Here is a 144,179-nt window from a genome sequence, read left to right as displayed (position 1 = left end):
TAGATCTTGACTTGCTCTATTTGATCATTATTTAAGAAATGTAATTGGGGGGAAATAACTTCCCGCGTTAGTCCTGGTGAGAAGCATAGCACTTTGGTTTTGGCAGGATTTAGGACTAGTTTAAGAGCAACTAGCTGATGTTGTAATTTGTTGAAATCACTCTGGAGCTTAGCAATCACGTCATCCGGAGAGCGGCCAGCAGTAATCAGTACCGTGTCATCTGCAAAAAGATTTCCCCTGGAATCATTCAGTTCAGTGCCCAAGTCATTTAGATGAAGAGAGAACAAGAGGGGGCCGAGAATGGAACCCTGTGGAACCCCTTTTGTTATCTTAACACTGTTTGACCAACCATCTGTGAATACAGTTTGGGTGCGAGAAAAGAGGTAATTTTTTACCATTTTAATGTGTTTTCGGAAAAACCGAGGCAACTTATTTTACTAAGCAGGATGTTGTGGTCTACTGTATCAAAAGCTTTGGACAAGTCAAGAAAAAGACAGGCGCAGTACTGCTTATTATCAAGGCTATTGTAAATGTGAATCAGAGAGTCTAATGCAGCAGATGTGGTGCTGTATTTTTTTCGGAACCCAGATTGTTTTAGATGTAATAGATTTTTGGCGGACAGGAAACTGCTAATTTGGTAGTTCAATAATTTTTCTAAAATTTTCATCAACAGGGACAAAATTTAGATAGGTCGGTAGTTATTTGGATCATCTTTAGGGCCCCCTTTGTGAAGTGGACGAACATAGGAATGTTTCCATTCTATAGGAACTGATGCTTCTTTGATGGACAGGTCGAAAATATGGGCTATAGGTTTGTATATTAGGTGACCAACAGTAGAGCAAAGAAGGGAAAAACTATCTGCTCCAGTAGAGGATGACCCTTTGAGGTAGGACAGTTGTTTCAGAACATTACTTTCGTGGATTGGCTGAAAACTAAATTCGTTTAATGTTTGGATAGGGGTGTAGGAATTTGCATGAGCAGGGGTAACTCCCAATACATTATCAAATAGGGTACCAGCTTCAGAAAAATGAAGGTTAAAATTGTCAACAATTTTTTTAGGATCTGAAAAATATTCCCCATTTCGGTTAAGCTCAACGGGCAGATTATCTGTTTTGGATGCCTTTTCGATACATTTGATTGTTTTCCAGAAGATCCTGGCATGTCCATGTGATTCCAGGAGAGTGGAAGAAAAGTAGGCATTTTTTGCATGCCGTATTTTTTTTACGTTTCTATTCTTTAAAATCCTGTATTCTAGCCAGTCATTGACCAAATTATTTTTCTGAGCACATGCCCAAGCCTTGTCCCTAGTTTTCATGATCTTTGTAATCAAAAGATCAAACCACGGTGGACGGTTGCCTTTAGTTTTAAATCTAACCAACGCAGCATGTTTGTTAAGAATTTGGAGAAACGTGTACATGAAGGTCTCCCAAGCCGTAGTCAGGTTTGGGATATCACAGACCTTGTTAATATCCGAGTGAAGCACATCATTAGTAAATTTCTGAGTGCTGAAATGTCTCATGGAGTGCTTCTCAACCAATTTAGGGGGGGTTTTGGGTCTGGCTGATGATCTCACCCCAAAAATGAAGGAGTGATCACTAAGGTTATTACCCAGAACACCAGTCAGTGCGAAATTCTGAGGGGCATTTGTCAATAGGACGTCAAGCAGAGATGACTGTCCCGGTTTTTCTAGGTTGTGTCTTGTGGGGACATTTATTAATTTAAACAGGTTAAATTCATCTGCAAAATTTGTGGCCACGGCTGGCGGGTTTAGCCAATTCCAATTTAGATCACCCACTAAAACTATTTCACCATTAGGGAGGCCCCCAAGAAGCTCTCTCATTGCAGATGCAGCTTCAACATCTTTCCCACTTGGCGGTCTATAGCAGCACACTACTAAGATCTTTTATTTTTAGGGAGAGTTATTCTAAGAGCCATACCTTCAAGGCAACATTTTTTAAACAAGGAGTGAGCTGGTGAACATGCAATAGTATTACGAACATAGATGACAATTCCACCTCCTTTAGATCCTCGGTCAAGCCGAAAAAGGTTGTAGTTGTCAATCGTAATCTGCAAGTCATTGACGGCAGGAGTGAGAAATGTTTCTGTTAGGCAAACAATGTCCGGGTAAAGATTTGCCACTTATAGTTTTAGTTGACTTAATTTACCCTCTGATGTTGACATGTAGAACACCAACACCTTTTCTGCCAGAAAAATCTACAGAATAATACGAGTTCTTTACATTTGGGCCAGGATGAAGCTCAATACCACCCAGTAATTAGAAAAGCAGAATTAATAGTTTGCACAGGTATTTTCTGTGAAAGGATGAAGAGCGACGAACCTTGGACGAATATCAGCAGCTCGCAGATGGTGTTATTTTTAAGAGCAGAATGAAGTTTGGAAGGAGTGCTGGTGAAGTTATGGGACAGAGATAGGGTTTAAAAGGATACATTGATGGAGTGTAGAAGTGTCTATAAGTTTCGATTTAAAGCTTTCGTGACTGTAGGGATTCATCTTCTTGGTTCTTTCGGTAAAGTCACGTAGAATTGAAATAATAAAAATAAAACATAATAAAATCATTCTCACGACGTTTCGGCCACAACGCAAGCAGCCGTCCTCAGGTGAAGAACAGGTCTGTCGAGAAGACAGAGTCTGAATGACACACCCCAGGCTTGGAGCGTATATTTAAGCTGGGTTGGAAGGGGGAGAAGGGCGCCTTGACAAAATAATTTGCATATCAAGAGGAATTTAGCATATATATGGGAAATGCAGGTATGTGATTAGTACTACTTATGCCCGTGCATTATGCAGGATTAGCAGCATCAAAGGGAGAGGATATGGGAAATGCAGGTATGTGATTAGTACTACTTATGCCCGTGCATTATGCAGGATTAGCAGCATCAAAGGGAAGGGATATGGGAAATGCAGGTATGTGATTAGTACTACTTATGCCCGTGCATTATGCAGGATTAGCAGCATCAAAGGGAAGGGATATGGGAAATGCAGGTATGTGATTAGTACTACTTATGCCCGTGCATTATGCAGGATTAGCATCCCCTAACATAACTCTTAACTCTAACCCCTAACCATAACTCTTAACTCTAACCCCTAACCATAACCCAATCCCTAACCATAACTCTTAACTCTAACCCCTAACCATAACCCAATCCCTAACCATAACTCTTAACTTTAACCCTTAACCATAACTTCACAGAAGGGTGGAGGAAAGCGACACCCAGTGAGAGCACGACGGGTTCATCTGCCTCTTCAAATTGCTGGACTCACTCGAGTGCCCAACTCTGTAGGGCCTGGTGACTATCGCTAAGTCGTCACTCGCTTTCTGCTGCGTGTTCGGCATCGTCCCACGTGTTGTTTCGCGCATGACGTCTCGACATTTGGTGGCATGTGCCGTTGTTAGATCGCGTAAATATAAATGTGTAGTTAAACCCACCAAACACCCCGTAGCTGGTTATAATCGCCAGCGAAACGTCACGATGCTCAAACTGTAAATGTGTAGCGAGTCCAACTGAGTCGCAGACGTTAACTTTGGAGCAACACTATTTATTAACACAACAGCGCCAACAAAACAAAATCTATGCTCGGGGCTCAAATGCCCATCCAGCCACGCTACGGCAGAACTAGACACGGTTCGCTATCCCGGTCCAAGCTGGGTCCCGGACCGCGTGGCTAGAGGCTTCTCCCTGACGTGGATCTTCGAACACCAAAACTTGAAGAACCCCGAGCTCCTCACGGAGCTCTCGTTATATGCTCCCGGGCTGGGGCTGGCTCCGCCCTTAGCCCCGCCCACCTTCCAGGCTCTTCGGGCCCCTTCTCGAACATTCCCAAGAGCTCTCCGGGACCACGTGACCGCCCCTCGGCTCCCGTCCACCGGTGGCCCCCCTCCAGTGTCGTCCGGTCACGTGACAACAGATCAGCCAGAGTATCATGCCCCAACATAACCCTGGCTGGCTGATAAACCATTCCACAATTGTGGCGAGTTCATTCAACTCATCGCTGTTGTGTGCATTTTTTGTCTGTCGATAAATACGTCAACTTCCAAGAGATGGTCGCGTGGGATCGACAGCTCTCGAGCTCGCTGGCCTTCCTGGCGTTCTCGACCACCTGAGGAGGGCCTGCGGGCCGGCCGCGGCCCTCCCCGACGGTGCCCACGCCGCTTCGTGGCACCGCGCTCACGGATTCGCCTTCATCGCACTAGTCGTCCTCTGGGGCAGCTCGCGAACACGCCGCTCGATGCGCCGCTGCACAACTACCGCACGTTCGGCGGCTGCCTGGAGCAGCTGTTTTTCATGCTCGACGGCCACCCAGGCTCCCGCTCGCAAGACCACACCCTCGGACCCTTGAATTATTTCACGTTCGCTTCCTTCGCCGTTGTTACCGCGCTCAGCCTGCTGATCAGCGTCATGAGCGATGATCTCGGAACGTCCAGGAAGAGCCGTGGCAGAGGAGGCGCTCGACGGAGCAATGCATTTGCGGTCGTATTGGGGAAAGTTAAGGCTTCGCTACCCGTGCGTGTGAAATAATTGTGTTCCTCCTGCTAGGAAATGTGGTTGTTGTTGTGAAGGCCACCCTTGACCTTCAAAGATGGGCTCTTATAATAGCCCGGCATCTGGCTTTAGGTCTTCTCCTGGGTTACACTGATCCAGTTCCTTTGGAGTTGCTGTGACTCCAATTAGAAACACAGGCATTACTACTGCTTCAAACACCTCTACTCTTACCATCAGCCACCTTGGCCTTCTGGGAGTGCAAGCAAACTCTGGAATGTTTCAATATACATGTTTTGTTAGAAACTATTTAAATTATGAATTATTTTTCTTTTACCAGGTAAGGCCCACTGAGATATACAACAAGTTTTCAAAAGCGACCTGGCCACAATATCTCAACCCAGAGGCTAATCACGTGGCAATGTATAACAGCCAAATTCTCTAAACACATGATGATTCTAAATGTGGAGGGAAAATCGGAGGACCCAGAATAAAATCCAAATATACAGGCGTCGGGGGTCAGGATGCAAACCACAACCTCCTGTATGCCAGGCGAGGTAGTTAACATTCTGCCACCACGGCGCCCCTCCACAAGAATGCTAATGATTATTTTGAGTTATATTTAGTAGAATGTTGCATCAAACTATGATCCCATAATGTAATGAGAGGGCCCATCAGCATTGATGTAAGCAATCCTGACTTTGGCGATGAGACACCATGTCAAAACCAGTCCAGAGTTTGTCTTTAACCAGTGCTGATGAAATTACACACTGCCAGAAGGCTGCGCAGCTGATGGGGTTTTAATGGCTTTGTTTATGTGGAGAGACGGATATGTGAAGGAGATGTATTGCATTACAGTACCACCTAAGAGCACACGTTACTATGTTAGTAATGCGTACAATGGGTGCTCTACGAAGGAAATCAAGAGAATGATTGCGTCAGCAGAATTGTCTTATAACGGACTACGGAAACTACGTTTAAAGAAAAGAGGTGTTTGAATATGAAGTGATGTCTGTTTCTAATTCGGATCATATAGGTGTTCATTGCCGGATGTTGAATTCTACATTTTTTGGGGAATCTGGCCTAAGGAAGGGGGAAATGGCGGAATGCTGCCGCATCAATGACATTTCCTGTGGTGACCATTGACCTCATCTTCACAATGCCGTGTACTTCCTTCAAATATCACTTATTGGAACGTCCTGGAACCGCTATTTCTACAGAAAGTTATGCATAACTAATGATTGCCCAAATGTTGATACAAACCAAAAAAAGCAATTGTTGAAACACAGCTATTGTACTGCAATTAACCTTTACCTGGTTTTGCACTAACGGCTCTGGTTCAACTCACGCCCGCGTGGAATTCTTACGTCGAGTGCGACCGCTCGCTCGTGCACTCGCTTGCGTCAGTTTGCACACATGTGTGCGTCCTGCACAGCATGCACCACGGACCATCACCTTCCTCCGTTATACTTCACTCTTCCGGGCCATCTGCAAGCTTCTCGCGACACTCGACTGCACGGGCAGCCATCATAGAGGCGTTGATGTCACAAGCAGCTCTGCGGCCAGTTGAATTTGTATGCACGGCCACCACTGCAGTGGTAGTGTGATGGTCAGCAGCAGCAATGCACCGGGCTTGCAATCCGGTGAGGGTTAGTTGAAACGATGCAGCAAGTTTCTAGACTCCCACCCACACCGCCTCTGTCCACTGAGCAGAATAAATGGGTGGCACCGCAGATGGTGGGGTAAAATGGGGGTGCTTCCACCTCTTCCAAGACGCGTGGCCAGCGTGAAAGAGTTGGCCCAAAGTAGCCTCTAGAGTGGTTCCCGAGAGCTGCTCCCTCTAGTCGGTGACCTGCCGCTAGCAGTGGAGCGAGCGAGCAAATGCAAGGCTGCGCCTTTAACGTTGATATGAAACTCGATGTAATGCGCTCGCTGGTAGACTCCCCAAAAGCCAAAACAAATAAATCACACAAAGTGGAAAATGGAAAAGTCAGCTTGCCAAGACGAAGATTCCTTCTGAATTGTATTGCTCCTTAAACAATAAACCGTCTTGTGCTGTGTATTTACACAGTGGAGAGATGGGTTGGAGCAGGGGCGACACATTGCACCACGAACCCAGCAACTCGAGTTCAATTCCTGGCCACGGCAAACTCGTGATATCTAAACCGGTCCTGGGCAGCCGCTTTCACGAACCCGCATTGACCGGTGTGGTGAAGTATGGTCAAACAATCCGCACGACCGAAAAAGCTCAGGGAGGCCTTCATGCAGTACTGTATTGAATTGACAAAGCAATGTGTGTTACATTGTACCGTGTTGTGTTCATAGGGAGCCTGTGATTCGCATTAACCCAATGACACCCATGGGAAGGCCCGAGACATGAACGGAACCCACAGAAACATCCAGAATAAAATATGGGATCCCCCACCCATCTCAATTTAAAACTCAGCCTCCATCCCTGAATTCCACAATCCTCCTCGGTGACACCCCATTAGGCATGTAACCAGGGCTGAGTTTCTCACGCGATATTTTCCAGAACGCCGCTTACTAGGCAGGCATGCAGGAGGCATTATTGGCACAAAGCACTACCACAAGAGTATTAAGGTAGACCTATCCGTAATCATCTGGTGGTAGCCATGGCCGGGAATTCAACTCGGATGTCTAGGTTCACAGTAAAGTGCGCGAACCACTTCAACAGTGCACCACCCCCAGCAGCATCTAGTTTGAATTAAAAATGTACTTTGTTCCACGAGTTAAAAATCCTGTACTCCCTGATTAAGTTGTAAATGTCACTTCTGTATTGCTTTCCTAAAGCCCTCCTGCACAGCGTGTTTGCCTGCAACTTACGGTGCCGGAGATACACGTCAGACGAGCAGCACGTGCCAATCAAAATCGCTTCACTAGGACACGTATAAGAATGTACTATGATGGCACAACGGAAATTATAAATTCATCGTTATATGTATATATAATATATATAAGCTCCCAGCGTGACAGGTTCTCATTCTTTACCTGAAGACGGCTGCTTGCGTTGTGGCCGAAACGTCGTGAGAATTTTGTATAATGTTTTATTTTTATTATTTTATTACTTCCCTTCTACGTGACTTTACCGAAAAAACCAAGAAGATGTATGTTTCTTTTAAGGCCACGGTGTTATTGATGAATGTGTTGAGAATTTTGGTGTTAAGTGTGCTTGTACACTACTGCCAATGTAGCAGCAGCATCACCACCAAATCATTTCTCAATAAAATGTAGCCGAATATCAAACGTTTAGTCAACGAATAGACTTAACTAAATGTCTCCCGCCTCTAGTTACAACTTACAGTGATGAGGGGGGGGCATGATTGTAATCCCCGAAGTCGTGCGAACTACCCACTGGAGTCTGTGGGTGGCCGGAAACTCTCTGACTGCTGGCTGTGAAGGGAATGCAGGGGTCGAGGCAGTGACACATGTTCCAGTGGGATCCACTTAAGCCGCCCATGATGTCAGTGATGTAAAGCCGCGCACGTGCATCCTGGTGCAACGGTGCAAGACGGTAGAGTCACGTGGCCTCGTCCGTCCTCGTCCCGGCGCCAGAGTCCCACTTCCCCATTCTCCAGCCACAACCCGGAGCGTGAGCCGTGACGCGAGCCCAGTCATCCACGCAGCGGCAGCAGCAGCAGCGGCAGCGGCGGCTTTTGGCTGCCCATCGAACAAAGACGGTCACCGTAGCAGCGCAACTCGGCTGGAACGCTCTTCCGATATTAGGAAGCCACTGGAGATGTGCACTTTTAAATAATTATCTAGATTGGCAAACTCATTGCTTTAGAAGTGCTTTTTGTGTTTAGTTTGTTGCCCTGCACCTCCAATTAGAACGGTTGGCTACGTACGGTGCGAAAGAAGTTCAACTTATATACAACACCAATGGAACTGCTCCGCATGCGCACGTGAACATTCGCCTTGTTACAACTAAAGTGGAGTTAGAGCTTTCTCCCTGCTCGAATTGAACATCGAGGCGGCGCCCATCTCTTGTTTACAGAAAGTGGTCTGATTCTATTGAAGCTGACTAATCACCAGCGAAACGGTGCACTCAAATTGTAAATGATGTGGGTTTACTCTGCAACACACCAGTGTGCTAAAGTAGTCACTAATTGTTTACGTGGCAAACCTTACTGATTGGCTGTGTCGGGTGGTGGCGGGGTTAACGACACATCTATATATGCATGATATAACCAAAAAACAACCTTTATTATGAATGTTACAGGTCATTGCCGATTAAGCCATTAGAGTATTAAGACTCCGTTAAACAATGTGTGCATAAGCAGGCCAAGTGTTGTAGGTGAATGAAATAGAGCACTGTTGTCACTCGAAACATATACAGTCGTGATGAAGTGCATGTTTAGTCCATCAGCTTATGAAGAGCCATCTGCTCACGGAAAGCCCATGTTCTGGTGAACTAAAAATATACGAGCGTTTTGCCCGTCCAAGGACGGGTGCATTTCAGTAAATCTGAAACTTGGAAGCGAAAAGCAGAGCGCGACGTAATATTCATTGCATCCATTCGTGTGCAATTTGTAAAGGCGCGGTGACACAGGCCTATTTAACATAAAGGTGATAATCCCTTGTTCATCACGACGTCCTTTTTACTTCGATGTCTCAACAGCGTTACGGAGATCGCGTGACGTGAGGGTTCTGCCTGTGTAGTGAGGGTTGTGAGTTGACGCCGAGGAGGGGGGAGGAGGCGCCTCGCCCCCCCATGTGGAGTGACGTCACCCGCTAATTATTATTAATGAGGGGCGGGTCCATTTGGAGGACGTCACCTGTTCATGATTATTAATGAGGGGGGTTGTTCGACGTGGAGTGACGTCACGCGCATTACACAATGACATTCTTGGGTAAGTATAGTAGTATATTTTTTACGTGGAGATAAATATGTTCATGTATTTATTTTCTAAATACCCCTAATGCCACCACAACGATGGATAACGGCCTTGCATGCAGTTGAGTTGCAAGTGCACAAGAGCACTGCCGACGAAGGAAGGTCACCATTTGAAGATGCGCACCTTCCCTATCCACAGCCATCTCCCCTGAATTTCTCCTCACTATAATATAGTGGACAGTAATATACGATCATTGAAAGGAGAATACATTGTACTCTCGTGGTAGTGCCTTACGCCAATATACCCCAACTCAAAGCCAGCTTAGCATCGTTGCCGTAAATAGACTGAGAATGTAAACCACGCTTCGTATCACTCCAGCACGTGTATGTGACCCTCTGTCAACATGGGAATACCCAGTAAACATTGAATGTTAGTCCAACGTTGGCCCAAAGGTTACAGCAACATGCCAACCTTGGCCCAACCACTGGCAAGTTTACGAGGCGGCACCTGGAGTGCGTGGCCACCCACTGGGTGGGCGACGAGGTGGCAAGCAGATGCCAGTACAGCAAGTAGGTCAGTGCCCTATTTGTACAGGTTTATTGAGTGTGTGTTTTTGGGGGTCGATACCATTCTCTTCTCGTAGATTGTGTTTGCAATATGCGGCGACAGCTGCAGCAGCGGGCGTGGCGTTATGAGGTTGTGCCACGTGTCGCTCCGTGTGCTGGGAGTTCGTTCCTGCAGCAACTCCCAGTACGCGGAGGGGAAAACGTCAGGACACGATGCCAAACGACGCACGGTCGAACCCCCAAATGAACCTGCACAGGAGTGCACCGTTCTGCCTGGCTACTTGTTGCCTTCACTCCATAAATCAAGGCCTTTTTATTCAAGAGTCTTCGCTACTTGTTATGGTATTTTTTTCTCCATACGTGAGAGATATATGTGGGAAAATGAGAAAAAGAGATACAAAAAACCGATACAATATAAATAAACATTTTGCTGCATTACTCGGGACACTATTCAAGCCAGATGTCAGTACAGAGAAAGAGAATCCGATGCCTGTTGTCTGGTTCCACACACTGTGCCCTTCACTGGGGGCACGAGTGAGGGCATGTAGATGAGCAAGCCCTGGCAGCCACTCACTCCCACCAATCGTCCCGAGAGAGGCAGAGTGGCTGCGTTATAGGGCCAGGGTCCAGAAGAGGCGAGGGTCCGCTGCTAACCGTGAAAGGCCGAACGGCGGCGTGGCTCGACGCGGCTGCCCCTGGCTAATACTGCGGGAATGTTACCCACGGACACTCACAGTCCTCGTTGCGGTGGCCACCTTAAAATCCCGTGGTGGCATTCGAGTCGGGCCATGAGTACCGGTGTCACGGGCCCACATTTGAAAATGTATCACAAATGACTTCATTGGGTAACATCCATGTTGCAATATCTGTCTCCTGCTGCTGGCAAAACTGTATCCATCTGGGAGCCATAGCGCCTCATGTTGCGACCCACGTGCTCTACGGCCGTGGCACCTGGCGGGGATACAAGCCTGAGAGCCAGGTCAGAACGCAGTCGTTTACTCCACACCAGGACATCCTCTGGTCTCACACCGTTTTGAGACGAGTCTCAACAGAAAGCTGTCTCTGGTGTGGACCAATCAGTTTCAAGGACAATGCATATATTATCAGAGTATGTTTTTTTTTCCATTCTGACCACAAGTATTGTGGTTAATGCAGACATGATTCCTTGTAAAAGGTTTCAGTTTGGTGTTTTAACATCTTAACACAGCTGTTTTGTTGCCAGAAAAAAGGGGAAAACCTCTTCTCCCATTTGGTTCATAATTTGCTTCTGTTGTGATTGAAAAAAACAATGACCACGAGTGTTTGCTCAAGGCCGCTATTTCCTCCACCTCTACACCTCCACCCATCTTACGCATTTTAGGAATGTGAATTAAATCCAATCTTTATTTGGCTGCATTTATTATTTTCCGAAATGCTTTCTACGCGTGGAAAATATATATAACTACGAATGTTTGAATCACAAATGTGTTGGCTGCGAGGATATAAGCACAGCAGCTCATTTCCATGGTATTGCTGAGCCAGCAACGCTGCTATCTCTGGTTTCAAACACAGCCACCCAGGCAGCCAAATGCAGCAATTAAGCAGTCTGGCTAGCAAAACCTTCTGAAAACCCCCCATAATGTACATTTAATTTGCAATTCGTTTTAGATTTGCTAGATTTGTTTTTTTTTTCATCATTCACCCAAGTTGTGGTTGGGTGAGAGATGGTGGGGCAGAGCTGGACTAATCAAATTTGAAAATAAGTTGTTGGTATTTTGATCACCAGGTGTCTTTAGACAGAAACTGGGAATTGCATGGCAAGACAGAATCAGCCATGCAGAAGTCCGGGGAGAGAACCTGGCGTGCGAGAGTTGTTGAAACAATTGGGAATTAACAGTTGTGGGGTTACGAGTGGGTAGGATGTATGTACGTGGGACTTCGTATTGCACACCGCACAGAGCCAGTCATCGGTGCGGGGGAAGGACAACAAACTAAACACAAAATGCGGTTCTAACGAAATTGATGTTCAATCTTGAATTCAAAGTGCATAGCTCCCAGTGACTTCCTAACATCGGAAGGAATCGCATTCCAAATGGCCGCGGAAGAGCATCTGAAAGCGCGTGGATGCGGTGACGCTCTTTGTTCAATGGCCAGCTAAAACCCGCTGCTGCGAGGATGACCAGAATTCACGTGGCGGTGGATTTTGCTTATTGGCGAGATCAGCAAAGGTACTGTGGTCCATTTGGTGGCGAGCACTCTGTGTGTAATAAGAGCGACCTTATGAGGGTTATTCATTCGGCAACTAACGGGAATTTTCCCATTGTTCCATTCGGCTCTGCCCTCGCTTATTTTCTCCAAACTGCAACGGCAACGATTGAGACACTGTGCTCCGATTGGGTGAGCGATTTACGAAATTAACAACAATATTAATAACGCAAGGGAGTCTCGGAGCTTTTTCCATGCGAGAAAATGTAATGTATTAAAGACGTATTTTTTTTAAAATGAGCTAAAATAGCTGAAACGGTGTGAGGTAAAATAAATACTTGTACATAGAACGCTGCTACGATAAAAGGGGTGGGCGAGAGTAGAGGGGGGGGGGGTATTGGGGGAGTGGAGGAGAGGGAATTGAGGGGTGGGGGAGGGGTGGGGCAGGGGGTGTAGACTACGGGGGAAGAGGGGAGGGGAGAGAAGGGAGAAGAGGGGGGCAGGGGGAGGGAGGTGAAGAGAGCGGCGTGGGGGAGAGAGCAGGGGGGGAGGAGAGGGGGGAGGAGAGGGGGGAGGAGAGGGGGGGGTAGAGACGGGGGGGGGGGAATCGAAGGTGCCCGGGGGCCTGGCCGAGGCTGCGGGTGGATGAAGTCGCTCCCAGGTGAGGTTTGAACTGCGGGAAGGGGGATCACTTTTACAGACACTGAGGGAAGGAAGTTCCGAGGTGGAGAGGGGGGGCTGGCAGAATGGGAAAAATGAGTGACAACCAAGGGGATGTTAGATTCAATTGTGGGGTTGCATAGCAGGCGGGTTGGCTACGTACGATGCAAACTAAGTTCAACATTTGGTGCATACAGGCGCGTGTCAGAGTACCCAAGTGGCCCGGAGCATGTGCAGCACGGGGAGAGGTGAGAGGCATCGATGGAGGTGGGGGAGCAATGATGGGGGGGGGGGGGCATAGATATAGGGCACAGTTGTGGAAGATGCTAAAGAACGAGGTTGGGGCTGTTTTATAAATTATATGGAACGGACTGCGAGTCGGTGAGGAGGGTATGAGCCGGTGACACGGCCACGCTCCCGCGAACGGCAGGCGGACGAGCAGCAGCGGCAGCGGGCTCCATCCCAGGGTTGGTGGAGCATGGAGAGAGTGCAGGGAGCGAGAGATGCGGAGTCTCGGCAGCAGCAGCAGGGGGGGGGGGGGCATGTGAGTGTTCTGATGCGAGGCGGTGCTGATAAGCCGGGATTGCGAGTGTGGAAGACAAAAGGCTTCATCATGGGCAGAGTCGAGAGGGTGGACGATTTGAGAGAGATTTAGAGATCTGAACCCCGTTCTTCTCGAGTGCTCCCGATCACCAACCCACAGTGAGCAGCAAGGGGGGGGGGGCAGCTGAGGCCAAACATCTTCCGCATATCAGGAGGCGTCCGTCCCTTAATCAGGCTCCCGTCCTGCTTTCTAACCAATACCACCGGTGCTCCCCAGGGGCTTGTTGATGGTGAGATTATATCCGCAGCCAACATTTCCTCTCATTTTTAGTGGAGCCGCGCGTTCGGGCAAAACTGCAGTAAGGAATGTTATAATCGTAAGTGCGACGATCTCGAACTCAACAGGCGATTTTAAGGGGTGAGCATTGTGACCCCACTCACCCAGTGACAACAACAACAATAACACATCGAACAAAAAAACAGCCGCACGTGGCTCAAGGGGGGGATCTTGAATGTCCACCCAGCCGCCTTGGGGGGGGGGGGCTGGGCCCATCCCCGGCGTCTCTTGACGAACTCGAGCCCCGGGCTCCCGAGTCCGGTCCCTTGGTCGTGACGGATTCTCGGGACGCCCCGGGCTCTAGAGGCGTGGGAACTGTGGGCGGCACAACAACTTTAGTTGGCAGATGGTTATCACTTATTATGATTTAATTAAACCATTTCATACACATGAACTCTTACACATGCAGTTCAAGGTTATGTATCGTGAGCATTAAGGAATCGATTAATCATTTCACCCGAGAGGTAGACTGGTTTGGATATTTTTTTTAAGGGAGGTTATTGTCGTAGGCCTATCTGCCCTGCGCTAAGGATGAGTTTAGGTTAACTTCATTTGGATATTGGATATTTTTTAAAGCCCAATGTCAAATTTTATTTAACGATTTCTGATGTTACTGATTACATCTTAACAACTTGCATTGTTAATACATCAATTGGCCTGATCTGGAAATCTGAAACTCATACCGATCATTGGTGCTTAATTTCAGCCCAGACATTGCGAATGCGGTTCTGGGATTCACATCCATCTCGCCCAATTAACGAAAACAATTCTCACAACATCAGTGAGTCCATGCATACATTTATATATATGTGAACCTGTTTATACGATTAGAGGAATAAAGGTTACAACAATATTGTATCACGGTCACCTTGTACTCCCGTGGTCGTGCTTTACACCAATAAACCGCACCCCAACCCAGCCTAGCAGCAGGAGCAGCAGCGGTGTCGTGGAAAATCAAGTGGAGACTTTAAAGCCTTGCCGAGCTCAGCGCGTTTGGAGCCACATGTCCTTTCGAGGTGAACAGAACTGGCGCGCGAGAGCTTTCCGCAAAAGAAAGGAATGTCGGACAACTTGAGTGCACAGCCTCAGTCAAAACATCACCAAGCCCCGCGATACGATCCCGCTGAAAGAATTCAACCCCCCAAAAAACCTCACTGTAGAAATAATCCACGCAAAAATATTTCCACGAAAATGGGGAGGAAAAGAAAAAGCCAAAAGCCATAATTTATTTTTTCAGGAGTAGTGAATTCTCGCGGTGATTGAGAGGAGGTGGCTGCTGTGGGGGAAAGGGGGCTGTGGTTTTTCACCACGGAGCTTTCCTGGCCAAATAAATCCGTTTCTCTGGGCCCGCTGGGTGCACAGAAAGCCACACCACTGCGCGCGTGTGGACGCAGCAATCGTAGGATCACCCGTCGTGGTATTTTCCAAGGGACTTGAATCGACTGGTTTCTTTAGCACCTGCTGTTTTCGCCGGTGTGGCTGTCCAATAAAATACATTTTGTATATTTTCAATCAACAAAATATTCCGAGTACAGGTTTTCATCTTATTATTCATCAATAGATGTTGATTATTTTTATTTCATTGTTCACCATGATAATTCAAACAACCCGGTCTCTGAAAGGCTTCACACTGTTGGGTAAGTTTTCACTGCGTTTTGTGTGGTGTGGAGGTCCCATGATTGTGTGGTACATTGTATTCATTGTATGCGTCAAACTGTTCCTTAATTTAAAAATGTACTGTTCCTGTGCCGTTATATAAAGATATCTCTATACTCGGCGCCGCGGTGGCAAGACGTTAACTCCCTCTCGCCTGATATGCGGGTCGTCGGGTCCATCCCAACCCTGACGCCTGCTGCTGTATATTTGGAGTTTGCAGGTTCTCCCCGTGGTTGTGTGGATTTTTATCCGGGTCCTCCGATTTTCCCTCCACATTTAGAAATATGCGTTTAGAGTGTCCGGCTACTATAAATTTCCACAAGATAAGCCAATTCGTTGAGCTACTATTTGTGGCCAGCTCGTTCCTGAAGAACAGAGCTCAGTGGACTTTACCTGGTAAAATGAAAAGTTTTCGTTTTAACTTCAGCTGCAACTATAATTATTTTGGCATGCCACATCCATTTCGCCTTAATTTGTCTGAAAGCTCTTCATACGATTATAGGAAGATACGGTTTAATAATGTAGTATTATTATAGAGTTGCTTACCTTGTGACTTAGCTAATAATGCCCATTCCAAACCAGCCTAGCAACATTCTTGAAGATATTGAGTGATCAATTAGGTAATACTTCTGTTTATTGACAGAGCGGATATGGTTTGTTCATTTCAAAATGTTTCTCCTTGACAGAGCGTCTCTGTTATTATTAAAGTGCGTGGCTCTCAGTGGAGATCTTCCGTGTTCAAGCCCTGCTTGAGAGAGCAATGCGGCAATTTTCACCCCTCGTTTCAAAACGAGGCTCCTACAGCAGCAGCAGCAGCTTATAGCAACCTGCTGTGCATGGTGATGGTCTCCCATGCCTGTATTTGGCTTCGATACATTTCCACGTGAAAAGCCACTTCGTTAGGCTACCGTATATGGGCCAGGTTGCTTCTGAAAAAGAGTTATATTGCTCAGTGGGCCTTACATGGTGAAATAAAAAAAAAGTTAAGTTTAACCCTGCTTATCTTCAGAGATGTGACGAGATCAGAAGCACATTATCGGTGAATTAGTCACAGGCTAAGTGGTGGGCAGCAGAGGTTCAGTCCAGAAAAACCCACCGTTCTTTACTTTTGTGCTCCCTTGTGTCTGCTCCCTATCTCCACCAATGCACGCTGACCGGCTTGTTGAAGTATGGTCTAATAAGCCGCATGGAGTTGTGAGGCCCTCATCCAGCAGTGGATTGACATAGTACTGTTCGTGTACAAAGTACGTACATGAAGCATGGACCCGATGATGAGACGTTGACACTTGGTCTGGCCACAGCTGGCTCAGGTCTGTAAATGGCGAATACAATTTCACTCAACATGTATGGATAGACAGCATTTGTTTGTTTTATTGTTGATATTTAGAATAATGAAAAGTTATGCGTATACATGAAGCACCGTGATTCTACACCGTGGTCAATATATTTCATATGATCTTATCTTAATATAATTTATATAGTGCCTTGACCTATGCGCTTTACAGAAAATTAATGGTGGTACACATGAATGTGATGGTGAAGATGAAGTTAGTAAAATAGATAAAAGGAAGTAATGGGTGAATCTGTGATGCGTGAATTAGGTAAAAACTAAATTAATGAGACATTATGATAATGAATTGATTGGATGGATGATTGAACGAGTGGTAAACCATGGTGAGAGATTATAAAGAGGGAGCAGGAAAAGAGGTAGTGTTTATAAGAAGGAACTTAAGGGGTCGTGGGGTGAGCTGAGGCGGGGAAATGCAGCCACAAATGCACTCGATCTTGGTGGATATCACAAGCTCAGCAGCAGGTTTGGGGCCTGGTTAGTACTTGGGTGGAATGGGTCACTGCAATGGCTTACCATGTATTTTTTCTAGGTGCAGAGCTTCACCAATCCTCGTGTGCGTTTGTGTCTTTCTGGTTACTTTGGTTTCCTCCAATACGCTCATTAATGGTATTTGCCAAACATTCCATTCCACAGCACTTCCTGAAAAATAACCCCTGGACTCGGTTAGGCTTTCCTGGCTAAATAATTGGCATTACAGGAACTATCGTTATTAATCATGTACACAGTATAAACATGAGACTGTGTGTCTAAGTGAGAAAGCCTCACAGTCTCAAAATCTAAGTTCATAGCAGAGACAGAAAATGCTATAAATGTCCACATGATAAGCCACTTCGTTGAGCTATAATTCGTAGCCATGTCGCTTCTGAACAAGAGCTGCATAGCTCAGTGGGCTCTACCTGGTAACATAAAAAGTTTTAGTTTAGAGTTTTAATTTCATCTGTAACTTTGCAGAACGCTGTGCTGGCCATTATTTTGGAATGCAACATCCATCTATCCTTAATTTGCCTGAAAGTTCGTCATACGATTATAGGAAGACGGTATAATAATGTAGGATTATTACGGATGTCCGTACCTTGTACTCTAGTGGTAGTGCTTTAGCTAAAAATGCCCATTCCAAGCCAGTCTAGCAACGATCTGGAAAAAATTTGGAGAAATTAGGTCATGCTTTTACTCAGAGTGCATCTGGTTTGTTCATTTCAAAATGTTTCGTCTTAGCAGAGCATTAACTGGTACAATAAAAACACAATTAATTCGAAAATGGTAGGAAATGTGTTGCTATTCGGGTCTTACTCTCTAGCCCACACTGATCACTCTCCGAGCCCCGAGGTGCCATCGTAGCGTTCGGGACAGACTGCTTCCTGCATGTCTGGCGACAATTGAGACTTGTCGAATACTTCCAATGAGAACCGCGTGCCGCAAAACGATACATAACCTAATCCGCACAATTTTCTTTCCTTGTCAATGATAAAGGCTGGGACCGTGATGAGGCCTGCGCTCAACAGCCCCCTTCGTTCATTCTCGTTCACTTTACAACAGATGGTGCCGCTAATCAAATCTGTGAAAACATCGTCACTTACGGATTGGATTATACTTGGCATGAGCCAAGTAAATGAACCCCACATTGCGGAAGTAGAGATGCCACGTGTGTGGTTTCCCGGTGCAGGCACCAGTCCACCGTTGTCCATCACTGCATCACTGCTGCTGGTCAGGCAGTCACATTTTCTCAAAGTTATTTTGGTGACCTAAGACAAGAGGACCACAACGTTCTTCATGAAATGCGAACAGTTTTCCCATAATGCACTGAGGCTGTGTGTATTTTGCACATTTCTGCGTGTGGTTTGAAACCAGAGTGGAGCCGCTTATTGCTCCCCCACATATGTTCACCAGGTGTTTGTTAAGAGTTCAACTGCTGACCTTGTTGAAAAAATATAAGCTGAGCCAGCAGCTTGTTGCAACTTTCTACGGCAGAGATGACGTCAACGCACGGCGCAGGTTTTCACTGCTGTACTTGCAATATCTCTCCTGTGTGAGAGCTATTGCAGTTTGCAACCACGCGATGTTCTGAATGATGCAATGCCGAACAACACGTGTTACGGTGCGTGCAACGCGTCGGAGAGAGCTAAAGTGTCGAGCGATTTCATCGTTGTGGTACAGTCACCACCCCCCCCCCCTGTCGAATGTTACCAACCCTACAATGTTTCGGGTCGTTCACATCTGTTGGCCAGGGCTGGTCGCGAAAGTCTCGTGCCAAGATTTCAGCAGACTAAACACAACGGCGCTCACAGCGTGTGTGTTCATTGGGAGCGTCTGGAGGCACCTCTGCGTTTAAACACAATCATATAAACCATGCTGTGACTTGCCACAATGATTTTTTTGCAAAAATATCTAATCAAATGTTCCAGCCATTTTCAGTGCACTGCTGGTTGAAGGTTTTCTGATGCCATGTCGGTCGTGGGTTTTTTTTTTTTACCGAACTTCATCACGCTGGTAAGTGCGGGTTGGTGAAGGTGGATGAGGGCAAAATTGGGTCAGATATCACTCACCACTGATGTTAGACCATGGCCTGGAATTGAAGTTGGGCGGCGGCATTCGTAGCACAGTGCGGTCAACAACTGCTCCCCACCTCCTCTGTCATTACTTTGTGCCGTGTCCAGAGGCCCCCCATCTTGAGACTCAAGGAGACAGAGTCGTGAAGGCCAGGATGACAGGGCCTCTGGTTGTTGAGACTAGGTGAGACTGCAATCATTATTGGGTAATAAAATATTTTTTTGGGGTATGACCGCAGAGCTGCCAAAGAAATAATTGTTTTATTCCTGGGATTTCAGTTAAGCCACTGCATCCAAAATAATTCCCATAATATGTAACATTGCAGAGTAATCATAATTGGGTTGTGTGAAACTAAATATAGTTGATGCATCATCTCAGAACAAATAAAAGTGTTATTCTTATGACATCAAAATACGGCTTAAATGTGACATCATTGCAGTAAAATAGCGAGACATTGGAAAGATGAATTTTTTTTGGAATGGGGTATATAATACGCCACAGTAAAAGTACCTTAATTATGGGAATTTGTGATGGTGGTCGGGTGGCTCAGGAGGCAGAGAGCTGAGCCAGCACCGCCGAGATCCTGCGTTTGAATCTGGGGGATCTCAGCCACCTGTGACTACACCGCGCTTCTCGAGTGTAGCCGGTCTGATGGTCTTAGTCCGATCGCTAATGGCAACACACACAAAATATAAAATGTCTCATTTCAGCTCTGAGAATTAAGCAATGATTTGATTGACACGATATACGGGGTGCTCCTCTGTTTACTGTGAGAGTTCTGGACGGCGTTTTCTTTGTCTCATAACATTCCAGAAATAGGACAGTGAGATTTTTAAAAAAATTATTTCAGCATAGTTGTTGAGCATAGACTCAGGAGTCCAAAACGCCAACAGCCAGCAATAACTGAAGGTGTAGTAGATAATAGTTGATACTTTCTTGAATTGAACAGGGTCATAATAACTTGGGAAGACTTGGGAAAGGAGCCCATTCGAGTATGAGGAAAAGGGGGAATAAAAAAACATGTTGGTTTGCAAACACGAGCGGTTAATGCAGACTTGTTGCCATGTCATAGGTGTCGATTTGGTGTTTGAACATCTTAACACCTCCTGTATTATTGCCGAAGAGTGGTAAAGCCTTTTCTTTCATATATATATCATCTTAATACTGGAAAAAGGGTCCCGTAGAGAAAAAAAATATACATGTTTTATATGTTGGGAGAAACGCAAAAAAACCGCCCAGTGTTCTGGTATCCCCTTGTTTTACTACTGCTGCTGTTCATCCCGCGAGTGTTTTTTCTTACATTATGGGCAGGGATCTTTTGTCCTGCATAAACCTCCCCCCCTCCCCCTTGCCCCAGTAAAATAAAAAAAACTGCAACTTTACTCAGTGGGGGAATTATTACTTTTTGCACTCAGTGGAAAAAGAGGGGTAGATAAGAAGGAGAGGGGTTGGTGTGCAGGAGGAGGCTGTGATGGCTTTCCGCAGAGCTTTGGGTTGGAAGGGTTCTCCCGGATGTTTGGGTGGTGGGACAGACGATGGCTTTACAGAAGTCACGTCGCGTGCATCCGATCCCATCACGTGTCGTTCCCGACCCATTTTCTGGCCACACTCCGTGCGGGTAATTGATTATAATTGTTTGTGTGGTGATGTCACAAAAGTACGACTGTCATCCCATTTAATTGACAGTATGCACGGGGTTGTTTTTGGGGTGCCACGGTGGGGAGATGTTAACTCCCTCGCCGGGTATATTTGGAGTTTGTTTGTCTCTCTCTCTCCGTCGCACGAGTGGATTAATCTCGAGGTCCTCAGGTTTTTCCCTCCACATTTAAAATGGACATGCATTTCTAGTATTTGGCTGCTATAAATTTTCACATAAGTCATTTAATTGTATGAATGTAGCATTTCTTTCACACCGTACGTAGCCAACCGTGCTAATCGGAGGTGCAGGGGAAGGACAACAAACTAAACAATTAAAGCAGTTTTTAACTACTTTATCTGCCATTTCTGGCCAGGTCGGTCATGAAAAAGAACTCTATAGCTCAGTGGGTCTTATCTGGTAAAATAAAGAGTGTTTTTTTTATTCTGAGGACACCCAACATTCAGAAATACGCAAAAGGGAGCTGGGCATAGGAATCGTCCAGGAGCGAATCGCGCAGCTCGATGCTCGATCTCATCGCACCTCGGGAGTTTCAGGGTTGAGTCTGGACAACGCTCTGATGGGCGACCGTGATGCAGGAAACAACAAGTTCAGTGCAGGCAGCTGCGGCACTTTGTTTGGGTGGCAGAAAACAGCGCAGCGTAGCCGACGTGTTCGATTGGATGATGATGATGATGACGATGCAACATCTCCATGATCCCCCTGCCTTCACCAAATCACACTCACAGTTGTGGTTGAGTGTGGCCATGGGGAGGCCCTCATCCAGCAGTGGATTGGCAAGAGGGTGGCACGTCACGTGTCAAGATTTCCCTACATAATCTACACTGCACATACGAGGCATTGCACCGATGCGATGAATCGTTGATTAAGTGTCGTGCTGATAAAGAGTCGATTATTTTGCATTCGTACATGTTGCATGCAATGGGTTCGTGCAACCCATGCAGCCCATGGAGGAGCTATGCTTCAACTCTATTATATTAAAAAAAATTGGTATGTAACGCAAGCCGACTCATTACAATCCAATGAGATTATTTTGCTACTGTAAATGTCCAAATGACAGGCTACTTTGTAGAGCTATCGTATGTGGCCGAGTCGCTTCTGGAAAACAAGTGAATACCTCAATGGACATTGCCTGGTAGGATGGGGATGGTTTAGTTTCCTCTGTATGCGTTTGGGTGATTTGTTTACCTTTCTTGTACTTTGCACTGCTATCATGTTTTTGTATTTTTTGTTGCAATGTTATTACCCGCCCTTACTGGACATCTGTGAAAAATAGCTTTATAGCTCATCGGATTCCTCCAGCATAAATATTCAGATTCTGACTCATTGGGCCGCGAGGTGGATGAATCACAAGCAGCCTTGTATATAGGTAAAGGAGCAACCCTGCAATTGCTCACTCACGCCACTGGTGGCAGAAGTGCCTCCACTCGAGGCAGAAGCCCAAGAGAAACCCTCTGGGGGTGTTGTTGGCCTACTCTTTCATGGTGGCCAGTAGCCTTAGAAGAGATGGGAGTACCCACACTTTACCCCACCAAACTTGACCTGCCAATTCCACTACGGTGGACCTATTTATACTTCTGGCTGCCACGCCAGGAGATTGAATCGAACCACCAACTTCCGAATTGCAAGTCCAGCGTCCTGACCATCACTGCCACGGTAGCGGCCCATGCCTCGTCTGTAAAGGATCTATTTCACAGCGTGAATTCCCACTTTGTTTCATGCACTTCACTTCTTCAAGTAATGAGATGCAGACAGACGCCCGCTCGAGACTGCCACGATAAGTGGCAGGAAGGTTTCCCCAGCTGTGTGTGGCATTTCACCAGCTAAGACTCAATCAGTATTCTAAAAACATTCTGTCAGGCAGAGCAAAGACAGATCGCGTGCGCTTGGCACGTGCCTGTTTACCCTCAGCACAGTGGCAGGCACAGGCGAGACTTTCCTCAAATTATCCCTTTAGTGTTGGAAAGTCAGCATTAAAAAAAAATCATATACTGTTTTTCATACTCTTTGGGTCTTTCCTTTACCGAAAGACCCAAAGAATATTAATTCATTCAGTCGCGAAAGCTTTAAGTCAAGATTTAAATTCTCACTTGCGATCCCCTACAAGAGGAAGTGTTTATTTGGAATGATAGCAAAGCAGTGCATCAGGCTGAGATAGTGAATGGCCCTTTGAAGGTAATATCACACAACTACTGCAAAGAATTCCCTTCAAGTATGTATGATGTTGAACTTCTTTAACGCCATACGTAGCCAAACATGCTAATCGGAGGTGCGAGTGACCTGTTATCCACGCTAGCGGGCACTTCCCACACAACCTGCTGCAATAATTATTGCATGAAGATCAAACCAACGTTTAAAAAATTTGCTGTAAATAAGATAAATTAAGTAAAAAAAAACCCGAATTTGATGGTCCTCTTCTTCTGCAGTCACGGGTGATCGAGCTGAGTCCATCACCTTCATTTGTTGCTGTGCTGGCTGCCAGCCCGACTGGACATCTGTGAAAAAGAGCTTCACAGCCATCATATTCCTCCTGCAGCATAAACATTCCAATTGTGAACTCACTACACTCGAGAAGCCCGATTAAAACAACTGTAAAGCTATTGAGATACTAAAGTATTTTTATTCTAACAGCTAAGGCCATATTGAGCTATGTAGCTCTTTTCAGACGCGACCTGGCCACACACGATGGCTCAACGAAGTGGCTGATCATCATCACGGGGAAACTTATTTCAGCCAAATACTCTAAACGCGTGTGGATTCAAAATGGAGGGAAACCCGGTGGACTCGGAGACAAATCCACGCAACCACGAGGAGACAGACACGCAGACTCCAAATATACAGCAGCAGGCGTCAGGGTAGGGATCAAACCCACGAGCTCCTGTGTACCAGGTGAGGTAGTTAACGTCTCACCACCGTGGCGCCTCATGGTGCAGTCTCATCGCGTCGTGCGAGAGAGGGGGGCGGGTTGGGGGGACTGAACCCCCCGCTGCTGAAGGCTCAGCCCCCCTTCTCAAATGTTCTAACAAATGCAGTATATCCATAATAGTATCTGTTGATGGGGGGGGGGGGGTAGTCCTTCACAGGGGGTGTGGGCTAGAGCAGAACCCACAAATGCCAAGAGCTGATCGCAGCGTTACTCCATTTAGCATTTAACGTTTCCATAAAGTTCACTTTACCTTGACTATATGGTGCCCCCTGAGTTTTGTATGCACCCCCAAACAATCAAGAGCACGCTGCAAGGTTGATCACCGGTGGTAGAAATGCAGATTCGAACCCATGATCTAAGTGTGGTGCATACTTAGGGTACTAAACTGCTGAGCTACCCAGCCACATTGTTGGTAAAGAATGTCCACGTTATTTTCTTTGTTTGACAGTGAAGCTTTGAGATACGGTGCACATGCAGAGAATACAGCTGCAGCATTTTTCATCTCTTGAGAGTTGTTTAAACTTGTGTTGTTGTTGCCATGTGACGAGACGGCATGGACAAGATTGTGACATTTACTCAACATCCCACGACTTCTCTGCGAGGGTTCTGCTTGTGAATTTCTGTCAATGACCTTTTAAGAGCGATTTATTTACATAACTTGTCAACAGCAGATACTACTATAGTCAAGAATGATAGTAGAACAAAATCACTGCAGGCTTTCTCAAGACAGTTTATTTGTCTGTATGTGGATGGAAACCAGACGGCCTGAATACCCCAAGTTTGTTTTGCAGAGTCACGTGGTGCGATTAACGATCCATTCTGAATTATTGTGTGGGAGAATAACCCACAGGAGAAAACAACCATTTGGAGATCCCCTTTGGACTTGAAACACTCGGGATGAATTTTACCGACAAACCCTGTTACAAATATGATACATGTTTAGTTTATTATTTGAATTGGAATGTAGCTAAATGAGTTGAAAAAATACATTTTACATCCAGGGTTTTGGGTGCAGTCTTTGGTGGCCAAGACCACCAACTCGCTGCACTTTAGAATCCAGTTAAACCACAGGCAGCTGAAACCCAAATTCACATCCCAGCATCTCAGCAGTGTGAACTCAGCCACATGACCTCTGAGCCACTCGGCCACCTATAAGGCTGCCAAAATAAACCCGACGTATTTAACAGAACAGTTGCCAGGTGACGGTTGCAGGGGTTAGCGCACCGTGCTATGGACCTGACCGCCCGAGTTTGATTTCCAACCATGGCTGACATCAGCGGTGAGAACTGAACCGGCCCGGGGTACCGCCTTCACCAGCTTGAATTGACCAGCATGTTCTTATTATTTTATTACTTCCCTTCTACGTGACTTTACCGAAAGAACCAAGAAGATGAATCACTGCAGTCACGAAAGCTTTAAATCGAAATTTGACCAGCATGCTGAAATATGGCCAAAAAACCCCCACGACTGTTATGGCACAGATGATACCTTCGCCCAGCAGTGAATTGGGGCACCATAATGGCGAGATGTTAACTCCCTCGCCTGATACACAGGAGTTCGTGGGGTTGATCCCGACCCCGACGCCTGCTGTATATTGGAGCTTGCATGTCTTTCTCCCCGTGGTGGTGTGGATTTTTCTCTGGGTCCTCCGGTTTTTCCACATTTAGAAACACGTGCTTAGATTATTTGGCTGTAATAATTTTCCACATCATAAGCCACTTCGTTGAGCTATATTATGTGGCCAGATCGCATCTTAAAAAAGAGCTACATAGCTTAATGGGCTCTATCTCGTAAAAAAATATAGTTTTAGTTTAGCTTAAAGGGGCTGTAAATCTAAAATCACGCTTGCACTCTGCGATACGACCTCACGCTACATAAAGCATTGAGACAAACGGGGACACTCTTCATAAACAGACAAGACAAAGAGATGACTAACAGGCATCGTGAATACTGATGTTCAAGAAGAATGGAGTCACGTAAATCTTAAAGCAGTTCCTCCAAATAAACATTCCATATAAAAACGCAACCACGGCATCGCTGTGAACACGCTGCATGTTGATGCTGAGACCTCCATTCACGATCCGAATGCCACAATGTTGTGCACCGACTTGCTGCAAGCAGCGCAAACAATACAAGAAGCCATCACATGTCACAACAAGCAACATCAAATCAATCCCTCGCACACTTGATAGAAAATAAGAGGTCTAAAAGTGATTAAGAGTAGGACAAGCAAGGTCAGGTTTATGATCCCAAACATTATTATTATTCCACAGATTAGAGGCCACCACACTGCCCCACATAGACATTTGAAGGCAGTGGGCGTGTGGGTATCTGCAATTCACCATCTCTCAAAGCAATTGAATGGCTAAACCATTTCCAACTGAATCTCCAACTGCTGCTCTTTGCTGATCACACGACATCATCATGTTTATCTTCTTGGTTCTTTCGGTAAAGTCACGTAGAAGGGAAGTAATACGTGACTTTACCGAAAGAACCAAGAAGATGAATCCCTGCAGTCACGAAAGCTTTAAATCGAAATCATCATGTTTATTGAAAAGCACGTGTACATTTTGTTTTGAACACACGTTTCATCTCGACGGTGTCATGAACGCCACGTCTCTCCGCGCGGTGTCTTTCTCCGCAGCGCCGCTGCTGCCGCTGCTGCTGCTGCTGTGCACGGTGGTGCGGCGGGGGCTGGCGGAGCCCGACGCCAAGGCGGTGTCGGTGACGGTGACGGCTGGCGGGGAGGTGCCGCTGCCATGCAGAGGACTCGGGGCCCTCTCTCCCGGGGCGCTCGTCACTTGGGAGTGGAGGCCGCGAGCCCCCTGGTGAGGTCCGCGGCACGACGAGACAGACGCGCGGACGCAGTCTGCCGTTGCGCGCCCGTGACAATCGGCCGCGCGACTAAATCGCCATCGACACCGTGCGCTACAATGGCCTGAGACCGCTTTGTCCGCAAGCGAGCGAGTGGCGCGGTGACATGCGTGCGTCTGGGCGTCGCCTAAATGATCTGGCCAAGCAGCAGTGCCCCACCCCTTTACTCCACCTGTCCCAATGCATTTTAGTATTTTAACGGACAATCAAATATGTAGCAACGCACCACTGCGGTGTATCTTTAATGTTCCATTTGTAATGCGGGCGAAAGCGACCTTCCGGATGTGACGTCACAAGGAGGCGGAGCCAGGTGACGTGGGTGAAAGGTTCGGGGCTTTAAGCGGGTAAACCGGAAGAGGAAGGCAGTCCGGTGGTGAATGGAAAAGGGTGAGGCCACGAGGGCGAACGAGAGGAGGGAGGCACCGCCGGCGAGCGGGGGCCGACCCCAGAGTACAGCCAGGAAGGCTGTGTGTTAGAGGCAGCGGTGTGGCTGCAGAGAGTCGCAGGAGCGACGAAGAGAGAGAGGAGAGTACAGCCAGGAAGGCTGTGTGTTAGAGGCAGCGGTGTGGCTGCAGAGAGTCGCAGGAGCGACGAAGAGAGAGGAGAGTACAGCCAGGAAGGCTGTGTGTTAGAGGCAGCGGTGTGGCTGCCAGGAGGAGCTGCGAAGAGAGAGAGAGAGCAAGAAGCTGGGAGAGCTGCGGAGGGAGAAGAGCAGCAGCGAGTACAGCCAAAGGGGGCTGTGTGAGAGAAACAGCAGCGGAGCTGCTGTTGTGGATCGGGCTGACATTGGAGTCAGCACCGTGGAGAAGCTACCGGGTCAAGACAGCCGTGTGGGTGTACAGCACGAACCGAATAATAAAGGACACTGAGCCAGACATCGTGGTCCAGAGTCGGTTATTACACTGGTGTCAGAAGTGAAACGGCTTGTCAAGACGGCTCGGAAGAAAGAATATTCCTGTGCCATCATCTGCTACATCATCCGACTTACGATTGAGACAGATGGCGCAGCTGGAGACCTGGAAAATCGTGCTGGCGAAACCGTGTGAGCTCACCACGCCGACGACGGCAGTGGGGAGAGCCGAGGGTGGTCTGCAGGCCGACGCCTTGCCTGCGCTGCCAGCGCCATCTGCCACGCGGCACGGAGACGCCATCTTGGGCGTGGCAGGGGAGAAACGGCGGGAAGCCGCCATCTTGTCTTCACCGCGGCGGGGAGACGCCGCCATCTTCAACATCGCGGCGGAGAGGCAGCCTTGCGCTGCCATCTGGAGGTGCCGCGGGGAGAGCAGCCTGCTGTGAGCTGCTGTTTTGCGAGGGGGAGCTGCGAGGAGAGGACGACGACGCTACAGCTGCTGGGGCGGGAGCTCTCCCGTCCTGGCTCGGGTGCGTGACAACGGAGCAGTCAAGTCGCCGAACGAGTTCTGCGAGACGACTCAAGTTGCCGCCCTGCCATCCTCTTCTTGCTGCAGCCCCGGGCGGGTCGTAACGATACGCAACCGGCCTTTACACACACCTCACCCATCTTTCGAGGGCCGGGTGGGGGCGATTTTGTTCTCTCATGACTCGATTGTGCGGAGCGCGGTTCGGAAAGTGTGTATGTGTGTGTAATAACGGTGAACGCGCTATCTGCTTGTTGCTCGGTGTCAATTAAAGTGTGTACGTGTGTTGAGAATGGACGGAGAGTATGCTGTGCTTGCTGAGTGTTAAGTTGTGTGTGTGCGCTGCGGTGTGGAGTTGTTATATTGATGTCGAAGTTAATTATTAACTCGGGAGCGTCGGGTATCTTGCGCTGTATCATCTCGTGGGTTACCTTGTGCGATGGGCTTAATTGGAAAATATATATATTTTTTTGGTGTATTGTGCTGCGAGGTGCTAGGTGCGATGTGGTTGTTGCAAGAGAGAGAATATTGGTGTTGTTGCTGCAATGTTACGACTGGGTTAATGCTGTGTTGGTTACCTGCAGATCGGTTTGCTATTGTGCTTAAATGTGCGCGTGTGATCGCGATATGTTGACTGTATGTGCTGTTACACCGTTCTGTACGGATATGGGGTGCGATGCATTGATTGATTATTGGGATTGGGATGTTATTAATTGTGTGTACCTGTTTGGAAATTGGTAACAAATTCGAGGGGGACCCTATTATTTGGTCGTATGGATGTTATGTACACGCGATTTTGTGTATATTATGGGTAACGGCGCTTGTGAGAGAGAGAGCGCGCTTTGAGGGTGCGTGATGACGCCGTTGTGGGTGTCTCAAAGGTTAATGCTAATGGGACCGTAATTGGCGCCAAGTTGCGTCGCGTATTCGGTTGGTCGCATGCAGCCACGAGTTGCTTTGCGAGTTGGGTTGTGTAACCAATGTGGTTGGTAAAATATTGGTTAAAAATTCCCCGATATGACTGCTGCGCGCAGCAAGCTGGGGCTGTGCGTCTATCGTTGTTGGGATTGTTACAATAAGACGGGGGATGCAATTTGTGACCCCCAGCAAAGGGAAGCTGGGGTGCACGAATGGAGAAAACTGGCCACGTGTTCGCACGTTGGGCCGCCATTTTGCGCACACGCGGGGTGTGGCGTCGATGCGCTTTGCGGAAAGGGCCGCCATTTTGAGTGCGCGCAAGATATTGCGCGAACGCGCTGGGCGAAGGGGGCCGCCATTTTGAGCGCGCGGGAAAAACCTCGGTGGGGCAAATATTCCATCTGTTATGCCTGCCATTGTTGATTGGGTGATGCACGAGTGGTGGTCACGTCGGCCTATGGCTGATGGCTGACCTGACAGCCCGGAGGCGAAACCTCCGTGGTATGTCTTAAACTAATGGGCCGTGTGCTCATATGGCTCGGGGAGTCATGGTTCAGTTGTGCGGTGGCAGACTGAACCTGGTGTGCCGGGGGCTCACGGGATTTGGGTTAGGGCGTTATTGTCTCTATAAGAGAACATTACCCCATGGGGGGGGTCGTTGATATCTGGCCTTGCCGAGGGATTGATCTTCCCTTGGCTATAAAGCGTCAGACTATAAGAGGCTGGTGTGTGTCCATCGCTGATGGGATAGTAAGGGAGGAGCATGGCCGAGTGCTGCTCATCCCCGAAATGGCACTAGCCGAGAGTATGGTAAATGGATGTTGCCGTGGGTTGACGACCACGGTGAGGGTTACGGCGAGTTAAACGTTACCGCTGGGGAGCGTGGCTCTCCACGCGAGGGTGTGCGATTAGGGGTTGTTGGTTTGTTGAGAGTGACTGTGGGTACATGCTGTGTACGACTGAGGTCTGTGCTGGTCCTCAAGGGAAGACTGCTGGTGGGTAAGAGCAGAAATTTTTTTGTTGTTGTTGTTTTCACGTGTAAATAATATTGCTGTTCAAATGTAAATACTGGGGCGTCCATCGCGGTTATTTGGGTAATTATTGGGGGTTTCTTAAGCGGCCCGGAATTACATCATCTCTATCCTGGGGCCGGGGGGCTGTCGTGTACGACATGCGGATGTGCGTTGTTGTGCTTTGTGCTGTTGTTGTTCTTGTTGTTATATAATATGCTTGGTGTCCTTTAGGGGGGGAAGCTCGGTTCGCCGCATTACGATTTGTTATTGGTCAGCCGAGGTCGGCTGGGATTTTTCTATGGGGGAGGGTGGTGTAATGCGGGCGAAAGCGACCTTCCGGATGTGACGTCACAAGGAGGCGGAGCCAGGTGACGTGGGTGAAAGGTTCGGGGCTTTAAGCGGGTAAACCGGAAGAGGAAGGCAGTCCGGTGGTGAATGGAAAAGGGTGAGGCCACGAGGGCGAACGAGAGGAGGGAGGCACCGCCGGCGAGCGGGGGCCGACCCCAGAGTACAGCCAGGAAGGCTGTGTGTTAGAGGCAGCGGTGTGGCTGCAGAGAGTCGCAGGAGCGACGAAGAGAGAGAGGAGAGTACAGCCAGGAAGGCTGTGTGTTAGAGGCAGCGGTGTGGCTGCAGAGAGTCGCAGGAGCGACGAAGAGAGAGGAGAGTACAGCCAGGAAGGCTGTGTGTTAGAGGCAGCGGTGTGGCTGCCAGGAGGAGCTGCGAAGAGAGAGAGAGAGCAAGAAGCTGGGAGAGCTGCGGAGGGAGAAGAGCAGCAGCGAGTACAGCCAAAGGGGGCTGTGTGAGAGAAACAGCAGCGGAGCTGCTGTTGTGGATCGGGCTGACATTGGAGTCAGCACCGTGGAGAAGCTACCGGGTCAAGACAGCCGTGTGGGTGTACAGCACGAACCGAATAATAAAGGACACTGAGCCAGACATCGTGGTCCAGAGTCGTTTATTACACATTCATGAAAGATGCGCGCCGCACGGAGCACCCAATGCAATGCGTCGCTCCAGGCCGTCGAGCAGATGGACGCTTGAAAGCGGAGTCTGTCCTGACTGCGAGCTGCCAGGTTTATTTTGCTTAACCCGGGGGTGGAGACCTCAAGGGGGGTCAGGATAAAGTCTTCTTTGCCAATATAACCCGGGTAGGGGGTCACCAAAATGTTAAAAGCAAAACAAATAAAATAAAGTTGTGCAACTGATCGCTCAGATGTGGACCCACCATCAGGACCGTATGTTTTGCACGTGCCGTCTATGATCCCAGAGTGGAGAATTGAATGCGGATAACGCAAAGGTGTGTATGCTCAGGTATACGACCCAGCATTGGTGGAAATTCCACATTCATATGACGGGGACGAGCCTCTCCATAGGACAACCGCTTTTGACTTCCCCGCAGAGTGGTACTAATTTTATCGACGCCAAAGAAAGTGATGATGGGCTGAGCCAACCCCCAATCAGAATTAGAATTCGTACACCGTTTTTTTTTATCGCGAGCCGCTCGTGCTACCAATGGAGTCTCCTGGCCGGTTATCCGAATCATGAACTCAATCAACTAAAGTAGCCGGCCACTGGTGGCAGTGCACGCCTGAAACCCAGCACCGTGGAGGCGATGGTTGGTGGATCAAACACTTCTGTGGAATTCCCTCCCTGTGGGTTGTTGAGATCGCCATCTCATGGCTTGCCAGCATATGGCAGTGTAGCCGGTGGATTTGGCCAAACATCCCGATTATAGGACCGCAGAGCTTGGGAAAGTGTTGCCTCTGGCTGCCTTCCTGCCTGTCTGTGGCTTCCCACGCCTCTGAATCACTCTCTCTTTCAATGAGGGTGAACGAAAACTGCGCGCGTTACACATTTCCAATTATTTAGTTATTTCATCGTTACAGCCGCGCAATGAAACTTGCTGCAAATTTCCACCAGGGTGGCGAGATGTTAACTACCTCGCCTGGTATTCAGGAGATCGTGGGTTTGATCTGAACCCATACGCGTGTATATTTGGAGTTTGCGTGTTCTCCCTGTGGTGGTGTCGATGTTTCTCTGGGTCCTCTCTGCATTTAGAATCAACATGCATTGCGAGTACTTGGTTGTTATACATTTCCACGTTATGAGCCACTTCGCTGAGCTGTCATTTGTGGTCTGGTCGCTTCTGACAAAGAGCTGTATAGATCACTGGACCTTACCTGGTAAAATACACTTTTAAACCAGGTTCTCAAGTGTTGTGAGTTCAGAATCAGAATATGTATTGAGACTGCAGGAGGAATCCGATGAGCTATGAAGCTCTTTTTCACAGATGTCCAGTTAGAGGCAGGTCAGCAAGTTAAAACAATAATGAAGTTGATGGTCTCAGCCCGGACACCTGTAACTGCAGAAGAAGAGAACCATCACCACATCACATAACATTTTCCTTTTTTTCACTTAATGTGTCTTCTAAAATAATAGCTACGTGGCTCAGTTGGGCCTTACGTGGTAATAAACGAATAGTTCAAGAGTAAAATTTGTGCAATTTTTTCTCAGGTGCGTGAGGACAGACGGAGGCCGCCTGCTGGAGATATCGAACAAGGATGGGCGCAAGGTCGTCTCCGACCAGTTCCGCGGCCGTGTGCTCGTGCACCCCCAGCTCATCAAGCGGGGCGACTACACCGTGCGGCTGCGTGAGGTGCGCGCCAGCGACGCAGGGGACTACACCTGCCTGAACCAGGCCACCGGGCTCCATCGCGCCATCCGCCTCTTCGTCAACGCAGGTGCCAGACGGTGACCGTCCAGACGCGCGCGGAGTAGAAACCTTCCTCGAGAAGTGCCGCGTCAAGCGGACGACAGCGTCCCCCGTAAATGGCGATGGTAAAGTCTGGTGAGAGGCCAAGTAAGCGCGGGCCCGGCGAGACGGCAGGACTCATACTGAGGGTATGCCAGCCACGTTACCGTCTCATTGTGCGGACTGCTTCGCTGTACTGCTCAGCCGCGCAGCTCAAGAAAGTAGTTCGTCGTTGACCGCTCAGAAACCGCGTTAAAACAGTGCACGATCCTCGTTGTAACAGTGCGCGTTCCATGTTGTAACGGAGTCCATTCCTTGTTGTGCGAAAAGTGTTCCCGTTTGGAAGAACTGCATTCTCGCGAAAACGCGTCGTGGCATGCACACCACGCGTTAAGCGAGGACTCGGCATACGTCTGCCCCTCCGCTTTAGCTGTCGTTGTGAAAACTTTTCAGATGCACCGTGAAATGCCTCTCGTACGTGACTCTAGTTGTCCACAGCCCTCCATCAATCCACACAAAAATCGTGATAGGAATGGACCGGCAGCGCTTCCCAATCCTGTTCACCCCATAGCACTCACTCTCGAGCTCACTTGATCTTCACGACACACAGAGCCAAAACAAATCCCATCTGCAGGCCTGCGTGGTGGGTAGGTGGGTGGACGGAGGTGGTGGCTGATGGCTGTCTGCCATCCTGAGCTGTGACCAATGGAGAGGGGAAGGCGGGAGGCGGGGCGATGGGGGCTGGTGATTTTTTCTCCTCCTAGAATTTATAAAATACCACGGCACACCTGGAACTTGCTGTGTCACACTCGTGTGCCAGTTGCTAAGCACAGCTCTAGATTATCATTGTTTTGTAAAGACAGCATCAATGCTGCTGGCTCATTGCTCTGACCCGTGAGCTACCCAACCATCTGCTTCTTCTTTGTGGGTTTTCTCTTCCTGGCTTAATTAGCAGCTTCCAGGTGTAGAAAAACTTCAGCATAACAGAAAAATAGTGTTGGTTGAAAAACTGTACGTTTCAAACAAAACACAAAAAAGTGTAAAAAGCCACGAGGCCTACCACTTTGAAATGGCCTGCAAATTATATGTATCCATTATCATCTTAGCCATCACTAATCGGGTGCTAGAGGGGACTATTCTTGACCTGGCAACAACGCCATGGTTCTAAAGTTCGCATGCTCATCACTTCTGTAACGACGAGGGCTCCTTTTTACTCTTTTCACGCGCATGCTGAGTTCTCCCTTTCTGCTGTCTAGAGGTGGAACCCACCCTGTGGGGTGGACTTGGGTCTGGTGAATGTTTTCCGCACGTCACATCGCACGTCACATCACACAGTCGCTACGATTACAGGATAGCGAAGGTCCCGTGAATAACGCTTTAATGAAGTCAGTCAGCTGCTAAATTTAGTTCCTGTATGTTGTGTGTATGTATGTTGTATGTTGTATATATGTGTGTTGTGTGTTGAACGTCTTTCGCACCGTACGTAGACAACCGTGCAAATTGGAGGTGCGGGGAAAGGACAACAAATGAAACACAAAAGCTGTTTAAAGCAAGCGAGTTTTCAATCTCGATGATGATTTAGAAGCGCATAGCTCCAGTGGCTTCCTCATATCGTAAGGAAGAGCGTCAGAGATGGCCGCAGAAGTGCATTCGAAAGCACGAGATGCAGTGACCGTCTTTGTTCGACGGACCGCCAAACGCCGCTGCCGCTGCAAGAATGACCATAGTTCGCGTGAAAGGTTCACGCTCTTTGACGACATTGGCAAGCTATCGCGGTGCATTTGTCGCGGGCACTTTGTGTGTGCAATGAGGGCATTTTTGTGCGTAGGCTGCACCTCCAACCTGCTACTGGAGGCCAACCCGTGGGAGGGGGTGGCTGAAGGAGACCCGGTGACCCTCGCCTGCTCCTACTGCGGCTCCAAGCCTGTCGAGCCGCGCGTGCGCTGGCTCGCCGCGGGTGTGCCCGTCAAGAGCGGCTCGGACATTCACATCTCGGCGGACGGGAAGACGCTGAACATCCGCGCCGCCACGCTCGCCCACCGCGCTCGCTGGGCCTGCATCATCGGCAAGAAGGAGAGCGCCGTGGCAGAGTTCTGCCTGGACGTGGGTGAGCCGCGGCGAGAACCTCCGTTGGTTTTGTCATCGCGGTCCGTTCACGCGAATGTGAAAACACGCGAATGCTTTGAATACTCGACTTGTTGACCCGGGAGAGACTCGCCGAGTCTCAAGGCCCCTCTGCCAGGAGGGTCCTGCTAAGTTTTCGCAGTCAGGGTTATCCCAATTCAGTAATTTGCAGTTAATATTTTAGCATTGGAATGTTATGGCCAATACCAGCTACATTGTAAAAAGAATTAGCTGTGGAGGAAGCCGGAGAATATGTAGGAAAGCCGTGGGGAGCAGGAGGAGGAGAACAAACCAACGTCCTCCACACGTAGAGGAGCCTGAGTCGGGACTCGCACCCAGGGACTTGTTGCTGTGAGGCACGGACGCCCCCGCGGCTCCCAGCACCACCCTGCCTCACGATCATGAAGCAAAACTTGAGAGTCATGCAGATCCGTGCAACAATTACTGTCTAATGCCTGCACATGTTTCTCCCAACGGATAAATAGCGCCGAGAAAATTGAGTTGACCTTTGGCCAACCTTTTGTGTAAATCCGAAGTTATTTAATCACTGAAATGTAAGATTCAACATTTTTATTCACCCTGTATTCGACACTAAATATGCATCATGGCGAGGCAATGTATGGGGGTGGTGCAGTGGCGTCGTTGTTAGCTCACTGCACTCGGAACCCGTCGACCTAAATTCGATTCCTGGCCACAGGGGCGAGTGATAGCCACACCGGAGCTGTGGACCCTCCTATACCAACCCACACTGACCAGCGTAGTGAAGTATGGTCAAACAACCTGCACGGTCGATGTGGCATGGGGAGACCTTCATTTCGCATTGGATAAACTATCATTCATGCATATACACGTGTTCCTTTTACTGATGTGCCCGTGCGTTTGCCTTGAACGTTTCATCTCGGACCCACTCTAGCTGAAAGGTTTCGTGAAATCGAATTTGCTTTGTCCACTCCGCACCACCGCCCCTTCTTGTCGTTCATTCGGCTCAGACTTCGTACATGGCACGAGGAATGTCATTCAGGATACAGTACTGTGCGATATGTTGTAACAACGTGAGATGAATTCTCAGCCTTCATACCCCCCTGCCCAGTTGAACTCGAGCTCCCTGATCACCCTGCCACCCCCTGCCCAGTTGAACTCGAGCTCCCTGATCACCCTGCCACCCCCTGCCCAGTTGAACTCCGAGCTCCCTGATCACCCTGTCACCCCCTGCCCAGTTGAACTCGAGCTCCCTGATCACCCTGCCACCCCCTGCCCAGTTGAACTCGAGCTCCCTGATCACCCTGCCACCCCCTGCCCAGTTGAACTCCGAGCTCCCTGACCACCCTGCCACCCCCTGCCCAGTTGAACTCCGAGCTCCCTGACCACCCTGCCACCCCCTGCCCAGTTGAACTCCGAGCTCCCTGATCACCCTGCCACCCCCTGCCCAGTTGAACTCGAGCTCCCTGATCACCCTGCCACCCCCTGCCCAGTTGAACTCGAGCTCCCTGATCACCCTGCCACCCCCTGCCCAGTTGAACTCCGAGCTCCCTGACCACCCTGCCACCCCCTGCCCAGTTGAACTCCGAGCTCCCTGATCACCCTGTCACCCCCTGCCCAGTTGAACTCGAGCTGTCTGATCACCCTGCCACCCCCTGCCCAGTTGAACTCCGAGCTGCCTGATCACCCTGCCACCCCCTGCCCAGTTGAACTCCGAGCTCCCCGATGCCCCTGCCACCCCCTGTCCAGTTGAACTCCGAGCTCCCCGATGACCCTGCCACCCCCTGCCCAGTTGAACTCGAGCTGCCTGACCACCCTGCCACCCCCTGCCCAGTTGAACTCCGAGCTGCCTGATGACCCTGCCACCCCCTGCCCAGTTGAACTCGAGCTGCCTGATCACCCTGCCACCCCCTGCCCAGTTGAACTCCGAGCTGCCTGATGACCCTGCCACCCCCTGCCCAGTTGAACTCCGAGCTGCCTGATGACCCTGCCACCCCCTGCCCAGTTGAACTCGAGCTGCCTGATGACCCTGCCACCCCCTGCCCAGTTGAACTCCGAGCTGCCCGATGACCCTGCCACCCCCTGCCCAGTTGAACTCCGAGCTCCCCGATGACCCTGCCACCCCCTGCCCAGTTGAACTCGAGCTGCCTGACCACCCTGCCACCCCCTGCCCAGTTGAACTCCGAGCTGCCCGATGACCCTGCCACCCCCTGCCCAGTTGAACTCCGAGCTCCCCGATGACCCTGCCACCCCCTGCCCAGTTGAACTCCGAGCTCCCTGATGACCCTGCCACCCCTGCCCAGTTGAATACGGAACGACTCCCACGCACCGGGACTCCGAGGAGGGTTCTGAAGACGACGACGACGACGACAACGATGATGATGATGATGAGGAAGGAGAGGACGATCCGGATGATCGTGAAGGGGACAAAGACAAGCGCGGCAACGAACATCGTGTGGAGAGAGAGCCAACGCAGCGACAAGACACTGCGCCAAATGCTGTGAGCGAGCACAGGGAGAGGTAACGGGCACTGTGAACGGAGCTCCACACGTAGCTACGCACCGCACAAGACTGTGGTTTAGAGTCTCACACCTCACATTAACGCTGCAAGACTTAAAATCGTAGGTAGCTTAGGGACTTGTTTAATCTCCGATAGCAGGTAACATTCCAGGAGACATCCTACTGCCATCCCAGGGTTTTGTTTCTCAGTGACGCGTTGCTTTTAACACGGCCATCTCAATGTGGTGAAGCCGTAATGATTATCACAGCCCTTGTCCTTTCGCTGCTGGATGAAGATGTCCCTACGCACCTTGTCTGTCATGTGGGTTGCTGGGCCATACTTCACCACGCTAGTCAGTTCAGAGTTGTGAAGGGGCCGGGGAGTGACCAGGACTGATGTCGATAGGCCTTGCCACTGGTGATAGCCATGGTCGGCAATCGGAATTGGGTTGCAGGGTTCGTAGCTCAGCGTGCCAACCACTGCGTCACCACCTTCCCGGTAAAACCGTACACATGGTAACATTACGGCTATGGCATTACATAAATATTATTTGGGTCTTTCGGTAAAGTCACGTACATAGGTTCAAATTAATACGTGACTTATCGAAAGACCCAAAGAATATGAATTCCTGCAGTCACGAAAGCTTTACGTCAAGATTACATGAATACACCACAATAAATACACCACAATAAATACACCACAATAAATGCACCACAATAAGTTGATTAAAATAACCTTCTAGAACTTCCTTCCTGTCTGTTCTCTGCCCAACTGGAATCTCGAACTGGCTCTAACTCCACATTCTTGGACATGTTCTCGGCCAGTTACCGAGATGGGCATTGGAATTGTCTTCACGAGTCCTTCGAAGAAGGGGAAAGCCTCAGGGTAGATGGTGAGAGACTGCGTCGCCAGATCTTCGAGGTGGCATGTGTATTGTACAGCAGCTGCAAGTTCTGGCAGGTGGAGAGCGTTCAGTCATGATCGTAGTGGCTCTCGCGTTGATGGCATCTTGATATTTTTATATTGAAATTAAATATGTTTCTTTTCCATCAGTTTTTCAACAGCAGCCTCTGTGACACAAGCCTTGGACAACTTGGGGAATTCAGCGGCGGTCAGTTTGTCGAGTCACGACCCCAAAAGTCTCGTCACGAGCCAGGCCGAGGTGCCACGCGGTGGCCCCTCGTCGCCACCCGCCACACGCGCCCCAAAACGAACCGCCACGCCACCCCCTCGCACGAACGGAGCGACCACAACCGGAGGAGACGCAGGTGTCGATAAACAGCCGGTTTTCGAACGCGGAGAGGAGCCCACAGAGCGCCGAGTCCTGGCAGGGCCCTGTGTTCTTTGCCTGCGTTGGTGCCGGAGCGGTGGCCATTGTGGCGGCCATCGTGGTGGTCACGGTGCTGCTGTGGCGATGGGGGGCGTGTGGAGGTGAGAAGGCCGTGGCGGGTTTAACGACATTCATATTCACGCCATCTAACCCAAAACATCCTGTATTATGGATACTGGTCGCGTAAGCCCACGTGTTAAACTGGCAATGCCTCGGTTTGTCGCCCACACCTCGAGTTTGTCCCATTGCGATGTAATGCCTCGGGTCGCCTTATATCTTTTTTTGCACGTCGTGATACTACGATACAATGTCAAATTTCACGACATGACGATAATCGCGATATGTTTCCCATGACTTTGTTAATGCATTCTGTGTTTATGTTATCTTGTTTTTGTGCTTTGATGTACTTAAGTGTGAATAAATATTCTCTAAAAGTGAATCAACTGCGGTTCACTCAACATAAGCCTGCCATAAATATTGTAATTCGCGTGCTGTCAGGTACACAAGAAGTACTCTACGTGAACTATGAAAACGATAACTAAACTAAACCAATTTTTATTTTACCAAGTAAGGCCCACTGAGCTATATAGCTCTTTTCAGAAGCGACCTGGCCACAAATGATGGCCCAATGAAGTGGCTTATCATGTGGAAATGTACAGCAGCCAAATACTCTAAATGCACCCTGATTATAAATGTGGAGGGAAAACCAGAGGACCCGGAGAAAAATTCACGTTACCACAGGGAGAGAGACACGCAAACTCCAAATATACAATAGGCGTCAGGGTTGGGATCGAACCCACAATCTCCTGTACACTTGAAAAAATAACTTTCAATTTACTACGGAAAAGTTTTGCAACAGCACTAGTTTCAATTAGTAATAACCCAGTGAACAAGGAACGTGTTTGTCCAACCTTTAAAATCCACATGTCAATCTTGACCGAACGTTGGCTTGCTTACTGTGTGATTATTTATAAACATTATCATGTGCTGTCTCATACTTCGCCAAGAAATGTAATATATTTAAAATGAATTAAATAAGTAACGAAGGTCACTTTGTGATGCTATTTAGTAAAGTGGATGGTCTAATCATTGTGGTGATGTTATTATATTGTACGATATATCGCAATACGGTGTCCAAATGTCACGGCTACCCTACTACCTGCCACGCAGTGAAGAGCAGGACAGGCATCGTCATGTTTACCAAAAATTATATCATTTTCTGCGAAACAAGAAATATCACTTGCAAACCAAGAATGTAACGTATTTTTTACTTTACAGGAAAGAAAGAAAGCAGGCAAGTTGCCAAGTAAGTTACGTGACGTATCGTTGCGTGTTATTTGTTATTTACGGAACTGTAAAAACGTGAATAGGGCCAGACCTTTTGTTGATCCACTGCTGGATGAGGGCTTGCCCATGCCATACAGGTCGTGGGGTGGGGGGGGGTTCATCCATACTTCACCACGCTGGCCGGTGTGTGAAGGTGGCGAGCGTAGACATGGGAGCACAGAAGAACAACACAACGTATTTGTCTGCACTGTCCTCTGCTTCCCAACGGTAGAACTCTCATCCACACAAAGGAAGAGAGGACAGTGCCGTGGACGTGTGTGGTTACAGCACTTCGATTAGCCATGTTCTACTTTACTGCTGTTTCTCGCACCTCCGATGAGCATGGTTCACTACGTACGGTGCGAAAGAAGTTCTACATACAATGTCTGGCTTCTTTCCCCAGAAGTGGAGAAGAGAGGACAAACCATGGTGCCGATGGTGCAACAACGGAACTCCCCATTGGTGCTGAGTGGCACTGTACACTACAGACAACACGCACGATGGGATTGTTAATGATACAGTCACCACTTATGTGAAGAGTGGGATCATTAAGGCTAAAAACTCTTTGCTACACTCAAACAGTACATGGGGCTGTGATCCGTGGGCGATAAATACCATAGTGGTTTCATACTTGGGTCACCAATTATTGCAACAAAAAATCACCAAATTTTATGTGATATTTTTATTTATTGGCAAAATTCCAGAGATAACATCATTTTTACTTTGATTGCCATGGTGGATGGAGCATTCTGGTTATCTATGTATGTTGAAGTTCTTTCACACCGTACGTAGCCAACCTTACTAATCTGAGGTGTGCGGGAAGGACAACAAACTAAATATAACAAGCAGTTATAAACAAATGAGTTTTCAAATGAGTTAATAGAATAAATAAATCGGTTCGCCAATTGGCAATCATGCGGCCGAGCGGTAGTGCGTTCACTGCTTGGTGCAGAAGTTTAGGGTTCGAATCTGGCAGCCCGCCCTGGTTAACCCTGGTTAATACTCCGGGTGTATTCATCATCAGAAAGAGTAGGCCATTGTGTATCAGCCTCACGATTAAAATTTGCCAAATTCAAACAATTACCTGTAAGTTACTAAATTGGGATTACAAATTGGAATCATCGCCCCCTACTGGCAGTCTGATGCCCGCTTGGATTGAGTGGCTCTGTGCCACGCAGAGACAGTTGAGGCTGCCCCCGTGCATCCTGACTCCAAAAGGCAGGAAACTCACCGCATTTTCGGACAGCATGTGTGCTTGGAACTGGAGTGAGTGGAAGAACCTTTCAGTAGTATTCACTCGCTGGACATACAGCAAAGCACAAGAAGATTAGAATAAGTGTAAACCACACAAAGTTATGGGGAACTGATATAATAATCTTCACATCTTCGCATCGTATCATATCGTAAACAATTTTATCGCGGCAACCCTTTTGTGAACTATTGGAAACTTTTAGCCTGCGACTACAGCATGGGACGGGAAGTAGAGTCAAGGATGTGATGTGTGGGGACATAACAAATATAGACGATGGGAAGAGGCGGCTACACCAGGGCGTTGACGCTGCGGCTGTTGCACGGAGCAGAATCTGCCCTCACAGCGGACAGCGGAGAGAGTTTTGTTCATCTTGGTTCATTCTGACGAGGGTTATAGTGACGCCATTGGAGAATGTTTTTTAGTTAATTCCTGGTAATACTTGGAAACGTATCAAGCACGTGTTGTCGTGGCCTTCCTTCACACTGGTTTCAGGGAAATTTGCAAGTGATCAAGGTCTATGGAAATGTTTCTGCTTTCCCTTCTCTCTCTCTCTCTGTCTCTCCAGATGAGGCCGGCAAGGAGGGCCCCAGGGAGGAGACCGAGGCAGCTGTGGTGAGTGTACCCATTGCTGTAATTTAAAAACCATTTGTCGTAATGAAAAACCATAAATTCAGGCATAGCCTGGATATGTATTCGGGGAATAAACTGGTGCATGTGGCCTAATTCAGGAGGTCTTATGTATGTACACATTTTATAATAACAATATTCATAATCAGCCGTGGTGCTGTGTGTGTGGTATTTTGTGGTGTGTGTGGTGTGTGTGGGTGGTGTGTGTGGGGGGAGCGGGAGTTTAGCGGTTCGTGTGCTGTGCTACGAACCCGGCAACCCGAGTTTGATTCCTGCGCACGACCAACACCAGTGACAATTATCTAAACCAGTACTGGGCCTCCCCTAGGATGACTCGGCCTCAAATAAATACCTAGTCGTGTGTGTAAACGTCACCACTCGGCCGGGCGTGGCGCTGGCCTTCCCACCCCTCGTGTGCCGTGCCGGCCTTCAAAGGTGCTCACGAACAGCACTTGCTCCAACAGTCTGTTAAAGCTATCCGGGGGATCTTTGTCTTTGTGTGCATGTGTGTGTGACGAATGTGCGTTGGAATGTGGCAGGCTGTCTGTCCCGAAGGGCAGGATGCTCCAGAAATCCCGAGCTCCCCTGCACCCGACGCAAGCGCAGAGGCCTGATTGGGGAGTGATCATCAAGCTGTCACACGAGGCGCGTAAAAACGAGCACCGCATTTAAAGTGGATGGGGAATGGAATTCATCCAGGGGCCCAAAACTCCAGAGGGACCCACAAGAAAAAAACTTAATTTTGTTTTTATGAAAAAAAAGTTAGAACTGTTTATTCATATCGTGATTTTCAAAAATAAACTTTCTGAATGTTTCAATTGCCATGCAGGAAGATCAAACCGGCGACTTCTGGATTGCAAATTCAATCTGCTAAATATTACTCGAATGGCAGCTTCTCATTTTTAAAACCTTTATATTAAGTTCGCTTGCTTGCTTAGGACCGTGCAAATCTTTTGGTCGTTTTTTTAACCCACTTCCCGTGATCCAATCGAGCTGACATTTTGCACACAGACTCGTTGTGCGTGACAATGCATTTTCGTGAAAAGAAATCCCAAAATTTTACACTGTTTAGGGAATTTTTTTTAAATATTTAATTACCAATTGTTTAATGCTGCCAGACAATCATCTGACCCATAGGTGGCAGCCATCTCAAGCCAGAGGACGAGAGGACTCTAGCCGCCCCGATGCCACGCATATAAAGGATTTATAGTGAAAAACTTTGTTTTTACGGGTTTACTTGTTATTTGAATAATATTGACAAAACAACAATATTGCCTTTATTAATTGCTGGTTTATCGTGTTTGTGCGTTTGTATATCTGAAACGGTCCTGGGATTCTCCTCAGTCTACACAGCCTCAAATGAGTAGCTGGCGCAGTGTGAAAACATCAACATCTGGCAGATTGTGTTGGCTAGGTGTGGTGCCGCCACCCAACGCCCACGGGCATATGCAGTATTTGTCCCAACAGTGTTCAGGCTTTCCAGGGGAACTTTGTCTTTGTTTGTAAAGAGAAGGTGGGGGGCTCTGTGAAAGATGCGGCATCATTCCTATGCCTATTATCTGCCCTCTGCCTATCTAGTGCCGGTATAAAGTCATACGATCTTCTTTTTAACTTCGTTAACGAGTACAACGTGCTAATTGTATGCTCTGCGGTCAACCAAATGTACTAAATTGATTAAAGACATGCTCCAGTACGAGACAAGTTGCCTGAGCCCAATTGTTTTTAAACGACATGCGAACGCCTCTTATCCACGTCTCTATCACCTGTGACTCCGAATGACCTTAAGGGTCAGTGCAAAAGTCATATTATCCCTGCCCCTATTCTTCCTATTATCTGCAATTATTGATGGGTTTTTCCCCCCGTCCGACGTTTAATGAGCCGGCCAGGAGGCTCAGCGGTAGCACGGTCGGCAGGTTGAGTAGAAACCTGTCTCACGCATCCCCACTCTGTCGATCGCCTTCCCAGAGGACTTTGCCACTGCGCGTCCCTGTGCAGTTTAAGCACACGATACATTCCACAAGGAGTATTCTGCATGCTTCTGGGGAGCTGGGGGAATAGGAACCATGGGGTGGCCTTATGATGTTTCTCAATGTGTTTGGTGGGAGGGTCAGTGTTTTTAAGCGTGAGCTTGAATTGTTCGTGGGTTCATCCATAGTTACAGGTGTGGAATGTGGATCCAGATTTGTCGAAACGTTTCTGTTCGACTGGTCCATGATGAGTTTCATGAAGAAATCCACGCAAAAAGCGCCACGGTGGCGAGATGTGACCTCAGCAGGTATGCTGGAGGTCGTGGGTTCGATCCCCACCCTGACACCTGTTTATGGTCGTGTGGATGTTTATCCGAGTCCTCCGGTTTTTCCCTCCACATTTAGAAACGTGCGTTTAGAGTATTTGGATGCGATACATTTCTACATGATAAGCCACTTCATTGAGCTATCATTTCTGGCCAGGTTGCTTCTGCAAAATAACTTCAGTGGGCCTTGCCAGTGAAGCTAGTTGCAATTACTGGTGAAACCTCATATTCTAGATTGTAAATGTTGTGGCTTGGGTCTCCAATACACCGGTTAGTGCTGTACTAGTGACGAATTGGCAAGTTCTGTTTACATGAGAACCCTTAATAGTTGGCTGTATCAGGTGGTGGCGGGTTTTAACAACACATTCATATATTTACGCGATATAACCCAAACACCTCTATTATGGGTAATAATTCCGGTTTAGTTTGAAGGCTTCAGGAAGCCCACAGTGAGATTTACCCCAGGCCCCACACCCCCTATGGATGGCTGACTGGGAATCAAACTCAGGTCGCCGGGTTTATCGTGCAGTGCACCAAATAATCATTCCGTCACCATTGATTACATCGTTTTGTGTCGAGCTGCCGTGATGTAACCTGTATAGCTGAACACGAATGGGAACTGAGCTGTGACTTCACGTACGACTTGATGCATGTGTAATGACATGATGACACCTGCTGGCTGGAAGAGGAAGCACGGGCACCGCTAAAGACAACATCCAACCTGAAAGGGAGAGGTACCTGGGGCAAAAGGTAATGGGCAGGGTTGGCCGAGACGTTCCAGGAACCTGCTCGAAGGTTCCACGAGAGGGCGTGGCCAGAGGAGGAGCTTAGCCACGCCTGGGAGGATATAGCCAGGGCCGGACCGGGGCTCGGGGTTCGTGTGTGGAGTCTTGTGACCGGACTGCATCGCTGCCGTCATCTCTCTCCGTCGTCCAGAACACGTGGAAGATCTCCTGCGGGCCGAGTGATCGGCCGTGTGTGTGTAGCCAGTAGAGACGCTAACATCCAAGTGTGTACTCGGAGTGAGAAGATAAGGTTGGCCTGTGTTGTGTCCGTGTAATAATAAAAGTACCCTCTACATGACGTGTCGCAGAAGTCACTCATTACACATAGAAGGAGACTGAGAGAAGCGATCAATTATTTGCTAAATTAATGGATGAACATGAGTAAATGGATGAAGTGCCTAATTAATGAATTGACAAATACATCCTTTAATTAACCTATGAATTAAAGAATGAACAGATGACAGACGAAATAAAGTGAGTTACTCAATGAATGCTGGTGACGCGCTCCCTGTTGCGCTGTCAATATCTGCTGGGAGTGCACAAACTGCGTGAGTCTCGGGTTCAATGAGACTGGGGACCATGGCGCATCGTCATCATCAATACATCGATTACAAGCATTTCTTGAGGCGGCCCCATACCTGAGCGATTAGCGTAACTTGGTTGCATGCAACTGAATAGCAACATAATAGAGGTTTGTTTTGGGTTAGATCGCGTAAATATATATGCACACACGCGTGCACACAAACACACATGCACGCACGTGTAGACATATATAATCCCATGGCGTTGGAATTGAGACCCCCAAAAGTGGAATCAGGACTCACAAGCATGCGATATAGCTCAGTGGGCCTGACCTGGTAAAATACAAATCATTAGTTTAGTTTCAGGATGTCGGGTTCTGAAGATATTTCATCTTTCAGTCCTTTCTGACCGTTTTAGTGCGGGTGAGTGTCAGTGACAACTACTTATACATTTTTTATTTATTACAAATACAAGCATTTCCAGCTATTGACATGAAATGTATTCACTCTGGAAGATGATGGTGATACAGGTGGTGGGGAGCGGTAGTGTAGCGTTAAGCACGCTGCGCTACGAACCCGGCGACCCGAGTTAAATTCTCGCTCATGCCTAACGCAAGGAAACGACTATCTGAACCGATCATGGACCTCCCCTAGGTCGACTCGGCCTCAAATGAGTACCTGGTGTGGTGTGTAAACATCACTACTGGGGAGACAAAGGCGGCCGGGCGTGGTATTGGCCACCCACCCCTCGTGTGCCATGCTGGCCTTCATAGGTGCTCGCTAACAGCACTTGCCCCAGCAGTCTATTTGGGCTATACGGGGAGTCTTTGTCTTTGGTGGTGATGATACAGATGGTGATTGATTATACATGTGGTTGGGATGATGATACATTTGGTGATGATGGTGATTATAAAGATGGTGGTGATGATGGGACTGTAAGAGTTGTCCTTGAAGATTATATTTACTGTGTAACATTGAGAAGACACACTAATATGAAATATAATCATTAAAGCACAATATATAACATTTGGGATTTCTGTTGAAAGCGTGTGCTTACAATGGTCGCGTGTATTTGTATGTGGTTGTGCATGAATGCACGTGTTTTTCTGTCTTTTCTGTATTAGGTGCTTGATGACAGCACTTGGCCCAACAGTCTATATTGGTGGTGCAGGAAATCTTTGTGTTTTGATTTACGAAATTTAGTGCAAACGAAATCGACAAATTAAGTCTACTTCTCGACTTACGAAATAGAATTTCAACGGAAACAATATATCACACGGCACGCGCCATGAGATCATCAAGCAAGAAGCTGTCATCCATCCACGGCAGTGCCACGGTCTCCCTGCAGTGCAAAAGGGACGTCTCATCACCTGCCCACTCATTCCAACATCTTTTGGTGAGTTCCTTGAAGAGGTGAATTATTTTTGTTTTAAATTGATCATTATCTCTCGCAGCCCTTTGTACTTTTTTGAACTACCACCTAACGCTAGAATTCTACAAAACACGTGCACAACGAATGCACCAAATGGCGGGCTGGCAGGCAGACAGACGCTGAATGCGTGTGGAGGGTTTTTCGGTGGTATGCGCTATGCGCGTATAGTACGGTATCACAACACAAAATAGTTAATTTTTAGCACGTGCGCTCCTAGTTGAAACATTTGATCAATCGTTTTAAAAATGCATATGTGCAAAACATATTTATAAGTAAACAGTTCCCTAATTGATCGACAACGTAAATGCGAAACAACACAATGTACCTTATAGGGGCGGGGTTCTTGTATTTGTACGAGCTGTTGTTTGTTTATGTTGCCGATGTTTATGGGGAGCATTAGTGCAGCGGTCAGCGTGCTGCACTATGAACCCAGCAATCCCGGTTTGATTCCTGCTCACGGCCAACGCCAAAATGAGTACTTGGTACATTGTGAAAACATCAGCACTGGAAGAGACAAACCCCGTATGCTGTGCTGGCCTTCACAAGTACTCATAAACAGCACTTACCCCAACAGTCTGTTACATGGGGGGATCTTAGTCTTTGCGTAAGTGAGAGTTTGTAGACTTTGCATGTTCTTGCCCTGTTGTGCACACGTTTTCTCAGGGTTCTCAGCTTTAAAAAAATAACAATAACAAGATATTACTTGCAAATTACTTAAACAGGGATTACACACCGTGGCAATATCGCCCCCTTCTGTGAAAGCTGGACAGGACTCTCCTGCAAAAGTTTGAGACTTCCCTGAATAAACAAATGTAGCACGGTAATCTTTGAAATAATAATACAAAACTATTCACCCCCAGAGTGGACAGCGTAGCGAGGGGGGTCCTAGCAAGCGAGGGAGCTGCGCTCGGACGGAACGGACGACGGCTCCCAGTCGACCTCTTCGCCTTTGTCGATCTTGTCATCGTTGGAGGCCGGTCTCAGCTCTGTGAGGATCGCCTCAAACGTGGGGCGCTCTAACGGCGCGTAGCTCCAGCAGCGGTGCATCACCTTGCGGCTGTGGGGCGAGGGGGGGAGGGGGCTGCGGTGAGGGTGCGAGGAAGGCGAGTCGCGCACAAGCTCCGACTGCGCTTTCACCTCTTCCAGTGCGCGTTCGTTCTCAGAATGGTTGGATGAGTGCCGATGATGTTAATGACGTCACAGAGGGGGGGGTGAAGGGAGTCAGGTGGCGAGGGGGGTGAGGGGGGTGAGTAGGGAGAGGGTCACGAAGGCATAAAATACCTACGGTATGGATTCACACAGCGGCGTCTAAATGGCACCGCATCTCCATACGTAGAGCAGAAACACTGGTCATGTTTATCTCGTAGAGACAGAAGCAGTCTGTGGGTCTCTATGTGAGGAGTCTGTGGGTCGCAACAGCACGTACGGCTGGAAGTCGGACATTCCAGACCAAGAGGGTTCATAATGGCGGTGTCATCGACACTGAACCAGCCAGCACAACTCATTGCCAATAACACATATCACATAATTCACCCTTATGCAATTGTTCAATCAATTAATTGAATCACTACAATTAAAACCAAAGAATGTCACGCAACAAACACTTCACACTCTCCTCCGTCAGCCACCTGCATCGACAATGGAAACGCATCAGTCCAGCAGTGGATAAAACCTGGTGTGGGGGGTATGGGGGGCGGCTTACACTTGCGGTGGACAGCGGGGGGGTGGCTGCATGCAGTAGCCATCGCAGATCAAGCGGTAGAACTTGTCATCGACTGCCATGCCAGGGTAAGGGGCCTCTCCTACACCCACGCACGTCACACACCCAGCAGGATGCACGTCACACACCCAGCGGCACGTCACACACCCAGAAGGAGGCACAGGTCTCCTTTATCAAGACAGACGTGGTGCAGATCACAACTACAATGGCTCGTGTGATTTATAATGTTGACCTCTACCCGCCCAGTTATCGATTGTTAATTTTGAATGTGCAATTTTATTGAGGGACCATGTGTTGTTGTCTTGGTGTGGTCTGGGACTGTTATTGTTGTTGTTTTGCTGCCTTGCCCAAGCTTGCATTGTGTTGAAAAATCCGCAGAAATGCATGTACCTGTACAATTTGTGCTTATAAACTTTATTTATTCTTATCTATTTTTAGTGACTTGTTTACCTTTTCTCTATTTTGCACTCCTAATCCTTTTTTGTATTGTTGTAAAAGTTGCTAACCTGCCCCTGCTTCCATAGCTCATAACATATCTCCAGTCTAAATAAAGATTCAGATTTTGACAAGCAATACAATTACAACAACAATGTGGATTTGTGCATAGCCCACCGGCAGCGTAATCACCCCTTGCCGCAGAGATTTGTGGTTAGAATCCAGTCATGAACCACCACCCGGGTTTATCACTGTGGCGTGTGTGTGCATTAACCGCGAAAGGCATTTCCGTCTGCTTCAGTGTGGAAGTTACATATCCCAAGACACCCCCCCCTCCTCCCATCCATTTCAGCAACTCAACTCTACGCCTGTCACAACGCCCCCCCTCCCCCCCCCAGTTTATGAGGGGCCGCGGGCCTCCCACCTTCACATAATAAATGGTCCGGTTTGCATTGTGAATGCACCACTCGAATGACCTGTCGTCGGATCAGACGAGTCTCGTGGTGCACTGCAACTGGCTCGTGCTTTACTCGATAAAATTCAACAACAAAAATAAAAACGATCCCAAGACATTATTTAAAATTAAGTATAGCCATCGTGTGTCAGCATCACAGGCCAAAATTAGCAAGTAAAACAAAACTTCACTGCGAATCACTCCATTGGGATTGCTCGTAGCAAACATTGTCCCCTCGCAGCAGCAGACTGATCATGCCCGCTTGCAGGTCAGGTGCTGAATAACCGTGTGCCACACAGAGAATAGTTGCCACTGAGGGTGCCATTTTCAAATGGTTGAGATGAGATCATCGCGTGTAAATGTGCACACTCAAATAAAAACAAATCATAATTCTAAGCGAACTGTTATCGCTTCAGGTGGCAGGGTGGCACAGCGGTGATCTTTGACCCTCGCAACAAGAAGGGTCTTGGTTCATTATCCGATTGGTACTTTTCTTTGCGGAGTTTTCTACGTTCTCGCCTTTGTTCTGCATGGGTTATCCAGTTTGCTCACATAACTAAAAAACACACAATCGCAATGTAACTGGGTATTGGCCAAGCATCCCAATGCTAAAAAGTTACCTGCAAATTACTTCATTGGGATGACACTCGGCAGCAGATCCGGATGATGGCATTGCTGGGGCCCTCTGCCATTGTCAAGCTGAAGAGGCCCCATCTATGGATGCCTGTATATTTTTGTCATCAAAATGAAATAACTGCTTTGGAGAGTCTTTTTTTCCCACAAATATTAATTTTTCAAACAATTATGTGAAAACTCGAAACCTCGCATCTATTGTTTCGTATTTAGAGCCCCCCCCCCTCACAATGCGAGGCCCTAAGCTGTAAGTGTAGCCGGTGTGAGCTCGCCTGTGATAAATCACACGTATCATTGTGCACTCTGATTTCCTATGGGTAGCCAGGAGCGTGTATTATGATTTAAGTGAATGCAATGGTGATCAGGGGATTGGACCCAGAGCCCCACGTACACAGTAGAGTACAAGGGAGCGCCCACAATTTAGATTTGAGCTGACCTCCGGATTGAGAAATTGAACTGCGGAGTTGTGACGTGGAGGGTGTTTCTGTTCGCTATTGCGACCGGCCTGTCCCGGCGGGAGGAGGGGACAGGGTGGACCGGCCACATGAGCTTACTCTCCGGCACTGCACAGCAGCTACATCGCCTCCCTACTCCTGCAAAAAACTCGGCAGGACCCTCCTGAAAATAAAAGTCTTCGGACTCGGTGAGGCCAGGCGTAGTCTTGGTCGTCACGAGTGAACATTTGTCCCTCCACATTAATTTGTACCCCCGGGTTACCATCAGGGCTGGGCGTTGCAAGCTGAGCTCCTGAGATCTGATGAGACTACAATCTGTTCTGTCCTCAGGGCCCCGCATGCTTGTGGCAAGTGAAAGTGTCTCACCAAAAGAGAAGATTTCCCACAGCAGCACGCCGTATGACCACACGTCGCTCTGCACCGTGTAGAGCCCATGGAACATGCTTTCTGGAGACATCCACTTCACAGGCAGAGGCACCTGATGGACATGACCGCATGGCCACAAGCACAACAACAATAACGTTCAGTAAATTCCGTTCAAGGCGATGCTTCACGATTCGTCATACAGGTTTTGCGTGAGGCCACGTATTGATCTGGCCAATTAGCGTCATGTAGCCCTCCACTACCCTGAAGGGTTAAATAATGTACCACACGGGGGGGGGGGAGATTTGTGAAATTGCCCCATATTTTAAACTGTCGGCAGAGCAGGGAGATTTAATCCAATTGCCGCCCTCTGGATTGCAAGTCCAGGGTGGGGGAGCCATCGCACCACCACCGTGTGTGGCAGCACCCCCCCTCTGTTTTCTTAGGGGCTGTGCAAAATAACACATTCCTGCTGCGGAGGGAGCTGGTAGGAACGTCGGGTTGCTCGGTCAATGGCCAGGGTCAACGGCGGCGTGGTGTATTCCGCAAATATGCCCGACTGTGAGGGCGGGCACAAGCCGGCGTGAGTAGGTTAAACGTTGAGTTTTATAAGGGCACCACGGGGTGACCAGCCCTTCTCCACCCAGCCCCACCCATCCCACCCCCACCCAGCCCCACCCTCCCCACCCAGCCCCTCCCTGCACGACGGACACAATAATCCCCTGTGGGCTGGTGTAACCAGGAGGTTCCATCTCCAACCCAGCTTATATATAAGCTCCTAGCTTGGCAGTGTCTCATTCTTCACCTGAAGACGGCTGCTTGCGTTGTAGCCGAAACGTCGTGAGAATTATTTTATTTTATTATGTTTTATTTTTTTTATTATTTTATTACTTCCCTTCTACGTGACTTTACCGAAAGAACCAAGAAGAAGGTTCCTACCAGTAAAAAAATTACATTGAGTGCAATTAAAGTGATGGGCCTTCCTATACCGATGACGGTGATGACATTGGCGATGCTGCTGATGATGCTGATGATGCTAAGTAAGGTGAAGGACTCACATTGCCCTTCACCACGTAGTTGGGGTCAGTCTGGACGTCCCGTGCTAGCCCAAAGTCGCAAATCTTGGCGACGCGTCCATGCGTTACGAGCACATTCCTTGCAGCCAGGTCGCGATGGATGCACTAGAAAAAGACAAAAATTCCTTGTGTGGCCTTCAGCAAACTTGGGGCAAGTTCTGTTCCCAAGCAGCACCTGTGAAGGTCGGCCACGGCACACGACGGGGTGGGTGCCCAGCAACACGCCCGGCCGCCTTTGTCTCCCCAGTGTAGATGTTTGCACACCGCACCAGGTACTAATTTAAGGCCGAGTCGATCTAGGGTGTGGCCGGGACCAGTTCAGATATTTGTCACCAATGTTGGCCGTGAGCGAGAATCGAACTCCCGCTATACTTTCCCACACAGTGACAAAAAGACAAAGATCCCCCCCCCGTGTAGCCTTAACAGACTGTAGGGGCAAGTGCTATTAGCGAGCACCTATAAAGGCCGACATGGTACACGAGGGGGTGGGTGGCCAGGACCACGCCTGACCGCCTTTGTCTGTAGTGATGTTTACGCACTGCACCACGTACTCATTTGAAACTGAGTCCACCTCGGGGAGGCCCAGATAATTGTCACTGGTGTTGGCCGTGAGCGGGAATCGAACTCCGGCTATTGGGTTCGTATCGCAGTGAGCTAACCACCGAGCGACCACTCGCCACCCACACAGACATAAAGGCCAACGAAGACGTGCACCACAGACACGGTCACGTACAGACACAGTTACACACGCACAGTCACAGAGACACAGTTACACACGCACAGTCACAGAGACACAGTTAAACACGCGCAGTCACAGAGACACAGTTAAACACGCGCAGTCACACGTGGTCAAATCGAAACACAGGTGAATTTCCGGAGGTTCTTAAAGATGGTCAAGGCCCTGTAAAGATAGAGACAGACAGTCATGGAGACACATACAGAGAGACACAGAGACAGGTTAAACTGATCACGTGTTTTCATTACGCCCCACCACTCGTTTAACCCAGGAAAGAGGCTGACTGCTGAGTCACCCCTCTCAAAGACTCACGTTCTTGTGAGCGAGGAAGGCCATACCGCTCGCGACCTGCTCCGAGAAGCTCAGGAGGTTGTCCACCCCGAACGGAGTGGAGTCGTCGCTCGCGATCGCTTCTCTCTCCTCTTCCGACGACGCGTCCCAGCCTGCGGCGCACAAGGAGGCCCGGACGACTCAGAAATGCCCTAACTCTAGAGTATCGATAGTAGATCATCGATTATCCGGCGACTTTGGGGGGGGGAAGGGGGCGCCCAATTTTTTAACAATCACTATGTGGTCATTTAAATAGCAAATTTTTGCACATTCTTGCATAGTATGTTTTTAAATGTTGTGAATATTTTTTTGTGTTTTAAATTAGTTTACTATATGAAATTGGTATAAATAAACATACAAATTACACAAAAATAAATATCCTACTGCAAAATATAATTATTTACTGAACAATACTTACCACTCCAATCTCGAAGACTCTGCATAGGGTGATGTATATACGTGCAGTATTGTCATCGTTTAAGTTGTATGTAGTGTGTGTAATGTACCATATGTAATATTTAACACTGAAATCAAGCGTAGCTACTTTTTTCGTCACACACGGTGCCGATCACCAGACTGGCTTCCCCGGATCAGCCCGGGACCGCCGGATTATTTTGGAAGCAGCAGCCGGATAATCGCGCACCGGATAATCGCGCACCGGATAATCGATATTAACTGTCATTTTATTTAGGCCACTACCTGCCCACATTTGGTGTAGTGTTACAAATTACTGTGTGACTGTCATGGCCCCACAGTGCGGTGAGAGGGCACCTACCAATAACATCTGGCAGAAACCCAACAGTATGTGTTGAGTACACCTCATTCAGATGATGATTCCACAGAAGGGGTGAAACCAATCCAGAGTTTGCCATTCGTGAATAAAAGTTGCCGGGTCAAAATCAGTCTGGAAGGCCCAATGGGTCTAAAGATTGATAGACCTTATGTGTAGGTGGGGCTATTCAAGGTGACTTATGCATTACACAAGATGTATGTACTGTATGTTGAACTTATACTAATAGCGCTTTTCCCCCTTTTTTTCTGGCAACAAAACTGACACCTTTTGCAAGGAATCATGTTTACATTAACCACAATACTTGCAGTCAAATGCAAACAAAAAACGATACTCTGATAATTTATGCAATGTCCTTGAAATTGATTGGTCCACACCAGAGACAGCTTTTCTTAGAGCCTAGTCTCATATGGTGTTGTGGTTAATGTTAACATGATTCCTTGCAACAGGTGGCAGTTTTGTTTCCAGAAAAAAAGGAGAAAAACTCTATTAGTATATTTGGGTACTGGCAAAGGAGGCCTCATGATGTATGTTGAACTTGTTTCGCACCGTACATAGCCAACCGTGCTCCACGGAGGTGCGGGGAGGGAGTGTGTGCATGCAAAGTACCGCCGATACCTTTGTGCCCATGAAGAAATCCTCGCTGCGCTTGATTCATAAGCGCCGCCTTGAGACTGTATTCTTCAATTCCAACCACAACCTGGGTCGATTCCATTCTACAAACCACAACGGTACATCACTCGTCACCGTCAAGTGGTGGCGACGTCATCCGCAGCGCTTGTGCCAAGCTAGGTGCACTCTGTAGCCATCGTGTAGCGTGTGTGGAAGGCTCGCCGCTGGCGGAAGGTCACGGGACAGAGCCCTGGGGTGCCATGGGTTGACTGATTGAGATGACTGGCAGATGCACCACCTTTGCCCCCTACTATGCTAACTTGCTGCGTTTTATCCATCCTGCGCTCTGCTCGTTGTTGTGAGCATCGCTCCGCTGCCCTCCTTTGTTGATGCCCAATAGCATCCTTCACGAGCCTCCTCCATAGAGGCCGATCTTGACACCAGTGGTACCAGTCTTCGGCAAGTCCACTCAGCTCCGTATCCTCCTGTACTGCATCAGTCCATCTCTTCTCCAGGCCGTGCCACGCGAATATAGGCCTCTCTATTTGGTTAAACAGAAGCTGCTTGGGCGTGCGGTGGCTGAGCATGCGAGCTACCCACGCTCCCCACCTGTGCCACCTCGCGTTTATTATTCTACACAGGCCAGCAGAAGTTTTGTAAGAAGATAATAATTACATTTATATAGCGCTTTTCATCAAGGATCTCAAAGCGCCACAAAGATGTGGCAGTTACCCACACTCTACCCCACCACATGCAACCCACCGAACCACTGTGATTGTACCTATTCATACCACTTCCACGCCCGGACGTGGAATCGAACTGGCGACCTCCGGATTTGCAAGCGTGAGCCATTACATCGCTGTGGGCAGCAGCCATTCACCTTCATTTTGTAAATTCATTATAATGGAAATGTTCGACTTTTTTAATTGAATCCACAAAAGGGAATTGTTTTCATCTCCTGTCGCCTCTCATCTCACATCACCGGGCACGGGTGAATTGACCAAAGCAATGAGGACTATTCGCCAACTTGTTCCAGAAGTTTGCAGTGAATATATATTGGGTTAGGGTTAGGGATGAGATCATGCTGCTGGGGATAACCCTAATAGACATTGGGTTAGGGTAAGGGATGGGATCATGCTGCGAGGGATAACCCTAACCCTAATAGACATTGCGTTAGGGATGGGATCATGCTGCTAAAGATAACCCTAACCCTAATAAACATTGAGTTAGGGATGGGATCATGTGACGGATAACCCTAACCTTAATCGATATTGCATGCCATCTGCTTCACGATGGATGTTAATGATACTCTGTTATCATTTGAAAAGGGTAGGCCATGATGTACCAGTGTCATGCTCCAAATGTACCAAATTCTAAACATTACACCGCAAATTCATAAAATACTCAATTGGTATTACACAATTACATTGCACATAGCGACCATCTCCCCCTGCTGTTAGCCTAACAGGCAGGTGCTGATTCGCTATGCCGCACGGGGACAGTTGCCACTGGGGATGCCCTTTCTCAATGTTTGAGACGAGATCTGGAGCAAGGTCCTTTAAAAAGTTGCCGAGGCATTTAAGCAAGCTCCATACACATGCGAATATGTGTATTGTCACGGTTGGTGCTAGGCTATCATGCGGACTCCGGTCATTTTTGCAACAGCAGTGGCTTCTGGCTGGTCATCGAACAAAGACGGTCACCACATCGCGATGCGCTTGCGGATGCGCTTCTGCAGCCGTCTGGAACGCTCTTCTGATAGGAAGCCACTGGAGCTGTGCACTTTTAAATCGTCTCGATTGAAAGTTAATTTTTTTAACACTATGGGAACCTCATTTGCCAGTAAAAATATGATAATTGGTTCTTTACCCTTCTATCTGGCAACAAAACTGACACCTTTTTACAAGGAGTCAGTTTTGTTGCCAGATAGAAGGGTAAAGAACCAATGATCAACTTCTTATAACACTGCTGCTTTTTGCGTTGAGTTCTTCCCCTGCACCTACGATTGGCACGGTTGGCTACGTACAGTGCGAAAGAAGTTCAACACACACCCACACACGTACATACAGGCTAGATGCAAACCTTCTGGCGATGGTCAGGTTTTGATAATTGGTGGCGTCGTCGTTGTTTCCAGTACTGTTCAGAATATGCCACTTTCTCCGTAAATAATTCAGCAAATCTCCGTAATTGCAGTACTCCGTAATAACCAGAATGGGATCTGTAATGAGACATTTAAAATCAGCATCGTCGTTGTCATCATCACCATAGTGGAGGTGAGGATAGTAGTAATGATCATGAGTATTATGATCATCATCATCATCATCACCATAATTATCATCTTCATAACCACAACCATCATCACTATCAACATCATCACTGTGAGCACAACAGTCAGTTTTATCACCATCATATCATATCATCATCACCGTCGCTGGGCTTAAATTTCTCTCTGGCTAGGCGACCCGAAAATTTGTTTTCCATCCGGCTCACCACATCAGGTGTAAACATTCCACCCTGAATGTGGCTACTCGCCAGGTGCTTATGCCAGGCTACCAACAACCTGGGAAAAACATCCACTCCCGTCACCCCCCGTCAGCACCTTCACGCGTGCACGCTCCCAGCAGGTTGACGATGTTGAGGTGGCGTCCCAGGTGACTCATGATCTTCAGCTCCGACATCAGCGCCTCCTTGTGCGCATGGTGTGCCCTGGCTGCGCAGGCAAGACGACACGGGGACATGTTGTAGTACCGTTGTTAATTGTTTGTAAAGCGAAGGCGCCATGTAAATTACGTGGAGATGCAAGTGGTGGTCAAGGGGAACCCACGCTTGAGCATCTTGACGGCCACGCGGGTCACGGAGCCCTGGTGCGGGATCCCGTGGGCCTCGGCCTCCACCACCTTCCCAAACTCGCCACAGCCGATCGTCTTCCCTGCACAAGGCACAGACATGGCCCGTCGTGTAGCCGTACACAACACGTGCTGGGAGCGAGTCGCGCCTCTGCATGGCACACAACCGGGATGGGCGGTGTGCCTAGCAACCGACGCCCCGACCGCCTTTGTCTCACTCTTTCTTATGTTTACACACTGCACCCAGGTACTCGTGTAAAGGCTGAGTCGACCTATAGGAGGCCCAAGACAGATTCAGTTATTCACCACCGTTGTTAGCTGTGAGCGGGAATCAGCTGGTCACCGGATTCGTAGCGCTACGCACAAATACACTCACGGATATACACGCACGCTTCATACTAAATACGAAGATCCCCGTGCTGCCTTAACAGACTAATGGGGTAAGTGCTGTAAGCGAGTATCACTTATGAAAGCCGGCACGGCACACGATAAGGTGGGTGGCCAGCACCACGCCCAACCGCCTTTGTCTTCCCAGTGGTGATATTTACATGCCACATCAGGTACCTATTTGAAGCTAAGTCGACCTAGGGGAAACCCATGACCGGTTCAGATAATGGTCACTGGTGTTGTCCGTGAGCGGGAATCGAACTCGGGTCGCCAGGTTCGTAGCGCAGCGCACTAACCGCGACTCTACCGCTCTCCCCACAACTTAACACGATACATATATACACATGAACTTTGACTAATGTGACATCGCTGGATGTCGCCATGCTGTGGGTGTAGTACCAGCCCTGGAGGGGCACGGTGTGCGCTGGACCATAGCGCTGGATGGCACCAGGCTGTTGGTGCCGTGCTGACCCTACGGGACAGGGTGTGTGGGTGCCGACCGATGGATCGGGTCGTGTGAGGCCATGACACTCTGGTTGACCCGGGAGGGCACGTGACCGGTTAAGTGGACAGAGGGGCCCCCAGAGGGGGCTAGCGGGGGTCACGTGATTGGGACCCAGATCCTTCCCGAGGGTGCTAGAAGGTGGGCGTGGCCAAGGGCGGAGCCGGTCACGCCCACAGAGAATATCAGCAGGGTCTCGAGAGGGACCGCGGGGTTGTTGTTCATCCCGGGAAAGAACCCTTCGTCTGCGATCTCTGTTCTACGAGCACGTGTACCCGGGCAGATGTTGTAGTCCCGGGTCCATAGCAACAGTTACGTGGTAACTAGTGTAGTAACTAGTGTAGTAGTGTAGTAACTAGTGTAGTAACTAGTCTAGTAACTAGTCTAGTAACTAGTGTCGTTAGCCAGGTGGTCACCACCCGACGTTGTTATTCTGTTAAGGGGACGTTGCCCCGTGTGTTGGAACTTAATAAAATGCGTTGCCTCCTAAGTCTAATATAAAATACACTCTGTCTTTGTATCTATATATACATACATGGTCTAATGATGCATATGTATGTGAGTATATATTTATGGATCTGTACAAGTCTGTGTCAGCCTATGTCTTTAAGTCTGTAAGCCTACATGGCTCTATATGCAAGTCTGAATCTATATAAGGCTGTATAAGGTCTCTATGTAAGTATATGTCTCTGTGTAAGTCTCTAGATCTCTATGTAAGTTTACGAGTCTCTGTGTAAGTCTATGGGCCTCTTTGTAACCTGGTTCTCTCGTCCGCTTGCACCGCTGGCGACGGGCTCACCCAGAGTGAGGAGGCTGGGGTCGAGCTCCCAGCGCACGGGCTCGTAGGGCAGGGTGGACGGGTCGATGTAGATGTACTCGTTGGTTTCAGCGTTCACACTGCTGATGATCTTCCACCGAATCTCGTAGTGAGGCTTCTGCAATGTCAATTCACAATGCGATTATCATCATCATCGTTGCTGCCCTCGGCCATGGTCAATCCACTGCAGGACGAAAGCCTACCCCAAACTGTCACCATCTCTCACGATCCTGGGATAACACAATCAATCCTGCGCCTACACACAAACTCACTTCATAGCTCCGTCTCCTCGGAAGATGCATTCAGTGCCATCCCTTGGCTGCTTTCCCATTATTGTACTTGACCTTCGGTATTTTAAATGATGAGTGATCATACGTGTAGGAGGACCTGGGAAATGTCCACGGGTGCGACACTATCCCAGCAGATGGAATATGTGGAGATTAGTCGCACTTGCTGTGCTGCTTTCTTCTGGAGTGCCAGGGTACGGGCACCTCAACAACACCCATGGGAAGGGTGGAGCCTGGTGGACATCTGTGTGGTCCACCAACCCTCACTGCTTCCAGTGCGGGATTGCCGTCATGGGTGATGTCATTAACCTGCTTGCATTTCACGACGCGATGATTATCACGATGTCAATTGGAGCTCGTGTTCTGATTTCAGTACCGATCTCCACTAACGCACCTGGTGGTGTTTTACTCTCGGTGACCAATCTCCGGCGTCGCACCTGGTTGTGTTTGTAGAGGAAGACGATGAAGAGGGAGATGAGGAAGACGAGGAACACCGAGAGGGTGAGCGTCACCTCGACAAAATTGTTCCCCTTGCCAGACAGTTTGAAGACGCTCTGGATCACAACCGGTCTCTCCAAGCCGCTCCCTGGGAAAGGGGAGGAAAGGACTTTTAAGAGACCCAAAGATATAAATAGAGACCCAAAGATTTACAAAGAGAACCGCAGATTCACATGGAGACCCATAGATTTATATTTACATAAAGACCCATGTATACATTTTTTTTACATTTACCAGCATCTCTTCACCATCAGGGCATCTCTTTTAGAGGGTCATAATCAACCCCGTCTATTCCTTATCATGCCACTCACTCTACGACTTCTCCCTCTCACCCCTTAAACTACAATAGGTGCTGAACTAATCTTAAACTCTCACGGTCACAAACGTCGCATCTGGATTCCCTACCAGCCAGCGCCTCCAATCATTGCACTGATGAATTCCCACGTTGTGAACGCCTCTTTTCAGTTCGGTGCTTTCCGTCCTTCGCTTAAATTGGGCAAAGTGACCCCCAAAACCCTGCAAACGACCACCCCCGCCCCATCGCTGACTCATCAACCATCTCCAACCTCTTTGTAGCACTCCGCCCTTGTCAGAATCAAAGTGTGGTTCACTTTAGCTTCCAGTTTCTGTCGCCTGCAGTCTGTCTACTGCGCAGCTCGCTCGACCGCGGCTGCACTTGTTAAGACATCCTCTCCTCTCTCGACAGCAGTTCTATGCCTGCTACCTTCGACACTTTAAACTTCAAGATTTTGATTGAATGCCTCGAATATGATTTCACCATCAGCGGGCACAGCCCTCCAGGGAATTCCAAAGTGTTGTCGTGCGCAAGAAGGATTGTTGCGACCCGCAGTGCGGCGAGTGAAAGGGTGAATGAGTGTGTTGTCGTGTAGCGGTGAGCGCGCTGCGCTACGAACCCAATGGCCCGAGTTCGATTCCCGCTCACGGCCAACACCAGTGACGATTATTTGAACTGCTTCTGGGTCACCCCTAGGTCGATTCAGCCTCAAATGAGTACTGGTGCGGTGTGTAAACATCGCCACTTGGGTGACAAAGGTGGTCGGGCGTGGTGCTGGCCACCCACCCCCTCGTGTGCCTTTCTGGCCTTCGTAGGTGCTCGCTAACAGCACTTGCCCCAACAGTCTGTTACAGGCTATACGGGGGAATCTGTGTTTGTCGTGACCTGTAGTGTGGTGGTCGTTGAAAAATGTGGATGGCAAGAGCCCTCAACGCGGGTGGAGGCATGAACGAGCGACGTTCTTGAGGAACGGCAACCGTGGTGGGAGCCATCGCAGAGAGGGTTGTGTTGTTCCTTGCCATTAACGTGAACAAAGAAGTCCACAGACGTCTCGTTGTCTTCGTTCCTCGCGACGAACGTGTAGATACCTCCATCCTCCGGTGACACTCGGTGAATGACTCTCCCATCACACGTGTCGCTACAACACATTGGCGAATTAGACAGTCAGTTAATTACATGACCATCACCCTTGCTGCTCCACGCATTCATCAGTCAATTCATTTGTAACCATCAGCCGTGCAGCTACACACATGAATCAATTAATTACACGACCATCACATGGTAGCTACACATATCAATAAATTAGAGAATCGGTGAATTAATTAAACAATCATCACACCTGCAGCTACACACTACACGTGAATGAACCAATCAAATCGTTAGTCACTCATAACACTTTTTCATGAGCAAATCCGAGCCGAGTTAGAATGGGGCCAGAATGGTACGGGTGAGTTTTCCCACTCGCCTTCTTGCTGCGCCAAGCCAGAGCCGAGCCCTCATGCGCAGACTACCCAAGACTTCTACATTTTACTTGATACAGATGTCGTGGCTGTGACGGTTCCACCTGAAGACGGAGGCTTGTGTTGCCTCCGAAACGTCGTGATTTTTTATTTTATTTTACTTTTATTAATTTTAATGTTTTACCTACGTGACTTGACCGAAAAAACCTAAGAATATGTACCCAAGACTTCTGAGTCGGGCTCAGGGCCCAGCAGAACCAGTGGGTGGGCCTGGTGGTAGTCAAGGCGGTGGTAGTCAAGGCGGTGGTAGTCAAGGCGGTGGTAGCCAAGGCGGTGGTAGCCAAGGCGGTGGTAGTCAAGGCGGTGGTAGTCAAGGCGGTGGTAGCCAAGGCGGTGGTAGCCAAGGCGGTGGTAGCCAAGGCGGTGGTAGTCAAGGCGGTGGTAGTCAAGGCGGTGGTAGTCAAGGCGGTGGTAGCCAAGGCGGTGGTAGCCAAGGCGGTGGTAGCCAATGCGCGCAATGTCAGTGGGCACGCCGCGAGGAGACGACCCTCACTCCACGCCGCGGTGGCTGAGAGACGTTCACTACCTCGCCTGGATTACAGAAGGCCGTGGGTTCGATCCTGACGCCTGTTGTATATTTGGCGTTTTCCGGGTCTTTTTCCATCCATATTTAGAATCCATGTGCGTTTACAGTATTTGCTGCTATAAATGTCCACATGATGATGACGATAAGCCACTTTGTTGAGCTATCATTTGTGGCCAGGTTGCTTATGAAAAACAGTGCTTTATGGCTCAGTGGTGCCTTACCTGGTTAAACAAATAGATGGTTTACATCTCTTTCCCAGCTCTTGTAACAACAACAAGCTTTGCCCAACCCAAGAAACGTGTTACCCTCTTGCCTATTACAACTTTTGACGGAGCTGCTTCGTCGCCGGTCATCCTCCAGATTAGCACGGTCGGCTACGTACAGGGGAACGAAGTTCAACAATCATACACTTGACATTTTGGGTCTTTGGGGCCCTGCGCTCAGCAAATCCATAAACACCAAAACCCTCTGGCACAGACGTGCCTCGACCCGTCTGTGGGATGGCGCAGCAGCACCTGGTTTCATTGTTGCACAAATCCCCGGGGCCGTGGTCGAGCATCACCGTGCCATTGCGCAGCCACTGGCGTTGGGTCTCGCGAGGGTAGGAGTCGATGGCGACCTTCATCTGGAGCGTCTCCCCTTCGCTCAGCTGCAGCTCCCAGGGCCCTTCCACGCTGAGCGCCACGTAACCTTTCTCTGAGCGCACGCGCGCCCAAAGAGAGAGAGGAGGTGGAGATGGATGGTCGCATCGACATCAGGGCAGCGTTTCTCATGGGTAATACAGTTGACGATCAATTATCTGGTGTGAGATTATCCGGCTTTCAATATTATCTGGCTGTAATCAGTCCGGCGATCGGCCTTGTGTGCGTGACAAAAAAAGTAGCAATGCTCGATTTCAATGTCAAATATTATATACAGGACATTATACACTACATACTACAATTAAACGATGTAAATACTGCACGTTTATACATTATCCATGACTAATAACTACAGTAAAAAATATATAAATCCATGATAAAATGTAGGGGAAGGCCCCACCTCTCTAATTTGTAAATCCCTAATCGAGTGACAAATTTGCAAGGGTGGCACAGTTGGGTTTTTTACAATCGAGTTTAATTGTAATTTTTATATTAAACCCGATCATCTGAGATTGTGAAAAATCCGGTGTAATTGGTTCTAATTTCAGAACCGCACTTCGCCAACTTCTCAACGATGGGCTTCATCCATTCCAAGCTTAGGAACTCACTGGCGCCCACGATTGTGGAGAAGCTTGTGTTCATCAAGACCAACCTGCCCGCCGCATTCTACGACTACCCCGTGCCCGATGGCCCCGAGTACAATAGCAGCACCGACGAGGAAGCAGCCTAAGCCTATCAGAGTTTCGTATTCATTAAACCAGGTTTTAATTCCCCGAAATCGGGTTTAATTGTATTAAAGAAAAAACCCGATGCCTGCCGCTGGAAAAATCGGGCTTTTTCCACCCATGCAAATTTGGACCCTGACGCCGGCACACAACGCCCTACACATTTTAAAGGGCGCTGCGGTGGCTAGGAGATGTTAACTCCCTCGCCTGCTATGCAGGAGGTCGTGGGTTCAATCCTGACGCCTGCATATTTGGAGTTTGCATGTTCTCTCTCCCCGTGGTCGTGTTGAGTTTTCTCCGAGTCCTTCGGTTTTACCTTTACATTTAGAATCAATGTCACGTGTTTAGAGCATTTGGCTGCTATAAATTTGAGCTATACAGATCTGTGCAGCTCATTCGGGCCCTACCTGGTAAAATAAACAGTGTTTGTTAGAGTTTCGTTTAAATGACGTCAGGGGGGTCGTTAGCGCCAGCTGTAAAGCAGACGCAAACACGTTGATGGTGAATACGCGCGGCAATGTTCACCGAGGGTGACTGCCTGATTCGAACGATGAAACTCCGGAACAAGCGGGAAAAGGCGCCAATGCAGGGCCACGTCCACCCCCCCCCCCCAACGTCGCTTCCCACCGGGTAGGGCGCTTCCCACCGGGTAGGGCGCTTCCCACCGGGTAGGGCGCTTCCCACCGGGTACGGCGCTTCCCACCGGGTACGGCGCTTCCCACCGGGTACGGCGCTTCCCACCGGGTACGGCGCTTCCCACCGGGTACGGCGCTTCCCACCGGGTACGGCGCTTGCCACCGGGTACGGCGCTTCCCACCGGGTACGGCGCTTCCCACCGGGTAGGGCGCTTCCCACCGGGTACGGCGCTTCCCACCGGGTAGGGCGCTTCCCACCGGGTAGGGCGCTTCCCACCGGGTACGGCGCTTCCCACCGGGTACGGCGCTTCCCACCGGGTAGGGCGCTTCCCACCGGGTACGGCGCTTCCCACCGGGTACGGCGCTTCCCACCGGGTACGGTGCTTCCCACCGGGTAGGGCGCTTCCCACCGGGTACGGCGCTTCCCACCGGGTACGGCGCTTCCCACCGGGTACGGCGCTTCCCACCGGGTACGGCGCTTCCCACCGGGTACGGCGCTTCCCACCGGGTAGGGCGCCGCCCTCGAGTTCGGCGCGGCCAGCGCTGGCAAGAAAATCTCACCGACCACGCGAAGCCAAAGGGACTCGTTGAGGGAGGCCGTCATGGACACCGCCTGGCACGAGTACTCTCCCGAGTCCTCGACCCGCAGGGGACCCAGGGCGAGCGTCCGCTCGAGGAGGAACTGGCCAGCGGAGCGGTGCGAGTACTCCGTGGTTTTGTTCAGAGGAAGCTGAGAGAGACAGAGAGAGAGAGAAAGGACATTATCGGCCATTCCCTGCAACGTAACTACAGAATGGCGGCAAGGTGGTGGTGGTGCAGCGGCGACGTTCGTGTCGACACACCAACAAGCGCCTGGGTTCGACTCCCGACTCGGGGTGCCTTGCCGCGTGCAGCTTCTACATTCTGCCGCCCTCGTTTGTCCTCCCATTGCTAAAAACCCACCGCACAATGTGGCCGGTATTGACCTCAACATATACTTCACGACGACCTCATGAGAGCCAGTGATGCTCTCCTCAATAAACAATTGCCCAATACAAATGCAATTACAATACAATTGCATACACGATACGTAAACAGAATTACCAGTGTGGTGAAGTATGGTCAAGCAGATTTACACGACGTGCGTAGCGTCAGGACTTCCTCGTCCAGCAGCGGCAGACTCAGAGCTGTACCACATCGGATGCGTTACTCTGCCCGAGGTCGTAGACAAACCCCCACAGTGCCCCCTGTCGACTGATGAGGCCAGACACGTCAGAGTGCTCGAATTGTAAATGTTGTGGGTTTATATTCTCCACAACATCGGTTAGTGCTGAACTAGTGACGAATTGACACGTTTTGTTCACGTGACATAACCTTACTAATTGGCTGTGGCGGGTGTTGGCGGACTTAATGACACATTTATATTTACGTCATCTAACCAAAACACGCATCTATTATGGGCGATATTGGTCGCGAAAGCCGGCTACGTGTTAATAAACCACGTGTGGAGGTCCAATACCCCTCGCAGACCACGGCGGGTACTTGGCTAAGCTCGAGCGTGACGCCCTGCTTACTGAAGTTATTCATCGCAGCGTCACATTGCAAGATGCTGCCTTGCGCAAGCTTGCATTCACTGCTTGTTGAAGAATCGGTAGGAGTTAATGTACTTACGCAATTAGCCCTTATATACCTTTATTTATTCACCCTGACTCACCATTTCTCTATTTTACACTTCTATCGGTTTTTATTCTATCGTAACTCGCTGACCCACTCCTACTGGATTTCTGTGAGAAAGAGCTTCATAGCTCATCGGATTCCTCCTCCAATCTAAATAAAGATTGATGATTCTGTACAGAAAGTGGTCATCATCAGCTGCGGTCAATCCACTGTTGGACAAAGGCCTCCCCAAGCCACCGCCACCTCACAGGATCTTGCGACGCAATGGTCCATCCAGCACTTTCACACAATTCGATCACATTGCTCCCAACTCAGTCGCCCGGGGTTTTACCCCATGTCTAAATCGTGCGACTTCATCGTTCCTCTTCCTTTCCCCCGTGCACTGGCTCTCTGTAAAGTGCAGCAATGACTTCAAGAGTAGAGTAGTCTCCGAGAGAATGCTTTTAATCCGTTCCACGAAAACTACTGTCAACCAAAATGACTGCTAATCAAGTTCACTTATGAGTTGAAAAAATTAGTAAAAATCACTAAGTCTGCAAGAGAGCGGTTTCCACTGCCAAAACAGAACACGTAATATAGTCTTGGTTCTTTCGGTAAAGTCACGTAGAAGGGAAATAATAAAATAATATAAATAAAACATAATAAAATACAATTCTCACGACGTTTCTACTGCAACACAAGCAATCATCATCAGGTGTGAAATCCAATGAATTTTCTTGCTGTGGATTTCACACCTGATGATGATTGCTTGTGTTGCAGTCGAAACGTCGTGAGAATTTTTTTAGTTTTATATTTGTATTATTTTATTATTTCTCTTCTACGTGACTTTACCGAAAGAACCAAGAATATGAATCCCTGCAGTCACGAAAGCTTTAAATCAAAAGAATACGTAATGTAAACAAAGCTCGTCAAGGTCTAAACGCTCATAAATGGGCATCGCTGATTGGCTGAGTGCATGGCTCAGCCCACTTAGCAAGCGCTCGGATTGGCCGAAATTGGCGCCCGCGTGCGTAACGTAGCGGGAATCTAAATGTTAACGTGAAGTCAAATGAGAGGCGAAACGTTACCCGAAAACCCGTTAACCGATGTAACCGTTAGCCCGAGTACCGGTGCCGAGACGTTGTCACCTTATTCAGCGTCCACTCCAGGCTGACCCTGCGATCTTCGTTGGCCACTTTGCAGATCACGTTTAGGTCCTCTCCCACCTTCCGCACGGCCCCCCTGGTGCTCAGAGTCAGAGGACCCAGGGCGGTCGCTCCTAGGGCACGGAGAACAGCCGAGGAGAACGCGGCGATACGCGTCAACGGGGTTGTGACGTTGCCATGACACTTTAATTCATTATCGTTACGATTCCGTTAGTTTGCTCAGAAAAGCCTCACCGAGTACAGTGGAAGTCCCTGACAAGGTTCTGCAGTAAAAGGGCAGCGGAGCTGCTGTGTGTAATCCCACGAGTCATTTTCAGGTACATTGTGAGTCATTATTTTAGGAATTCTAGGCCACCATAGAACCTGGACTGCAACTGAACACGACTCTGCTGGCAGGGGTTACGTTTGCCGCGAGTGTAAACTCAATTGAGTTTGCCACATTAAAAAAATCACCCGCATGAGGAAGCGGGTTCGTTCCCCATCTTTCAATCACCTGCTTTTTACAACTGGTTTAGTTTATGTTGACGGTGTGCGCGTGTCACGACGTGATGCAACGGGCCCGCGCATTGCCTCAATTAAAAACCAAATCACTCGCAAATCACTCAATGAGGAATTAGATACAGGGACATTGCCATGCTCCTGTGAAATGACTCCACGCTGTGCATGAAACACAGCAGGCAGAAGCAGCAGCAGCAGCGCCTTCCATTTGTTGCAAAACACCGAACGAACTCCGTAATCAGGAACCATTTTTCAACTGGCACACTTGGAGCATGGGACAGGCACACAGACGGTGTGCACTCGTTTCTCGAACGGCGTCACGGGGGGTGGGGGCTAGCACTCATCTCCATCGGCGGTCCTTGACACAGCGGTGAAAACTCCACGTTCCCGCGGCGGGAGTCAGGATGTCCATCGGGGGTCGACGCAAACAACCGGGATTCTCTCGCTCGGTTGTCATGGGACGGTACCTGCTTGGATGTTCAGGTAGACGAGCAGCAGCTGCGGTCCCCATAGCAACAAACCCATCGCTGCCTCCCCCCCTGGACCGCTTTGTCCGCTGCCAAAACGTCCAGCGAGGGTCCCAGGGCCGCGTCGCCCAGAGGCCCCTGCAACGGGAGTGATGAAAACGCGTGAACTGGCGGCACACGCACCTATGTGCGCGTGCGTGTGTGTATGCATATATATAGAGGTATATAATGTATAAATTCTCAACCAAATTGTTCCACTGCTGGGCTAATTTTTTTCGACTTTTCCTGTAAGCCCTGTCTGGTGGTTACAGAGGTGAAACCGCTACCCGGCTCTGCCGTGCAGATAAGAATCCATTAAAACCAATATTTTTTTCCACGGGCACACACGTGCTGGGGCTGCTGCTGCTGCTGCGAGGCAGCAATTCAGGTGACGGGCGGAATGTGCCGCGTGTGGCGAACCCAAACACATGCCAGAGATTCTAAACATAATTGTCACTATGCACGTGTGTTTATTATCGCTGTTATCGCTGTTGTTGCTATCGCTGTTGTTACTATCGCTGTTGTTGCCAGCCGGTAACACCCCGCTGCTGGGCACAGCCATCCCCATTCTCTTCCATTCCTTGCTTGCCTCCGTGAGTCTATGGGTCTCTGTGTGAGTCTGTGGGTCTCTGTGTGAGTCTGTGGGTCTCTGTGTGAGTCTGTGGGTCTCTGTGTGAGTTTGTGGGTCTCTATAAGTCTGAGTCTCTTTGTGATATGATGGTTCTTTGTGTGAGTCTATGGGTATCTGTGTGAGTCTATGGGTATCTGTGTAAGTCTATGGGTCTCTGTGTTAGTCTATGGGTCTATGTGTGAGTCTGTGGGTCTTTGTGTAAGTCTATGGGTCTGAGTTTAGGGGTTTGTGAGTCTATGGGTCTCTGAGTCTATAGGTTTCTGTTAGTCAATTGAGTCTCTGTTAGTCTATGGGTCTATGTGTGAGTCTGTCGGTCTCTGTATGAGTCTGTGGGTCTTTGCGTGAGTCTATGGGTCTTTATTTGAGTCTATGGGTATTTGTTTGAGTCCATCGGTCTGAGTCTATGGGTCCTGTTTGAGTCTATGGGTCTTTGTGAGTTTATGGGTCCTTTGTGAGTCTATGGGTCTTTGTGTGAGTCTATGGGTCCTGTGTGAGTCTATGGGTCTGTGTGAGTCTATGGGTCTTTGTGTGAGTCTGAGTCTATGGGTTTCTATGTGAGTATGGGTCTCGGTGTGAGTCTATGGGTCTTGTGAGTAAATGAGTCTCTGTGCGAGTCTGAGTCTATGGGTTTCTATGTCAGTCTGTGTCTCTGTGTGAGTCTATGGGTCTTGTGAGTCTATGGGTCTCTGTGCGAGTGTGTATTGACGACTTGACGCACTTGTCTTCAAATGGTTTCTTTATTAAGGAGTCACGGGCTCACACTCGAACAGGCGGAGACCCACTTTAATAGCCGAGTCTCCCACACATTGCCCTTACATACGATCCTAGGCCACGCCCCCATTCTCGAACCATCTCGCAGGTTCTAGACGCTCGCTCTACCACCAGACTCGACCATCCTCTTCCGTCACCTGGCCACGCTCCGATTCTCGATCATTCCCACATCCACCAGTCCACTCGTACTGCAAGCTGACTCCCCTGTCATTACCTCCCGTGGCCACTAGTCCACTCATACCATAGGTTGACGACTGTCATTACAAGTGTATGGGCCTCTTTGCGAGTCTATGGGTCTCTGTGTGAGTCTCTGGTTGTCAGAGGCTTCCCCCATTCCCCTCCACCCCCTCCCCACTGCCGCTGCTGCTACTGCCCCCCCCCCGTCTCTCCTCCCGCTGTCTCCCTCCGCTTCGCTTCCCTTCTCTCTGCCTCCTCCACTCTCACGCAAGCTGGTTTCGTCTTGCATCAGCTGTTCCCATGGCGTGTCCTTGCCCACTTACAATTGATTTATTGCGTGTTTTTAATAGTCGTGGCGAGATGTTAACTACCTCGCCTGGTCTACAGGAGGTCGTGGGATCGATCCCGACCCTCACGATGCCTGCTGCTGCTGCTGTCTAACCCATGTGAGACTAGGCTCTAAGAAAAGCTGTCTCGGGTGTGGACCAATCAACTTCAAGGACAGTGCACATTATCAGAGTTGTGTTTTTTGTTTGCATTATGACTGCAGGTATTGTGGTCTATGCAAACATGACTCATTGTAAAAAGGTGTCAGTTTTGTTGCCAGATAGAAGGGTAAAAAACAATTATCATATTTGTACTGGCAAATCAGGTTCCAATGGTGTCTATTTGGAGTTTGAGTCTCTCTCTGTCATCACGGCGGCTATGAGATGTTAACTACCTCGCCTGGTATACAGGAGGTCGTGGGTTCGACCCCAACCCCGACGCCTGTATATTTGGAGTTTGCGCGTCTCTCTCTCCCCATGGTCGCGTGCAATTTTCTCCCGGGTCCTTCGGTTTTTCCCTCCACATTTAGAATCAACATCACGCATTTAGAGTAATTGGCTGCTATATATTTCCACATGATAAGCCCCTTCGTTGAGCTATCATTTGTGGCCAGGTCGCTTCTGAAAAAGAGCTACATAGCTCAGTGGGCCTTACCTGGAAAAACAAACATAGTTGAGAGTTGATACCCACACACGACACACGACACACTACCGTGAAACCCATTTACGGCGCTGGGTGGACATCGCAACGGTGACAGCTGATGTCAGCTGCCGTGCAAGGAGGCAGAATCGAAGCAGTTCAGTTGAGTTTATTTTGAATTACCCTGTGAACCAACACGCTCTTGAATTTGATTTCTCGTCTCACGGCGGACTTGTGTAAATGTATGAAGGGCAAGTCCGCTGTGCGAACTAGCTCCACCTTTGTTTCTCAGCCTAAACGGTTGACATTTCTACGCACGTGCGGAAAAATAATTTGAACCACTTTATTCCACATTTTTTTTCCATTCGGTTACTGGGAATCCACAAAAATAACGATTTTAACCACCTTGGTTTTGAGTAAAATTAAGTTCCCCACCCTTCTGGACTACAACCACAATCCCAGAAATTCAAATCCAGGATCTCGGTGTTTTGCATCACGGCCATTGTGAGAAACCTGCGAGAATCTGAGACCCAGACCATGGCACCAGTGGTGTTGGCTAACAGGGTCTCTGACGTGACCATTATGAACCGTCTTAGAGAGAAAGACAGACGCTGGAACCAGCAACATTATTGTACGTATGTTGAACGTCTTTCGCACCGGATGAAGCCAACTGTGATGATCTATAGGTGACAGGGATTTAAGAAACTTGCTCCATTGTTTCCACCAGGACCAGGGATTGAACCGGCCGCCTCTGAATTGCAGAATACACAAAAACAGGAAAACTAAATAACATTAAATTTCACAAAAAAAATTGGCTTTGGAGGAAACTTATTTGCAAGGAAGTGGGGTTTTGTTTTTCTTTCCAAGACACATTTATCGGAACAAAAACATGCATGCCGGCGGCAATCTTCACCAATTTATCAGGATGCCCTAAAATTCTTTTAAAAAAGCCACGGTGCAAGAATTCCAAAAACAACGGAAAAAAGCAAGCCGCGAATGTGTGCACCGCACGTGCCGCGTCGCAATTGAGACAAGGAGGTAAATTTGCATTCGCACAAAATTGAAAACTGGTGCATTTATGATGCGTCGATGTTATCCTTGCAGCCGGTGAAATTAAGTCTTTCCTCGTTCCACCGTTGAGCCACCTGGGTGATCTTCGTTGCTCACACTTCCTGTTCATTTTGAGGATCCTGCGAGAAAGATTAACCCAGAACAAATACGGGTAATAATCACGTTTCCACAGTCCATAGGGTAAGCCACATCCCAAACGTGCGCAGTGTCAATAAAGTTCTACAGATCTGGACAGGTGCCCACACACGCAGCTAGCAGACGACAAGGACGCAGGCCCAGCTCAGAGCTCGGCATCTCGCCCTGTCGCGTCGCCGACAGGACGGTCCCGGCGACCCGGCTCGGCCACGCAGGGACACGTGGCACCCGCCGGAGCGCGTTCACAGCTCGCGGCGGAGTTTCACGGTTCGGATCGTGCTGGCTGCACTACTTAATACTGCCGGTTGTAAAAACCGGAAACAGTACGCGCTTCATGGTGAACGCTAGGGGATCTCGTGACGTCGCTCGTAGAAGGAGGCCATTGTGTGCCAGCGTCACGGTCCACACGAACGCATTGAGGGTGGTGCGTGGTATTATTTTTTTTTAAACAATTTTTTCACAATAATTATTTATCCCGCGATTCGCAACCCCGTCAGAAGATCTTGCAGGGTGGTGGTGGTGCGTCAAAATCAGTGCGCGTGACCTCACAGTGGTCGGAAGACGAACGTTTATACAAGTGTCTGTCACGCGAAGCACCCAGCCACGTTGACGATTGGATGCTCCGTCTTCCCAAGATTTGATTCCTCGTGCCCGAGACTTGGTCGGACGGTTCCTTGATTCGTTTCCAGAATCGTTTCTTGGTGGACGGTGGCATCAAAAGACGACGGCTCGTGGTGTCACCACACGCTCGAATGGGACAGCGGCTGCTGAATCGAAGGCAACTTCTGATGGACAGTCTGCAGCTCACTCAACAACAGCAGCAGCAGCGATATCATCAGACGGTTTTAATGATGACCGGTGTGTTATGCTGCACCGGTGTACAGCCAATACGTCCATATACCGAAGAAAACAGAAATATACCTGAAAGTTCCTCGCAAGATCTCTTCGCATATCCTCCACCGAGTGCTGGCGGGGCGAGTGACTGGGTAGCGAGTAGCACCAACGATGGCCAACATGGCGCACGAGGGAGGGAGTGTGTAGCAAGCGCTACGTCCGGCCACGTCGGTCTCCTGTGCTGAACCTTACCCTGCACCAAGTATTATTTAAAGCCGAGTCGATGGAGAGGAGGCCCAGCGCTGGTTCAGATAATCACCACTGATGTTGGCTGTCAATGAGAATCAAACTCGAGCCACCGGGTTCATAGCAGTGTCCCGACCCACTGCACCACCACTCCCCATGTGCACCAAACATCCACAACCCTCACTGGCTGGAATGAATATATTCAAAAATGTAATGCTCATTTACCCAGGAAAGTCTCAAGACTTTTTCAGGAGGTTCCTGACAATGACTTTGTTTGTATTGCAAAAAGGCTCCGATGTTGCCGCTTGATGTAATCTCAGTTTCGTGATTTGGAGGCAACTTTCAGTATTGGCGAATACCAAGTGACAGCACTTTGAATTTCACACGTCGGCTTTTGTTATCGCCCGATAATGCTGGTCATAATTGCCGGCAAAACGTTACAGTATTCCAATTGTAAATGTTGTGAGTTTATTCTCAAACACACAACCGCTGTGCAGAACTAGTCACTAAACTAAGCCAATTGCTCTTTTTCAGAAGCGGCCTGGCCACAAATGACGCGAATTGGCACGTTTTGTTTACGTGACGAACCTTACTAGTTGGCTGCATCGGGTGGAGCGTTTTCTCTGGTTACTTATCACGAAAGAACCACGCACAACGTTCAGGGTTTCGGGGAGGGTTGGCGGATCAGCCTCATCTCTACCGCGTGACTGGTTTGGGCCACTTTCAGAGGCCCCGCTGGAGTGTTTGGCCCTGGTCAAATGCCCCAGTTGCCCTTCTCCGCCGCTACACCAAGCCTCGGAGAGACCCTGACTAATACGTCGGTTTAAGACCCGTATACATAAACATAGGCGAATCATTTTCAGCCGAGAACTCGAGACGCCGGGAGCAGGCCCCCTCATTTGCACGAGCTGAGCGGCTCCCCCCCCTCCCCCCTTGTGCCCGTTTGGGGTGCGGCTGGCTGGGGACAGACCACGACGAGCGGCATGCGCTGCAAAACATCTCCCCACACCACCGCTCCACGTCGTGGAAACCGCTGGCCGCACTCGCACGGCAAACTTTCCACCGACGCGGCAGCTGAACAAATGTCGGCAAGGCACAAAACGGCCGTGCCCGTGACACGGGTGCCCCCCCCCCACCCCTCCACGCACGTGCAGTTGCGGGCCCGGTGCAGGTGTTCCTGTTTAAAAGGGGGGACCACATTCCCCGAGGCTACCTGCGCCGATGCAGGAGTCTGTCGCTTCTGCTCGGTCTCCCTCTCCTCTTCAGCCCCCACTCCCTGCGCGTCTCGCTGCTCTTCGTTACCACGCCGAGCTTCTCGCCAGCATTTCCCGAGCACTCTCGTCCACCATCTCCCCGAAGGCAATGAGAACAAGAACTATGATAACAATGATGATGATTGCTTCAAAGAGTAACGCCACATAGAGTGATCTTTCAGATAGAAACAGGATTTCTCCTGTGAGCGCACGTGAACTTTGTACCGTTTAAAATGAGAAACGAAGGCAATCGATGCATTCGTTTCTAAGGAAATTGATGCCTTCGTGATTGAAATTCCAATTTAAAAACTGTGACCAGTTTAACAGTTACAATTTGATATCCCCGCTGATGACGTGCGATGAGGCTGGTTGTTGTTAATCGCCAGCGAAACGTCGTTAATTCAAATGGTAAATGATGTTGTTGTGGATGCATGCATCTGGCCGTGTGTTCCAGTGGAGGAGCTCCGACAAGAATTTTCCCTTTTTTATTTGCGAACTTGCCGTAACCGTGGTGGCTTTTGTTTCTCTCGTTTATCTTGAGCCCCACGACGCAGCCTACATTGTGAGGTTCTTCAATCGTGGCCTGGATTTCGTTGTCGATGGAATGCGTTTTTAATGGTGAGATTTAAAAACGGCTCTTAATCTAAGAATGAACACGACACAAAACTGCCCACAACAGCAAACCCTGTATTTGTATATTACCGTGCGCTACAAGGCAAAGAGAACAATTACGGAGCTAATTTTATAAACAAAATAGCATTTCTTAACAACCAGGCAGCAGAGGGTTGTTGTTTTTTGCGGGTGAGCTGCAACGCTCCCCGGGAACGAGATCCGAAGGCTGCGACAGCATCGCCACGTAGCCCCCGGCGCACGTGGCACGCGCCGCGTGTCCCAGCACGTCCGGACACTGCGTGGCATTTCATCGTGAGCATTTCTCCATTACCGCGGAATCCTTGCCTGGTCAGCACACTATGGCCAAGGGAAAAAGAAGAGAGCCAATTCATGATCACGGTTCCCAAATCCAGCAGGGTGCCCTGGTTGTTCCTGCGGGCGTGCCAAGCGGTCAAGGTACGGGGTGCTGCGTCGTCTCCGCGGTGGAGCGCGTTACGCGTCCCACGTAGTTCCGACTAAACCGAGTTGGCCATCGCGTGCCGGCGTCAGGTTCAACATGTAGCAATTTAAAAAAATGACGCCGAAAATTACTCAATTAGGGATCACACAGCAGCAGCAGCAGCCGCCCCATACTGCAAAACACAGCAGCGCCTTCCCTGCGACACCATATGCACCAAGATTAATGATAAACTTACACGAACGATTACGCAAATCTTTCTCCGCTTAAAATAACGCATCGACCTTGGAGAGCAAGTGGGGAGTGCGTTGATCGAAGAGGCAGAGGCGATAAAAATGTGGTCGTGCCCACAGAAACGGGATAGATAATACCTGGATTTGATGGTGGCAATGGGACTGGCAATATAACCATGCAAGGGCCACCTTCATTTCATGCCATCTGTACCATTAATATGAAAGAAATAAAATTAAAAGCACCAAGATACTGCACTATACATAAAATAACCCTTCTAATATTAGTGGGGCGGGTAACAATGATTGCGTTTGATTACATTTGCAGAGCCACAAGCATTTAAAAACGCAATCAATTGTGATTCCGTTTGATTTGCTCGAAACTAAATCCCGTTAATAATATATAATTCATAGGTTGACAATCTTTGTCTATCTTTATATTGTCTCTCTTTACATTGTCTCTCTTTATATTGCCCGTCTCATATGGACCGTCTCATTCGTACTGGTCGGTGTAACTGGTCTCGTCCCTTCCCTCTTGTACCATCCGTTGTGTTGATACCATCTCATTGGAATTCTCGGTCTCGTGTGTACCATCAGTGATTGTCCGACTCGTTTGTATCGTCTCATTTGTACTGTCCATCTCGTTTGTACCGCTGCATTTGCTCCACGAGCCGAAAGTCACTGCGCATACGCGTATAGCGTGCAAATTTAACCTGGATTAGTGGTCCACAATCTACTTTGACGCACGAATCAATGCAAGCATCACAACCATTAAAATCAACTTCAATGATTGAATTCATCATGACGTGCCAAATGTTTATGCTAGAAATTGCTCAATAATTTCACATCTGACATTAAATAATCCTTTGGCATTTCTCTCGAAGGTGGAAAAATATTCATATTTATGTTTATGTAAGTTTTAGTTTCCCCGCAAGCAACACAGAATCTGGGCCAAAGGTCCGAGAAGTGAGCCGAGACCCACCGAATGACATTGCATGACGATTCCACTCGAGATTGACCCTCCGACTACGTACGTCATAAAAAAAAGCCAAAGTGGTTGCCTGGATAAATGCACATCGAGGCTTCCAGTGCGCACCTCCGAGTCACAGCACAGCGATGCACATTCCATATTCATATGGCAAGCGCCAGTCTATAGGGAAACCAGAACTGTGTTGCTCTTTCCCACAAAGTGGTTCGGAATTTTATCGACCCCAGGAGGCCAGGGATGATTGGCCAAATCAACAGCCAACCAGGATTTGAACTGACGGACCTTCTGATTGGGAGCCCCTGGCTCCACCGCTGGGCCACCCCAGTCGAATTGAAGCGACCAACTCGGCTCTCTGAAGGGAATGAGCGAGTCATAGACATTCACACTTTACACAATTAGAATGTGAATTGTCGTTCAAAATTAGCCACCGTGACCGTTGCACGCACCCCACCAAGCAAATTTGTCGTCACGATTTGCAATCACGGTTACATTTAGGGAGCGATATTTCTTCTCTGTCTTTTACTCACTCTCGCTCGGATAGATTTTTCCGATTTGCACTCCATCTGATTGAAACCGTTCCACTTGCGACGCGGCCCTAAATGTGACACGACGGCAACTTCTCATCGAGCATTTCACTTCCATACACCGTCGCTAAGAATGTGATTTTGTCACAGGGGGGGGGGTTATTTTCATAAAATTCCACGGCTAAGCTGCAGGAAAAATTTAATTGTTCCCAGAAAAATGGGAAAGGTGCCTTGCTTAAAAATAATAATCACAATTTGTATAAATGTATATCAAGTAAAACAATTACATAACTGTTTCAAAGTTCAACAAATTTAAACCAAGTGGCGTATTTGTTATGGTTGTATCGATTTAATAGAATTGAAAGTTCGAGTGGGCGGTCTTTATATTTTTTTAACGGTTGCTGAACAAACGTCCAAAACATCAACTCGGTCGGCAACAAGCAGGACTATTTTATCAGAGTTGTCAACGGGTAAAGAATGCAACGCGTTTTCTTGCATCGAGCCAAGGTCGGTATTGTGGGAGCTTGTGCGGGGACAGAGACGATGGTGGTGACGGGATATGGAATTTCAACAGTGGAGCAGTGGGAGGGAAGATGCGGAGAGAAGTGAGGTGGGACCTGTAGTGTGGCGAGTGAATGATTGGGCGAGTGGTTGAGTGAGTGGGTGATGGTTGAGTGGGTGGGTGATGGTTGAGTTGGTGGGTGAGTGTTTGAGTGGGTGGATGAGTGGTAGAGTGGGTGGGTGGATGAGTGGTTGAGTGGGTGGGTGAGTGAATGATTGGGCGAGTGGTTGAGTGGGTAGGTGATGGTTGAGTGGGTGGGTGAGTGGTTGAGTGGGTGGGCGAGTGGTTGAGTGGTTGAGTGGGTGGGTGGGTAAGTGGTTGAGTGGGTGGGTGGATGAGTGGGTGGGTGGATGAGTGGTTGAGTGGGTGGGTGGATGAGTGGTTGAGTGGGTGGGTGGATGAGTGGTTGAGTGGGTGGGTGAGTGGTTGAGTGGGTGGGTGGTTGAATGACATTCCCCTGCCAGGGACAGCACTAGCCGCCTCCACCCCCACACCCCCTCCCATTGCAACCACAGCAGCACCGGTACCGGTTTCAGCTCCGTGACGTTACAGAAATTCTGAGAAGAATGAAGCACCCAAATCTACTGAGCGTCTGCAGCCACGAACCAACATTTCACTTCACTTTACGATTTCCATGACCAGCAGTGACCTCCAAGACCTCTGTGACAAAATCCTAACCTTAGCATACAATTCGATGCGTGCGTCATGAAAAGTAAGACGTTATGTTAATCGATTAAAGAATGTTCGAATACCTCGTTATAATTGAATTGTGCTAATGTAGGCCCCCCAACGAGTACGTGAATACCCATGTGCGCAAGCTGGACTGTGGCCAGGCGGTGGGTTGATGCGGGGTTCTCGTTCGATGACGGGCGATTTTGGCATCGAAGTTAGTGCTTTTACAGACCTGCAACAACAACAAAAAATTGGGATAACATTCAATTCACAGACCTCGGCGACAAACGGTATTTGTAAGCATGTTCAAAAGAACTCTCGCGATTGTGGCAGATGCTCACGGTTCCAATCCCGTGGGCTGCCCCTGGTTAACGCTGCCGGTGCATGGACGGTAGAACACGACGTGGGCATCAGTCAAAGCTCCCGGGGAGTCGCTCGCGAGAGCGAAGAAGCCATTTTGTGTCCACGTCACGGTTCAAATTTGACACATTTTGAAAATTACACGGAAAATACTCAAATTGGCATAACACAGGCTAAAATCGCCCCCCTAACTGCAAAAAACGACTACAGACTGTAAAACACAGTGGAGTGGTCCGTCGGTTTACAATGCCATCGATTAACAATAATTTCAATGAACGATGGTTTTGGTGGAACCAATTAATATCGTTGACCGAGGGACCACGTGAGTGCCTTCCTTCACAATAGCCCTTGCTTGCTGCGAGCATGATGCGAATACCAGAGTCGCTAAGCCGTCATTGTGCCGTGTCACACGGTAAGTGCGCAGCATCGCCGCTGTCACGGCTGCCCCCTCCGGACACTCACCCATCTTCTTCTTGTAGCACGCGTCACAATGGACCTTCTTGGCCACGATCCGCAGCTTGTGACCGTCACCCACGTGGCCAAGGGAACAGCTGCAGCTGGCGCACTGATTGACCAATCGGGGTCGAGGAGGTGGGAATGTTATGGATTTGGGAATAAAAAAAAATATGAGCATAAATACGATGCTCCCTCGGTTAACGATAATAATTTGGTTTCACAAAAACCATCATTCATTGACATTATCGTTAATCGAATATAGAAAAACATGTTACGGGCTTCATTTGTTCCAAGACAATCAGAAGTTAACCTTTGTCGCCTTAAAAACATAGTTTATAATATTTAAACAAGCAAGTTTAATGAGTAAACGTTAAAGAACATATTAAAGCGTTAATATCAATAGAAACAAGGATAAAGAGTGAATAAAGAGCGTAAAAAGGTGCATGAATATAGCATAAAATAATTATTATTATCTGAAGTTAAGAAGATGAATGGCTTAGGTATTCAAGAGAGCTGCTTCCATGAGCAGCGCTCACTTGAGACCGTAAATTCAGCTGTGACGGTCCCACCTGATGACGGAGACTTGTGTTGCCTCCGAAACGTCGTGATTTATTATTTTATTTCTATTATTAATTTATATTTTTTACCTACGTGACTTTACCGAAAAAACCTAAGAGTATGAATCATTGCAGTCACGAAAGCTTCAAATCTAGAATTGAAGAGCGAGCAGCCAGTTGCCCCCAAAACACCCACAAAAGGGCGTCGCTGATTGGCTGAGGAATGCTGCAGTCCACTTAGGAATGCTCCAATTGGCCAAATTTGCCGGTCGTGTAATATTGTAAACACATCGTTCAACGAAAATGAATCGTTAAAAGAAACAATGGGACCCTATGGGAGGCGGACCGTGATCGAAATATCTGTAATCGATGGCATCGTAAATCAAGGGGCCCACTGTATATCAAAATAAGCAGACGAGTCTCCTCCTTGTCGCAGTTGTGCCTCTAGACAAGGGTACTTTGACACATACCATCAGCCACATGGCCTTCTGGGAGTGCATTTTTTCAGCAGCATTGGTTCAACGGGAGCAGAACTCTGGTTTTGATATGTTCTTGCCTTAAAATAACTGTGTCTACGAGCAAGGGCTTAGGCAAGCCCAACTGCTGATGGTACACTGAATGTCGAAACTAGTCCAGAATTTGCCCGTGTTGAACCAATGTTGCTGCAGACGCTGTCTCCCCGACAGACCTGGTCTTCACCTGATGACGGCTGCTTGCGTTGTGGCCGAAACGTCGTGAGAATAATTTAATATGTTTTATTTTATTATTTTTATTGTTTCCATTCTACGTGACTTTACCGAAAAAACCAAGAAGATGTTGTCTGTGTGTCTGTGAGAGCAAGCATTGATGCGAGTCGTTGTGTTTGTGCCTGTGTGTTAGTGCCCGTGTGTGTTAGTCTATGTGTGTTAGTCTCTGTGTGTTAGTGCCTGCGAGTGTTGCCTGCAAGCACCTTGAAGCACTCCTCGTGGTAGTAGAGGCCCAGGTACTCGAGAATGAAGGCCGTGCGCTTCCCGAGCGACGAGCCGCAACGCGAGCACTTCCGCCAGGCATTGCTCCTGGTGCCCCAAAACCACACGGGGATAAAGATAAAGACAAAGGTGCCCACGTAACCTCCCTAGACTGTTTGCGGGTGGACCATCTATCATCGTTGCTGAACGTTTGTTGTCGATCGATCTACTTAATCCGCCGATTGGCCCAGCTCCGATTGTGTGCCAAGTCTTTATAAATAAGAACAAACGGCTGAACCCTTTCTGGCAATAACACAGGTGGTGTTTTAAGATGTTTCAAGTCTACATTAACCACACATCATGCTCATGGTAAAACATGCAAACAAACGCGCTTTCATAATAATGTAATGTATTGTCATGACAACCGATTGGCCTACGCCAAGGCCGCAGCCTCCTCTACGGCCGTGTCTCACCGCCGGTGTTAGACCACCAGAGAACAATACCAAAACGCAAGCGGCATAGAGGCAAAGCAAATATCAAAGTGTTAATAGCTCGGGGATTGAATAGTTATATCTTTTTGGCTGGTATCAAAGTGATGAAAACATATTACAGTGGAGGATGTTAAGATGTTCAATCGGTCTCAAAGACAATACGTTTCAATTATCAGAGTGAATTCGCTTGCATGTTACACCACAAAGCATGATGATGTGTGTGGTTAATGCAGACTTGATGATGCCATGCAACCTGTCGTCACACGAACTCCGGTCATCATCGTCGCAGCAGCAGCGGCTTTTGGCTCAGCCGTCGAACAAAAGACGGTCGTCACCGCATCACGCGGCGTTTTCAGATGCGCTTCTGCGGCCTAACTGGAACGCTCTCTTGCTTCCTATATTTGGAAGCCAATGGGAGACTGTGCTCTTTTAAATCATCTAGATTTACAAACTAATTTATTTTCAATTGCTTTTTGTGTTTAGTTTGTCGTCCTTCCCCCTGCACCTCCAATTAGCACGGTTGGCTACGTGCGGTCCATAATAAGCTCAACAAACATAGTTCCACATACAAACAATGAGTCGGTAAAATCAGCTGCTAAATTAACCAGCCACCCTTGCTGCTCAAATGTTACACTTATAAAGCCAAATACTGTGAGCAGAACACGGTTTTTATTATTAATCTTGACTTAAAGCTTTCGTGACTGCAGGAATTCATATTCTTTGGGTCTTTCGGTAAAGTCACGTAGATAGGTTCAAAGAAAATAACAAAAAACTACGACGTTTCGGTGGCAACACAAGCGGTCGCCATCAGGTGGAGAAGAAAGAGGGGGCGGTCTCTAAAGGCAAACTGTTTATGAAGGTTAAAATGGGCGTAACCCAAGTGTGAGAATGGAGTGGGCGGGGCACAAGGGCCCTGGGGAAGAATGGGCGGGGGAGCTTATGTTAATGTCAGGGATTAAAAACGGTAGGCGGCCACATGTAGGGCGGAGAAGGTTATGTTAATGTGATGGGGGGTTATCAACAAGCCATCCATATATACAGACATAAACACAATTTTAACCGAGAAGATAGGTACAGAGTGAGCAACCAATTTAAGTCATAACTGGCTGTAATGTTGCCATTTCAACACTGTCCGTTGTTCACCAGTTCAACCCCCAAGGAAACCCAGAGCAGAACAGGGGAGAGAATACAAACTCCCGAGTCGGGAATCGAACTCAGGAACTTTCGCTGCGAGGCACAATTTCTACCACTATGCCACAACCCTCCCGCCCAACGCGATGTTCGTTTGTTTGTTGCAGTAGTTGGCGGCCGGACTGAGACCATCAACAAATTCCCCATGACAATCACAGCTCAGCCCACGTGAGCCTCTCGGCCCTTGGGTGCGAGTGCATGTGCATCTTGGTGAATCTATGCTTCTCTTTGTGAGTCAATGCAGGTTTGTGCAGCTCTGCATTAGTCTATAGATGTCCATGTAAGTCTGTAGGGACTTTGTAAAGGGGAAGACACTCATAGAGGCCCAGTTTAACCACCCCCTAGGCTCTACGCAAGTCTATGGGGTCTCTATGTTTGAGTCTGTGGGTCCTCTAATATATAAAGTATATGGGTCCGTGTGAAAGTCACTGGTGGCCAGGCTGAGACCATCAACCCATTCCTCTTGAGAATCCAGTGGCTAAAACCTGGATACGAACTCAGCATCTCAGTATTTCTGACCTCAGAGCCGCTTGGGTCGCCACTGACCAACATAATGGAAATTGTGTCTCGTAAACAATTTTAAAAAATAACAAGCTCTGAAATTCCGACAAAACACCTGATTTTCCGTGTCGGTATTCGGTCGAGTTTTGACCGCACACTTGACCCCCCCTCCATCATAGCAAGCCTCCCTCGCCAACCGCCAGCTCTGTGGCAAACGGCAGCAAAAGGCGCAGCCCTGCCGCCGCTCGAGCGCTCGTGCCACTGCCGGCAGAAGCGCCTTCACTTGAGGGAGCTCTGGGAGGGGAATTTTAGTCAACGGTAGAACCCCTCTTAACGACCACCCCCTGTTAACGACTAATCCCTTAACTACGGGCCTCAATAGAGCCCAATGTGTAGTGTATAGTGTAGTGTATAGTAGTGTAGTGCCTCCATAGAGCCCAATGTGTAATGTATAGTGTATAGTGTAGTGTATAGTGTAGTGTATAGTGTAGTGTATAGTGTAGTGTATAGTGTAGTGTATGGTGTAGTGCCTAGATAGAGCCCAATGTGTAGTGTATAGTGTAGTGTATAGTGTAGTGTATAGTGCAGTGTATAGTGTAGTGTATAGTGTAGTGCCTCAATAGTGCCCAATGTGTTCGCTACTGACCATTCCCAAGTTAATGACGGGCTGTTGTAGGTACAGTGAATATGAATTAATGCATTGAATAACCGTGTTTATTTTAATATTATGTGTTTATAATGTTACTAGCATCTTTATGTAATATCCATTGTTTAAATATTATAAAGTACGTTTTTTGGGTGAAAAATGGTAACTTTTGATGCTATCGGAACGAATCAAGCCTTTAACGTGTATTTCGTATAATAACTTAATGGCCAAATCACTTCACGGCCGGTTTCGCAGAACCAATTGCCGTCGTTAAGAGGGGTTTACTGGACTCTCGCACACCAGCCAGACGTTTTGGAAAGGGGGTCCGAGTCCCCACACTTTATCCCATCACGTGCAGCCTGCCCCATCGACTGCCGTGTAGCTACACGCACTGCTGGGTGGACACGGGGGAAGGGGGGGGGGTAACAAGGACAACTTTACCCCTTCCCCACACACTGCCACACCGGGGAGATGAACGTGATATTAGTCGCCGTGAATGCGTCCACCGCCTCACTGGAGCTCTGATAGCGGAGCGGAGTTTACACCTGTGGAGTTTACACCTGTGGAGTTTACACCTGTGGAGTTTACACCTAGTGAGTTTACACCTGGTGAGTTTACACCTGTTGAGTGTATGGATGGGAAAACTGCCAGTGGGAGGAGGGCTCCATATCGGCCGTTGTTAGGATCAGCATTCCTAATCCCTACTCCAGTCCAGTTCTGCGCGTATCTCTCGCTCCCAGCAGGGGAAGGGAAAGGCAGTGGGTAGAATCGCAGAGCTACATCGAGTTGCTCTGACAGAATTGGCGTGGGGGGGGAGCGTCTCCTCACGCAGCACCAGACCTCTCTGGTACCTCTCTGGTACCTCTCCGACTGACGTCCACCACGACCACCACCACCACAACCACCACCACCACAACCACCACCACAACCACCACCACCACCACAACCACCACCACGACCACCACCACGACCACCACCACGACCACGACCACCACGACCACGACGCGAGTGAGCGGCATAGCCCCGACGCGGTGAGGAGCCGCTGCGTCTCACCCGTGAGCCGGAGGCGTCGCCGCCGCCGATGACGACGACAGGACGCTGGTGCTCCTCTTCTGGATGACCACATTGGCATCGGGGCTGCATCACAACACACAGAGTGAGGTGGGGAGGGGAGCGGTGGGGAAGAGAGGGAGGAGGCAGGGAGGGGAGAGAGGGAGGAGGCAAGGAGGGAGGTGTGTGGTCAGTACCACGAAGATGCAAAATCCCTCTTGCTCTGCCCTCTAATGGAGGCTGCTCCACCTCAAAAAATGGCGTGAGCGCACGTGAACGTTTTGCCGTTTAAAATGAGAAACGAAGCATTCGGTGCCTTCGTGATTAAAATTCCACTTTAGAAACGGCGACCAGTTTAATGGCTAATGACGTGCAATGAGGCTGGTTGCTGTTGTTGTTAATCGCCATAAAAACGTCGTTAACTCAAATTGGATATGTTGCTGTGGGTTTACTCTCCAGCACACAAGCGGTGTGCTCAAGCAGTCACGAATTGGCACGTTTTGTTCACGTGACAAACCGTACGAGTTGGTTGTGTCGGGTGAAGGAGGGTTTACGACACAATTATATTTACGTGAGCTAACCCAAAATACTTTCCAATACATAATATTGGTTGCGAAAGCCCACAAGTTTAATTAACGTGTGTACATGTGACTACTATGTATGTATGTATGTAGAACTTCTTTTGCACCATACGTAGCCAACCGCGTTAACCGGAGGTGCGCGGGGGGGGGACACCAAACTAAATACAAGAAAATGAGACTCATCTCCACTCTCATCTCTTGCTGCCACCTCCGTCATCTCGACGATCTGAGCTTCTTCACGATGTCTCTGCGAGCCGATTCTCCCAGCCACTCCAACAGGCTCCTCGGACCCCACGTGACACCCCATGTGACCCCCCCCCCCCGCCCCCCCTCGTGAGCCCCCAGTCGACTGCCCCCGTGGTGTTACTGCAGTGCAGTGGGCAGCAGTGTCCGTCAAGGCGCCAGGCACAGCGGCCCGCGACCCAGCGGCTTGTGTTGCACAACGGTGGAAGAGCGGCGGTGTGCCAGTTAGCGCGACGTTGCACTACGACCCCGGCAACTCGAGTTCCATTCCCGCTCACGCCCAACGCCAGTGACGTCTATCTGAACTGGTCACGGGCCTCCCCTAGTTCGAATCGGCCTAAAATGAGTATGCGGTGCGGTGGTGTAGACATCGCCACTAGGGAGACAAAGGCGGCCGGGCGTGGTGTTGACCACCCACCCACCTTATGGGCCGTTCCAGCCTTCATAGGTGCTACTAGCTAACAGCACTTGCCCCCAACAGTCTGTTTACAGGCTATACAGGGGATCTTTGTCATTGTCTTTATTATACCTTGAACTACTTTCGCACCGTACGTAGCCAAACCATTGCCAATCGGAGGCGAGAGAGGTGGCAGATGGTGGGGACATTCGAGCAACTCTCGACAACCCACCAAGCTACGGTATGGCGGTACAGCAAGAGGGATGGATTCTGAACGATTCAGGAAGTGATTTTGGCGTTGGGTGTTGATGCCCCTCGAGCCGTGAGAGGCCATCCCGCCGGCTGAATCTCTGTCCAGCGCTCTCCTCGTCCAGACCGATCAGCTCGCCTCTGATCCTCTGATGAGCACAGTTGGCTATGTACGGTGTCAAAGAAGTACAACATTTAGACTCTCGATTATCCGCGCTAATGATGGGGAGGACGACCGCAGATAATTTAAAATCGCAGACGATCCATAAATAGAAACATTTTCTGCGGATCTCTATGCCAAAAAGGACTCGTGTAGGTATAAATTATGTTTAAGTTAAGAAAATTTAGTTTGTTAACGAACAAAATAAAAATTGTAGTCAAGAATGTGTTGATCTTATTAACAAAGTCCAGAAGACTCGACTCACTCAGTGGATGACAGCAGAGCCACGCCAATCAACATCAAACTCCGCCCACTGTTGTAAATATATGCAACTACTGTACTGTAGGGGTGATCACATGGATTTCGGATTAACCAGATGCACCATTATTGTTCGGTTTAGGCACATGACTTGTAATACACATTTCCAAGAATAACAACGTTCAACTATTCTTAGATTATTAATTTGGGGCTTAAGGGAAAATCCACGAGTTATTAATTTACGTCAAAATCTTTGGTGCGCGTCTAATCCACAAAGCGGATAAACCGCATGTGGATAATCGAGAGTCGATTGTACATCCGTGTCTCGCAAGAGGAGGGCGTACTCACACCTCACCGCACTTCACAGCCGACTGTGCTGTGCCAGTTGACTGCTGCGTGGAGAGAGGTGGTGGTGACGGGAGGGATTTAGGAACCTTACACCATCGTTCAGTTCCATACGGTGACATCTGGGGTTGCAGGACCAGTGTGCTAGCCCCTCCTCTGCCATCGCATCTCATCGTCTACCCCCCCCCACCCCCATCCAGACCAATTGACTGACAAAACCAGTTTGTGTTGCCGTTGGCTGCAGTAAATGGAATAAAGTATGATAATAGTAATGGTGATTATGAATCAAATGCTCGGCGCGTCCAGACACGTTCCATAGATTTATGGGGAACACGCCACCCCCCCCCAAGCACTGCAAGATCACAACAAACCGATGTTGGCTTTGTCTACGGTCGTCAATCACAAGCCAATTCAACTAACGGCTTAAACGAGGAGCTAGGGCCGTGAGTTAGACACATTGGTGGCCCTGCGATGGAAATTCCACATTTCCGTGGCAGGGGGCCGAGGAGATCTATCCGAGGTAGACCCGAGCAACTTCCCAAAGGGGAGTGCGGGGGAGGAGAGGGGTCCAGAAGAGCTCTCAGCCCAGGGCCCTGCGTTGATAAACGCGCCACGCCACCTCGCAAAGTCATTCCTGTGGTGAAGCATCAACAACCTGCCACGTGTCATGGTCTCGAGGGCCACCAATAAGCAGAGAAACACACAAAAATGTTTAACATCAGAATCAGAATCATTAGACTGGAGGAATCCGATGAGCTATGAAGCTCTTTTTCGATCACAGACGTCCCACGCTGGATTACCCATCTCAAGGCTCGCCGCTCTCACGAGGGGCGGCTGCCAAAGTTTCCACAGTCGTGGGCGACGTGCCTGCCTGCTGCACGTGACCCTAATTGAGTAATTGTTTTTCTCAATGGGATATTTGCCCAACACTCGTTAGGTTTTGTGTATTCTTCAGCTATGGGTGGACACCGGAGTAGCCGGAGGAAACCCATACAGGACAAGGGGAGAGAACATATAAACTACACCAACTCACACTCACTCACACACTCACTCACACACTCACTCACACTCACTCACACTCACTCACACTCACTCACTCACACTCACTCACACTCACTCTGCAGGACAGGGGGAGAGCATACAAACTCCACCAACTCACTCACACACTCACACACTCCCTTACTCACACTCTGCAGGACAGGTGAGAGCATACAAACTCCACCAACTCACTCACACACTCTGCAGGACAGGGGGAAAGCATACAAACTCCACACACTCACACACTCACACACACTCACTCACATTCTGCAGGGCAGGGGGAGAGCATACAAACTCCACACACTCACACACACTCACTCACACTCTCACTCTGCAGGACAGGGTCAGAACATACAAACTCCACACACTCACACACAATCACTCACACTCACTCACACTCTGCAGGACAGGGGGAGAACATACAAACTCCACCCACTCACACACTCACACACACTCACACTCTGCAGGACAGGGTCAGAACATACAAACTCCACACACTCACACACAATCACTCACACTCACTCACACTCTGCAGGACAGGGGGAGAACATACAAACTCCACCCACTCACACACTCACACACACTCACACTCTGCAGGACAGGGGGAGAGCATACAAACTCCACCCACTCACACACTCACACTCACTCACACTCTGCAGGACAGGGTCAGAACATACAAACTCCACACACACACTCACACACACTCACTCACACTCTGCAGGACAGGGGGAGAACATACACACACACTCACACACTCACTCACTCACGCTCTGCAGGACAGGGGGAGAACATACAAACTCCACCCACTCACACACTCACACACACTCACACTCTGCAGGACAGGGTCAGAACATACAAACTCCACACACACACTCACACACACTCACTCACACTCTGCAGGACAGGGGGAGAACATACACACACACTCACACACTCACTCACTCACGCTCTGCAGGATAGGGGGAGAACATACAAACTCCACAAAGAGAGGTGCCCTGGTCAGGAATCGAGCCCAGGCCCTTCTGTCTGCGAGGCACGAGTGTTGCAACTCTACCACCCGCCCAGCTCCTCCTAAACCCTGCTCGTCCCCGTGATCACATCGCCATATTATTTTCACATTTGTTTAACATCTTCCATTTAGATCTCTCGCAGAGTGTGGTTGCATGCAAACGACCGGTGATGAGTTCGTGCCAACGAATGTACATCTCCTCCTCCTACCTCCGGACCCAACAGGTTCGGAGAGGAATGCACAGAGTGATTTATCGAGACAAGTCATTCGCGTGCAGAGATGCCGAACAGCGATCACTGTTACAACTTGCCCCATGTTCCTTGCCTAAAGGACTCGCAAAAGTGACATGCAGCCCAGGCTGCTGCGATTTGACATGGGTAGACACACACACACACACGGCTACACACACGGCTACACACACACACATTAAGGCACACACACAAATAACGACCCCCCCCCCCGTATAGCCTTTACAGACTATAGGAGGTGATGATATCACCACGGCATTTTGTGCCAGGCAAAGTGCACCTTGAGGCCACGTGAAGTATTGAAGGCTCGCTGGCAGGTCACCGGACAGAAGCAGGTGCCATGGGTTGACCGAGATGACTTCCAAATGCAACCACCTGTGCCCCCCCTACCGTGTTTTATCCGCCCGGTGTTCTGCTCGTTGTTGCAAGCACCACTCTCCTCTGCCCTCCATTGTCGTTCCATCCTATGACCCAAAAGCATCCTTCACGAGCCTCCTCCACAGAGGCCGATCTTGGCACCGCTGGTACCAGTCGTAGGCAAGTCCAATCAGCTCAAACGAGTACCCGGTGCCGTGTGCAAACATCGCCCACCCCTCGCGCGCCGTGCCGCCCTTGGCGGGCGCACGGGGGAGCCTTAGTCTGCGTGCGTGCGGCGCGGCGCGGGTTGAAGAGCGTTCGTGACGGCACCTGTCGGAGCCGCCCCTGGCGCCGCCCGGAGGGATCAGACTTCTCGGCAGGCTGCTGCTCTTGGACGGCGGCCTGCTGGCGGCGAGCAAACGGGGCAAGGGGTGGCGCAGACAAACACGCCCCAGTTAGACTACCTGCACCGGTCCTGGGCCTCCTATAGGTCGACTCGGCCTCAAGCGACTACCCGGTGCAGTGCGTAAACATCGTCACTGGGGAGAGAAAGTCAGCCGGTTGTGTTGCTGGCCCTCGTGTGTCGTGCCGGCCTTCACTGGGTGCTCGCTAACAGCACTTGCCCCAACAGTCTGTTAAGGCTACACGGAGGATCTTTGTCTTTGCGTGTCATACAGGATGAATGGAACGGGACAGAACAGCGCAGACAATTTACTTGAAAATGCAGAAACGAGTCAGCACACGCAACAGACCACAGGTGCAGACGAGACCAGGCAGCATGGAGCAGACTGGTAGAGCAGAAGACATAGATAGTACGGAGGAGACGCTACTCAATTACACAGTTCAGACAAAACTTATTGCATGAATGAGACCAGACTTTGCAAATAAAATAATAATCTCTAAATTGGAAGCTGCACAAAGGGGAGAGCGTGAGGCGTGGGAACCCCCGCACACGAGCGGCAAGGCAGCCGGCACCGGCGGCAACCACTGCCCGAGCTCTGTGGACCTATATTTGGGATGTTTTGGTCAACACCGGTGCTTGACAAGGCGCGGGAGGACACGGGGCTCGCCCGAGACGGGAACGAACGGAGACGAACCGGGTCAAGTCGAGTTCAAAAGACCTGGATGGGAATCCCCATTTGCCAGAGCGAACCTGGGTGGGTTTTACCAAATGACCAAAAAGCTAATAACTAAAAATAGAAAATAAAGTACGACGACACAGAAAACAGCGATTAGAACAAAAAAGCATCCGCGTCCCGCGGGGAAAGAGACAATCTTGCAAGACGCAAGTCGACGTCAAGTAACAACTTCCCTGCAGCGCCAAGTTCGCCTCGGGCCGAGTGTTTGTAAACCGATCCGAGCCGCCGGTTACGACGAGGTCACAGTCGGTTTAAAACAGACCTACGGTGACAATATTAGCGGCGCAGACGCCGCGGCACGAACGATGTTTATACCGTCCCGTCGATGTTTTAATTGAATCGCGAATGCGAACGGGCGTGCCGTCACCTGTGGAAGCGAGCGCGCGTCACGGAGGGAGAGATGCGCGACTCCTGCCCGTCCGCCACGTCGGCCTCCGTTTCTGTGCTGCCCGCCACAAAAACGTGCCCACCACACACCAAACAGAGACCCCCCCCCCTCGGTAAAGCCTCAACAGACTGTTGGGGCAAGTGCCGTTAGCGAGTAGCACCTGTGAAGGCCGGCGCTGTGGCGCACGAGGGGGAGATGTTTACTACACACAGCTACAGCGGTACTCATTTGAAGCCGAGTCCACCCAAGGGAGGCCCGGGACCAGTTCAGATAATCGTCACCGGTGTTGATGGCCGTGAGCGGGAATCGAACTCGGGTCACCGGGTTGGTAGCGCAGCATTGCCAACCACCACCACCACCACCACACGCCCACCACCACCACCACACGCCCACCACGCCCACCACGCCCACCACCACCACCACCCGCCCACCACCACCATAGGCCCACCACCACCACCCACACACCACCACACGTCCACCACCACCACCCACACACCACCACACGTCCACCACCACCACCACACGTCCACCACCACCACCCACACACCACCACACGTCCACCACCACCACCACACGTCCACCACCACCACCACCACACGTCCACCACCACCACCAACACCACCACCACCACCACCCGCCCACCACCACCACCACCACACGCCCACCACCACCACCACCACCACACGTCCACCACCACCACCGGCAGTAACGATTCAGCGTCGGTGTTCGGGTTAGTCCACGGAGTAACGATCCACCAGATTTGTGTTGTGTAGCCCTCCACCACCCGATCGAGGTGCAACTAAACAAATGGCCACGTGCTGCACGAGCGCTGAATGGGACAATGGACTTGATTGTTTCAGTTCGCACAGAGTTAAAGAAGAATTCTCACAAGCAAATGCAGTAGCGATCGGGCACGACAGCCGAATTGTCTGTCCACGTGTGGGATTGAAACCGTGCCAGAGCGCGGCGTGGCGGAGGTGGCTTCCTGCGAGCTGCACAGCGAGCCCGTGCGTCGCAAGAGCACCGTGCCACACGGAGTCGCGCCCATTTCTGAAGCGACTTATGGAAGAAGCGTGGCCATTGTGAACCCCTCGAAGCGAGGGGCACGCACCCAGGCCCAGGGCTTGACACCCTCAGAGTCTCTGCATTGCCATTGTGAGCACCTCAACAAACACCCTCTCACCTCTGTCCACTTGTGGTCACTGCATTGGGTGGCTGCTGCAGCTGCTGCTGCTGCTGCTGCTGCTGCAGCTGCTGCTGCTGCTGCAGCTGCTGCCCACCTGCGATTTTTTTCTGGGCGCCCTCCACCGAGTAGATGCTGCAGCAATCAAAAACAACCAGGCAGCGTCACCGCACGTTCACAAGTCGCTCATCGCCGATGACGACGACGACGACGATGATGCTACTGCTGTTGCCACAACTGCTGCTGTGGATGATGATGATGATGATGCTAATGATGCTAATGATGCTGCTGATGCTGATGCTATTTACCGCGTTGGAGCGCGTGAGCCTGCCTCGTCGTCGGAGCTGTCGGTCGACTCGCACCTCTCCGGGAGAGATCGCTCCTCCGAGCTCCTGCTGTCGTCGTTGAGGGTTCAATTCATTAGCGAAGTGTCAACGAAGCCGAATCTCTCTTTCGCACGCGCACGAGGCACCACACGTCCCCGCTACCATCACTGCAGTTTCATAAACGTCGAGTTATCAAACCACAAAGGGACCATCTCAACCGCCCTCTCCCAGTAACATTAATTCAATGGCTGGACCACACACTGGCTTCTGGGCGGCAGGGTTGGCGTACAGTGGTAATATCCACGCCTCACAGCGAGAAGGGCCTGGGTTCAATTCCAGACTTGGGTGCCTCTGTGTGGAGTTTGTATTATCTTCCCCTGTGGTATAGACTGAGAGAGTGAGTGGAGTTTGTATGATCTCTGCCCATGTTGTATAGAGTGAGAGAGTGTGAGAGAGTGAGTGGAGTTTGTATTCTCTCGCCCTGTTGTATAGAGTGAGAGTGAGTGGAGTTTGTATCATCTCCCCTGTAGTATAGAGTGTGAGAGTGAGTGGAGTTTGTATGATCTCACCCTGTTGTATAGTGAGTGAGAGTGAGTGGAGTTTGTATTCTCTCGCCCTGCTCTGCGTGGGGTTTCGCCTACGGGTTCTCTGGTTTCCTCCTCCTCCAGTAGCTAAACAAGACCACGTCGTGGAACCGGCTGTTGGCCAGACATTCCAAGGATTGGCCGAGTGAACCAGACCAAGCAGGATTCTAACTCACGACCTGAGGATTGCGAGCCGCTCTCCCTTCCACGTGCCGTTGATTACGTTGCAAAAGCAAAATTAGCGTCGAGTTTTCCCGAAGCCGTCGTGTTTAGCAAAGGCGGAGGAGTTACCGGTGGGCGGGCAAAGTCAGCGATCTTCTTCCGAGGAGGTTCCTTCCATTCGAAGCGCTGGAAATAATAAAACGCATTTAGGACGTACAGGATTCACCGTAACATCAAGGCGATGACAACATCAATCGGCCTTCCCCCTTTTCGGCAATATCACAGGAGGGTGTGAAGTGGTTTCAAAGGCAATGCGTTACATTTGTTACTGGAGCGAGTTTGTTGGCACGTTTCAGCACGAGCGTGACGGTGCATGGTGGTTAATGCAGATGTAGAGGTGTTACGGGAGGGCAAACAAACACACCCGGGGTGGTGATGCCGCACACGGAAGGATGCTTACATCCACGTCCGCACCGCTCAGCCTGGGGGGCTGACACGGCGCTGTGATCCCCCACGGCCCCACCCCTCAGGGGGGAGTTGCTATATAAGGCGGTGAGCCGGTGGGCTCGGGGTTCAGTGTTCAGCTTAACCAGCGAAGAAGGAAGACCGGCTAGATAGGCCCTGGGACTCCCCTGGATCGCTGTCCTTCTAAGGACCGACCAGGGCAAGCCAGTGGCGTGGCCCCGAGAGCCCAGAGCCGATGTTCTTCTAAGAGCCGGTCTGGGGACTCAGGGTGCCGTGATCCCAGCTTGGCCAGAGCTGGATCAGCTAGCCTCCCCTAGCTCTGTAGTGGAGGACCTGGGAGTAGGCTAGCCGGGATAGAGATCGTGGGATCTCCCTGTTAGACGGGTGAAGGGGCCGATACCCCTTCGAGTGTCGTATACCTTGGCCTGCATAGAGTGGAACGGTTAATAAATAAGTGTGCCTCCGACTACGTCGTCCAAGTCTCTTTGAACCTACTACACAGACGTAACGATGCCTTGCGATCGCGGCGTGTGCCAATTTGGCGTTTGAAACGTCTCAAAACACCTCCCCCGTGTTATGGCGGCAAGGGGAGAGACGATTTCTGTGTCAACGGTGCAGAAAACGTCAACTTGTCACTCGCCACCACGCGAGTTGAGAGAGAGGGGGGGGGGCTTGGGGTGAGAGAGAGGGGGGGGAATTGGAGGCGCCAGGAGAAGGAACCGCAGAGCAGCAGGAAGGCAGCGGCAGCAGCGGTGATGATGGCGGTGATGATGGCGTTAGGCGGTGTCTCAACAGTAAGCTGAAGCTTGGGCGAGGCAGCAAAACAACAACAGCCCCTAGACCTCACCACAACAGCACACGGCAACCTCAATAATATAGCAACTTGAAGTCGAACTACCGATACACGGTTAAGCATCAATGTCGCAAATCGCATTCGCAAACGTGGTTTTATCCAGCAGCACTCTGCTAACTGGACCGAGGAGACAGGGTCAGATGTGGAGGGGTCAGATGTGGAGGAGGAGGAGGATGATCGTCTACCTATTCATTTAGTGACTTCAACCGTCCCCAACATCGCAAACCATCGCCGTGCACCAGCAACAACAACAGCAACAACAACAACAGCAGCAACAACAACAACTCACGGCCCCGGTTGTCATTCCACTGCTGGATGAAGCCCTTCCCGTGCCGCGTCAACCCTGGGCGTTGTTTGACCATACTTCGCCACGCTGGTCACAGTGCGGGGTATGGCGAATCGAAGCTCGGAGTCTTCCGTTTGATCTCATCGACGCGAGGCGTTTCGTGTTTGAGAGTTAATATTTAACTCGGATCGCTTCTCCATATAAATTCCTGTTCGAGTCAATTAAGATTCCAGCTCTGAGAATTAAAATAATGTATTCGGTTTAACTGCCACGGGGCGGAGAGCATCACTCTGCGTGCGGAGCCCCCTGCCGTGTGGACCGGGGGGGGGGGGGGGCACGGGAAGGGGGCCTCAGAAGTCGCTCTGCGATGTCCACTTCTGCGGGCCGTTCTCTCGTGAAGAGGGTCGCGCGAGGGATAATTTTATTTGCATACATGTGGTGAGTGGTGTGGTGAGTGGTGTGGTGAGTGGTGTGGTGAGTGGTGTGGTGAGTGGTGTGGTGAGTGGTGTGGTGTGTGAGTGGTGTGGTGAGTGAGTTGTGTGGTGAGTGGTGTGGTGAGTGGTGTGGTAAGTGGTGTGGTTAGTGGTGTGGCGAGTGGTGTGGTGAGTGTAGCGTGGCGAGTGGTGTGGTGAGTGTAGCGTGGTGAGTGGTCTGTTGGGAGTGTGTGTTGAGTGGAGAATATATTGTGGTGAGAGTGGTGTGGTGAGTGTGGTTTGGCGAGTGGTTTTGAAAGTGGAGTGCGGTGTGGTGTGGTGACAGTTTTGTGGTGAGTGGCGTGTAATGACCGAGGTTAGGGATTACGAGGCAGTGTGACGGCACGGTGTGGCCGGGCGGTGTGGCTGGAGGATGTGACGGGGCGGTGTGGCCGGGCGGTGTGGTTGTACCCGTCCGTGTTGTCGTAGCCGCCCATGTTGCGGATCCAGCTGCGGTCGTCGCGGACCGACGCGCGGATCGCCGTGTCCTTGAGCACGTCGGAGCGCTCCACCCGCCCCTCTCCACCTCCTCCACCTCCTCCTCCACCGCCGCCTGCAGCACGTGGGACGCCCCCGGCCACGACGTTCACCGGCACGCACGAAACCCTCGCAAATGGACTTCGCTTAACGAGTGGCCGCTGTTCACGCGACAGCGCGTTTTCACTGTGCATGGTTCTACCACGAGGGAACGATTTCCACACGACGCGAACCCGCGTGTCGTCACAACGCGTGAGCAAGCCCGGAGTGTGACGTCACAACGCGTGAGCGAGCCTGGAGTGTGACGTCACAACGCGGAGTGGAACGGTAACGTGGCGGTGGCGGTGTACTCCCAGTTACTTGTCCCGCCTTGTCACTGCGCGGTGTGCGTGGCATCTCACGTGGTGGTATCTCACGTGGTGGTATCTCACGTGGTGGTATCTCGCCGCACTTTTCAGGAACGCATCTACCGCGTTGAACGAGGACTTGGTGCACGAGGAATCAGACTGCGTTAAGAGTCGAGAGCCAGGCCACAACAGTCGCTCACTCGAAGCCGGAGCTCACCCATTTACTCAACGACTCAATCACTCGCGCACTCAGCCGCTCAGTCGTTCGCTCCATCTCTGAGTCGCTTGCTCAACATCTCACTCACTCGATCACTCACTCACTTACTCAAACACTCACTCACTCAAACACTCAGCTACTCGGATAGTCAGCTACTCGCTCGTTTATTGACTCGTTGACTTCACTTGTTCACCGACTCGCCCACTTACGCTCCCACACGCTCTGTACGCACGCTCTGTACACACGCACACATTCCTGGACAAATATGCGGCAGCACCAGACACAGAAGGCAGCAAGCAGAGATCACAATCGCCAACTACACCCGTGCAGTGACAGACGCTTCCTGCTCAAGCCAGCCCCGCCGAGTCCTCGTGGACATTCCACATTCAAGTCGACGCACAACAAAGTGTCTGACGATTGTGACGATCATCGTTTGATACAGAAACACGCACAGTACACACACAATGGTGCCCCGTGTAGCCCACATGGGATTTGGGGGCAAGTGCTGTCAGCGATAATAACCCATCATCACGCAAACTCCGCCGCTCATCCTCGCAGCAGTAGCAGCTATTGGCTCAGCCATCAAACAAAGACGGTCACCGCATCGCACCGCATTCGGATGCACTTCTGTGGCCGTCTGGAACGCTCTTCCTTACAATATTAGAAGCCACTGGGAGCTGTACACTTAAATCGAGATTGAAAACTAACTTCTTTAGAACTGCTGGTTGTGTTTAGTTTGTCGTCATTACCCCGCATCTCCGATTAACACGGTTGTCCAAGTACAGTGCGAAAGAAGTTTAACATACACACACACGTGTACACACACACACACACGTGTACACACACGTGTACACACACACACACACGTGTACACACACACACGTGTACACACACGTGCACACACACACACACGTGTACACACACACACGTGCACACACACACACACGTGCACACACACACACACGTGCACACACACACACACGTGTACACACACACACGTGCACACACACACACGTGCACACACACACGTGTACACACACACACGTGTACAAACACACACACGTTTACAAACACGTGTACACACACACGTGTACAAACACGTGTACACACACACACACGTGTGTACACACACACACACGTGTGTACACACACACACACACACACGTGTGTACACACACACACACACACGTGTGTACACACACACACACACACGTGTGTACACACACACACACACACGTGTGTACACACACACACGTGTGTACACACACACACGCGTGTACACACACGTGTGTACACACACGTGTGTACACACACGTGTGTACACACACACGTGTGTACACACACACGTTTACACACACACGTTTACACACACACGTTTACACACACACACGTACCCGAGGTCAACAGGCCGATAGTCGAGCGGGGTCTTTGGGACCTGGGCAAGTCTTTACGAAGCTGCACATCCATCGCTCGCTCGCTCGCTCGCTCCAGACGAATGGAGAAGAGAGATGCGCCTGCTAAAACAAGATCAGAGGTCACGGTCAATAGGTCAGCATGGCCAGCGTGTCATTCAATTCTAGCCACAACCGTGGAGTTGCCGAAGCTCCTTGTATGTATTTATGTATGTTGAACAGATGGTGGTGGTGTTGATGATGATACAGATGATGGTGATGATGATGATACAGATGGTGGTGGTGAAGATGCTGTATGTATCTATGTATGTTGAACATATGGTGGTGATGATGATACAGATGGTGGTGTTGAAGATGCTTTATGTATCCATGTATGTTGAACAGATGGTGGTGGTGAAGATGCTGTATGTATCTATGTATGTTGAACAGATGGTGGTGGTGAAGATGCTGTATGTATCTATGTATGTTGAACAGAGGGTGATGATGGTGATGATTATACAGATGGTGGTGGTGATGATGCTGTATGTATCTATGTATGTTGAACAGATGGTGATGGTGATGATACAGATGGTGGTGGTGAAGATGTTGTATGTATCTATGTATGTTGAACAGAGGGTGATGATGGTGATACAGATGGTGGTGGTGAAGATGCTGTATGTATCTATGTATGTTGAACAGATGGTGGTGGTGAAGATGCTGTACGTATCTATGTATGTTGAACAGATGGTGGTGGTGATGATGATGATACAGATGGTGGTGGTGAAGATGCTGTATGTATCTATGCATGTTGAACAGATGGTGGTGGTGAAGATGCTGTATGTATCTATGTATGTTGAACAGATGGTGATGGTGATGATACAGATGGTGGTGGTGAAGATGTTGCATGTATCTATGTATGTTGAACAGAGGGTGATGATGGTGATACAGATGGTGGTGGTGAAGATGCTGTATGTATCTATGTATGTTGAACAGATGGTGGTGGTGAAGATGCTGTATGTATCTATGTATGTTGAACAGATGGTGGTGGTGATGATGATGATACAGATGGTGGTGGTGAAGATGCTGTATGTATCTATGTATGTTGAACAGATGGTGGTGGTGATGATGATGATGATACATATGGTGGTGGTGAAGATGCTGTATGTATCTATGTATGTTGAACAGATGGTGATGATACAGATGGTGGTGGTGATGATGATGATGATACAGATGGTGGTGGTGAATATATTGTATGTTGAACTTCTTTCGCACCGTACGTAGCCAACCGTGCTAATGAATACAAATGTACTTTCATTTATTATGTCTTAATTTATTTGATTAAACTCTTAATAAAAAATAAACATTAATTAATAACAATTGGTCCTTTCGGTAAAGTCAGACGCTGTCTTACCGACAGACCTGTTCTTCACCTGAGGACGGCTGCTTGCGTTGTGGCCGAAACGTCGTGAGAATAATAATATTTTATTATTTTTATTATTTTATTTTCTCCCTTCTACGTGACTTTACCGAAAGAACCAAGAAGATGAATCCCTGTAGTCACGAAAGCTTTAAACCGAAAAATAAAAAAATAAAAATGTTTACATTTTGTTAACTTATGTATCTGTTGAGTGAGGGGGGATTTCCCCTCGTGGTGGACTGGGCCCCCCCTATACGTTGCATAAAGCTGCCACACAGCCACCGCCCTCCCCCATCTTTACACCCCTGGCACCACCACCACAACAACCAGCAGCAGCAGCCACACCGAGTGACGGGCCAGCCCCACCACCACCACCCCCTACTAGTTGTGCCCCTGCGGTTGAGCCCAAGCTGGCGACAACAGAGGGGTAGAGGCGTCTCGCCACGGGGATTGAAAACACCCACACACGCACACCTCGCGGTGTGTACCCCGACACACACACACACACATCTTGACACACACACACACCCCGACACACACACACACCTTGACACACACACACCCCGACACGCACACACACACATCTTGACACACGCACACACACACATCTTGACACACACACACCCCGACACACACACACACCCCGACACACGCACCCCCCGGCGTCTCCCGTTAGTTCACGGACAACGGGCGGGGCATCCACATTAGAAAGTCGGCAGATCCATCGATACCCGCCTGGGGCGCCACTGTGTGTGTGTGTGGATTTTGTGTGTTCTCTGTGTGTGTGTAGATTTTGTGTGTTCTCTGTGTGTGTGTGGAGTTTGTGTGTTCTGTGTGTGTGTGTGGAGTTTGTGTGTTCTGTGTGTGTGTGTGGAGTTTGTGTGTTCTCTGTGTGTGTGTGTGGAGTTTGTGTGTTCTGTGTGTGTGTGTGGAGTTTGTGTGTTCTGTGTGTGTGTGTGTGGAGTTTGTGTGTTCTCTGTGTGTGTGTGTGGAGTTTGTGTGTTCTGTGTGTGTGTGTGTGTGGAGTTTGTGTGTTCTGTGTGTGTGGAGTGTGTGTGTTCTGTATGTGTGTGTGGAGTTTGTGTGTTCTGTGTGTGTGTGTGGAGTTTGTGTGTTCTGTGTGTGTGTGTGGAGTTTGTGTGTTCTGTGTGTGTGTGTGTGGAGTTTGTGTGTTCTCTGTGTGTGTGTTCTCTGTGTGTGTTCTCTGTGTGTGTTCTCTGTGTGTGTTCTCTGTGTGTGTTCTCTGTGTGTGTTCTCTGTGTGTGTGCGTGGAGTTTGTGCGTTCTCTGTGTGTGCTCTGTGTGTGTGTGTTCTCTTTGTGTGTGTGTAGTTTGTGTGTTCTCTATCCCCCTCTGCTCTGCAGGGGTTTCTTCCGGCTTCCTCACACGTGAAGCCAACGCTCATCACGCACCATGGAAATTCATGGCCAAACATCCCGATTGGAAACTCATTGAGGCTGTGTCTGATAAAGGGATTTGTTATTATTGTATTTGTAGGTGTCATTTTTACTACAGACAACTCGGCTAATAAGTGGTTTGTCGTGACTTCAGCATCATCGGCACTATCATCAGTCATCAATGCCATCATTAATTGCATCACAAGAATAATCACCGTCATCATTGCCACGATCACCATCATCATCATCGCTGTCATCATCATCATCACGATCATCATCATCAGTCACGATCACCATCATCATCATCACGATCATCATCATCAGTCACGATCACCATCATCATTATCACCACGTGTAATTCACACCATCAACAGCAACACCACATCGTCACAATGAAGCGTTGTGCTGTAGTCGCGGCTTCTGTCATAGCAATGCCGAATTTCCACCGCTGCCTTGTGTGGTCGTAAATACTCGAGTACTTTTAGGAGCTTGCCGAGCAGGAAGCCGCTTTGGTTCTCAGTTTTATCGACCCGCTGGGGCACGTCTAACGCTCGTAACACAGTTTGTTATTCACCGTCACGACGCCTCACCAGACCTCGCGATTCAGAGGGGGGTCCCTGCCAATGTCGATTTGCACGTCGGGTGCGACGCTTCTGCTGATGCGTGGAATCCCCCGACATCATCACAGCGAACGCGTGCGCCGGAGGGTTGATTTCCCTCCCAAGATTTGGTCCAGAACTTGGACCATGACGCCATCACGCGATAGCCTCGACTCTTGCGAATGACGTCGCGAGGTCTTTAACGTCCTTTGTGTTTGCCGCTGGCTGTGAGGGCCCCCACCCCGCGCGACGAAACCGCGAACCTCTGCAGGCAACGCGCGGCCACGGGCACCACGTTGGCACGGCACGCGCGGGGGGCCTTGACGCCCTCTGAAGGCTGAGGGGGCAAGTGCTGTTAGCGAGTGTCACCCCTCGAGGGAGGTGGGGTGGCCTGGGGAAAAAACACGCCCGGCCGCCTTTGCCTCCCCGGTACTGATATTTACACACGACAACCAGTTACTCGTTTGAGGCCGAGTCGATTTCGAGGCCCAGGAGCGGTCCACACGATTGCTGCCGTCATGGGTCGAGAGAGCCACTCGAACTCGCACACCAAGACCCCCCCCCCACACCAAGACCCCCCCCCACACCAAGACCCCCCCCACACAAAGACCCCCCCCCCCACACCAAGACCCCCCCCCCCCACCAAGACCCCCCCCCCACACCAAGACACCCCCCCCCACACCAAGACCCCCCCCCCCACACCAAGACCCCCCCCCCCCTTAGCAGCCTACAACAGGCGACCGCTCCCCAAACACCGACACGTGCGCACACTCCGACACACACAGACAGGCACACACACACAGGCACACAGGCACACACACACAGGCACCATCGCAGCGGATTGCACTTTGTGACGCGTGTACAAGAATGCCTTTTGCTTTTAACAGAGTTGCTGAGCACACACACAGGCGCACACACACACAGGCACACACACACGGGCACACACACACAAACACACACAGTGACACACAAACACACACAGGCACACAAACACACACAGTGACACACAAACACACACAGGCACACACACACAGAGACAGGCACACACACACAGAGACAGGCACACACACACACAGGCACACACACACAGGCACACACACACAGGCACACACACACAGGCACACACACAGGCACCATCGCAGCGGATTGCACACCTGGACTTTGTGACGCGTGTACAAGAATGCCTTTTGCTTTTCACAGAGTTACTAAGCACACACACACCCGTCTTAAAGCCACAACACGCCGAGCGGCCGGCAACAAGCAGCAAGGCGACAGGCGAGGAAGGAGGAGGGTTTAGGCGCCTGTCGCTGTACGTACGCCCTGGGGTCGTCGTCGTCGTGTGGCTGTGGAGCGGAGCGTCCTCGCCGTGGCTCTAGCGGACTTCTTCTTCCTCCTCTCGGGGGGTCCCGCGCCGTCAGGGACAACGCCTTGGCTGCGGCGTTGCGCAAGCGGCAGCAGCAGTTATTCCAGAAATGCGAGATTATTTTCCAACTCCACCCACCCGCCCGCCCGCTCGCCTCGCCGCCCGCGCTCCCAACTAATCCGTTCACTCATCTACATACCAACTCACCCACCCGCACACACACACGCATCTATACACCCAATTACCTGCTCACTCACCTGTCTACCCACCCACCTACCTGCTCGCTGACATGCTCACGAACTCTCCTACCCACTCACCCACCTAGCCATCCACCTACCTACTTGCCCACTAACTCGCTCACTCACCTATCCACCCACTAACACAATCACTCACTCATCACCTACCTACCCACTAACACAATCACTCACTCATCACCTACCTACCCACTAACACAATCACTCACTCATCACCTACCTACCCACTAACACAATCACTCACTCATCACCTACCTACCCACTAACACAATCACTCACTCATCACCTACCTACCCACTAACACAATCACTCACTCATCACCTACCTACCCACTAACACAATCACTCACTCATCACCTACCTACCCACTAACACAATCACTCACTCATCACCTACCTACCCACTAACACAATCACTCACTCATCACCTACCTACCCACTAACACAATCACTCACTCATCACCTACCTACCCACTAACACAATCACTCACTCATCACCTACCTACCCACTAACACAATCACTCACTCATCACCTACCTACCCACTAACACAATCACTCACTCATCACCTACCTACCCACTAACACAATCACTCACTCATCACCTACCTACCCACTAACACAATCACTCACTCATCACCTACCTACCCACTAACACAATCACTCACTCATCACCTACCTACCCACTAACACAATCACTCACTCATCACCTACCTACCCACTAACACAATCACTCACTCATCACCTACCTACCCACTAACACAATCACTCACTCATCACCTACCTACCCACTAACACAATCACTCACTCATCACCTACCTACCCACCCACCAACGCACCAAACCACCCACCCGCGTATGCACTCATTTGCTCACTCGTCTCACGACCCACCCGCTATCCCACCTACCCAGTCACCCACGAACTCACTCACTCATCTACCCACCAATCCACTCGTTCGTTCGCTCACCCACCCACTTAATCACCACCAACTCACTCACCCACTCAACGCATTGAGCCACCCATTCACTCACCTGCTACCCACTCATCCGCCCGCCCTCACGCTTTGTCACGCAGCGCGGCGGTTTCCCATCCACTCTCTCGAGGCGCAGGGAGCGAGCGAGGAGGGGTCGTGACGATGGCGGCAGCGCTGAGGAATGAACTTCGCGGATCTCTCTCCCCATGCTCTCTCGGAATCGGTGTCCGTGCAAAAACCGGTAACCGCGTAAAAATACCCGAAAACACAGTATCAGGTTTGCTACAAATAGCAGAAACGAAGTCTAACGATAACAAACGCGGTGCGTGGAATCTGTTCAGCTGAAACACAACGGGGGGGGGGAGTCAGTGGCGAGCTCGGCCAGCGAGCCCCCCCCGCACGCGGAACGCAGAAGTCGCCCGTCTCGAGGAGGACATCTCCCCGCGCGGAAAGTTGAAGCAATGAGGGGGGGGGGCGAGTTTCTCAAATCCCCCTCCCCCGCCATGTGATATGGGGCCGTCCATAAATGACGTCACGCACCTAGGTGGGGGGGGGGGGTCAGACATTTGTGACGATGTGTGACGGTGGGGGAGGTTTGAGAAATGTGACGTCGCATCAAAATGCGCAACTTTAAATAAATATAGACAACACGTGTTCCACTTCATTAAACAGAGTGGGTGCATCTCGCATCCCACTGCGGGTGCGAGGGACATGTCCAGGTGTCTTTTCGAAGGTAAATCGAAAATACAAATTAAGCCGCGGGCAAGTCAGTAACAACGACTGTACTCTTTGGTTCTTTCGGTAAGGTCAGGTAGATAGTAAAATAAAGAATAGATCACGACGTTTCGATCGCAACAACAACAACAACACTCGTCTTCAGGTGAGAGAGAGAGAGAAGCGTGGCGTTGTGACGAGGCATTGTATAGATCCAGCAGGGCGAGAGGCTGGGGGTGACATTCACAGAGGGCTTAGGAGAGAGAGAACAAAGGCCGTCTTTGTCTCCCCAGTGCCGATAGCGGGTTCTCATTTAAGGCTGAGTCGACCTCGCGGACGCCCAGAACCAGTACAAATATTCACATACAAAACACCCGCTCCTACGGGTACGCACACACACACAGGTATACACACACACACAGGTATACACACACAGACACACACACAGGTATGCACACACACAGGTACACACACAGGTGTACACACACACAGGTACACACACACAGGTACACACACAGGTATGCACACACACACAGGTACACACACAGGTACACACACAGGTGTACACACACAGGTATGCACACACACACAGGTATGCACACACACAGGTATGCACACACACACAAGTACACACACAGGTATGCACACACACACACAGGTATGCACACACAGGTATGCACACACACACAGGTATGCACACACACACAGGTATGCACACACACAGGTATGTACACACAGGTATGCACACACACAGGTATGCACACACAGGTACACACACACAGGTAAGCACACACAGGTACACACACAGGTATGCACACACACACAGGTATGCGCACACACACGCAGGTATGCGCACACATACACACAGGTATGCACACACACACACAGGTACACACACACAGGTATGCACACACACACAGGTATGCACACACACAGGTATGCATACACACACAGGTATGCACACACACAGGTATGCATACACACACAGGTATGCACACACACAGGTATGCACACACACTCCTCGTGGCGGGTCTCCTCGCTGGACCCCTCCCCCACCGCCTACGGGCCGCGCCTCTCGCCCCCCCCCCGTGTCGCCCCCCCCCCCCCGTGTCGCCCCTCCCCCTCGTCCAGGTCGCGTAGCAGCATCTCGTGGATAACAACTCCCAGAGGCAGCCAGCGCCAGGCCGTGCGGCTCACGAGGGCCGCCGAGTCGGAGACACGGAGCCAGCAGCGCTGAGCAGCTCCGATGTCACTCGCCACTGAGGCTCGCCGGAGCCTGGAGTCGAACTCGGTTCGCCGGCTTCACAACACTGCGCGGCCGCTCCACCAGAAAGTGATTTTAATTATTATAATTACTTATTCTAACAAGAATCATTCATGAGTCTCATAATGATATGTGATGTATAGAGCAACAAGGATAAACATCGCACAGACCCGAACAAAGGCTATCTCAGCCTCGCGCACCGTGCAAAACCACCGCTTCCTGAAGAACTGCGCATTGTTGGTCATCTTGCGTCGAGTCGCCGTAAATAAATTGAGTGAATGTGACTGCACGATTCCAGGCAGGCAGCGGTGGGAGCCAATGTCGCCCTTCATCTTCTTCGACTTGTTGCTCTACTTCTGCTGCTTCTGCTGCTTCTGCTGCTTCTTCTACTTATCCCGTATGGCATTTTGGGGATTGCAGAAGATTACAAATTGATGTCGTGATTTGAAATCTCCATCCGACTGCTTCAGGAGTAGCCGCGTAAATTTTTCTTTCAGATCGCCGTTGAATGATCCGATTGGGGCAGTCCGTTCACGAGATATCGCAACGCCACCACAGCCACGAACGGGTCACTCGTTCACTTCCATTCGTGGAGAGAATGTCCCACACATTGTCCACACATTGTCCACTCATGGTCCACGGAGTTCGACTCGAGGAGGATATTCCTCGGTAGGTCAGACCCAGGGTTGGAGGGTTGTGGGCGTCGCTTATTGGGACTCATCATCAGTGTCGCGAGTGCCGTCCACCATCGCCCGCGGCTGCCACGCGTGGCTCTGGGGTCGTCGTGCCCGCAGGCGGCATCTCCCGCGTCTCCTCCGCGAGGAACCAGAAGCTCCCTCCCACTGGCGGACCGATGTCCGTGTGCAGGCCGAGGTGCCGTGTCAACTCATCACACGCCGCCTGTGGTGTACCGCCTTAACCAAGGCGTTGTCGAGTGAACTAACGATGGTACAGGGTGGTTGGCGAGACGAAGCGAGATGGGTGGATGGGATTTTGCGTGAAACGAGGTGGTGGTGACAACGCGTGGAATAAACGAAGGTGGAAATGAGACGAGGGGTTTGGTGATGAGTGGCCATGGGGAGTTGGGGGGCAGGGAAGGCGGCGGTAGTGCGAGTGGGGAGACCACCAACAGGGGGATAAAGGGGGGGGGCAATAGAGAACGAGGTGGGGGTTTAAGAGGAGAGGGGGAGGTCGCGAGAGAGGGCGATTGTCTGACGTCCAGGGGAAGTTTGTTCCAGTGAAGAGGGGCTCGGAGAGAGAACGAGCGAGCGACACCGACGCGGTGCGCACGGAGGAGGATGCGGGCAGGAGCGTCATGTGGCGCACAGGGACACGTGACGCACAGGGGACTCGGCTGCCAACTGGGACTCGCGTTAAGATGACGGGTTGCGATGTAACAGCGGCCGCTCCTAGAATGTGCCGGCATATTGGGCGCTCCAATCGAGAGCAAACGGTTGTCACGAGTCGATCCCGAGTCTGTGATGTGACAACCGCTGCACGGGACGGGGAACGAGTCGAGATGGCCGTGCGAGGTGGGGGGCTGTCGCCACCTTTGGTGGTCGCCGACTTTGAGGCCCAGTGGACCTCACCAGTGACGATGATCTTACGATGATTGCCACTAGGGAGACAAAGGTGGCCAGGCGTGGTGCTGGCCACACACCCCCTCGTGTACCGTGTCAGTCTTCATAGGTGCTGCTCGCTAACAGCACTTGCCCCAACAGTCTGTTGATGCTATACGAGGGTCTTTGTCTTGGTGAGTTGTAGGTGAGTGAGTGGTAGGTGAGTGAGTGAGTGGTAGGTGAGTGAGTGAGTGGTAGGTGAGTGGTCGGTGAGTGAGTGGTAGATGAGTGAGTGGTAGGTGAGTGGTCGGTGAGTGAGTGGTAGGTGAGTGAGTGGTAGGTGAGTGAGTGATAGGTGAGTGGTAGGTGAGTGAGTGGTAGGTGAGTGAGTGAGTGGTAGGTGAGTGAGTGAGTGGTAGGTGAGTGAGTGGTAGGTGAGTGAGTGAGTGAGTGGTAGGTGAGTGAGTGGTAGGTGAGTGAGTGGTAGGTGAGTGAGTGAGTGGTAGGTGAGTGAGTGAGTGGTAGGTGAGTAGGTGGTAGGTGAGTGAGTGGTAGGTGAGTGAGTGAGTGGTATTTGTCTTTGATGGTTGTTAAAGAGAGATGCGACTGATTCATACCGTAGGAATGTGGAAGGTCTATCGCTGCCTCAAGCCCGTCGCTCCTTATCGCTACAACTCAATTGAGTTCTCTACCCACGTCGAGGAGTCGGTACGTCCGGACTGACTGGTTCATGTCAGCCTCACCGCAAAGTGACCGACACTCACCCACTCACCCACCCTCTCAATCACTCACCCACTCACTCACTCTCTCACTCACCCACTCACTCACCCTCTCACTCACCCTCTCACTCACCCACTCACTCACTAACTCACCCACTCACTCACCCTCTCACTCACCCACCCACCCACTCACCCACCCACTCACCCACTCACTCACCCTCTCACGCACTCACCGACTCACTCACCCACTCACTCACTCACCCACTCACGCACTCACCCACTCACTCACCCACTCACCCACTTACTCACCCACTCACTCACCCTCTCACCCACTCACTCACCCACTCACTCACCCTCTCACGCACTCACCCCCTCACTCACCCTCTCACGCACTCACCCACTCACCCACCCTCTCAATCACTCACCCACTCACTCACTCTTTCACTCGCCCACTCACTCACCCACTCACTCACCCACTCACTCACCCTCTCACCCACTCACTCACCCACCCACTCACCCACTCACCCACTCACTCACCCTCTCACGCACTCACCCCTCACTCACCCTCTCACGCACTCACTCACGGATTTCCCAAGACGGCCAACCTCACTCAACTGGACAATCCGGGACAGGTGGCAACCACGCCAGCCGCTCCCGGCTGCGATCGCGACCTCTGCCCATCAGCATCAGCAGAGGGCGCTGTCGCAGCGTCGCAGCAAAGCCGCTCGTTGCGCGTCGCCGCCTCCCTCCACGATCGCGGAGTTGAGTTCCCCGAGGGGAGAAGCCCCACGCCATTGAACTTTGTCAAGGGCGACTTGGCCAGCAGGCGAAAATCATTCGGCTGGGAAAGTCGCTCCCGATCCCAGGCACCAGTTGCACTGTTCAGGCGCCCTGCCAGAGGGCGGTTTGTTAATGAACTTCGCGTGACAGCGAACTGATGATCGTCCTTTTGGTCAACTCTCAGAGCTGGAAGTTAGCAGAACTAAGCGGCGAAAAGGCAGCGTTTAATATTAACGTTGAGCAAGTTGTTGGTGAGCGAGCTGAGCCAATGAGATAATTACACTTGAGAACCAATTTTAATCAAAGACAGAGAGACGCACACACACAGACACACGGACAGACCCACAGACACACAGACAAACGTACAGACCCACAGACACACATACACACGGACAGACCCACAGACACACGTACATACGGACAGACCCACATACACACAGACAGACCCACAGACACACGCACACACAGACAGACATACAGACTCACAGACACACGTACACACGGACAGACCCACAGACACACGCACACACAGACAGACATACAGACCCACAGACACACGTACACACGGACAGACCCACAGACACACGTACACACAGACAGACCCACAGACACACGTACACACAGACATACCATCAGACACACGGACACACAGACAGACCTACAGACACACGTACACACGCACAGACCCACAGACACGTACACACAGACAGACCCATAGACACACGTACACATAGACAGACCCACAGACACACGTACACACGGACAGACCCACAGACACACGGACACACACACAGACACACGTACACATGGACAGACGTACAGACACACGTACACACAGACAGACCCACAGACACACGTACACACAGACAGACCCACAGACACACGTACACACGGACAGACGTACAGACACACGTACACACAGACAGACCCACAGACACACGTACACACAGACAGACCCACAGACACACGTACACACAGACAGACCCACAGACACACGTACACACAGACAGACGTACAGACACACGTACACACGGACAGACCCACAAACACACGTACACACAGACAGACCCACAGACACACGTACACACAGACAGACGTACAGACACACGTACACACGGACAGACCCACAGACACACGTACACACAGACAGACCCACAGACACACGTACACACAGACAGACGTACAGACACATGTACACACGGACAGACCCACAGACACACGTACACACGGACAGACGTACAGACACACGTACACACAGACAAACCCACAGACACACGTACACACAGACAGACGTACAGACACACGTACACACAGACAGACACACGTACACACAGACAGACGTACAGACACACGTACACACGGACAGACCCACAGACACACGTACACACGGACAGACGTACAGACACACGTACACACAGACAGACCCACAGACACACGTACACACAGACAGACGTACAGACACACGTACACACGGACAGACCCACAGACACACGTACACACGGACAGACGTACAGACACATGTACACACAGACAGACCCACAGACCCACAGACACACGTACACACAGACAGACGTACAGACACACGTACACACGGACAGACATACAGACACACAGACAGACCCACAGACACACGTACACACAGACAGACCCACAGACACACGTACACACGGACAGACCCACAGACACACGTACACACAGACAGAAGTACAGACACACGGACAGACCCACAGACACACGTACACACAAACAGACCCACAGACACACGTACACACAGACAGACCCACAGACACACGTACACACAGACAGACGTACAGACACACGTACACACGGACAGACCCACAGACACACGTACACACGGACAGACGTACAGACACACGTACACACGGACAGACCCACAGACACACGGACACACGCACAGACGAACTCTGACGCATGGCCACGTGGACGGGCAGACGTCACAATGCGTGTGTAATGCGGGCATAAGCGACCTTCCGGATGTGACGTCACGGGGAGGCGGAGCCAGGTGACGTGGGTGAAAGGTTGGGGTCCTTAAGTGGGTAAACCGGAAAGAGAAGTCAGTCGGGGAGTGAATGGAAAAGAGTGGGGCCACGCGGGCGAACGAGAGGAGAGGGGGGCACGGACAGCCAGGAAGGCTGTGTGTCAGAGGCAGCGGTGTGGCTGCAGAGAGTCGCAGGAGCGACGAAGAGAGAGACAGCACGAGGCTGTCAGAGCTGCGGAGAGAGCAAGAGAGAGAGAGGAGCTGCAGCGGTGTGTGGGTGGAGACAGCACGAGGCTGTCAGAGCTGCGGAGAGAGCAAGAGAGAGAGAGGAGCTGCAGCGGTGAGAGCCAGGGGGGCTGGGAGAGAGTAACAGCAGCGGAGCTGCTGTGGGGGCTACAAGAGCGACAGAGGCCAACAGAGGGGCTGCTGGTGGAGACTGGAGAGACATCGGAGTCAGCACTGTGGGGACTGAGCAAAGAGGAGACAGCCGTGTGGGTAATACAGTACGGACCAAATAAAGGACACTGAGCCAGAGATCGTGGTCAAGTCTTTTATTACACTGGTGCCAGAAGTGAAACGGCATGTCGAAGCAAGTGAGGAAGAAGATTACTCCGCCGCCAGCATCAGCTTCATCGTCCGACGACGACGAATTCCCTCCAACCATGGATCCTGCTGGGGTGGTGGAGGAGAGCTCTGCTGAAGCGAGCATGGGGACGGGTGTGGAAGATGTCGTCGCGATGGCGGGGCCGTCAACATCATCGGACGCTGATCAGAGATGGCAACAGATGGCGGTGCAACTGGAGGCACTCAAGGACGTCCTGGCGCAGCTATGTCAACTCGTCACGCCGAGGACGACGGAGGAAGCTGAAGGTGCTCCACGGGCCGCCACGTTGCCTGCCCTGCCGCCGCCATTAGCCACGCGGCAAGAAGCCGCCATCTTGCGCGTCCCGCGGCGCCAAACCGCCATCTTGGACACGCCGCGGGCCGACGCCTTTTTGAATTTGCCTCCAGAACAACCAACAATTGAAGAGAACGTGAAGAGGAGTCGGAGTCGCCACCTCACCACAGTTAAGGAATACTCCATCGGGGGCGATTGGAGCGCTTTCGCCTGCCGATTCTTGGCGGCGGTACGTTCCGCAAGATGGACCGATGCTGAGGCCTTGGAAGTGTTGCCGACTCTACTGGACAATGAATCTGTTCGATTTTTCCGTTCCATAACGGCCGACAAAAAGAAGACCTTATGCGGAGTTTTTGAAGAAATGGCCGACGCTTATGAGCCACCTGACGATGCGCATCGGCGATTCGCTCAACGACAGCGAGCACCCGAGGAATCGCCCGTGGCGTTCAGAGGTGCGGTGCTGGAGCTGGCCATGGCAGCTTATCCGGAGACGCCACAGGACCTGCTCGAGCCTCTCATATTAGGCAAAATGCTGGAGCTGTCTCGGGATCTGGGGATCCCCATGCCTGTGTGTGGGCATGAGAAGCTCACTTCCCGAGCGGCAGCAAAGTGTCTGGATGCGCAGTTTAATCTCCGTCGCTGGAAGCAAGTGGCGGCATGGACGGGTGGGCCCGTCAAGGAAGGAGGCGCGATGGGGTGGGACCCCACAAAGGCGGTCTATGTGCCGGATGAGCGGGGTCCTCGGGAGCTGACGGCCGCCTCCTCTCCATGGTCGGGACGCGGAGGCCCTGGTCCGCGCGCTACGCCATCGGAACGGGGCCGCCGGGATGCAAGACCTGCGCTTCGGCGCAACGATGCCGACTGCTTCCGCTGCGGCCGTAGGGGCCATTACGCCAAGGATTGCTGGGCCCGCTTCCCGGGTCCGCCGCAGCGGGAGGTTTCTGTACCGGAAAAGACGCCCAAAGACCTTCCGAAACAGGCATGTCGGCACACACCAGACGCCCGGCAAGGCTTTGCACCTCACCCATCACCTTCGTTGCGCGACCCTATTGTTGTTATTCATGATAGGCCATCGACGGGGCCTTGTCGCTCGGTGACGCAGTGGCGCAAATTGGCGCGGAGAGTCGTCGCGGCCGCTACGGGTTCGTCCACTGTACCGGGGTCTATACAAGGGGTGGACGTGCGCATTTTGGTCGACTCTGGAGCGTCTGCGACTATTATATCGGATGTCATTTTCCATCTGTTGGGCATCCCGCCGGGGGCTGTGCGCCCGGTTTATGGGTCGTGCGTCGCTGCGAACGGGGGTAGTATGGGTATCGTGGGCCAGGTGGATGCTAAGATATCTATTGGGGATGTGTCGGCTTCGGGTGTTGTGTTAATATCAAGATCTTTGGCGGTTCCTTGCTTATTAGGCACCGATTTTTTGGCTAGAATGCCCATTTTGATCAAAATCAATGAGAATTGTATTGAATTGCCGGGTGGCCGTCAAATATCGTTTCTGCCGTCGCCCTGGGGGCGACCTGCTTCGGCCGTACAGGTGCAGGCGCTGTCCGTCGCATCTGTGGACATCCCACCTGGTTCACAGATGCTTATACCCTTGCGGTATCGGAAGCCCCTGCCTAATCGTCTGGGAGCAGTAGGGGTCTTGTTGTCGCCATCCGCCACGATAACAACAGGATTGGCGTTAGTTGGGGCACAGACCATTGTCCGGCCGGATCAATTACCGTTTTTACAGGTGCTTAACGCGGGGGTGGAAAACATCCGTGTTCCGGCCGGTACGGTTGTGGCACATGCCACTACGGCGTTTGCGACGCACGATTGTCCGCATAGCCGGAGAGTGGTCGCTGGTGTTTCCGAGCCGAGGGGTTCGGATAATCGTTGGATTGCTAACTTATGTGACGAAAATTCTTCCCTGTCCGTGGAGCAACGTGATGCGCTGCGTAAATTGTTGTTGACGTATTCGGATGTGTTCAGCTCCGATGATTTGGATCTGGGCCGCACATCGTTGCTTTCCCATCACATTGAGACGGGCGACGCTGCCCCTATTCGATTAAATTCGCATCGGATGAGTCCTGCGGAGCGAGAACACATTCGGGGGGCAGTAGAAGGCATGTTGGCTGCGGACATCATATCGCCATCTAACAGCCCATGGGGCGCTCCTGTGGTCTTGGTTAAGAAAAAGGATGGCAACTTGCGATTTTGTGTTGATTTCCGGAAATTGAATAAGATATCGGTGGCAGATGCGTACCCCCTGCCGCGTATGGACGACTCCCTTGACGCATTGTCGGGGGCTAAGTTCTTTTCCACACTGGACCTCTCTTCGGGATTTTGGCAGCTCCCCCTTGACGAGTCCTCACGGGAGAAAACCGCTTTCCGTACGCCGCAGGGGTTATTTCAATTTAACTGCCTCCCGATGGGATTGAATGCGGCCCCTGCCACATTTCAAAGATTGATGGAGCTCGTTTTGACGGGGTTGCAGTGGGAGACGTGTCTTATATATTTGGACGATATCATTGTCTTCAGCCGCACATTTGAGGAACATTTAACGCGGCTGGAGACAGTGTTCACGAGGATGCGCTCTGCGAATTTAAAATTTAAACCAAAGAAATGCCACCTACTGCAACGGTCCGTCCGTTATCTGGGGCACATTGTGAGTGCTGAGGGGGTGTCCACGGATCCGGAAAAGACGGCGTGCGTCCGGGATTGGCCGACTCCGGCCACCGTGGGGGATGTTCGGCGGTTTTTGGGATTTGCCTCGTATTATCGAAGATTTGTGCCGGGGTTTGCGACGATTGCGAGGCCCTTGCATCTCCTTACGGGTAAAGGACGGAAGTTTGTTTGGGGACAGCCGGAAGAGGCGGCCTTTCGGAGTCTGCGTGATCTATTGGCAACGGCCCCAACATTGGATTATCCCGATTTTGATCGCCCATTCATTCTTGATACGGACGCGAGTGACACAGGTATTGGGGCGGTGTTATCACAGTCTAAAGGGGGTGTAGAGCGCGTCGTGGCGTATGGTAGCCGAGTCTTGTCTCCTGCGGAAACTCGCTACTGTGTCACTCGTAGAGAACTTTTGGCGGTTGTTTTTTTCCTACGGCAATTTCGACCGTACCTTTACGGTCGTTCCTTTGTTGTGCGAACGGATCATGCGGCCTTGCAATATGCACTTAAAATGGACCAGCCATCCGGACAGTGGGCACGTTGGTTGGACACGCTACAGGAATTTTCCTTCCAAATTCAACATCGGAAGGGGGTGCGCCATGCGAACGCTGACGCACTTTCCAGATTACCGCGGCGAGCCCCTTGCAAATGTGAGTCGGGGACGCATAGGTGTTCGCCGATTCTGAACCCCCCTCAGCCGCTTACGTTGGCCGTCGAGAAGTCGGATACTCCGATGGAACCGGGACCGACTGACGGGGTTTTGAATCTGCCGCGGTCTGTCTGGATTCGGGAACAGATGATGGATGAGTCGTTGTTGTCCATGCGGAAGCGGTCTACGAGGGACAATGGGAGTCCGAGTTCGGCTGTGGGGCCGCGAACCGCTCTCCGAGATGGTCTGCTTATGTGGCGAGAAGGGGTCCAGGAAAGCTGGCGTGTGGTGGTACCGACGTCCTTGCGATTCGAGTTGATTAGGACTCTCCATTGTGAGACACTCTTACATTTAGGGGTGCAGAAGACTTTGTTGACGTTGCAACGTCATTATTTTTGGCACGGCATGGCGACAGATGTCGTAGGGCACGTGCGCGCGTGCCCTGAGTGCGCCCGACGTAAGCCGCCTAAACATCCTTACGTGCCGCCTCTCCAGTCGATTCAGGTGTCTCGAGTCAATGAATTGGTGGCACTGGACATATTGGGACCCTTCCCACCATCGGCGAGGGGAAATAAATATTTGCTGGTAGGGGTTGAGTATCTCTCCCGTTGGCCGATGGCCTGGCCGTTGCCCGATCAGTCGGCCGCAGCCATCACCGACGCCTTTTTGTTTGGGTACATTATGGATAAGGGGGCGCCTGAGAGACTCCTCACGGACCAGGGCCGAAATTTCTCTTCTAAATTATTGGCGGAAGTGTGCGCGGGCCTTGGGACTAAGAAAATACGGACATCCCCATACCATCCGCAGACGGATGGTATGGTCGAGCGGCTGAACAGGACATTGTCTGCCATGCTTTGCCATACTGTGAGTGAACAGCAATCAGATTGGGATCTGCACATCCCCGGAGTGCTTTCGGCGTACAGGATGACGCCTCATGCGGCTACAGGGTATTCGCCGTTTTACCTTATGTATGGTCGGGAAAACGTGCCTCCGGTGGATGTGCAATTGGGTACTGGGGTGAAGGGACCTCGTAAACCACTTCCTGAATACATTCAGGACACGGTTCGCCGGGTCACGGAGGCGCGGGAAAATGCCCGCGTAGCTACGGCCAAAGCCCAGGCCCGGAACGAGCGGTATGCTCGGCGGTCCGAGGGGGAGTGCCCCTGGAAGGTTGGAGACCTGGCCTGGCTCCATTGCCCGCAGGTGCGGCCGGGGACCTCTCCTAAATTGCACAAACCTTGGCATGGTCCTGTGCGCCTCATTGAGGTTCCCAATCCACAGTCGGCGCGCGTTCAGATTGGTTCTCGCTGATGGTTTGTTCATACGTCGCGGTTGAAACCATATGTTGCTCCCCTACGTGATGCGTCATCTCCCAATGTTGCCTTGCCGGGGTCTGTTGCCGCCGACTCTCCCCTGCCTGCGTCCACTGATCTTGCTAGAGCGCCTGTCGTACCTGTTCCAGACAGGTCGGCCGTGACACCGAGGGGGACGAGGTGCCCTGCTCGGAGGGCGCCTGCCAGCTCTGCGAGACCTTCGAGCCCTGCAGCCCTTCTGACCCCGCCGCAGGCACATTCGAAGGACACGGCCAAGACTGATTCTTCAGGAACACGGGACGTTGGTGGACTTCCAACCGCAACAGGAGAATTACCCCCTGTCATTCATCGAGTTCCATCGCGTTCCCGTTCTGCGAGCGGGCCGCCGACCGTCCGGGACGGTCCGGCGACCCGCACACGCTCTAAATCACTTACGTTTCGTTGATTGTATGTTGTGTTGTTGTTCTTGTTCTTACCCTTGTATTTGTAGGGCTGTTACGGGAGGGCTGTAAGTGCATACGATCCAATGGGTAACAAACACAGTGGGCGGAGTTACGGGAGTACACGGGGGGTGCCCGCAACGACGTCCGCGTCAGGCAGCCTGGGGGGGTTGGGATCCTGGTGAGGAGTATAAAGGGGGAGGACAGAGAGAGCTCGGGGCTCAGTCTGGGAACGAAGGAGGAAGAGTGAAGATCCTCTAGCTAGAGCCCTGGACTCCCCTCGACGCCGCCCTTGTCAGGGCTGCAGAGGATCGAGCCAGAGGCGTGGTTCCGTGAACCAGGGTTAGACCCTGGGACTCCGGAGACCGTAGCCCGACTCACCAGTGTCGGGCCAGTTAGCCTCCCCTAGCCCGTTAGAGGAGGACTTGGGGATAGGTGAGGTTAGCTAGGGGGTATCCCCAGTTAGCCGGGTGAGGGGGCCGCTACCCCCTCTAGTGTTGTCCTGTACCGACAAGCTAAAATAAATATACGTGTGCCTCAACCTGGGTGTCCAGCGTCTTCACCGGTACTTCATCTGGTGTCAGAAGTACTACGGACATGGAAACACGTCAGACAGCTCGAGCCAGAGTACCGGAGGAGGACACTGCTGAAGTCGTTGAGCCCGAGGCGGCTCACCAAGACATGGCGCAGCCGGGGGCCGACGCGTTCCTACCGGGGCATCGGCATGAAGAGGGGCCGCAGCCAGACGCGCTACGGCTGGCTCACGAGAGACTGGCGGAGCTACTGTACGCCGCTGCCGCCACACTGGAAAACATCACGCGGCTGGGGGCTGGTGGTCCACCACGGGGCGAGGGGAGTCGTCGACCTGAGCGCCTTCCCGCCATTTCTGAAGACTCCAACTTTGAATTTCCCGCCAACGTCACGGCAGCTGCGGAGGGCGTGGCCGGGCTCAACCTCGGGTCCGACACCGCTCTCGCTGGGACAGCTGCGTCATCTCCAGCGGAGGGAGCGTCATCACATCCGCGACAGGCGATTCCATCTGCCATTCGCGCCGACGCACAGCCGAGTCCCGGGGATAGCAGCCTACAGACTTCCAAGGCGAACGCTGCGCTGCAACAACGGCTGCCTCCGCTGAAAGAATTTGTTGGTGCAGAGGGCGACTGGGGCGGCTTCCAGCGACGCTTCATCGCCCACCAAGAAATGGCAAGGTGGTCCGACGATGAAGCCCTCTGCGCGCTGCCGGCGCTCCTCGACGCAGACGCGCTCGCCGCCCTCACATCGGCGCCGAAAGAGAAGCGGTCTACTCTGCCGAAGGCACTACAACTGCTGGCCGGGGTCTATGGACCTTCAGCGGAATGCAGAGAGCAGTTCTACGAGCGCAAGCGGGGTGAGAAGGAGTCGCCCCTGGCATACAGGACGAGCCTCCTAGCGCTGGCTAAGACGGCTTTTCCCCGTATGGACGACGATGGCGTGGACGCGATGGTCACGGAGAAAATACTCCTCCTGGAAGACGACCTGGACATCGCTGTCGTCGCACAGGAGGACGCCGAGATGACCTCTCTTCAGGCGGCGCGCCTCCTTCACGCCAACCTTCTGTCCCTGCGGCGGAAAGCCAGCAGGGCATCGGCAGGGCGTGCGGTGGCTGCAGCCACCCTTCCGACGGAGGAGCTCTTCGCCGTCGACCATCGACGGCAACAGGCGCAAGAAGTACGGTCGGCCCGGGACGGGTCAAGCCGTTTCAACCGCCCGTCGTCTCCACCGGGGCTCCCGCGGTGTTTCAACTGCGGCGTCCGGGGCCACGTCGCCTCGGGGTGCCGCTCTCCTCGACAGCGCGGGACGACGCCTCGACGGGACGCCGGGCCTCCTCCTCCCAAGCTCCAGCAACATGACCCGGCGAGTCGCGGCACCACACATGTTTGGCCAAAGCACCTACCCGTTGCACGCTCTCGCACCACAACAAACGGGGGGCCGATGTCGCGTTGCGAGGGGCCAACGCGGATCACTGCGGGGACTCAAATCGAGCCCAAACAGTGGTCCGTGTTGGCCCATCGCGTGGTAGCCGCGTCGTCAGGGTCGTCGGCCGTGGTCGGACACATTGACGGGGTAGAAGTACGCATCTTGGTCGATACGGGGGCATCGGCGACAATCATTTCGGAATTAATTTACAATATTCTGCCCGTACAAAGCCGGCCTTTACTGCCGGTTAACGTCCCATTCTATGCCGCTAACGGGGGCTCTCTCGGCATCATGGGACAGATTCGAGCGCAAATTTCTATTGGGGACATCAAATTGTCGGGGCCGATTTTCGTTTCCTCCTCGCTGGCGGTTCCGTGCCTGCTGGGGACGGATTTCTTAGGGAAAATGCCCATTCGTATTTTGATCGACCAAGGATGCATTGAGCTTCCATCGGGGCGGCGCATGGCGTTCCTGCCATCCCCTGCGGCGGCTCGGTCGGCGTTCGCGACGGTACCGGCGTTCGTCGTTCAAACTGTTCGTGTGCCGCCGGGAGCTCAAATGCTAGTGCCTCTGAAACTTCGTAAGCCCTTCGCTAAGGGCATAGGGGATCAGGGTGTTTTGCTGGGACCGTCTAGGGCCGGGGTTAATGGGCCTCATTTGATTCCGGCCCAGACCGTCGTAAGAGGGGACGGGGACCCTTTCATCGCGGTCCTCAATGTGGGATCGCAGACGGTGGTGGTTCCTCAAGGGACGGTGCTCGCTCACGCGACGCCAGTGCCCTGCGAGGAACCTGTCGCGAACCACGTTGGCACTGCTTCCCGGATGCTCCCACATTCGGACAGCGATGAAGGGTGGATCGACGCGCTTTGTGCGGGATCGACGGACCTGACAAATTCAGAGCGCCAACAGCTTAGAACGCTACTGAGGGAATTTTCCGACGTTTTCAGTCGAGATAAATATGATTTGGGTTGCACTCACCTGCTGCGTCACCATATTGACACGGGTGACAGCCCGCCAATTCGCCAAAATCCGTTTCGGTTAAGTCCCGCCGAAAAGGACCATGTCAGATCGGCTGTTGATGACATGTTAGCCGCCGACATCATTTCTCCCTCCACCAGCCCTTGGGGAGCGCCGATCGTCCTGGTTAAAAAACAGGACGGCTCGTTGCGGTTTTGCGTGGATTTTCGGCGCCTTAATAAAATTTCGGTTGCCGACGCATACCCGCTCCCACGGATGGACGAATCGCTGGACGCCTTGGCGGGAGCGCGATTCTTCTCCACTCTAGATTTACTTTCGGGATTCTGGCAGCTTCCTCTGGACGATGATTCTAAGCCTAAAACTGCTTTCCGTACACCGCACGGCCTGTTCCAATTCAACCGGTTGCCGATGGGCTTACACTCAGCGCCGGCAACTTTCCAGCGATTGATGGAATTGGTTTTGGCTGGATTGCAATGGGAGTCGTGCCTGATTTATTTGGATGACGTTATTGTCTTTGGTAAAACTTTTGACGAACATCTCCAGAGGTTGCGGGCGGTTTTCCTAAAGATGCGGGCTGCTAATTTGAAATTTAAGCCCCAGAAATGCCATTTGTTACGCGAGTCGGTGCGTTATCTGGGGCACATCGTAGGGCGCTCGGGTATTGCTACCGATCCCGCCAAAACGCAGTGTGTCAGCTCCTGGCCGACTCCCACCACGGTGGGAGAGGTCAGGAGTTTTATTGGCTTCGCATCATATTACCGACGCTTCGTCGCTAATTTTGCAACGATTGCAAAACCCCTACACGCGTTAACATCAAAAGGGGTCCGGTTCCACTGGGGTCAGGATGAGGAAGCCGCTTTCTGCTCCCTTCGGGACGCGCTGGTGAAGGCTCCTCCCTTGATTTACCCAGATTTTTCGAGGCCGTTTTTGCTCGACACCGACGCGAGCAACACAGGTATTGGAGGCGTGCTTTCCCAGGTGGTTGACGGCGTGGAACGGGTGGTCGCGTACGGCAGTCGGGTGTTGTCTCCAACGGAGCAAAGATATTGTGTCACCCGTAGGGAACTGTTGGCAATCGTCTATTTTATCCAACAGTATCGCCCATATCTGTACGGTCGGCATTTCACCGTCCGCACAGATCATGCGGCACTGCAGTACGCCCTGAAGGTCCAACAGCCATCGGGACAATTGTCCCGATGGTTGGAGGTCCTCCAGGATTTCAGTTTTGAAACCACTTATCGTAAGGGCGTTCGCCACACCAACGCTGACGCTCTGTCGCGGATGCCAACCGCCTCCGAATGCGCATGCCTCCTGGGGTCGGGGCGTTGCAAGCCAGTAGGGGACATGATGGTTCCGGTCCTGGCGGCGGCCGCCGACGATGAAACGGTAGTCCCCATTGATATCGCCGAACAGGGGAGAGATTCCCTGCTTGGATTGCCCGTTGATGAATGGGGGCGCCTCCAGTTGGAGGATGCCTCCCTCTTCGCGTTGCGTCGTCGCGCCGGGGAGAGGGGGCGTGTGACGGGTCATGCCGACGCATGGGAAACCCATGCGGGCTTGCTTATGCATTGGGACGGGAAATCCCAGCGTCACCGGCTGGTGGTCCCTTCTGGCCTACGGGGTAAGGTGGTGTGGGCTGCTCATGAGCGCCTCCTCCACCTAGGTACCCACAAAACACTCGCCTTGCTCCAGCTGAATTTTTTTTGGCCGGGTATGACAAGGGATGTCGCTGATCTGTTGGCGGCATGCCCTCAGTGTGCGCAGCGCAAACCACCGGCACGGGAGTCGAACCCGCCCTTGCAATCCATCCAGGTCTCCAGAATAAATGAACTGGTCGCACTGGACATTCTGGGGCCATTCCCCGCCACTTCCAGGGGAAATAAATATTTGCTTACTGGGGTCGAATATTTTACGCGCTGGCCTATGGCCTGGCCCCTGGCGAATCAGTCGGCAGCAGCCATCGTCGACGCCTTTGTCCAAGGTTATGTCATGGACAAAGGTGCCCCGGAGCGGTTGTTGACCGACCAGGGTAGAAATTTTTCGGGGAAACTCCTAAAACAAGTCTGTGATCTCCTAGGAACGAAAAAAATTCGAACCTCTCCCTATCACCCGCAAACGGACGGGATGGTCGAGCGTCTGCATCGCACCATCACGTCTATGTTGTCGCAGCAAGTTTCGGACTCACAGGCTGATTGGGACTTACAAATTCAAGGGGTTCTAGCGGCATACAGATTGGCTCCCCATGCTGCGACGGGGTTTTCACCTTTCTTTCTTATGTATGGCCGCGAACCCGACCCACCTGTTCGGGCACAGCTGCAGATCCCCGTGCCGCTGGGCAAATCTAAATTGGACGATCACGTTAAATTTAACCTTGACAAACTGACTGAGGCGCGGGATGCGGCGAGGCTAAATTCTGACAGGCGTCAGAAGGCGAACGAGCGCCTCAGACTGGCTCGCGCGCACGTGCTGCAGTGGAAGCCGGGGGACAGGGCATGGCTGCACTGTCCCCAGGTACCACTCGCGACCTCCTCTAAACTCGTACGCCCGTGGCGGGGCCCCGTCGAGGTTGTTGAGGTTTTGAGGCCTCAGTGCGTTCGAATCCAATGGGGGAGGCGCCGGTGGTTTGTACACCCCTCTAGGCTGAAGCCGTTTGTTGCGGTGCGGGGGCCCACGCCACGCACGCGAGGCCAAGCATGTGGGGGGTCGACCGACTCGGAGGGTCCGTCGCTGCTCTCGCCTGATGTGTTGCCGGCTGTCCCACCCACAGGTGCACCGGGAATGACGGGCTCACGCCCTGGAACCCACACAGGTGATGCCGACAGTCGCGCGACTTCAATCGCGACCTCACCTCGAATGGGACAGCCGCCACCGGATGGTCCGCCGTCCGGGGTTGCCCCGTGTGACGGGCCTGCGGCAAGGACGCGCGCTAAAATGCGCAGACTCTTATAATATACAGCAGGAAGAAAAAGAAGAAAAAAAAAAACTTTTTTTATTTATTTTCCTTCACGTGTCATGGTCACTGTATGCTGCGTCGGTGGTGTGCTCCTTGCACACTGTGTGTGTTGTGTTGTGTGGGCGCGGTGTGTGTGTTGTGGGTGCGTTGTGTGTCGTGGGTGTGCTGTGTGTGCTGGGGGGAGTTCCTGGCTAGTTGTATATACGTGCTTTTACGGATTTCGTATTTATGCGGGGGGGGGGGGTGCGTCGGACATTCCTTTCGGGGGTATGGTTGTTGTTCTTGTTGTTGTTCTTCAATTTGCATTTTGTTGGAAAAAATGAGGCACACACGGGGTCGAGGGGTAAATGTTCCTTTATTTGGAATTGTTGCAGCCGGGACGGCTGCGAGCTGTAATGGGGGGGGTGATGTAGGGCTGTTACGGGAGGGCTGTAAGTGCATACGATCCAATGGGTAACAAACACAGTGGGCGGAGTTACGGGAGTACACGGGGGGTGCCCGCAACGACGTCCGCGTCAGGCAGCCTGGGGGGGTTGGGATCCTGGTGAGGAGTATAAAGGGGGAGGACAGAGAGAGCTCGGGGCTCAGTCTGGGAACGAAGGAGGAAGAGTGAAGATCCTCTAGCTAGAGCCCTGGACTCCCCTCGACGCCGCCCTTGTCAGGGCTGCAGAGGATCGAGCCAGAGGCGTGGTTCCGTGAACCAGGGTTAGACCCTGGGACTCCGGAGACCGTAGCCCGACTCACCAGTGTCGGGCCAGTTAGCCTCCCCTAGCCCGTTAGAGGAGGACTTGGGGATAGGTGAGGTTAGCTAGGGGGTATCCCCAGTTAGCCGGGTGAGGGGGCCGCTACCCCCTCTAGTGTTGTCCTGTACCGACAAGCTAAAATAAATATACGTGTGCCTCAACCTGGGTGTCCAGCGTCTTCACCGGTACTTCATATTTATTGCATGCTTTCTGTACGTCCGTTGATGTTACTTGTTGTTATTGTTCTGTTGTTATATTGCATGCTTGGTGTCCTTTAGCGCGGAAGGTCGGTTCACCGCATTACCCTTTGGTATTGTTCAGCCGAGGTCGGCTGGGTTTTTTCTACGGGGGAGGGTGGTGTAATGCGGGCATAAGCGACCTTCCGGATGTGACGTCACGGGGAAGCGGAGCCAGGTGACGTGGGTGAAAGGTTGGGGTCCTTAAGTGGGTAAACCGGAAAGAGAAGTCAGTCGGGGAGTGAATGGAAAAGAGTGGGGCCACGCGGGCGAACGAGAGGAGAGGGGGGCACGGACAGCCAGGAAGGCTGTGTGTCAGAGGCAGCGGTGTGGCTGCAGAGAGTCGCAGGAGCGACGAAGAGAGAGACAGCACGAGGCTGTCAGAGCTGCGGAGAGAGCAAGAGAGAGAGAGGAGCTGCAGCGGTGAGAGCCAGGGGGGCTGGGAGAGAGTAACAGCAGCGGAGCTGCTGTGGGGGCTACAAGAGCGACAGAGGCCAACAGAGTGGCTGCTGGTGGAGACTGGAGAGACATCGGAGTCAGCACTGTGGGGACTGAGCAAAGAGGAGACAGCCGTGTGGGTAATACAGTACGGACCAAATAAAGGACACTGAGCCAGAGATCGTGGTCAAGTCTTTTATTACACGTGTACCGCGCAGGCAGTAAACCCGGCCTGTCACTCAGCCCTGTCCATAAAATCTCGACTTTAAGCTGTCGTGACTGCAGGAATTCGTATTCTTTGGGTCTGTCGGCAAAGTCACGTAGATGGTTCAAAGAAAATAAAAAACTACGACGTTTCGATCACAACACGACCGCGTGTGTGGTGATCGAAACGTCGTCATCCTGATGACGATCGCTTGTGTTGTGATCGAAACGTCGTAGTTTTTTGTTATTTTCTTTGAACCATCGACGACGTGACCCAAAGAATTCGAGACGCGCATTTTTCAGCTTCCCAAAGTGTCTGTGAGGACAAAGTAAGACACCGAGAAATGTCCCCAAAGCCACGGAATGAGTCGTAAAACACAGAAGCAGCCGCGCATTAATCGCTATTTTGTCCTTTCAAGCGAAGAAGATCAAAACAAATGTTTGGGTGGAGGGGGGTAAAGTGCACACAGAGTCGCAGTGGGGGGGGGGGGGGCTGCTGCCGACCCGGAGGGGAAATCCGCGACGCCCAAGGGCCCAAGCGGAGCGCGCGCGCCTCGCGAGGGCGCGGAGATTGGAGATTGACAGCGGCGTGAACACAACAACAACAACAGCAGCAGCAGCCGCAGCCCGTTCACCACGGCGCTTGTTGTGCCAGGCTAGGTGCACTTTGAGGCCGTCACGTGAGATGTCGAAGGCTCGCTGCTGGCAGGCCACGGAGCTGACCCAGCACGGTGCCACGGGTTGACTGGCAGATGGCTGGCTGATGCACCGCCTGTGCACCAACGTTGTACCGACTCGCTGCGTTTTAGCCGCTCGGCGCTCTGTTCGTTGTTGTGAGCGTCGCTCCTCCGCCCTCCGTTGTTGCTGGAGGGCGACTGCCTCCAACTACCCAGTAGCGTCCTTCACGAGCCTCCTCCATAGAGGCCGATCTTGACACCGGTGGTACCGGACATCGACAAGTCCACTCAGCTCCCCATCCTCCTGTACCACATCACTCCATCTCCTCTCTAGCCCGTACTGCGCCCGGTCAAACAGAAGCTGCTTGGGCACGCGGTGGCCGGGCATACGGGCTACGTGACCCAGCCAACGCAGCCTCGCCTGCCGGAGGAACTCTGATCGGAACTGTGTCCAGATCTTTGAAGGATCTGTGAGCTCCTCACACAATAAAGTCTGGTTAAACAATACAGCACACACACGCGCGTGCATATCTGTTAAACAGCAACATGCGCACACAATGCGCATCGCTTTCCTCTATCTCCGTAAGTATATACAGTAGAGTACATACAAATATTGCTTCACGCATCCCATCAGCTAATCCCCACCTCCGATCAGCACGGTTGGCTATTCACGGTGCGAAACAGGTTCAACACACGACCCAAGCATTCAAGACGAGCACAACTCTGGATCAGTTTCGACAATCGGTGTCTTGTCAGCCAAACGAGACTTGCTTGAAGCAATGCTGGCGACCTGCCAGGGTGGATGGGCCAGGGCCCTGGAACTCCTTCGCGTGGTTGGAGAGATGACAAGACGCTGCATGGCGACAGTGGGCCACACCTCGGTCGTGCTGAGCCATCGCTGCCGAAGACTCCCAGAAAGGCCGTGGCGCTGATGGGATGTGCGAAATGTGTGCTGTTGTTCGACTCCGTCGAGGAAGAGATGTTTGTGGAAGGCGTGTTTAGTGTTACCTGGAGTCTCCACCACGACGCGAATGAATGGTTGGTTTGTGTTGTATGTGTGTGAGTGTGTTCATGATTGTGTGTGAGTGTTGTTTATGTGTGTGTGTTGTTTATTGTTTCACTCCGAATCAGTAGAGCGGCAATATCTTTTCATCGGTTGCGTAACGCTGTGTGGAAGCTTCAGGTCTTCTCGGCCACGGTCATTCCCTCCCTTCGCTACGCTTGCGAAATGTGGACCCCCCTAATGGAGCATCTTCCCCGGTTAGAAACATTTAGGCTGGCCTGCCTACGATCCATCCTGGGTTTAACCAGGCTGGATTGTGTGAGGAGCTCACAAATCCTTGAAAGATCTGGGCAAAGTCCCATCGGCGAGCTCCTCCGGCAGGCAAGGCTGCGTTGGCTGGGTCATGTAGCCCGCATGCCCAGCCACCGCATGCCTAAACAGCTTTTGTTCAGCCGGATCGAGGGGGCTAAACGGGCGCGGCACGGGCTAGAGAAGAGATGGAGTGATGTGGTACAGGAGGACGTGGAGCTGAGTGGACTTGCCGATGACTGGTACCAGTGGTGTCAAGATCGGCCTCTGTGGAGGAGGTTCGTGAAAGACGCTACTGGGCAGTCGGAGGCATTCGCCCTCCAACAACAACGGAGGGCGGAGGAGCGACGCTCACAACAACGAGTGGAGCGCCGGGTGGCTAAAGCACAGAAAGTTGGCACAGTAGGGGGCACAGGTGGTGCATCAGCCATTCGTTTCGGTCATCTCAGTCAGTCGACCCGTGGCACCTGGGTCTGCCCCGTGACCTGCCAGCGGGCGTTCGACACTTCACGTGGCCTCAAGGTGCACATGGCCTGGCACAAGCGTCGTGGGGACGTCACCGCCACTTAGTGGCGAACACGTACTTACACACACGCATGTTGCCTCATCGGTCGTGACACCACCGACGCTCAATCCGAAACCATAGAGACAGCCAGAGAGAGAGGGAGGCGGGGGAGGAGTGGGAGAGAGTGAGTGGTGCTTGAGAGTGGAGTGAGGGGAGAGGATGGGGAGATGAAAAAGATGATGGGGGAGGAGAGGAGGGAGAGTTCGTGGTACTTGAGAGAGGAGAGGAGGGAGAGGGGATAAACCCAAAGTTCACAAAGGAGAATAAAAGCAAAATTCACAAAGTTAGAACCGACGTTTTGCTGACCCTAAAAACAGACGAGAGCAGGGGAGAGCAAGGGAGAGGACAGGAGAAGGTGGAGTGAGGGCAGAGAGGAGAGAGCGAGGGAGAGAAGCAGAGGAGGGGTGAGCAAGGGAGAGGACAGGAGAAGGTGGAGTGAGGGCAGAGAGGAGAGAGCGAGGGAGAGAGCAGAGGAGGGGTGAGTAAGGGAGAGGACAGGAGAAGGTGGAGTGAGGGCAGAGAGGAGAGAGCGAGGGAGAGGAGCAGAGGAGGGGAGAGCAAGGGAGAGGACAGGAGAAGGTGGAGTGAGGGCAGAGAGGAGAGAGCGAGGGAGAGAGCAGAGGAGGGGTGAGCAAGGGAGAGGACAGGAGAAGGTGGAGTGAGGGCAGAGAGGAGAGAGCGAGGGAGAGGAGCAGAGGAGGGGTGAGCAAGGGAGAGGACAGGAGAAGGTGGAGTGAGGGCAGAGAGGAGAGAGCGAGGGAGAGGAGCAGAGGAGGGGTGAGCAAGGGAGAGGACAGGAGAAGGTGGAGTGAGGGCAGAGAGGAGAGAGCGAGGGAGAGAGCAGAGGAGGGGTGAGCGTGCATCGCCAGACGCCTCGTGGCACGGCTCCCAGAGAGCAGCAGCAGCAGGAGGAGGAGGAACTTGGTGACGAGGTTGGCCGTGATCGTCTCAAGTTCCACCTGCGGACTGACACCGACAAGTTCGACCCCAGGTGAGTGGTGTGATCAGCGGCAGTTGCTTCGCTTCGTCTTTGTAAAGAAAAGAAAAATCCCAAACGCATTCTCCTGGGACAACGATCCACGCGGTGCTCAGCTTCATCGTTTCAACAGTTTACTTCATTCCGGTGGTGGAAATTCCCACGTTACTATGACGGGGGCGAGTCCATCCATAGGGTAAAACCCACCGACATCCCCACGAAGTAGTGCCCATTTGGTCGTCCGCGGAGGGTGATGGGCTGAGTGAACAGCCCAGGACCCGGACTTGAACTCGCGTCGTCTCTGACTGGGAGCCGCTCGCTCTGCTGCTGAGTTTCGCTGCGGTGTGGAATGCGATTTTTTTGTAGCGAATACTTTTACACGTGACACTTTTGTTCCACTGTTAGAGCACCAGGCACACAATAAATAATTAGTGAGCTACATCCGAATTGTATTTATAGTGGAGGAATCCGATGCGCTATAAAGCTATTTTTCATAGATGTCCAGGAGGGGCACGGGGTAAGAACGTCAGAACAACAAACAGTACACAAACACAACAGGCGTGCAAGTATAAGAAAGGTAAACAAATCACCAAAATACACAAATACAATTAACCCCCCCCCACGAGGCAAAGGCCACTCAGGTATTAACTTATTTTTCAGAAACGACCTGGCCACAAATGATAGCTCAACAAAGTGGCCCATTACTTGGACATTCATAACAGCCAAAATGATCTAAATTTATCTCAATGCGTGTTGATAAATGTGGAGGCAAAAAACCGGAGGACCCGGGAGAGAAAAATCCACGCGACCACGGGGAGAGATACACGCAAACTCCAAATATACAAGAGGCGCCAGGGTCGGGATGGAATCCCCGACCTTCTGCACACGTCACACCAGCGTGGTGCCTCTTGTATAAATAATACAGTCCATGACATCCGTCTGCTTGTCGATGTTCTATCTCGATGTAAGTGCACGTGAGCCCACGTAGCCACAGAGCCACGTGACAGACACCTGCAGCGCGTGCCGGGCATCCCGCCCGGCACGCCCTGACGGACTTACGCGTCTTTAAACTCAACTATTTATTTTTACCAGGTCAGGCCCACTGAGCTATATCAGTCTTTTTCAGAAGCCACCTGGCCACACGTGACAGCGAAGTGGCTCATCATCATCGCGTGGAAATGTAAAGCAGCCAAATACTCTAAACGAGTGACGTTGAATCTAAATGTGGAGGGATAAACCGGAGGACCCGGAGAAAACGCCACGCGACCACGGGGGGAGAGAGAAAGAGAGGCACGCCAACTACAAATATACAGCAGCAGCAGCAAGCATCGTCAGGGTCGGGATCGAACCCACGTCCTCCTGCAGACCAGGCGAGGTAGTTGACATCTCCTAGCCACCACGGTGCCGGAGGCGATGTTTGTGCGCTCCGGTCTCGTGATCCTCGCATTCATACGGCGGGGGCTGTCACGCAGCAGTAGCAGCAGTAGCACGACGCCCCATCGATGTTCAGAAGCAGCACACACACACAACAGCAACAACAACAACCGCCATTCGCCACTTAGTGGCGGTGACGTCCCCACGACGCTTGTGCAAGGCTATGTGCACCTTGAGGCCACGTGAAGTGTCGAACGCCCGCAGGCAGGAGGTCACGGGGCAGACCCAGGTGCCACGGGTCGACTGACCGAGATGACCGAGATGACTGGCTGATGCACCACCTGTGCCCCCTACTGTGCCAACTTGCTGTGCTTTAGCCACCCGGCGCTTCGCTCGTTATTGTGAGCGTCGCTCCTCCGCCCTCCGTTATTGTTGGAGGGCGACTGCCTCCAACTGCCCAGTAGCGTCCTTCACGAGCCTCCTCCACAGAGGCCGATCTTGACACCGCTGGTTACCAGTCATCGGCAAATCCACTCAGCTCCACGTCCTCCTGTACCACATCACTCCATCTTTTCTCTAGCCCGTGCCGCGCCCGCTTATCCCCCTCGATCCGGCCGAACAATAGCTGTTTAGGCATGCGGTGGCTGGGCATGCGGGCTACATGACCCAGCCAACGCAGCCTTGCCTAACGGAGGAGCTCACCAATAAGACTTTGCCAAGATCTTTCAAGGATTTCTGAGCTCCTCACACAATCCAGCCTGGTTAAACCCAGGATGGATCATAGGCAGGCCAGCCTAAATGTTTCTAACCGGCGCAGATGCTCCATTAGGGGGGTCCACGTTTCGCAAGTGTAGAGAATGGAGGGAATGACCGTGGCCGAGAAGACCTGAAGCTTCGTGCGGAGCGACAGACCAGGTAGCTTCCACACAGCGTTACGCAACCGATGAAAATATTTTCTTAGGTTTTTTCGGTAAAGATTAGCTGTATCAAGTGATACAGCTAATCTGGCTGTGACGGTCCCACCTGATGACGGAGACTTGTGTTGCCTCCGAAACGTCGTGATTTTTGTTTTTATTTTATTTTACTTTCTACGTGACTTTACCGAAAAAACCTAAGAAGATGATTCCTTGCAGTCACGAAAGCTTCAAATCTAGAATCGATGAAAAGATATTGCCGCTCGACTGATTCGGAGTGAGACCTCTGCTGTTAGACTGGAGCCGGTCATAAGCACACTGCCCAGGTATGGGAAACTCTCCACTCTCTCCACAATTGCCCCATCACCGATTGGGAGTTGTGGAGGTGGAGTGTCCGATGGTACAAAATACCCAGGCAGGTGCTTAGTTTTGGTGGGGCTGATGGTAAGGTCCCACCCACACACACCCACACACACACACACCCACACACATCCACACACACCCACACACAGAAAACTGTCAGGGTGTCCTTGTAGCGCTGTTTGGGGCCACCTTGCGCTCGCTTTGCCATTCTTCAGCTCGCCAAATAAGACTTGTTCTGGCAGTCTCGCGCAGGACATTCTGGTCACGTGGCCAGTCCATCTAAGCTGTTCCTTCGCAAGCAAGGTGTGGATGCTGGGGATATTGGCCTTTCTGAGGAATTCCGTGTCAGGGATTCTACCAATTGATCCTCAGCAGTTTCCTCAGACAGCTCAAGTGGAGATGGTGGTGATGGTGGTGATGGTAGTGATGGTAGTGATGGTGGTGATGGTAGTGATGGTGGTAATTATGATGGTAGTGATGGTGGTGATGGTAGTGATGGTGGTGATGGTAGTGATGGTGGTGATGGTGGCGATTATGATGGTAGTGATGGTGGTGATGGTAGTGATGGTGGTGATGGTAGTGATGGTGGTGATGGTGGTGATTATGATGGTAGTGATGGTGGTGATTATGATGGTAGTGATGGTGGTGATGGTGGTGATGGTGGTGATTATGATGGTAGTGATGGTGGTGATTATGATGGTAGTGATTGTGGCGATGGTGGTGATGGTGGTGATGGTAGTGATGATGGTGATTATGATGGTAGTGATGGTGGTGATGGTGGTGATGGTGGTGATGGTAGTGATGATGGTGATTATGATGGTAGTGATGGTGGTGATGGTGGTGATGGTAGTGATGGTGGTGATTATGATGGTAGTGATGGTAGTGATGGTAATGATGGTAGTGATGGTGGTGATTATGATGGTAGTGATGGTGGTGATGGTAGTGATGGTGGTGATTATGATGGTAGTGATGGTGGTGATGGTGGTGATGGTAGTGATAATGGTGATTATGATGGTAGTGATGGTGGTGATGGTGGTGATGGTAGTGATGGTAGTGGTTATGATGGTAGTGATGGTGGTGATGGTGGTGATGGTGGTAATTATGATGGTAGTGATGGTGGTGATGGTGGTGATGGTAGTGATGGTGGTGATTATGATGGTAGTGATGGTGGTGATGGTGGTGATGGTAGTGATGGTGGTGATTATGATGGTAGTGATGGTGGTGATTATGATGGTAGTGATGGTAGTGATGGTGGTGATGGTAGTGATGATGGTGATTATGATGGTAGTGATGGTGGTGATGGTGGTGATGGTAGTGATGGTGGTGATTATGATGGTAGTGATGGTCGTGATGGTGGTGATGGTGGCATGAACAGCTCTCGTCGCTCGCCCTTGACCTTGCTGGGCTGTGACGCTCGCGGTGAGAATCGCGAGCGTCACAGGGACGCAGCCTCGCGCTCTCCACGGCCTCGCGAGCTCTCGTCTCGCACTCGAGATCAGAGAGAGAGAGAGGGCAGAGAGAGAGCGAGAGAGGGCAGAGAGAGGGCAGAGAGAGAGAGCGAGAGAGAGACTTTTTTGACTTTTTAAAACTTTATTACACCAGCGCCAATTGCGCTGGAAACTTTCCGTGCATTCAAATCAATGTACATGCCTTTATGGCAACGACATACACTTCATTGATCGTCACGCAACACATCGCCACCGCCTCACAGTCAGTGTCCGGTGTGCGCGTCGTTCAGGCTCCCGCGCAAATTGCGCTGAAACATTCCGAGTGCATTCGGTGTGGTCATCTCATGGCAACTTCAAGCACTTCGTAGTCGTCGCGCACCACATCGCCACTGCCTCACAGTCAGTGTCCGGTGTGCGCGTTGTCCGGGCTTTCACGTTCCCTTGCTTAAACCAACGGCTCTTCCTCTCCCACATCCTCACCCTCCTTCTCAACCGACGACAGCGAGAGAGAGAGAGGGCAGAGAGAGTGAGAGAGCGAGAGAGAGAGGGCAGAGAGCGAGAGGGCAAAGAGAGAGGGCAGAGAGAGAGGGCAGAGAGAGTGAGAGGGCAGAGAGAGAGGGCAGAGAGAGAGGGCAGAGACAGAGGGCAGAGAGAGAGGGCAGAGAGAGAGGGCAGAGAGAGAGTGAGAGGGCAGAGAGAGAGGGCAGAGAGAGAGGGCAGAGAGAGTGAGAGAGCGAGAGAGAGGGCAGAGAGAGAGGGCAGAGAGAGAGGGCAGAGAGAGAGGGCAGAGAGAGAGGGCAGAGAGAGAGGGCAGAGAGAGTGAGAGGGCAGAGAGAGTGAGAGAGCTAGCGTCCTCTGCTCGCGTGGAATGCAGACACGTCTTCAGCACTGCACCTGGGCATCCTTCACGGACGTCTGACGTCCTCACATATGGATACATCTAGAAATGCATCTTCATACTGACGACGTGTTTTTGAACACGATAGTTCTGGTGATCCGTGCCTAACGCCTGCCACTGTAGCGCTGCTGGCTGGGTAAGGCGACGTGGATCCGAGCGACGCCACTCATTATCCAGTCTCACTTCTTACACCAGGCTGCTATAAACACCATCTGGCAATGCCACCTCAAATTGTAAATGTTGTGGTTTCGCGCTTCAACACACCGGTGGGCTAAAGCAGTGAACTAATTTGTCTTTTGTCAACGTGACACTTTTTTACTGATTGGCCGTGTCGGGTGGTGGAGGGTTACGACACATTTATAAATAACGCGATCTAAACCCAAAAACGTTGATTATGAATAATATTGGTCGCGAAAGCCTACGTGTTAAACTGACCACCTCATGAATTGTTGTATTTGTAAGGAACCATTGTCATCGCCGATTCGAAATCTCAACCCCCCAAAAAGGGACTTGTGCAATGGCACACGGTCTGGTGATGCGTGACATGCACCGCCATGTCGCTGTGGCTGAAATCATTTCGGAATCCACTCGTTGCAGATGGAGTCTTCATTCCCAGAATTGATCTGCCACCGTCTGATGTGAATTTGCCATTTGCTTTGAAGCGAAGACGGTTTCCAATCAGTCGTCCTGCGTTTGCTATCACTGTCAATACGTCACGAGGGCAACGTTCTGAGCATGTTGGACTTTTATCTCCACAAATCTGTGTTTTTCCCCATGGACAGCTTCATTACGTTGCTTTGCCAAGGTGCACAAATCCCACCGACATCAAAGTGCTGATTCAACATTTTAGATTAAATAAATTCAATACAGTCCTTAAATGTTAGTCTTTTTCATTAAATACACATTTGTATGAACCCGTTATGACGGAAAATTACATTAATTTTATAAATACAAACTAGCAGTGGTTAGTGCTACACTGCGCTACGAACCCAGCGACCCGAGTTCGATTTCTCGCTCACGGCCACCAACAGCAATGACGATTATCTGAACCGGTTCTGTGCCTTCCCTAGGTGGACTCAGCCTCAAATGAACAACCTGGTGCGATATGTAAACATCGCTATTGGGGAGACAAAGGCGGCCCAGCGTGGTGCTGGCCCACCCACCCCTCGTGTGCCACAGTGCCGGCCTTCATAGGTGGTGCTGCTGCTACTCGCTACTAACAGCACTTGCCCCAACAGCGTGTTGAGGCTACACGGAGTGCGGGGAACTTGGCCTTGTTACGTGTCGGCTCGGCCACCCTCAATTGCTCACGACGTCCACACGACTTCTCACGACGTCCACACGACTTCTCACGACGTCCACACGACTTCTCACGACGTCCACACGATTGCGAGCGACAGGCTGACAGCACTGGCAATGCGCCCAGAGAGAGAGGGAAAAAGGGAGCTGACTCACAGCTCAAGGGCGTGAGCTCAAGTCCCGACTGGGGGTGGGTTGGCTCAGCTCGCCGCCACCACGCCATCTCTTCAGGCCATCGCCACCTCCTCTGGCAGTCTCGCAATGCAACGATCCATCTTGCTCATCATTCCATCGCTCCATCTCCTCGGGGGACGAGCTCTGCCAGGGGGCGCGTCACCCCCTCGCCTGCCGCTCGGTCTCGAGTCTCTCCCAGCGGAAGTCTCCGTGGCCTCTGGCCGACGTCCTGCCCACGTGGCCCCCCTCACTGGACATCGGTGACAAAGAGCTTCGTAGGTCATCGGATTCCTCCTGCAGTCTCCATGAAGATTCTGATTCTGACTTCTCCGCACGGCGAACGTGACGAGTGGGGGGAGGGGGAGGTCTCAGTCAGTGCAGGCATCTTTGTTCGAGCGGTGGCGCAGCGGTTAGCGCTACGCCGCGCTACGAACCAGGCGACTCGGGCTCGGTTCCCGCTCACGGACACCAGCGGCGATTATCTGAACCGGTCCTGGGCCTCCCGTAGGTCGACTTAACGTACCCCATGCGATGTGTAGAATCCTCACCACTGGGGAGACAAATGCGGCCGGGCGTGGTGCTTAATCAGCCACCCCCTCGTGTGCCACAGTGCCGGCCTTCGTAGGCGCTGCTCGCTACGAGTAGCATTTGCCCAGCAGTCTGTGAAAGCTACAAGGGGGGGGGGGGGGTGGGGGGGGTCTTTGTGTTTGCGTCTCAGCCTCTCGGCCTCAGCGCGGCCCCCCGTGGCTCTCTCTGCGCGCACGTCGCTGGCGACCCGGCGGGCTGCGACACTTCAACTCGCTACACCGGAGCTCCCGGTTTGAGTCGAAAGGTCGTCGCCTTCTTCTTTTTGTTAAACCGAGGCCGCTTGTTCGCTTCTCGAGAGGAAGGCGGACGGTCAGGGCGCATTCCGTGTGGGGTGTTGGGGGGGTCCGCAGGAAGGCATTGCAGAGGGACCCGTGGGGGGGGGGGGGGGGCTCTGTCGCCGTTCCACTGCAGAAAGATTTCGCGAGACGTGGATTGTTTGTGGGTCACGTGACAAGGTGCAATGCGCCCCACATCCATCACCGTTCCACGTCATTTCGGCATTTCAGAAGCGACCTGGCCGCCACAAATGATGCCTCAACCAAGTGGATTGTCGCCATCGCGTAGAAATGTTTCGCGGCCCAAACACTCTAAATGTGTGACGTTGGTTCTTAACGTGCAGGGGAATACCGGAGGACCCGGAGAGAAATCCAATCAACCACGGGGAGGGAGACACGCAAACTCCAAATATACAGCAGCAGCAGGCGTCAGGGTCTGGATCGAACCCACGACCTCGTGTAGACCAGGCGAGGTAGTTAACATCTCCTAGCCATCGTGATGATGATGATGACAGAGAGAAACACGCAAACTCCAAATATACAGCAGCAGCAGCAGCAGCCATCGTCAGGGTCGGGATCAATCCCACGACCTCCTGCGAGCGGAAGCGCTGTGGATCCACGGCAATGCGGCGGGGTCGTTGCGCAATCGCCGCCCCTGTCACAACAAAGCGCCCGCGGCCCCCACGCAGCGCCCAGCGCCCAGCGCGTGTCTATGAATAGCCGCGCGGAATGTGCGGAGCGCGCGCGGCAGCGCCGGGCGGGGCCGCGTGTTTACTCGCGCAGGGCGAGGCGCGCCTCCTCCACCTGCCGTGAGCGGCAGGGGCAGTGGGGAGCCCAGTGACGACTATCCGAACCGGTCCTGGGCCGCTTCCCCTAGGTCGACTCAGCCCCAAGTGAATAACCCGGTGCGGTGTGCAAACATCGCCACTGGGGAGACAAATACGGCCGTGCGTGGTGCTGGCCACCCACCCCCTCGTGTGTCATCCCGGCAGTCATAGGGGCTACTCGCTAACAGCACTTGCCCCAACAGTCTGTCACGCGGGACCTTTGTCTTTGCTTCTCAGTGTGAGGCCGGGAAAGCAGTTGGCAAGGATTAGTCAGTGAGCCGATTAGTCAGTCGATTAGTCAGTCGATTCGTCGGTCGATTAGTCAGTCGATTCGTCGGTCGATTAGTCAGTCGATTAGTCAGTCGATTCGTCGGTCGATTAGTCAGTCGATAAGTCAGTCGTCTCATTGGGGAATGGCGGCTGCTGCTGCTGTTGTTGTGTACACCTCCACTTTAAACCCCGCTCCCCGTGTCAACTATTACGTCATCTCAGCCACAATTACTCCCTCCTCCTCCTCCCTGCAGCCCACGCGGCCCTACCCCCTCAGCGTCGTCATCGCCACCACAGTCACCTGCGAGCCGCAGCGCCACACCCACCGACAGCCCGCGGTTCAGAACAGGTGCAGCAGCAGCATCACCACCATCATCATCATTACCACCACCATCATCACACACCACCATCACACACCACCACCACCATCACACACCACCACCATCACACACCACCACCACTACACGGACAGGAGAGCGAGCGAGAGGAACATCCCCGAGTTCACGTTCCAGGCGGCGGCACCTTGAACGAGCCAGGTGAGGCGATTGGATCTGCGCTCGTGATAACGGTGACAGGTCTGCTGGCGGTGCTGTACGATCATCGTCATTATTGCTCTTTACCATTATTGTTGGTGATACATCGTGATTTACATTCGTAGAGACGCGTGGCATCCGTAGATATCACCAAAGCGCACCGCCGTGTATGGAAAGCGAGGAAATAAACAGAAATTGTGAATGTTGTTGTGGGTTTCCGGTTAGTGCTGAACTCGTGACGAATTGGCACGTTTTTTGTTTACGTGACAACCCTCACTAATTGGCTGTGTCGGGTGGTGGCGGGTTTTACGACACATTTGTATGTACGCGATCTAACCCACAAAACAACGATTATGGATAATATTGGTCGCGAAAGACCGACGACGACTACTCCGAAGTGTCCAGCAGAGCCCCCAGGGGGCACGGCAGGACTCGTGCGGGGCTGAGGGGCCGTTCACAGAGGAGCGTGTTCACGACGGGACTTTAATATACAGGGCGCTTCACAAACATGTTCTAACACTTGTGAGGATTTGCAACAACAATAACCACAATAAATGTGCAGCCTCCGGGCTCTGGAGACCACCTGGAGAAGGTTCCTGGCACGCGTCGACAACGACGACGAGCAAGTGGAGACTTTGACTTTGCCAAGCTATTAACTTACATTTGTTATCATGTTACAGTGTCTTATTATCCGTTATTTTATGTCCATTGAGAACGACAGTCCCATATAAGTGTTGACATTTCCTTTTGAAGCGCCCTGTATTTAACGACGCGGATCGTCTCTCTCGGCAAAAGCGTCCCAACGCGTGGCACCTGCGCTGGCAAAAGCCCCGCCGAGCCTCCCCCAGGAGCAGACGGCCCTTGAGCTCTCGGAGTGCTGCGAGAAGCCTGCGGATGCGACGAACCCAGTGAACCTCGTTGCTGTGAACAACACCAACCGAGGATCAGTTCCTGCAAAATTGTTCTCGTCACCGCCGCTTGTTCGCTCAGGAAAGCCTCGCTGAGTCTCGTAACGCTTTGTTCATGAGGGCAACGTCAAGTTGTTGTTGTTTGTGTCCAGTGGGGCTCGATGATTTCTGAGTGTATATTGTAATTGAGCAGGGCAGACGTTGGCTTTGGTATCATGAGCCTTCTCGGCTGCGTCATGACCGCCGTGAGCACGGATGATGGTGGTGATTGGTGGCAATTGTGATGATGGAGATGATTGTGGTTATCGTGATGATGGTGATTATTGGTGGTAATCGTGATGATGGTGGTGGTGATTGGTGGTAATCGTGATGATGGAGGTGATTGGTGGTAATCATGATTATGATGGTGATGATAGTGGTGGTGGAGCGCCGGGCGGATAAAATGCGGCGTTGGCACAGTATCTGGTGCATCGGTCAGTCATCTCAGCCAGCCAATTCACGGCATCTGCTGGGTCTGTCCCGTGACCTCCTCCTGTTAGCGAGCCTTCGACACTTCACGTGGCCTCAAAGTGCACCTGGCCTGGCACGGGCGCCGTGGTGACGTCGCCGTCACTTGGTGGCGAATGGCGGTGAAAATAACGCCGACGATGATGGTGATGGCAAAGATGATTACAATCCATTAAGACCACGATTAAGATCACCATCTTCTCGATCATGGTCATCATGATCGACATGATGGTGATGATTGTGGTGTTAATGATGACAATGATTATTATATTATGATAGCGATAATGATCATGACAATGCTCGTAATGATGGGAATGTTTGGTGATAACTCCGAATATAGATCCGGAATTTAAGATTTTCAAAATAACCCAACGTAATTCCATGGATATTCTTCTGCGAATGTCCTTTGAATGGCCCCACGCTGGACTCATCACAGCTGGAGGGCCGCGCTGCACCTCCCGGCCGTGTAGCGCACAGCCTGCTGCTGCTGATGATGATGTTGCTGATGATGATGATCCTGATAATGATGTCCTCACGTGGAGAGCTCCGAGCTCCCGTGTCCCCCACGGGTCCGAGTTTCCCGGTCGTGGCTCACAGAGCGGCCACCGCGGGCAGAATTCCCTCTGCCCAGACACACGCCTCGTCCCATGGAACTTTAGTCGAGTCTCAGTCTTTGTCTTGGTGGTCTTGGTGGTGGAAGTGGTGGTTGGAGGTGGTGAGGGTAGTCGTAGTGGTGATGATGGTGGTCGTGTTGATGGTGGTGACGATTGGGGTGATAAAAATATAATCGGTGATGATGATAACGAAGGTGATGATGATGCTGCTGCTGCTGGTGGTGGTGGTGGTGGTGATGATTATACAGATGGTGGTGGTGATGATGATTATACAGATGGTGGTGGTGATGGCATGGATGGTGGTGGTGATTCTCCAGATGGCGATGATGATGAGTGAGTGGTGATGATGATGACGCTGAGACTGTGAGAATGGTCTTCTGAGGTCGGTAGCTGAACACGCGACAAACCAGCGGGGTCAACCAACGGAAGGAAGCGATATCGAAGTCGCGATGACCTCTCGACCTTCACCTTCCGTCACCCCGCTCACTGCGCGTGTGTCTTTATTTATTATTTATCTAAACTTCACGCAGCAGTATCCAGGAGACGAGGGCACTTGTGTTGTTGCAAAGCAGCGGCCGTTGGCTCGGCGAGGATTGTGTTTTTGTTATCTACGGCGGCTTTGCTTGGCGCTCCCCAGCGCCAGTGTCGAACTTTGCTCCCCCCACACCCCCCACCCACCCCCACACCCCCCACACGCATCGCTCGTTCCCGAGCAGCAGCAGAGCCACGTCCACACGTGCCCTCGGCTGCGCAGACGAAGCCCAGGCACCCGTTGGGGCGCCCAGGGAGGAGGTTTCTGCAGACCATTGCCACGGGGTCGTCATGGATGCTCTGTCGGGTGATGCCGCGTAAATCATCTGGCCACAATTGTGTCGTTTAAACCTCCACCCAGCCAGCCACCCACCCAGCCACCAAGCCCCAATGTACGCAGACAAACAGAATGAAGCCGATCGTGACCGTTGTGAGCTCCCACACCGCGAGTGGTGTGGGTTGGGGAGCGACTTTCGCTCACCCACTCGCTCTCACCGTGAGTTCGAGGGCGACCCTCATACCCCCATCCACTCGCTCGGGTTAGGGGAGCGACTCTTCCTCACCTCCCCACTCGCCGCTCACTACGGGGTGAGGGGGTGAGGGGGTCAGGGGGTGAGTTCGCGGGCGGCTCTCACAGCGAGACGCCGCCTCTCGCGGCCAGCGCTGTGGAGTCGAGCGGCAGGGCCCCGTAGGGGGGGGGGCGCGGGGAGAGACGGAGGTGGAGAAATGACGCGCGGACATTCGGAGAGAGATAAAATAGCGGCGAGTTTCGTGGAAGCGACGTGCACAGGTTTTGCAATCCTGGCCCTCTGCCACCTGCAGTGGACACGCCCGTGCCTCACGGAAACACTCGGGCAGTCGCCCTTCAACAACAAAGGAGGGCAGCGAAGCGACGCTCACAACCACGAACGGAGCGCAGGGCGGATAAAATAGAGCAAGTTGGCACAGTAGGGGAGGTACAGCTGGTGGTGTATCTGTCAGTCATCTCAGTCAGCCAACCCATGGCACCTGCAGGGTCTGTCCCGTGACCTGTCAGCGAGCCTTCGACACTTCACGTGGCGGCATGAAAGTGCACCTAGCCTGGCACAGGCGCCGTGGTGAGGTCGCTTCATGGAGAAGGGCGTGGTGTTGGTATTGTAGGAGCGGTGGCGCAGTGGTTAGCGCGCTGCGCGACGAACTCGGCCTTTCCGAGTTCGATTCCCTGAACTGGTCCTTCCCCTAGGTCGACTTGGCCTCAACTGAGTAGCTGGTGCACCGTGTCAACATCACCGGCGGGAGAATGCTCGAGAATGTGACGCTTCACAGCGCCGTTGGAGCGGTCAAAACATCCCGACGGAGCAGAACCCTTCAAAGTAAAACAACATACTCGCCTGTGACTTTCGTGGGTAAATAAGTAATGGGGCAAGGATGATAAAGTGAGATAAATCAGTGGGGTGACCACAGCTGACCCCTCCGCGCAATGATGCCCGCCTCACGCTGTCAGGTGCGGCAGGCAGGGGGTGGGGGGAGATAGCGGTCGTGGTGGCTCAGGTCGAGATAAGATCGCCTGTTTGCAGTTGTAGTTTATAAACAGAAGCGGGCCGCACGCTTAGCACGGGCCGAGAGAGCGGCGGAACAAGAGCGCGGCGCTGGGCGCAGGGACGTCGCCTGCGGAGACGGAACGCTGAAATCAGCCGCGAGGTGGATCGTCCACATCGCGGAATTGTTGGCGAGCTGGAAGGGGCTTGTGGGAGGCCTCCAGCCAGCAGTGGATCGACCACGGCCGATGACTAAACTTGAGTCTTGAAATGTTGCAAAGGACAAATCAATGGACGAATGCGACTGGACGGGTCACACGGGGCCCAGAGTGGCTCTGCCGCGTTCTCCCAGGAGGCTCTGGTGGTGGCAGTCACCAATCACCGCTCTACCCCCCCCCCTCTCTCAAGTTGGGGGGGGGGGGGGGGGGTGGCAGTCACCAATCACCGCTCTACCCCCCCCCCTCTCTCTCTCAAGTTGGGGGGGGGGGTGGTCATGATGGCCACGTGCGAGTGGCCGAGGCCCTGGGTTTGAGCGCCTGCCCCCCCCCCCCTTGTTGAGTCGTCACTTGTGGTGGTCAGGCCGCTCCTGGACAACAAGTTCATGCCTCGGTGGGCTTCACCTGGCAGCATGGCGATGGTTCAGTTTCATTTGTTCGGTGATTTGTTGACATTTCTTGCACTTTGCACTACTATCGTGTTCGTGTCTTGTGTTTGTTGTTGTGACGTTCTTACCCCGTGCCCCTACTGGACATTTGTGGGAAAAGAGCTTTATAGCTCATCGGATTCCTCCAGTATGAATATTATCATTCTGATTGTAACTCTGTCCGGGTGCTCACAATGGCCGTGGCGGAGACACTTCAGCCAGCGCCGCTGAGGCCCCAGATCCCGATGGGCTGGCCAAGCCGGGTCCTTCTCTGCCCAGCATGCGTGCCCAGAGAAGCCCCAGTGACGTGGTGGCAGGAGATGTTAACTACCTCGCCTGCTATGCAGGAGGTCGTGGTGGGTTCCATCCCGGCCCTGACGCCTGCTGCTCTATATTTGGAGTTTGCGGGTCTCTCTCTTCGTGGTCGCGTGGATTTGTCTCCGGGTCCTCCAGGTTTCCCCCTCCACATTTGGAATCACGCTTCTAGTAGTGGACATTATTCATTCTCTTCTTCTTCCACGTGTGTCCCACTCACGTGGGTGTTCCACTGTCCTTGCCAACCTTCTTCACGCTGCCCTTTCCTGCCCCATCTCTCGTTCCGCTCCTCAGCCCACCACGGTCCTTTCGCACCACATCGCCCCCCCCCCCCCCATCTCTTCTTCTGCATTTTTCTTCTTGATCTCTTTCTTTCCACTTGCATCACTTGCACCTTCTGAGCCACATCATTTTCCTGCCGTCTGTCAACATGACCGAACCACAATCAGTGTGTTCTCTGTCTCTCACCTTCCCCGTGGTCTCTACCTCTCACTTCTTCATTCCTCACCCCGTCCTTCCTTGTCGGACCCAACACCCACCACCACACCCTCGCCTCTGTCACCGCTTCGTCCTCCCTCTCTCTTGTGCCCCAGCACTCGGCCCCAAACAACAACACCGGCCTCACCACCGTCTTGTACTCTATACTACACTATACACTACACTATACATTACTCTACACTACACTATACATTACTCTACACTGCACTATACACTACACACTTTTCCCTTCAACCAAACTGGGAGCCTCTTATCACACACCATACCGGTCATCTCTCGGCATTTCAGCCACCCAGCCCTTGTCCTCATCTCTCCTTCCAGTGACCCATCAGCATCACGTCGTTTCACCCAGCTACTTAAACTCGTTCCTCTTCATGAACTGGCCACTTCCAATTTGCAATCCTCCTTCTGCATTTTTCCATTGAAATTTGCCACCACATACTCCGCCTTGGTCCGACAGATCCTCAACCCATTCCTTTCAATCTTTTGCACCCAGATCTTCAAATCATCGTCTACTACCCCTCTGCTTTAGAGTACAGCATTTTGCTGCTATAAATTCCCGCAAGCGATGAGAAGCCACTTCGTTGAGCTATCACGTGATAGCCAGGTCGCTTCTAAACAAGAAGAGCTCCACGGCTCAGTGGGCCTTAGCTGCTAAAGTAAAAATAGGTATTTTTATTTATTTAGATTTAGTTTGGTTGAGCCACAGCCCAGCCACTCCCTCCCCTCGCCTCATTCCATCTCTGCTGCGCCCACGTCGCAGCCGCCGTGGCTAGGAGATGTTAACGACCTCGCCTGGTATGCGGGAGGCCGTGGGTTCGATTCCGACCCTGACGCCTGCTGCTGCTGCATATTTGAAGTTTGCGTGTCTCTCTTTCCCCATGGTCACGTGGATTTTTCTCGAGGTCCTCCGGTGTTTTTCTTCCACATTCAGAATGAACATCACGCGTTTACGAGTATTTGGTTGCTAGACATGTCCACGTGGTGATGATAAGCCACTTGTCTGAGCTATCATTTCTGATAGCCAAGTCGCTTCTGGAGAAAAAGAGCAACATAGCTCAGTGGGGCCTTAAGTGCTCAAATAAAACAAAATAGTTTTAGATTTAATAATTAAAAAAGCGCAGAGGAATCCTCCCGTGAGGAGGCACGTGGCAGCAGAAATGTCAAGATATTTATAACCTGTCTGTGACAGTAAAAAACAACCTGTTATTACGTTTCATGTCTTCGTTATTTATTATATAACGAAGTAGACTGTATATGCCTCCTTCCCACATCTGTTCAACCTCCATTACACATCTCATCAGCCGCGCGGCCTTCGGCGAGCAGCGGCTCCACACGAGCAGAACTCCGCAGCCGTTTCGACATTCAACGTCTCATCGGCGCCAGGCTCGCTTGGACTGCCGTGCGTTTAGAGGCAACAGGAACGATTTGAACCAATGCTGCTGAAGTTGCGCACGCGCCTGAGAGCTGTGCGGCTGCTCATGGGCTGCTTTAACGAAATGTCTCCGTATGCTGACGTGGTGGGACAGGCGTGGGTCCCGGTATGCGTGACCATTCCAAGTGACGGGGTCTTGGCGGCGTGTCGGCTGACGTGTGCACGAACGTCGACAGCAGCCCGTGGCTTAATTCCGATCGTAATGTCACCCGGGAGGGAGCCTCGTCCAGACGATTCCACTCCGACTCTCGCTCTCTCGCTCCCTCGCTGTGCGTAGTAGCGCATTGATCGTCACAACTCGCATCTCACGGAGCCGCACGCGGCTACAGGAATACGAGAGCAAGCGGAAGCGTTGCAGTCAAATACATAAACACACCGACTCACAGCACCACGCCCGCCCGCCTTTGTCGCCACGGTGGCTAGGAGATGGTCACTACCTCGCCTGGTACACAGGAGGTCGTGGGTTCGATCCCGACCCTGCTGTATATTTGGAGTTTGCGTGTCTCTCTCTTCGTGGTGAGATGTTAACTACCTCGCCTGGTCTACAGGAGGTCGTGGGTTCGATCCCGACCCTGACGTCCGCTGTATATTTGGAGTTTGCGTGTCTCTCTCTCCGTGGTTGTGTGGATTTTTCTCCGGGTCCTCCGGTTTTTCCATCCACATTTAGAATCATCATCACGCATTTAGAGTGTTTGCCTGCTGCTATAAATAATAACTGAGATACCATGTGTGGCCAGGTCGCT

At 51.3% G+C, this 144,179-nt stretch overlaps 4 protein-coding genes across 10 annotated transcripts in view; 2 read left to right on the top strand and 2 right to left on the bottom strand.

The window, feature by feature from the left end:
• Window positions 1-25,045: 25,045 nt before the first annotated feature.
• Window positions 25,046-43,551, top strand: MOG (myelin oligodendrocyte glycoprotein). The gene is made up of 10 exons (XM_078618946.1): window positions 25,046-25,061; window positions 26,427-26,610; window positions 32,475-32,701; window positions 34,541-34,819; window positions 37,119-37,335; window positions 38,369-38,746; window positions 39,924-39,951; window positions 40,375-40,433; window positions 41,789-41,835; window positions 42,390-43,551. Coding segments are annotated over exons 1-9 (1,389 nt in total). The 3' UTR covers window positions 41,790-41,835; window positions 42,390-43,551.
• Window positions 43,552-45,893: 2,342 nt separating this feature from the next.
• Window positions 45,894-68,102, bottom strand: LOC144736256 (mast/stem cell growth factor receptor Kit-like). The gene is made up of 16 exons (XM_078618878.1): window positions 67,931-68,102; window positions 66,948-67,078; window positions 64,726-64,894; window positions 62,679-62,859; window positions 61,137-61,255; window positions 59,762-59,910; window positions 59,020-59,155; window positions 57,310-57,414; window positions 57,085-57,195; window positions 56,568-56,703; window positions 54,492-54,589; window positions 53,066-53,196; window positions 52,000-52,122; window positions 50,945-51,056; window positions 48,584-48,683; window positions 45,894-47,938 (listed from the first exon to the last, which is right to left on the bottom strand). Exons 1-16 carry the CDS (start codon window positions 67,986-67,988, stop codon window positions 47,767-47,769), a joined length of 2,031 nt encoding a protein of 676 aa, XP_078475004.1. The 5' UTR covers window positions 67,989-68,102; the 3' UTR covers window positions 45,894-47,766.
• Window positions 68,103-74,720: 6,618 nt separating this feature from the next.
• Window positions 74,721-102,348, bottom strand: LOC144736340 (uncharacterized). Of its 7 annotated transcripts, none has more exons than XM_078619006.1 (12): window positions 102,203-102,348; window positions 97,477-97,599; window positions 95,453-95,594; window positions 93,094-93,150; window positions 92,201-92,287; window positions 91,893-92,027; window positions 90,689-90,766; window positions 89,513-89,584; window positions 84,301-84,384; window positions 80,421-80,526; window positions 78,921-79,023; window positions 77,194-78,330 (listed from the first exon to the last, which is right to left on the bottom strand). In XM_078619006.1, exons 2-12 carry the CDS (start codon window positions 97,547-97,549, stop codon window positions 78,323-78,325), a joined length of 945 nt encoding a protein of 314 aa, XP_078475132.1. In that variant the 5' UTR covers window positions 97,550-97,599; window positions 102,203-102,348; the 3' UTR covers window positions 77,194-78,322. The 7 variants fall into 7 exon arrangements, with proteins under 7 accessions (XP_078475135.1, XP_078475132.1, XP_078475134.1 ...); XM_078619008.1 differs by having other exon boundaries at window positions 89,513-89,587; window positions 92,201-92,284; window positions 97,477-97,596; window positions 102,203-102,318; XM_078619004.1 differs by having other exon boundaries at window positions 78,197-78,330; window positions 89,513-89,587.
• Window positions 102,349-136,217: 33,869 nt separating this feature from the next.
• Window positions 136,218-144,179, top strand: part of LOC144736337 (uncharacterized) — a 44,424-nt gene continuing 36,462 nt past the window's right edge. The window contains exon 1 of the mRNA XM_078619001.1: window positions 136,218-136,471. The gene's annotated coding sequence lies outside the window, so the exon portion shown is untranslated. The remainder of the gene's footprint in view (window positions 136,472-144,179) is intronic.

The sequence above is a fragment of the Lampetra planeri genome, chromosome 60, assembly GCF_965212315.1.
Source record: "Lampetra planeri chromosome 60, kcLamPlan1.2.h2, whole genome shotgun sequence".
Classification (NCBI taxonomy): Eukaryota; Metazoa; Chordata; class Hyperoartia; order Petromyzontiformes; family Petromyzontidae; genus Lampetra; species Lampetra planeri.
This window is presented reverse-complemented; position numbering and strand designations above follow the sequence as displayed.

Excerpts from the sequence above, each read along its gene's own strand:
- MOG (XM_078618946.1), top strand. Across the intron at positions 34,820-37,118 it reads AGAGTTCTGCCTGGACGTGG|TTGAATACGGAACGACTCCC; the intron begins GTGAGCCGCGGC and ends ACCCCTGCCCAG. Across the intron at positions 37,336-38,368 it reads GTGAGCGAGCACAGGGAGAG|TTTTTCAACAGCAGCCTCTG; the intron begins GTAACGGGCACT and ends CTTTTCCATCAG.
- LOC144736256 (XM_078618878.1), bottom strand. The coding sequence starts at position 67,988 with ATGGGTTTGTTGCTATGGGGACCGCAGCTGCTGCTCGTCTACCTGAAC. Across the intron at positions 57,196-57,309 it reads GGCCGTCAAGATGCTCAAGC|CCAGGGCACACCATGCGCAC; the intron begins GTGGGTTCCCCT and ends TTGCCTGCGCAG. Across the intron at positions 52,123-53,065 it reads CCTTCCTCGCTCACAAGAAC|TGCATCCATCGCGACCTGGC; the intron begins GTGAGTCTTTGA and ends GTCTTTTTCTAG.
- LOC144736340 (XM_078619004.1), bottom strand. The coding sequence starts at position 97,549 with ATGGATGTGCAGCTTCGTAAAGACTTGCCCAGGTCCCAAAGACCCCGC. Across the intron at positions 93,151-95,452 it reads GGCTACGACAACACGGACGG|CGCTTCGAATGGAAGGAACC; the intron begins GTACAACCACAC and ends TATTATTTCCAG. Across the intron at positions 80,527-84,300 it reads GCGACGCCTCCGGCTCACGG|GAGCAATGCCTGGCGGAAGT; the intron begins GTGAGACGCAGC and ends TTGGGGCACCAG.